Source organism: Falco peregrinus, chromosome 6 (genome assembly GCF_023634155.1).
Source record: "Falco peregrinus isolate bFalPer1 chromosome 6, bFalPer1.pri, whole genome shotgun sequence".
NCBI lineage: Eukaryota > Metazoa > Chordata > Aves > Falconiformes > Falconidae > Falco > Falco peregrinus.
The window spans coordinates 61,471,726-61,612,688 of record NC_073726.1 but is presented as its reverse complement, the minus strand read 5'-3'; the positions used below and the strand labels follow the sequence as shown (position 1 = coordinate 61,612,688).

The 140,963-nt window shown below is 41.2% G+C and overlaps 4 protein-coding genes and 1 long non-coding RNA gene across 16 annotated transcripts; 4 read left to right on the top strand and 1 right to left on the bottom strand.

The window, feature by feature from the left end:
• The first annotated feature begins 6,258 nt into the window (after nucleotides 1-6,258).
• Nucleotides 6,259-46,516, top strand: RIC8B (RIC8 guanine nucleotide exchange factor B). Of its 2 annotated transcripts, XR_008747794.1 has the most exons (11): nucleotides 6,259-6,414; nucleotides 9,491-9,538; nucleotides 20,606-21,214; nucleotides 24,275-24,369; nucleotides 29,004-29,157; nucleotides 29,494-29,589; nucleotides 32,224-32,368; nucleotides 32,524-32,668; nucleotides 34,399-34,518; nucleotides 42,424-43,526; nucleotides 43,658-46,516. XR_008747794.1 is itself a non-coding variant. In XM_027786637.2 (10 exons), the coding sequence occupies exons 1-10, from the start codon at nucleotides 6,328-6,330 to the stop codon at nucleotides 42,533-42,535; spliced, it is 1,611 nt and encodes a 536-aa protein (XP_027642438.2). In that variant the 5' UTR covers nucleotides 6,259-6,327; the 3' UTR covers nucleotides 42,536-43,536. The 2 variants fall into 2 exon arrangements, 1 of the variants encoding a protein (XP_027642438.2); XM_027786637.2 differs by lacking the exon at nucleotides 43,658-46,516 and having other exon boundaries at nucleotides 42,424-43,536.
• A 26,036-nt stretch (nucleotides 46,517-72,552) lies between these two features.
• On the top strand, nucleotides 72,553-88,219 carry TMEM263 (transmembrane protein 263). Of its 3 annotated transcripts, XM_055807284.1 has the most exons (5): nucleotides 72,553-72,687; nucleotides 76,065-76,125; nucleotides 77,165-77,284; nucleotides 80,977-81,046; nucleotides 86,194-88,219. In XM_055807284.1, the coding sequence occupies exons 4-5, from the start codon at nucleotides 80,983-80,985 to the stop codon at nucleotides 86,478-86,480; spliced, it is 351 nt and encodes a 116-aa protein (XP_055663259.1). In that variant the 5' UTR covers nucleotides 72,553-72,687; nucleotides 76,065-76,125; nucleotides 77,165-77,284; nucleotides 80,977-80,982; the 3' UTR covers nucleotides 86,481-88,219. The 3 variants fall into 3 exon arrangements, with proteins under 3 accessions (XP_055663259.1, XP_055663260.1, XP_027642444.2); XM_055807285.1 differs by lacking the exon at nucleotides 77,165-77,284; XM_027786643.2 differs by lacking the exons at nucleotides 72,553-72,687; nucleotides 76,065-76,125; nucleotides 77,165-77,284 and adding an exon at nucleotides 78,422-78,517.
• Nucleotides 88,220-91,205: 2,986 nt separating this feature from the next.
• On the bottom strand, nucleotides 91,206-100,497 carry MTERF2 (mitochondrial transcription termination factor 2). 8 transcript variants are annotated; one of them, XM_055807283.1, is made up of 4 exons: nucleotides 100,440-100,497; nucleotides 99,865-99,933; nucleotides 96,861-97,047; nucleotides 91,206-92,834 (listed from the first exon to the last, which is right to left on the bottom strand). In XM_055807283.1, exon 4 carries the CDS (start codon nucleotides 92,801-92,803, stop codon nucleotides 91,610-91,612), a length of 1,194 nt encoding a protein of 397 aa, XP_055663258.1. In that variant the 5' UTR covers nucleotides 92,804-92,834; nucleotides 96,861-97,047; nucleotides 99,865-99,933; nucleotides 100,440-100,497; the 3' UTR covers nucleotides 91,206-91,609. The 8 variants fall into 8 exon arrangements, with proteins under 8 accessions (XP_055663258.1, XP_055663254.1, XP_055663255.1 ...); XM_055807279.1 differs by lacking the exon at nucleotides 100,440-100,497 and adding an exon at nucleotides 100,018-100,431 and having other exon boundaries at nucleotides 96,861-97,107; XM_055807280.1 differs by lacking the exon at nucleotides 100,440-100,497 and adding an exon at nucleotides 100,018-100,431 and having other exon boundaries at nucleotides 96,922-97,107.
• On the top strand, nucleotides 96,779-97,826 carry LOC129784670 (uncharacterized). Its single transcript, XR_008747680.1, has 2 exons — nucleotides 96,779-96,892; nucleotides 97,289-97,826. It is a non-coding gene; the product is annotated as an uncharacterized LOC129784670 (long non-coding RNA).
• Nucleotides 100,498-101,154: 657 nt separating the features above from the next.
• Nucleotides 101,155-140,010, top strand: CRY1 (cryptochrome circadian regulator 1). 2 transcript variants are annotated; one of them, XM_027786639.2, is made up of 14 exons: nucleotides 101,155-101,319; nucleotides 123,769-123,877; nucleotides 127,529-127,671; nucleotides 129,030-129,214; nucleotides 130,567-130,655; nucleotides 131,257-131,397; nucleotides 131,496-131,807; nucleotides 133,298-133,449; nucleotides 133,549-133,751; nucleotides 134,510-134,611; nucleotides 135,855-135,944; nucleotides 137,051-137,122; nucleotides 137,224-137,331; nucleotides 139,348-140,010. In XM_027786639.2, the coding sequence occupies exons 1-13, from the start codon at nucleotides 101,162-101,164 to the stop codon at nucleotides 137,325-137,327; spliced, it is 1,860 nt and encodes a 619-aa protein (XP_027642440.1). In that variant the 5' UTR covers nucleotides 101,155-101,161; the 3' UTR covers nucleotides 137,328-137,331; nucleotides 139,348-140,010. The 2 variants fall into 2 exon arrangements, with proteins under 2 accessions (XP_027642440.1, XP_005237400.1); XM_005237343.3 differs by having other exon boundaries at nucleotides 135,852-135,944.
• Nucleotides 140,011-140,963: the final 953 nt, after the last annotated feature.

Below are 140,963 nucleotides of genomic sequence, written 5' to 3'. Positions count from 1 at the left end.
AGTGAGCCATTTTTGCCCCCCTCACTTAATGGCAATTGTTAATGAGTCTTACAAAAAAAGTACTGGAACAGGTAATATTTATAATTTGAATTAAAGACAGGAAATTCACCCTAAGCAAAACCCTGTCATCTATTCTTCTTTTTAAGCTCTTAATACATTCCTTAAAAACCATCCTGCCAAGTCATCACTTGTTCATATCAGTTCCTCTATCTGGCTCCTTAAAAGACACATGTTATAGGTTTCAGTTTACACCTAACTTTGTATATTGATGCACCTTTCTGTTGATTCAGTAAGTTTGATCTTTACAAAAGAGAAAAAAAGACATGTAGCATTGAATTATACACTGCCTTAAGTTGACTATTGTTCTTATTATGTATGTATTTGTGTTAAGTTTGCACAATCTGGAAAAATCTAACTTCTCTGGTCAGTATTGACAAGGTTAAGAAGGGACTTGGGGACTGGGAAGATTTTGGATTCAGAGCCACATATGTTAAATATGATGATATGAAGCAATTATGTAAAGAAAATGACAATGCAAACATGATTATTCACTTAATTACCTATTGACAGGTATGAAATTGTTCTCTCAATTTCTTCACGTGGTGATAATTCTATATACTTCTACAAAAGCAAAATTCAAAGCTGTGCCTTTGAACTTATTCTGTACTGTGTATGTGTGGAAAAATGTATTGTATTTTGGGGAGAATTTTTCTTAGACATTTTCTGTCAGTTTTGTAGCTATTTGTGAGTTTTTGTTAGATTTTATTAACATAGCCTTTTCTTCTGTATTATAAAATGCACCAAGCAATTATGGTGGACCTATTACCCTATGGGTAAGAAATAAATAAATGGAAATATGACATTAGGCATTTTAGTAATTGTTTTGTAAATAAAATCTTTGATAGCACCCAGTGTGATGATAACCATGTTTATGCCTAAAATGGACATAAGTGTTATATGTACAGTTGTGCAAGATATATGAGGGATTTTCACACTCAAATAAAGTTCTTGAAATTAAATAGAAGCCATTTAAATTTACTTAAATACAGAAACTTCAATATATTGCAAACTTTAAGAAAAATCCTAAATTTGACCATGTATGATTTTATTCAACAAAGGACTTGAGAATATATATAACTTACAGTCACTGTAGCCCTACACCTGTGCTTGCAGCTACAAACTGTGCATGGCCATGACTGGATAGATGACTCAGTATTGCTCAGTTTAAGCCTTGCTGCTGTTGCTCACCCAAGCCTTTATATTCACTGAGGCAGGTAAGATGTGCTCTCTCCTTTTCACTACCTTGTAACAAACATGTTGCTGCTGGAATACAGTAAATGGAGAAGTAATTTTTCCTTAGGTAAGTAAATAATGTGGCAAAATTCTCAGATTTCATAAAATTCATAACATTGCATGTTTAACTAGTGGTAAACTGGTAGAGTTTGGGGTCTAAAGTAACTAGAGGAATGCACTGAAAATCTGCAAGGGCTGAGGGAGGAAGGATGTTCCAGGCCAGGTCTGGCAACTGTCCAGGCTCTTAAATATTCAGCCAAGGTCCTGGTGGGATTTTCAGAAACACACTAGGACCTTATCTCCACCTTTAGGTACGTGATGAAATTTTGTTTCCTGAGTTAGTGTCACAGACCTCCTGAAACTTTACCTCTCTCAGCTGGTTTTATTACCCCATATACTTATATACCTTTATTCTTCACTTTTATTAAGGACAAGGGAGATCAGGCATAGGCTATCTTATCTATTTTATTCTTATTCAGATTACCTTCAGGCAAAATTGTCTACATGTGAAGAAAGTAAGTCATGTGAGGAAGCTTTTTCCGTAGCCAGTCTTTAGCAGCTGGAGTTTTGATGTGTTTGAGACCAAAGTCCTACTTTTGTTATTGAAGATGTTTAAATCAAAGCATTGATTTTGGCCAATTAATTATTAACAAGCATAGAAATATTTGTCTCATCAAGAATGTGACAAATCAGTATGAGAAAGGCAGTGTCACTAGAATAGAAAAATCTACTTTCTCTTCTCCAGTGAATTCCAAATATCTGCATTGCATTGCATCTGCCAAGAGCCCACTGTGATCCTGTGCACTCATTCATTATTGAACATTGATCAACCTCCAGTTACCTGACGGACTGCTCACCATGACGTGCCATGGTGTCTCCAAGGGGAGCCGTTTGTGGGCAGAACTGACCAGTGAGTCAAAGCTGTGTCTTTGGAAGGATCAGGATGGAGGCGAACCCCTGCACTACTCAAGGGAACCCTGAAGCACTTCCTACATTTTTCACAGTAACTTGTAAAACCAAATAAAGTCTAATCCCCATCGACCGAAAGAGAAGAGAAAATGACACTACTTTAATAAACAAACGTGCCATAACCTTCAACACATTTGGGGACAACTCAGTTACCCTGATTTCAAGAGCTCAGGGAGACTGTTCAGGAAGGAGGATGGATATCAGACACAGTGTCAGCCCCATAAATAATAAAGACTTTCTGAGTGGGGAACTGCAACACTGTGTGCAAAGTCCTGGGGGGGAATTTTGACCAACAGCAGCACCACAAAAGTGCTCATAAAAAAGTCACAGAACATCGTCAGTCCCATAAGGCCCTGAAAGTCTTTTGCAAAGAACCTCCACAGTCTTTCTTTCCTTTTTTCTTTTTAATTAATTTAGAAACTTGTGTTGATACCATAGGAGTCTGCATGTGCACTTCCAACTACCTTTGAACTGCTTCCTGATGAGGGCTTTGAAATTTAAACTGGACATTCACGGGGAGCAATACATAGATTACCGAACACAGCTCTACAGAGGTCACCATCACCACCTGCATCAGAAGCGCTGCAAGGGAAAGCAGGCCCCCTCCTCAACAACCACGGGTCAGAGCCCACCTTATTAATATAAACTACCATGACTTTCAGGTCACAAGGGTATATACCAGGCTGTGAAGTGCAGTGGCTCATAAGAGGATGATAACCTCTGGGTAGAATGGCTGGTTAGCTGTAGAAGAATGGCTGCAGAAGCATGGCCTTAGAATCTCTGAAGATCTGCACAATCCAGGCCCGGTATTAGAATAGGCCTGTAATCAGAACTGTACTGAAGTTGCTGTGCTGAAGTTAACACGAAAGGTAGCCTTGAGCTATTCTTGAATCCTGAGACCAAGTAATTATGTTGTGCCAACAGGCCGTGGCTGTAACAAGCTACAGCTGCTGGGAAAGCAGGTGCAGGGCCAAGAAAGATGGGGACCGGTATGGGAATATAGGGAGTAACAAACTACAAGGCTGAAGCATAGCAACACAATTAGCTACATGGATAGAATGCTTATTTTAGTCATGATAATTAGGGGTGTGAGAACCGCGTGCGTTTAGAGACTACTAACCAATTATATTTCTGCTTTACGAATATGCATGTGTATCGGTTCTATATAAGTAGTGTTAGAAACTAATAAAGTTGAGCAAGATGCATAACTCATATTGAGCATCTTCTTGACTCTGGCGAACCCTTCTTCCAACAGTTAGCAGCAAGGATCTCCTAAATCATCCCTGTACAAACTGCAAAATCTCCTGAGTCAGAGCCTGCAACCTGTTAATTAAGCCTTTCCCTTGACCATGGTAACTGAAACTGCTGTTTCTTGCCTAGCCATATATTTATGTGTATATAAATACGTGACTACACAAATCTTTCTGAAGAAGCTTTTATACCACATGCCAAAATACTCAATGTCATTTTCACTTTATCTTCCCTTCTTCTACTTTTTTCTTTTTCTTTTTTTCTCGCTCACCTTCTGTCTTCTCACAACAAATACACGTTTTATTAAAACTGTAATCTTCCTCATCGTTTAAAACATACAACAAAAATAGATAATACGTAATATATACAATACAGTATCTTGTAATGTATATTATAGCATGACTAACATAACATATATAATATTTTTAGATAGATGTATACACACACAAACAAACATATATGTATATATGCACATAAAAAGCTATTACAATCCTTCAAGATTTTTCATTACCAGGTAGAAAAAAAGACTCAGCGGGAGAAGAGCAGTGAGAACTCCATTCACTAGCATGAATCCTGTTTTTGTCAGGCTACCTCTTGCTGCTAAGGTCACCACCCTTTGACAAAAATGGCCTCTGACCTCTCTAGCCCCACAATTCTCTCGTGACTGACCCTGAAACCCATGAAATTCAGGGGCAGACATTGCTTGGAACGTTTAGATAAAGCTGACTAACATGGGAAGGGCTCATGGTATGCACCCATCTGAAAAGGTCTGGCAGTTCTTTGGTAGAGGATGCAATCTGTCCCCCTCTTTCACTGAGATCCTAATCCTTCATATGCTACATAAAGTGGAAACTAAAAAGCACTGATGATGAATAACAATGTGCCTTTAAAGGGCAGTAACAGTTTCCTAGTCTTTATTTTTTAGGATTTTTAATTTTAAAAAAATTAATTGGCTATGTACAAGAGAAATTAGTGTTTTGCTGTGCTGTAAGTAAATCTAGGCAGGCTTATGCTCTATTATAGATTTGTAAATCAAACAAGCTAAGGATTATTTTTGCTGGGTTTTTCTTAAAAGCTGCATTAGCACACACACAGACCTGACTCAGAAGAAATGGCTACGCATTTCGGGCTGGATTTTGTTACTCCTTGCAGTCCAATGACCATGTTGTTCTGGCTTTGTATCTCAGTTCAACCCATTGTGGCAATAAACCCCTAACCAGAAAATTCAGATCCTAGTTTGAGTCTGCATCTTAAACTCACAGAGGCATATACCGACGTGTCTTGGCACCTTCAGCGCTCTTTGAAGCCACCGTTCATCTGCAGATGGAACCTCACTGCCCCTGCGAAGCCACCACTCATCTGCAGATGGAACCTCGCTGCCCCTGTGGTATATTCTGCCATGGAGCTGATCGTCTGAGATGAAAGGTTTATCTTCATGACCACAGAGTACCTCCTGAATTGTTGCTGAAGGAATAAATACTTCAAGGAGAGACTGGCCACATCTCCCCCAAAGTTTTATTATCATGGGGGTTTGTTAACTTTAAGAAACTGCTTTCTGCTCTCTGGACAGTGAATTCTGATTATAGGGCACCATAATTATGCAAATACTACATGTCTTCTCAATGTAGTTTAAACCTACAGTCTTGCAAATCACTTCGGAGATGTAGTGTACCTCTGCCCCGTTGCGGCAGGCTCTGCCATGCAGCCCCCCTGCCATCCCAAACACAGCAGCGGCCTGGTGCAGGCATCTCTCCTCCGCACCGCCCCGGTTGCTCACACCCACATCAGCACCTTCTGAAAAATATATTGACCCCTCTGTGAAAGGATACATGGCCAGTTTTGGGAAGGCAGCCATGCTGTCCCTCAGAGAGGGGGGTTGTCTCCACATGGGAATGGAGAATTTTCATGTACCACCACTACCACTCTGGCTGGGCTGGACTTGAGCAGAAGGGGTTTATTTTGCTGCCAGACATTACAGTGAAGGCTCACATCAGGCAACGGACACGGACTTTGCCAGTGGTGGAGGCCCAATGACACCGGAGCCCTGATTCTGCCCTGCACTGCCCCTGGGCTCAGGCTGCCAGCAGGTGCCATTTTGTGCAGGGCCGGCGGGCAGGGTGGGGGTGGGAGGCAGCCCTGCCGCCATCATACACTGGAGTGTCTGCCCTGGGCTCAGAGGCAGGTGCAGTGAAGGCACTGCAAAATGCTGTGGTGTCACCGCTTTGCCTAAAAGTTTGAGCAAAAGTGGCCAGCCCTTGTTTCGGCACGCTGTTTGCCTTGTGACAGGCACGGTAAGCACAGGGCAAGTCGCAGACAGCGCACAAATGGACAGGCATAACGAGGAGGGCATATGTCGGTGTGTGCTTCGTGCCACCAAGCAACCCAAGGGCGCTCTCCGGGACGGCGCGGCCCCTCGGGACTCGAACACTCTCTCCATCCCGCTCCGCCGCCCTTCTCGCCAGGCGCCGTTGGGGCTGCCCGCCGCGGACTACAGCACCCAGCGTGCCCCGCGGCATCAGAGCGCCGCAGATCCCGCCGCGCGCCGCAGGGCCCCCCGCTTAGCATGCTGGGAGTCGTAGTCCGCTCGTCGCTGTCTCCAGCCAGCGGGACCGGGCGAGATGGCAGCCAATAGGAGAGCTCGGGGCTGCCCGCGCCGCCCTCTCCAGCCAATAGCTCTCGAGGACTGCCTGCCAGTCCGGGCGGTTTCCAAGGGGACCGTTGCGTCACGTCACGTCAGGGGGCGCGGGGTGGGAGGTCAGGGCGCGGCGGAGCGGCGGCTGCTGCCGGCGGAGGAGCGGGCGGCGGCCGGCGGGCATGGAGCTGGGCGCGGTGCTGGAGGCCGTGGAGGGGCGCGGTAGCGCCGAGGCGGTGGAGCGGGTCCTGGCGCGGTACAACGAGGAGGTAACGGGCCGCTGGGGAGGGAACAGCGCAGCAGTACCAGGGTGGTGAGCGAGGGCAGTGCCGGGGGAGACCAGACTTGGCCGGGAGCGCAAACCAGCCGTGTGGCGGGTAGGTCAAGCCCGCCGCCAGGCTTGGGCCCCCCGCGCCTTCCGGCTGGCCTCGGCTTTACGTGCCAGACGGGTAGCGTAGCGGGTTATCGGCGATCAGCCTGTGGAAAGAGCTGTTCCACAGCGTAAGTTTGCCTCAGAAACCTCCTAACCTGCATATCCCTGGGGGAGGAGGCCGGGCAGTAACAGAGGCTGTGTGCCTGCTCACCCGGCCGATGTGCCCTGGGTGGGCAGGCCGCTGCCGCCGGGTCTCGCTGCCGTGCGGGGGGCAGAGGCCTCTGCACCGGCCGTGGCAGCAGCCGAGGAGCAGCTCTCTGCTGGGAGGGCCCTGTGTGAGATGGGCTGCCAGGCCTCGCCTGGTGTTCCTGATTCTGGCCCAGCAAAGGGAAAAGGGTAGCCATCTGTAAGCAGGGTTATGTCAGCGTTGGAAGCTCAACCCGTTAGGTATTAAAGAGTAAATTTAATTAGTGTCTACTGCCATTGCAGTACGATATGCGTATGCTAAGTCAAGAAGTGAAGGGATTTCCCAGTAATGTTGGGAAGTAGAAATAGGAGTGAAGTTAGGTGGGTTTTATTTATTTCCCGTCTCTGGTAGGGTCATTTTGATACCTAGGTTCTAGTAGAGCAGTATAGTCTATTTGCACAGCTCACGTCTCAACCCATCAGGTTTTGTCTCTGTCCTTTGCATAGATACTTCTGTGACTGGTGGTACTGAGAGTTTTGCTTTGGATGTAATTTAAATGCAGTTGTGTTGAACTGACTATCTGCCGAAATTTAGGAATCTGTTACAGGAACAAACGAGGTTTTTAGTTAAAGATTCCTAGTGCTCTGATTAGGGGAAAAGCCAAATGAATGTGGACCGGTGAAGTTTATTCTTTAGTCTCCAAGACATGGCTTGAAGTTTGCTGTCTTATGTGCAGTATTTTTTAAGTCTTAACAACGGCAGTAACTGATATCTTCACTCAAATGAGCCTCTAGAAGAAGCTTGAGCAACAGTCTATACGTAGGCTGCCTTTGTGCACATGAAATTCAAATGCAGAGATTGACGCAGCTGCAGGACACTTTTTCTGAAGGATTGATAGGTCTGGAGTTCATTAGACACATCTCTTAATTCGCAGACCTCTAAGGTATAGAGGAAGGATTCTGATTGAGGGAACCTTTTTATCTTCTGATTTGACTCTTGAAAATAACCGTTTGTTAAATGTTATCAGACAAAAAGTGCAGACAAACATTTCATAATTTTGCTGTACTGGATTTTGTGCCTTCTCAGCAGCTTCCCCAGATGAATTTATTTAGGCTTAAGTTGAATTCTCAAGGACCGAGTGAAAACTAGTGGTGTTTCTGTTCTGTCATTTCAAGTCTTTGAATGGAGTCTTGGAGTTATGCGTGCAACTAAATGCTTCTTTTGAAGTTGGCATGGAACTCTTTTAATACTGTCTCAATATGACATTTCTTTTATTGTGTTTCTTGTTAAGAAGTTTGCCTTAATGTTTCCTACATCTCTCTTTCTGTACAGTGTGTTACTAACTCAGATATATTGCCTGTGGGCCAGCAAAGGGTGGGCAGGGTACTCCAGGTTCCAGATCTTTGCCCATGCCTCTTCTGCGCTTTAGGTTTCCTTAGTTTTTTTCCCAAATAACAATTTAAATATGCTTTAGTTGAAGAGAAAGGATGGATTAAGTGTAGTTTGAAGGTGCAGGTGGCTACAGAATAACTACAATGAGAGTAATTAATAGGTCTGTTCTTGCTCCCTTGTGCTGTCCCATTTGCAGTGATTCTTCTGAATCTGTTCCTCCAGCATTTACAGTACTTACTATTGCACATTTCTGTTGTAAATTTCCAAAAATGTTAATGTGCAAATGCAAAGATTGCCTTCTGTTGGTTAATTGGTCATCACTTAATATTCACCTGCTTTTGGCTGGCATTTTGCTGAACTTGCGTTGTTCAGTAGTGTTAGTGGGAGCCCTGTAGGAGAAAGGAGAGTAATTACTTTCCTGCCATCCTCAAGGATCTAACTGATACTGGTAAACCTTGATGGCAGGGTAGATGTCCAAGGCCTTTCAGTGTAATTGTGAGCTTGTGTCATGAAAGGCAAGAGGCCTGCTAATGTGCTATGGAGGGTCACTTTTGTTTTTCAGTCACTTGCATGATGTAGCAAGCTGTATATTAGAAGTAATAAAAATTGATAATTTTATTTTTTTAGAAGCAGTTCTTCATGCTTACTCATTTAGCTGGGAAGTTTTAAAATGTCCTTAAAATAACTGTCTGGTATTACTGCTTTCTTTGACTGGCAGAATAAACTTTGTGCCATATGAGTAATTTTTCACTAATAACATACTTCAGGGTACTAACGTGGAACTAGACTCAATTACTATTTGAAGTGTTTAACAGGAAATAAGTACTCATTGTTAGACCATGTCTATCTCATGTTCAGCTGTACCAGAGAGTGTGTTTTGGAAATTGCCACAATATGAAAACTGGTAGGTTTTGTAGTAAGACTTATTTGGTTTGTGCTACTTGTTTTCTGGGCGGGTTTGTAGTACAGTTGTTCTGGTTTGGGACACTTCAGGCTTAGTGCATTCAGAAGCCTGTAAACAAGAAGTGCTTGGCGAATAATCTGAGTAATAAGATATTTGTAAACACAAGGCTATAGCTAATGTTTTTCATTCTGTGAAGTGCTGTGCATGAGGTTGTTAACTCACATCAGAAACAGCTCACAGATAAAGGCTTGCTCTGCACCAGTAGTAATTCTGAAAGTGTTAGTTGGAGCCACTTACTGAAGCTCTTGCAGTTGGGTAGAATGGGAAAAGGACATCAGTTAACATGGTTATGGCCTCATTATCTGAGGCTGGTTTTAACCAGACTTGTAAAATTTTGCAATGGTTTTGCGGGTGTTACATACTTGGTAGCTGATGTTCATGTAACAAATGCAAACTTTTTTTTTTTTTTTTTTTTTTTTTTTTTTACAGAATAGGACCATTTTCAGATTTGATCCAGAAGATGAAGACAAAAGAAAGGTGAGTAAAATAGGCTATTGAGCTGCGTACCTACTCTGGTTAGAAGTATAAAAAGGGCAAAGTATTATCTTAACTTAGCTGCCATTGTGAAATGGTGCAAGTAGTGATTATAAAGTTCTGCATTAATTCTTGTTTCTTCAGTGCAAAGACATGACACCTACCATTCCCCTTTTTTCTGAAAGAGAAAAGCAAATTCCCCTAATATAAACACCTGTCTTGAATAAAAGTAGTAACAGAAAAGCCCATAAATAATTTTGTTGGGTACAGGTTTTGAGATGGGATGGAGGAATAAAGATACTCTTTTGTATATACTGAGTATTGATACTTGCTTTTAATCTAAAAATTTTGCAATGCGTTTTTCCATTTTTCTCCTCAGCAGGTAGCAATATTAGAGATGTATTTCTTGTCTGTGTTAATAATTAAAGAATATTGGAGATTGAGCTGAAGGGATAAGTACAGAAGAAAGCTATGGAGCTGTAGGAGAGACAGAGGTACAGAAGCCTGTTAATCTGAAGGTAGCTGTAAGCAGCAGAATGTGTACTGTGCATGTCAGGTTCCAAACATGGTAATTGTTTCTGTGTTATAGAATGGAGCTTTACAGGTGTGTTGGGGCTGAACAGGTCCCTTTAGACCCATCCACAGCCTTGCATTTAAAGCTTGGACATAGATTTCTTTTTCTTCCTGTTGTTATTTTTATGGTGTAATATGTAATGGCGAGACCCCGCTGTTCTTTTCTCTAACTAGTTTTTGGGCTGATTTGTATATTTATTCAGAAAGTGTTCATTAGTGAATGAGGCTGCATGTTCCTGCTATTTCTGATTTCAAGCTTGAAGTTTTTTTTCTTGCAGAAAGGTTCTTGCAAGATTCCTGCAAGGATAGCTTGTCTTAAATTGGACACAAAAAAAATTGATTTTGCAAAATCTAAATGTTTTCAGGTATTAAGTCTTTCTGATAAATGGTTGGGTTGATAAGTCTCTCCGTCCTTTGCATTTGCAAAATCATCAGTTATGTGTACTGTAATCTTAAGTTACAATTCCTTATTACATGGATGACTCAAAGACCTCTTACCTTGGCTTTGTCTATGATTTTGTTTGAAGCTGATGTTCGGTGATGTGGTGGACTGTGTATGTCCTTTTTGATTTATAGGAGAACTTAAATGGGATCTTGTTTTGTTTTTTCCATTGTGTTTGTGTTCTTCCCTCTCTTCCCTCCCCATCCTTTCTCCTTCTTTTTACATTGAGAATGAGGAAGTGTCTAGTCTGGAAAACTGAATGCTAGGTACCTGAGAACATAGGGAAGGATAATAGAAGCCAAGTTGGCGAATGCTGAGCAAAGACAATGAGTGCTGGGAGAGTGGAGGTGTGTAGGATTTTCTCTGTGTGGTTGGTTTTGGTTTGTTGCTGTGTTTTTTTTAACAGATACTCAACTGCATATGCTCGATACCCTTAGTATCTGTAAAACATTGAGCACTCTCCTGTCATCAGTTAAGGTAAAAAATAAAAATGCTTTCAATTGAAAGGTAAAATAGTACACACTCTTGGTGAGAGCAAACTACTGAAGTTATCACCAAAATTAATGGAGGTTGCTCGAAGACTGCATGATGTAGCTTCATGCTAATTCAGAAATGAGTTCAGTTTCTAATTTAGTAATACTAAAATACACTTGAGTGGATAGTATTTGTAGTTCTGCTGCTATTAGCTTAGAATGATTGCAGTGAAAGATTTTAGACAGTCACAATCCATAATGAAGTCATGTAGTAGACTTGAAGTTCAGCTATGGGAGCAAATACAGAGAAACATTGGAAACTTGCCATATAACTTGATGAATGCAATCTATAATTCTTACCAGTCTCTTGTGGCATATTGGATTTGTTCATGCCTAGGAGTAAATTTGCTTTTAGTTATTTACTCCAGCAAGTCTCACAGAATTTGTTGTAAGTCGTTCACGTCTATGCAAGAGTGCAATTAAAAGATCAACAATAGCAATGCGAGTTCTTTTCCTCTGCCTCACCACATGGCTTCAGCCATGACCTTAGAATTATAGCAAGGTTGTTTCTGTAGTGTAATTGTATTGTAACATAGGCGTAATTGTGCTTTACACCTTTCTAGCCCGGGGAGAGGAGAACCCATATGTAGCAGTGCCATGCTGTAAAATAGAAAAGACAGGAAGGTCAAAACTCTGGCTTGACTATAGAAGCTGGGTAAACGGGACAGCAGCAGTTGTTCTGCCGTAATATGGCTATGAAATTATGATGCTTGAGGCTGTGAACTGAATCAACAGTGAGTTTGACTGAACTCCAGGAGGAAAGTAGGTTTTGTCCCCTAGAAGGCAGGAAGAGAGGTAATGCTATCAAGCTGGTCTATCTGGACATAGCCACAGGACTTTAATACATCACAGGATAATAAAAAGCAGAAGATTGTAATGTGAGCTATTACTTGTCCTTGTTGTTTTGTTTAATGATGCATGTGTTTGTATTGGCCTATAGGATGGGTGCTATATAAATATATACTGATATTTATCAGTTGGCAACCTGCGTTGTACTGTAAGGTCTACTCAGATACCAGGCAGATCAAGCTGGTGCCATTCCTTCTTAACGTCATATTCTGATAAAAAAATAAGAATTTCTGAAAGCCTGTTTTCAGTTTGTGTGTGTAAACAGTACAGAAATTGCCAGCCAGAGGTAAATATGTTCTGGGATAGCAGCTGAAATTAAGCTCCTCTGAAGCAACCACACTGCCTTAATCAGCTCTGTTTGTCTCAGCCAGCCAAGAAGTTCTTCGTGGTGTTTTGCTGGGACAAAACAACACTTCCAGCAGCTTGGCATGGTTCACACAAACAGTTGGTTCTTTAGGTCTATGCTGGAATCAACTCCAGAAAATGAATATCTGATAACTTGACTGGGCAGTCGCCTTGGAGAGAGGTGTTGGCATAGCATGTCCCTCTTGATGTGGCACAGTGGGCACTTCAGCTCAAGCCTCACATGTCCTAATACAAAAAGGAAGATTTTTTTTTTTTTTTAGAACCATTTTCTTATTATTTAACAGCTTTGTTCTCCATTATTTGTACCTTGAGAGGTCAGAATCCTGCTTCTGTAGCAGCAACGCATTTGTGCTGTTTAGAGACTTAAAATGGTAAGAAAATCACAGCACTCTTTGTGTCCTGAAAATGTCTGTCAGTACTGGTTCCCTAGTTAGCCACAGCATTACACATCTGGAAGGAGCTACAGCACCGTTTGCCTAGGTGATAAAACAGGAAAAGACCAAGAGAGGAACCAAAACTGACTTATTAAATTGGATGAAGATGCTGAGTTTGGGGGAGAAAGGGGGGTAAAAAAGGAAGCAGCAGCCAAATGTAAGAATATTACTCATCAGCCATGTTCTTATCTGAAATGGCAGGGTCTTCGTGATTGCCATATTTCCTTTTCAACTCCTTACATTTTGTCTGCTTCACTTTTTGTAGTACTTACCTGGTTTCTACTCTACTGGCTCCAACTTAGTGTGTTCGTTCAGTCCTGTAATTTGAAGTCTGAGTTCATTTTTCTTGATTTATTGTTCAGGTTCAATTTGAACATAATGGATCTAAAATTCAAGGCCTCCTTTAGTATGAAGAAAATCACCAAAACAGCATTGTCCCCCCACATTGCCGAATGTTTTAAAGGTGTTGAAATAGCTGATGGTGAATCATATCAAATGTATTGTGGGACTTTCCAAATTAAATTCATGATGTGTGGAGATTCCTTAAGGCTGTGCACTGTACCATATTTGAACTTTGGAAGGATGGAAGCAGTAAAGTATGTTGATGCAACAAGATGCCGTCATGGTCTAAGTCTCAGAAAAATCTTGTTACTGGCTAGTGCTGTTGACACTGTGACACTTCTGGGAGGTCTGGAGGTTCCTGCAGCCACAAAGGTGCAGAATTTTTCTCCTTACAGTGACTTTGTTACAAGCTTTTATAGTCTGTTAGTCAGTGTCCTGTAAAAATATCAAGCTCAAGCACTCCTGTGGGCACAGTGTGTGGTATCTTAGCATTAATTGTTGTTGTTAATTGTTCTAACTTTACTGAAACCCCTTAAGGGAGTACCGGTCTGTAAGAGAAGAAAAGTTACTAAGTCTGCTTCATTAATACTAAGCATTTGTTCTAATTCCCTCTGGTTCTGCCCACTCCCATCCAACATTTTTCAGTTTTTACATCTCTTAAGATTTATGTCAAGCCAGTGAGACCCATTTGTCCTATTAACACCCTTCTTTCACTGCTGGGTTACAGACTTCATAAAAGCTTCTCCCTCTCCCTGTTCAGTGGAGAGGTCAAGGAGGGCTGCTGAGAGTGCAGCTATGCAGAATTTCACCTTTCTTTGACTCTGAAACAGGTATTTATTCTACTGGTTCTGACAACATGGATTACTGAGCATGTTCTTCACCTTACCTGCAAGAGTGCCCATCTAGCCTAAGCTCTCACGTGTTCAAACCTGTGACTTGAACTTCTGCCGTGTTAGAGCTGGCAGGCTTCTACCAAACAGGCTGACCTCCTCCTGTTGAGGGGGATGAACAATGAGGTTTTGAAGTGGAGCAGGCTGAAACCTCAAGGAATACAAGTGTACACCTTCCCTCTCTGCCCTTATGTGTCCACAAAGACTAGGCAAAAACTGAGCGTGGCCTTTTCAGAGGAGGTTATCTAATTGTCCCATTATTCAACACAGTTGATTGTAAATGTTATATAAATGTTCTCTTGACTTCCAGAGAAAATGAAAGCTTGAACTAACATTTCAAATACTTTTGGGCTTACTTTCATACTGCATTGGATGCTTAACTCTAAAACTTCATAGCAGATTGAAACAATTATTTTATTCTTTTAATGCTGGTCCTGTTAGCAGTAATGATCAGCGAACATTCTTATTCAGCAATTCCAAGTTATGCCTCTTTGCTCCTGGAATCTGTTATCGCTGACTTGCCAAAACATAGTTTTGCTTTGGTTTCCTGCAACATTGATTTGCATAGTCTACTGAAAATAGAAGAAACACGTAAAATGCTTAATTTTGCCTTATATGAGATGGAGAGGAACTTGTGTTTTAAGAGAAGCTTCTAAATAATTTTGAGAGCCACTGAAACTTGGGAGTTGTAAAAATTCATGTGCAGTTTATTGTGGTTACTGCTAATGTTCCTTTCATCTCCCTGAAAACTGGGTAGAGTCTGTTCTGAATCTTCATGTTTGTAGTAAAGTAAAGGTAAGTTTGAGGAATAGATAGCAATATAGATGGGGTAAACAATAGCAGACCTATACAACCTTTTGGGGGAAATACAGTTCCTTTGTATTTGGCACTACAGCTGATTTCATTAACCATTCTCACCACTGAACAGCTGCAGAACTAGGTTGAATTAAATTAAGAACGTACTTCTCTTGAACCCCTAGAGACAATTTAATTAAAATTGAAATTTGAAAATAATGAAAAACATGGGTCAGAAGACAAAGTGAACTAGAGTGACTTAAGCCAGTACATGAGAGGGAAAGCATGACCTGATACCACTTACGATGTTCCCATTCTCCTAAATAAATGTGCTCTGGCACATAATACCTAATGAAGCCAAAGACATGGTGGCTTCTGGTTCATCCATGCTAAAAGAGTAAGCAAGCACTCACTGTTGGGCCTGTGACTTTTCTTTCCCAGCTATTAGAGTGGGAAGGACTCATTTGATTTTTGTGGACCATTCTTTAAAAAGCTTGATCTTTGCTTAAGTTAAGCCTAACGTGTAGTAAGAATTTCTTCAGTCTGATGTACTCGTATAGCTTCCTGTATGTTGCTATCACTTGCTATTAGTCAAGATGGATGTATTTATGCCTAGAAATATACAAAGAACATTGATCTTGAGAAATGAACAAAGGTGATACAAAACCAAGCACACCACTCTTGTTCTGCCGTTGTAGGATTTCTGTTCTTGATTGACTCTTTTTGGCAATTTTATTACTAGTATGCTCTGTCACTGGAGACAGTGGAAAAGGGGAACAACATGTATTTCCAAGTCAATTTGACAACAGGTTGTGGTTTTTCCTCTTGCTTTAATTTAAGCTTGATTGCGAAGAAACATACCTCTTCTGGTACTTAAAGCATCTATGGCATAATTCAAAAATAAAGATGCAGAAAAGTATGTACACTATTTCTGTAATGTTTAGCAGAACTTTTGTTGTTCACCTTTGAATTGCAGCTTCTCTAGCACTGAATAATCTGTGTCCATATTAAATGCTGTGTTCAGTAAAGCAGTGGTGTTTGCTTGGATTTGAATACTTGCTGAGTGGAGGCTATATTCTCTTGTTCCTGGTCTAATTCAGAGGCCTATATAAGTAAAGAGAATCATTTGCCGAAGAAGGAGAAGCAAATAAAGGGAAATTTTCTCATCAAGACATTTATTACTCTGCTGTTGAAAAGCTACAGTAAATTCAGCTGACATAACATAGCCAAAGTTTAGTGGTCTGTGAATTGAAAAAAGTGAATATAGGTCAAGTGTGCTTTCTAAACATCTTCAAACACAAAGAGAGGAGGTGGAAAAGGACCTTACGTGCAGGCATCCCCATAGAGCAAGGTCATGAAGTACCCTGTTTTTCACAAACACCTAGTACCCCCAGCTGAGGTTGAGCCTGGGAAATACAAGCACCTGCTAATAAGCACTTACAGTGCTCCTCTCTCCTTTCCCCCTCGTGCATCCCCCGACCAGTCTAAGCAGCCTGTAAACAAAGATGGCGAAAGAAAATGGAAGTAGAGATGGTACCTTTTTGCCCAAAGCCACCCAAAAAATGTGTGGCTGAGCAAGGAGGAAAACACAGGTCTCTGGTATCTCAGGATATTGCTTTTTTCTATAGGACTGTATTGCTTCTTAGCATCAAGCATTTATGCTATGGGGATAAAAGACTAAAGTGGATTAATGTTTTACTTGTCAAGACAAGATGACAAATGGGTGTTTCTGGGCTTTCTGTTTTAACATGCAATAAAATTTTACAATGTTTTGCCATTACTCACACTACAGTATAGACAAAAGGAATGGCGAGTATTGCTCTGTCTTCACCTTACTATTGGCCTGAAAGCTGAGAATTCTTGAATTTCAGAGATATGAATGTATTTTATAATTTTTAAAAAAAGTTTAAAAAGGCTAGAATCTACCTTGGTTCTGTGGAAAAATATATGAAAACCACATCTTGCTGTTGCACAACTGATGAAAGTCAAACTCCCTTCTGAATGTTGAAAGGATAGAACTAAAAAAATGTTAAACTCATACAGCAATATAGGGGATAGCAGTAAAACTGTGAAATTAGGACAATAATCGTACATTCTGTGAGTGGGGAGGTACCTTGCTGCCCAAATTCTTTCACTTGCTTTCATTTCCAACTGAGTAAGTAACATCTGTGCCCTTTAGTTTATGCCATGCTAATGGCCTACAGGACAGTAGAAAAAGCACCACCTAAAGGAAATGGAAAGGGTAATAATGCTTTTACAGTCATATCCTTTAGTGTTTCTCTTCTCTCTGTGCATCACTTCTCTCACACCATCAAGGAGAAAGCAGAAAATGTGCTGTATGGCATTTTGTTTTTGTTACCTCCAAGGCAATTTCCTAATAGAATGAAATCTGTTTCCTTGCTTTGCAATTTTCCGTGGATAGCTCTTCAGCTATAATCAGATGCTCCTATTGACACTTGAGGTTGGCCAGCAGTGGTTCACTGTCACAGACTTCAGCAGGTTTGCAAGTGGTGGTATCATAACTCAGTGCTGCTTCCTTTAAAATCACTATTGCTGGCTCACCAGGGTCTAACTCCAGAGAACTTTGTCAGTAGTTCCTGCGTGTTTTTCACTTTTGTGAGTCTTACCTCTTAAAAAAATTGTATTTTGCTGTAATGGCTAGGAACCTTAGTACCTTATTCTTAAGTTTATGGTGGATTAGTTGTTAATCTAATATGCATAAGACTGTATAATTAATGCTTTTAAAAATAAACTCCAGCCTTCCTTATATTGTGAAATCTTTTATGCAGCCAAGGCTTCAGGAACATGTAGGAAATTAAGTACCTTACAAGCCCACCAATGGTTTGGTTTTTTAAACTTGTAAGTTGCTAAATCTTAAAAAAATACTTGTATTCTGTTTAGTATCTATCTTTAGTACAGCTATTGAGAGTTAAGAATCTTCTGTTAACTGCATTTCACTAAGATTTGAAGCCATGAGATGATCTTTTTTATGTTTAATTAAATTGCAAAGGTAGTTTTCAAATGTATGGAGGGAGGGTTAGGCTTCCACCTCCTATGGCAAGTCAGTGGGAGTTTGGTGCCCTTTGGGATGTCCCCTGCAGTGCTTTTGACATTTTGCAGTGACACTTCCATAGCAGCAGGTGGGTGCAACTTATGGGGGCGGAGAGGGAATTGGTCTGAATTTGGGAGGATTGATTTCTATGTAGTCAAATGAGCATTCAGGTTTTATCCAACTGAGATTAAAGACTGGAGCACCAGATGCAAAATGTATATTGGCTCTGCTAACAAAATTGAGTGGAAGCTCCCCTTAATTTCAGTGAGTATTGATTGGATCAGATACTTCATGAAGTGATCCTTGGTATTTAAAGTCCTAGAAAAAAATTCAGTACTGTTAACAAAAAGTCAGATATGGTTTTGTGCTGTATTTATTTACTGGTAAGGCAGGCAGTCTGACCCACTATGTCTTTGAAGTGTTCATTCAGCATCTTTATTTGGGGAAGACTAGTAATTTGGCTTCTTGTGCCATTAATATGGTACTGCTACATAGTTCCCAACGAGAAGGAGAGTTCTGTTGGTGAACCAGTTGTTGAACTTGAGTAAATGATTACAGACCACCTCGTTGCAGCTGATATCAATGAGGAAGACTAACTCTAATAAAAATGTGCTTGAACAGGGAACAGAATAAATGGGCCTTTGCTTGGAGTTCTCTGAACTGTCTGTTCAGACTCCATACAGGAGTAACTGTGTTAGTCCTCAAAACCAGGCTTCACAACTGTTGCTTCAGCTTGCAAAGCAAAGTTAATTGTATGGAAAACTCTCTTAACAATAGGAGCAAAATTCTTGTAAGGAATTGAGCTGTGACCAGATAATTTGACTGTGGATCTAGACTGGTCATTTTTTGTTTCCTAGGCAATTTTTAACAAACACTTGAAAGATGCCACCTTTGGAAACATTTAGTGCAGGTCTATCTTACTATGCTTAAATCAGGGGGTTGTACAGATCTGTGGGAGGAGCCTTAGATTAATGTTGAAGAACTCTGAAAACTCTGTATTTAAGTGTCTTTTTTCCAGATACTTGTCTATGAAATCCCCACCGTAAGTACCTTCGTGCCTGTACAGATGGTCAAATGTGAGTTTTATGCTGTTGCAGTGCCTATAGTATTCTGACAAAGATTTCTCATGTTGCCTGGGTGATAGTAAGGGGTGGAGCTCACTCCTTGTTTTCAGGGTCTTACTGGTTTAATCTAGTGAGAGCTGTGGAGATGGAGTCATGGTCTTCATTCTCTGGGTGGTGCTTTTGGGTGGGCTTCACCGCGGGAGAAGCATACTAGAAATCATATTATGAATCCCTACTGTCTGACTTTGTTTGCAGATTGTCTTTTAACATTGTTGAAGATTTGTGTTTTCTCCCTTATTCTTCTGGAGTGTCTGTTCTAGATTTGCTTTAGACTTAGATCTTTTTTTTTTATTTATTATTTTTCTGGCTTTAATTGTCAGTGATCACAGTAATGAAATTTGCTTGGATGTCCCAAGTGGAACTTCTGTTTTGAACTTTGGGTCAGGGTGATGGGCTGCTGTGCTCCCTGCCTTTTTGTTGTGGTGGTGAAGGCTGCAATTGTAGAGACCGTTCCTCAAGAACTATTTTTACTTTGCTAGAATTCCTATGCTTGTTTTTATCACTTTCTTATTGGCATGTACTGCCTGAGACCATTATATGAATTTCAGGTCCTAAGTGGACTTCTGCACTAGTGCTATTCAATTTAGTTGCTACGCTGGCTTCTTTGGTAATTTATTTGTGTCAATAGTCAAGACACAAAGCTTAGGGAGTGAGAAGCAGGTAGAGAGTGTGTCCTGTGAGGTACAATGCAGTTTGTGTTGCCACTTACTTGGGAACTTCTTCGTAACTATACTTCTGGCTCTGATAGCCACGACTACTCATGTTGTCCTGAGCTTAACGCATAAAACCCCTATGTAGTCCTCCCTCATCAAGCAATCTTTTCTGTCCTGTCTTTTCTCCCTTTTGATTGATCATCTGATTGTCCATTCCTGTCTTATAAAAGGTAATTCTTCTATAATTCAGATGTTACTGTTCTGACCTGCAGATTCTTGGAGTGTTGTGTTTCCTTATGCTGCATTTACATGATTAATGTTTGCCCCAGCAGTCATGTCGGTATTAAACTTCAATCTGTGTTGCCAAAGCAGCAGTTTTGCTGGTTTGGCAAATCTAGTACAGCTGGAGTCTTCCAATAAAATTGCATTATGTTTCAGTGTCAGAGGTAACATTTCTAAGAATCTTACTGAGGATGGGAGAAGTCCATAGGTTAGGTCGAAGTGGCAACACACATTACAGGCGTTACCGAACATAGAGTGTACTAATACTTGTGTGTTGAACAGCAGTTATTTTGGTTTGGTTTCTTTTTTCCCAGTCTCCTGACAGAAACAACCTCACCTTGTAATTCTGCAGGTACTGTAGGTGTCATCGTTCTATTTTGATGTATTTTTAAAACTTCTCTCTAGCCTTGCTACTCTGGCTACTCAAGTTTTTAGTCCTGGCACTGAGTAAACTTCGTAACTGGCAGTGGTGGATAGCATCTGACATCTTGGCTTAATGCTTTTGCCAATATTGTTGATGTATTTGGATTGTATCCATAAGAAAAACTGCTTTTGGTGATCACTGGAGGTCTTTTGCAGTAGTTCATATTCTGAAGAGCTAATACACGACGACCTAGTCTGTCAAGTCAGCTGAAAACTCAAAAGCTATATGGAAGCTTAGCAAAAGTAGTTTCCTATGCCACCAATATTTTGATGCTAAAACTGTTCCTTTTTTGTTTGTTTGTGTTTGCATAGAAACTGTGTGAAGGAATTCTAAACATCCTTGAAAAGGACACAAAAACTTCATGTCAAGTTGCCTGCCTGGAGGCCCTCCGGATTCTCTCTAGGGACAAGAAGGTTTTAGTGCCTGTAACCACGAAGAGGAACATGCAGATCCTTATGAGGCTAGCAAAGCTGGACAGTGTGGAAGATCCTTTGGAGAGAGTGTCTGAATTTCCTGTTATAGTAGAAGCTTTAAAATGCCTCTGTAACATAATTTTTAATAGTGCTGTTGCACAGAAGCTCAGTTTGGAACTGAATCTTGCAGCTATGCTCTGTAGTCTTCTGGAGAAATGCAAGGACCAACAGTTTGTTGATGACATTAAATGCTTTGATTTGCGTCTCCTCTTCCTCTTGTCGCTTCTGCACACGGATATTAGATCACAGTTGCGTCGGGAACTACAAGGTGTGCAAGTTTTGACTCGGGCTTTGGAAAGCTCCCTCAGTGTAAGATGGATGGAAGAATATAAAGCAGCAGAAGATCGTGGCAGGCCTCCTCTATCTTTGCAAGAGACAGATTGTGCCATTGAGGCGCTAAAGGCTCTTTTTAATGTAACGCTTGACAGTTGGAATGTCCACAGCGAGGTAAGGCTTAGCTAAAGTGTTTTTTAAATTGGTTTTGTTTAGCCTGCCAGAGACAGAATGAGCAGGTTCTCTCTCGTTAACATGAGGCAGTTATTGTCCAAGCCCCAGAGCAACTGCTGCTGCTTTAATTTTGATTGAAGATGATAGCTGTTATTTTGAAAAATGCAAAGGTTGTCTTGAAATTTTGCATCATAATTTATGTGCAGAATCAGTCTGAGAAAATTTGTGTGTCTGAATTCTGATTCTGTCATGTATTGATGATCTTGGCCTTTCAAGAGGCTGTCGTCTTTAATGGTTATGATTATTATACTGCTTTAATGCTTTGATGTTCAGTGCTTTGAATACCAAAACAACTTTTTTGTTCTTGTTACTACTTGGGCAAAAAAATTAATCTATATGGGTTTTTTGCATGTGTATACAAATTCTGGGAGAATAGCTTGGATTATATAATGTGAGTTAGAAATACATGTTTTCAGATAAAAAATGCAAATATGACTATTTCATCAGAGTCTTAGATTTCCAAAACAAAACAAATTCAGTAATAATTAGCTGGTTAGGAAAAACTTCTTAATGTGTATCAGATGTCTACATCTCTGGAGATTGTGGACTACAGCAATGGGATAGTAATTAGAGTTGAGAAGTCTCCCTAGTTTTCTTCTGTTTTTCTGGGCATGATGATAAGCACATCAACTTGAATTTTTAACAAATAACTGAGGGAAGGGTGGTATTGTTTTTAATATCTTTATCTCCCATCCTCCAAGCACCAGGTTGGGACTGAAATGAGACCTTTTAAGTCAAGTATGAGAACAAAATGCTCTGTCATTGTTAGCTTTTGTAAATAAGATTTATCTTGTTTTTTCATTTTAACACCACATCTTTTTTTTTTTTTTCCTTGGGTAAATGTGCTTCCTATGTGTTGCATCTCTAAATTTATAAACAGAAATGATAATTTTGTTGAATAACCCAGGTCTGTGCCACAGTAACAGTATTATATAGGGAATCTTCATTTTTAGGCCACATCATGTTATGTCTGAAACAGTGTTGTTAACTTTTCACTGGGCATTGTAAACATGTAGTATATAAAGCTAAGCAGAAGTTTATAGTAGTTAAAATGGACAGTTAACTCCCCTAAGTGCATTGAACTAAACAGCAAATAAGACTTTACTCATAAAAGAATGTAAAACTTCAGAAAGGTCTGAAGCTTATTCTTTGTTTTAATGTCTCAAGGAAATGCTAAGTAAGAAATCCTGACTTTTAAAATTGAGTGAGTGGGGAGAAAGAATCAGAGAAGCTAATACTTTGAATTTCAAGGAAGTGTAAAGGAAGTGGGGGACTTTTCTCTCATTTATATTCCTGACTTAGACCTTTATAGAAAAATATCTTTAATTTTGTCAAAGTAAGTTCTTTATATAGGTAAATGATTGTTTTGGAGGTAAAAACTTGAGTGGAGAAAAATTACTCAGCCAAGCATGTAACACAATTACATGAATGTTTGCTAGTTCAGAGTTTGAAAATTGCCGTCTTTGTGATTAAATTCTTCTGTGTGGAGGAAATAATGTCAGGTGTTAAGTTGGAAAGTGATGCTATATTACATGTTTACCTCCTGAGAAGTAAGCTCTTAAAATCTCGATCTTGAAGTTAGTATACTCTTACAAAATACTGGGAATCTTGAGAGATGAAAAGTCCAGTTTACTGCAGAAGGCCAGGTGGAAGGTGGCACACAGTTGTGGTGTTACCTGATGAGGTTTCCTGTGGCCGTTGTCTGTGGAATGGGGGAGGCTTCATCCCAGGAAAATTTCCTTCAGATTGGAGGAAATTCTGGTGTTAGTAACTATTTTTTTTTGGGGGGTGTGTGTGGTTTTTTTGTTTTGTTTTTTTTTAATTTTTTATTTTTGGATAAGCATTTAAGATGTCCTGGGGTGGGAGAAGCTTATTTTGTGTTTTGAGATAACTCTTCAGTAAAAGTTCCTAAAAGCAAGGAACCTTTATTAAGGAGCTCTTTCCTAAGTGTAAACTGTAAGGCAGATATGTTAGGTGACATTCTGCTTAGCAAGTATCCCTGTGGAAATATTAATGATCTGTAAGAACAGTAAACAGCATGTTAATTAAGTGGGCTGAAGATGCAGAATTTGCAGAGATTACAAACAGTAGACAGGATGGAAAATAAAAGGAAAGCAGAGAGGTTAGCTATGTGGGTAGAAAACTTAATGAGATCCATCCTAAGGGGGAGAGAACCATTTGAAACACCAGTATTTAATGACTGGAGGTGGTTTCAAAGTAGCAAAGCCAGACAAGAGCCGCAGGTGGTGCAGTTGGCACATTTGGATGCTGATGTTACAAAAGATGCATTGGGCCTTTGTGCTAGGTCAAACACACCAGAACATATGATGGATGCCAAGAAGAGCTAATGAAAAAGGACGAGGACAATGATACACACAGTTAAATGATTGCAGTTACTGGTGTACTTTTGTGTGGCTGCTGTCTGGTGGGAGACTGGAAGGTGAAATTGCTTGGAGAGAGCAAAAGTAGGGCAAATAAGGTTGTTGAAAGTAGAGAAGTTATTAATGAAATGGAGAAAAGGTATCAAGGGAACAGGAGCAAGTGAATTAGAAAAAGAAACAGACTGGGTGGGGGAATGAAACTGTTGGCAGCAAAAGGTCTAAATTAGGAAGAGGCAAATTAAATGAAGAACATATATAATTTAAATGGATGAATAGGCGGCTGGGTATAAGTACAGGAAGGGAGGTAGTGGTGTATTAGGAATAGTGGTATGGAATTGAGCAAATGCTTGTAATGGGGTTTTCTGGTAGTGAGCACTCATTTAACTGGGAAAAAGTCCCCAGTGACTTTTCCAAGGCCTAGGTAGAAGGCCAGCATATGACAGTTACGTTGCATTAAGCATTCAGTGAACTCTTAAGGTACAGTCCTTTTATTGATAGGGATGGATGTTATGATCTAATAGGTATTTTTCATCTTTAATTTTTATTATTCTAGTGACCTGAAACCCCCACTTGCAATCTTCAAAATGAAAAAATATCTCCATAATTTATATTTATATAGAATGAATCTCATCAATTTCGTTACATGGCTGCCATCCTTCGACACTGCTTATTAACCACGGGCCCTACTGAAGACAAAACTGAAGAGTTGCACAGGTTGGTAGAATTGCAGCACCAATCTATTTTAAAAGCTTATTTAATTTTTTAAAAAATAGGGGAAAAAATACTTTGCCTAAAATCTAAAGTGGAAATCTGAGAAACAATAAAAGCTGTTAATTTTGAGTAAAATATTCTTAATCTTTTTGATGAAAGCTGTTTGCTGAAATACTGTTCAGGCATGTATGCTGTTCCAGAGAGAAAGTGGCTGGCAAGATTGTTATTTTTGATCAATATTAGTGAAGCTGACCTTTTTGAAATTTTTGTGTGTGTGAGTGTAACAGGATGAAAATACATACGGGAATTTTAGGGGTAGAGCAAATTGAAGTGGACTAAAACTTCTGTTGTTTTGCATAGAAGCTGATGGAAAAACTGCATTTTGAGAGTTTTGTATGTAACTTTTGCGATCCTGATGGATTGAGATGGAAGTAACAAATAGGTATTTTATCTCTAGTAGTTATAGGCCGCTTTATTAAAAGTACAAATACTAGTTCTATAATTTTATTTTTTTCAAAGATGAGTGAATCATTGTGCAGTTTTGGGTGTATTGTGAGGTTTTTTCCTCAGTCCTGCACCCAACTGCAACTGTTTATGTATTTGCAACTAATAATCAAAACTTAAAGTATTTTTAGTGAGATAGTGAAGTGACTCTGTGGAGTGTTACTCTTTTTTTTTTTTTTTTTTTTTTTTTTTTTTTTCCTGTGACACCCTTATTTTTGTGCAAGTAGGTCAGCTGTTCACAGGGCCTGACAGTATGGTAGCTTCAAACACTATCCCGTGTTATCTCCCGAAAATGAAAACTAGTGTTGCCATTTTCTTCTTCAGAGATGTCTGTGTATCTAATGTAGGATCTTTTGAAGATCTTCTGAACCAGCAGTCTCTGGGAAGAAGGATATGGGTTTTCACACCCAGCGATCTTGAAAGTGTTAAATGAACTTGATTAAAATCTTGGACACGTCTTGGAGATCAACAGTCTTAGTAGGTGAACACTAAAATCCTACATCAGAGCCTTTCTCAGTTGGTGCAGACCAGTCTGGAATAATTTAGGATACTGCTGCAGTAGTTGATGACTAAAGTTAGTGCTGTGTCCTAAAAGACAGTATTTTCTCTTTGCTGCTCCTTATGGTGGGTGTTTTGCACTCTTATCCTCCCTGTAAGGGAGGGACTAGTGGGAATACATTCCCCACTGCTGGAAAAATTGAACAGATTTGGATGAATTCAACACCTACAAGAAGACAGAGATTGACCTTTAGCATTTAAGCTTGTACATAGTCAGCAAGACTGGCTGATATTCTGGTATATGATTATGCAGCTGATGCTCTTCCCATGAAAACTAGTCCAGGAATCTGACTAGTCTAATCACCCTGTAAAATTTAATTATCTTGTGCTATTGCAAAAGGATGCATATTATGCAGGTCCTTTTGGTTTTAGCTTTTGCAAACACTTGCCGATGAGATCTGAAAAGGGCTTTACATACAGAAAGAAGTAGGCAGCTGTGGAGAACATGTAGTATTGCTGTGACTTCTGTCCTTGTGTCTTTCAGTCAGAAGGGGTATCTTGTGTAAAGATGCTTCCCACATGGACCTTATGGGACACCAAGTCAAGGCAAGGACTCTATGATTTGGAGAGGGGGAAGCAGAAGAGAAATGAGGATGGTTATCACTGCCTTGTGTCACTTCAGTTGTTTCCCCTTGTCCATCAGACTCAGTATAGCACTGTATTGGTCTTTCTGTTAATGCTAGGAAAGCAACTTTCTCCCTGTTAGCTAACTGTAGCTAGTTTGTTTAGTTCAAGTTGATAGAAGAAAGAATGCAAATGTACGATTGCTGCATGTAGTATTCAATTTTGATTTATGTCAAACTTGGGGTGGTTTTTAACATGCTAGAAGAGCACTGCACAGTTTTTTTACTTTTGTGATTCAAGTAATTCAGCCCATTTGCAGAACCTGAGTTTTGTGTTTGAGTGCTACAGGATGCAATAAGAGCTGAATCATTTAATAAGTTCTTCCACCAAAACTATTCATCACAAGCCAGCTCTGGAATAGAAAAGGTATAGTCAGAAGTAATGCCCCTGCAAACTCTTAAGAGGGATCAGGGGCTTGGATCAGAGGACTCCACTTCAGTTCCCTGATGTACTTGGTTAAGCAAAACATTCATTCCTGGTAGGAGCTTCAATAATGAATGAGTAAGCTTGTGTTAGGAGTCTATAGCATTGCTAAAAAAAATGTGGCTGTGTCGTCATTTGGGCTGTTCAGTGTGCTGGACTCTGACCGTGCAATCTTTATTTTTAGAGGTGAGGTGTGAGTTAGAGAGTAAAGTGCAACTTCGTGCTCTGCTTTCCACCTGGAGCCTATCAGTAAGGCAATTATGAAAGTAATGTTAAAAATTGAATAAGATATAAGCAGTGTTGAATGCAGAATAAACTTTATGAAGCATCAGGGAGGCATAAGTATATTTCTTAGAATTGCTGATCACTTGCACTTCTCTTAAGTTTGTAAATCTGCAGAATATAAGATGCTTAAATGGAAGGGTTTGGGCAGCCTGTTAAAGCACATTGTATGAATGCTTGTGCTCTGAATGTGTAAGTTGAGGATTTATTTTTTGTGAGCATCAGGTGCTGGATACATGCCCTGAGCTGTGATGTACTGATTGTCAGTGTGACTCTTTCTAATAAATGAGTAGAAGTTACCTATAAAATATCTTAACTAATTTAGTACCTGGTATTGTTGTCATTATTGTGGTTCTGTCATGTCATTACTTAACGTTTGAATATGAACAGCTTAAAGCACCACATATTAGAGGGAGTGCCATTTTTGCCCACTAACAAGGTTTTAATCAAGGCATTCAGCAGCTCTAAATAGGCCTTTGCTTCTGAATTTGCATATCAGGAGGGGGCTGGGAGCATGAGTGGGTGGATGTCATGTCCCAGTGATTAATGATCTCTAGGAAGCCGAAAAGGGGAGAGTAATATACGCAGTATTTCTACCCCCTGGAGTAGGAATGCAAACACTATTGTGCAGATCTGTGCATAGTCACTGACTTCCTGGTAGCTGGAGAATTTCATACACTCCTTTACCACAAATAAAACTGTCAGTGGAGTGACAAAGATCAGAAAGCCGGGCTTCATTTATTGAAAAGAATAGCTCAGACACAGTGATCCAGAAAATTAATTTTGTAGGTGTTTGGGAACTTGGTTGTTTAATAAGAAACTGGTAAAAAGAGAACTTTTGATGAAAGGCCTGAAGCCACCAAATATTCATTGAATTTTAGTCTGGTTTGTTTCTAACTATTCCGGAATTATTGGAGAGAAATAACTTCCATGATATAAAAGACATATCTTAAACAGGAATTAGAACAAAACAAAGAGAACAAGCTTTCCAAAAAGTAGAAGTTGTCTGAATTTCAGTTGCTAAAAGAGCAAAAGGGATATGGCACAATGTGGAACAGCCACCCAGTCTGATCAGACCAAAACCAGCACATTTGTTAGAAATCCTGTTACTTTTGATTGCTATGATTTGCTTTCTCTTTCACTAATTCTTTGTCATAATTGTATTAATAACAAAAACTGAGGGCATCTTCTAAGTAGGTAATTAAACACATTAAATGAAGTTGTTTGGTAAGTTTTTTCTGTTCTTGGGACACTTCACCAATCCTTGAAACATCAATGCTCATAGCTCCGTTGGTATCTTTGAAGTCTGCGTATTTAAGCCTAAATAGTTCTGTAGTATTTCTAAATATATCCATTTTTACGTTTAGTTGGGCATCAGCAAGTAAATAATAACAGAATTCTAATTTTTGCAGCATCTGTGTAATTTATCCCCATATTCAGGAAGAGTACAAACGCAAGTCTGTATAATGAGAACAGGATAGATAGCAAACTCAAGGGATGTGTACCATACAAGAGACCCTTGCAAAGTAAGTTCCATCTTACTCCATTAAAGAGGAGGGAGGGACCCTGTGGTCTAATTGAAATCACTTAATGGATATTTGGGAAGCGCTTCTCTGTGCTTTGTAGAATGCAAAGACTGCCAGTTACTAAAAGGTAGCGCTTAGTAAATAAACCTGAATCTGGTTTTAATGTGTTAAAAGCTTTCTGTATTTCTTATACGCTACAGGCTAAGTAGAAGTCAAATATTTCAGGGGACCTGAGAAATTGCCACCATATCCCACTGTTTTAAGAGGAAGAAATGTTTTCTGTGGTGTATTTTGTCACATTAATGATAGTAATACGGATGTATTGTAAAACGTTTTCAGTTTCAAGGAGGAAAAAACTGACCTGCTACATACTAATGTGAGAGTTCCCCCTGCTGTCCTGCAAGATCAGCTGCTGTAACAACACGCTGCTGGAAGCTGTGCCTTTATCTGTTGGATAGGATACTGGGGGGGCTGGAAGTAATAATGCACTGCCGCAGTATAGCTTTTGGAGCTTTTCTTTCTTTTTCCTTGTTTGTTCCAAGAGCCAGCACTCAGGCGATAATGCATGCCACCTTCTTTAAAACCCAGAGAGTAGAAAACAAAGCATTGTTTGAGTTGCAGAGCCTCTTTTTGGTTGCAGTTGTACAAACAGTTTATGGTGAGTTGAACTCCGTTTTTAAGTCTTCCAAATGAATAATGAATCTTTAAAATCTGTTTCAGCAATGCAATCAACCTCTTAAGCAACGTTCCTGTTTCCTGCTTGGATGTTCTTACTAATTCATCATCCCAAGAGGAAACAGATATAAAATACAATGGTATGAATATGGGAGCAATTCAAATTTTACTGGATTTCATGGAGAAGAGAATAGACAAGGTATGGGCTGCAAAGATTCTTCACAAAAAGGGCCTCTTTCGTTAATGTAAAAAGTGCACATATGTAAAGCTTCTTAGAAACCTTTCAGACAATGTATAGCACAAATATGGTTGTCCTTGCTTCTAGATTGTAAGATACCTCAAAACTGAAAAAAAATTCCTGTGAATATCTGAAGCATACTTGCTCTGTCTGTTTGTGTGTGTCTGTGTGAGGATGAACATTTGGCTCTTTGTTTATATCTCTGTAAAGTTCGTGTTTTAGCTGTCATGTAGGATTTTATTGAAGGGTTCGTAGGATTTGAAAAGGAAAATTTTTTTCACTTGTATTTTATTTTAGGGAAGCAGCTATAGAGAAGGTCTGACTCCAGTTCTCAGTTTATTAACTGAATGCTGCCGAACTCATAGGAATATCAGGAAGTTTATCAAAGCTCAAGTAAGTAAAATATTCATCAAAATTTAAATATGACACTAATGATAAACTCTGAGGTTTGTACATCAGTGCATGACACTGATACTTTAAAAGTATGAATGGTTTCATATTAAATTACCTACAGAGTTCTTTGTAGTGCTTTTTTCTGTTAGGTTTCTGACAACTTGTCAGCTATGGAAATAATTTTTCAGTCATGTAAATCAATAGATATTATGGCCTAAGTTCCACAATGTATTTTGTAGATATGTTAAATGATGACATGAAGGGTATTGTAAAGCTGTGTTAATACAAATCATTGTGGATCATGTGACACAGGGGCAAAGAACTCAGTGAGGTCTGTCCCCTTAAATCCAGCATGTCAAAAAAAATTCAGTGCAGTTAATAAAACTTCGCAAAGCTGTGTAGTAACCGGTGAGGCTACAGGTGTTTTGATGGGTTCTGCTTGAGCTTTAGTTTGACCTCAGCAGGCAGGAGTCACTGGAATTGAAACTTGTGTACCAGCTGTTCTGTCAGAGTAAAACTGTCCCTGAACAGAGGCACACTTCATCACTTGGTCTCTTTAAAGAGCTGTTTAATACAGTGCAGACTGTGGGTAGGCTTTTTACAGGAAAATAAGATTTCGATGCCATGGTTAAAGATCTAAAGGATCTCTGTGGCTTGGTGGTTGGGTGTGGTTTTCTGTTTGTTTTGCTGCTTTTCCTGGAGTTAAGTGGAGAAAAGTTGAAAGATGAGCAAGGGAAAGAGCTGAAATCAGCTGAGAAATGTTCTTTTTCCTAAGATGCTTTTCCTGGAGTTAAGTGGAGAAAAGTTGAAAGATGAGCAAGGGAAAGAGCTGAAATCAGCTGAGAAATGTTCTTTTTCCTAAGATGCAGTGATTTTCAGGGTGCATGGTAGATACCGCTCCCAGGTCAAACCTGCACCTGAATTCATAAATGGAGTTATTTATAATGGATAAAAGCATACATTTCCTGCCTCTTTCATCTATACCAGGAGAGTGGTTTTGGGAATTTAAGAAACTTGTTCTTGCTGTTTATTGTTTTTATTTGTAGCAGTTCTTTCCTATGATACCCTTCTGATCTGTTCAGTTAAAATAAAATACAGTTGCAGAGCCAAATTTTCAGAAGTTAGAAAATGAAGTTGTCTGCATGTGTTTACAACATCTCAGCATCTAGATGGCAGGACATAATTGCATGCTGTCTCCTACCACAGGACCACTGCCTCATATAGTGCACAGAATGGATGGATACTGCTAACTGCATGACTGAATATTTGATATTTTGAATTACCCTCATTGTTAAGTGTTGGCCTTAGGCTTTATTTATTATGTACTATTCAAATTCTGATCCGAAGACAGAATGATTAATTTCCTCATGGGCTGTCCTATGGCACTCATCACTGTATTAGTACTAGAGTACTCTAAAAATATTAATTCATTCTTACAACACTCTGTGAAATGTCAGTCATGGTACTATCCCCATTGGGGAAAGTAAGCAGGGACAAAGTAAAATGTTTTTGCTAATTGTTTGAATACTTAGTTTGAAACAGACAGGCTACTTCGAAAAAACCAGACCCTATATTGTAGCATTCATTTGTTTAAGTATCATTTCCCAGTCAGTCCAGTTTCAGTAGTAATTGTGCGGCAATCTTGCATGGAACGTGACATTTTACATTAGACACCTAGAAGACAAAGGACTTGCATTGTCTTATGAGAATTAGTGACATCTTTGGTTTCATTTCCTAGTAAAACATTGAAGACCCACAATTCTTAACAGGAATCTTCAGATCATAAAATTTCATATTATGGCCTAGATTTGTTTTCAGATCATATTGTACACTGTGAATGTGAAAAAGTTAATGTAGGTTTTAAGTCTGAAGGCATATGTGCAAGGAGGCAGAAGTTAGGTTGCAAAACCAAGTACCTCCTGCCTGCCTTAAGGGTTGAAATTAACAATATTAATGACATTTAATGATAAAATAGTGTGCTTGAGGAAATGTTGAGTAATGTTTTCTCCAAGCTAAATTTCAAAAAACTGTTGATCTTTTAAAAGAATGTTTTCTGGGAGAAGTATGCATTTCCTCTGTACGTGTAGAGCCAGTTTTTTAAATTTATGGCAGTGGGACTTGCAATGTGACTTATTTTCCTGATTTTTCGTTATAACTATATTCATTGTTCTGTATAAATTACACATCGTGTTAATATTGTAAGTTTCCTTAAGCTGGTATTTTTAATGCTTTTACCAGATATCTGAGCAGAACAGAAGAAACAAAGAACATGAGGTTACTGCTGTCTGTTGGCCAACTATTTTGTGACATGTTTGTGCTCTTAAACTCCTAATAATGTGGGGGAGTTTTTGTTTGTTTGGTTGGTTGGTTTTTTTTAAAGTTTGGGGACTGAGTACTCTTCTGCCCAGCTTGGCCGACCATAAGGCCTGAATATATTAAGAAGCAAGAGTCATTACTAGTGCATGTAAGCATAGTTAGGTTGATTTTTTTTTTTTTTTTTTTTTTTTTCTTGAAGGAGCAGAGCTTAGAGTATTTTCTTGTTCTGTTGGCTGTTTGTTTCTGCAATGATTGGGTAGGTATTGCCATGCATTATGTACTGTTTTTCCTTTTTTTTTTTTTTTTTTGTGCTGCTAGGTATTGCCTCCACTAAGAGATGTATCAAATCGTCCAGAAGTTGGCACAACAGTGAGAAACAAGCTTGTACGCCTTATGACACATGTTGACCTTGGAGTAAAGCAAATTGCAGCAGAATTCCTTTTTGTTCTTTGTAAAGAGAGAGGTAAAAATTACTTTTTCTTCTCCCTTTTATATAAGGCTTTGCTGTAATGTAATTAGTGCATTTTGCCTCATGCTATAACTCAATTCTTGTAAAACTGCTGGTTTTTGTTTTTTAGCTGATAATAGCCGAGTAATTTTCTGTATCACTCTTTGCAGTTGACAGCTTGTTAAAATATACAGGCTATGGTAATGCAGCAGGACTGCTGGCAGCAAGGGGCTTGTTAGCAGGAGGAAGAGGAGATCATTGGTACTCGGATGATGAAGATACAGATACAGAAGAATACAAATCTGCAAAGCCAAAGTACAGTATTGTTTTCAGTTCTGCATATCCTGTTGCATTTTAGATGTTTTGACATAATTCTTCTGTTTCACCTTGTCCAGAGAGGCCAGTTTTGGAATTACGCGTGCTTTTATTAACTGCTGTCTCCTGTTGACTTCAGGGTCTAACTGTTGAGAAACTGGCCTCTAACAGTGACTGTCATATAGTCAGATGGCTCCAGGGGAAAAAAAAAATTACTGTGAGAATGATATAACTTCAGTCTGAATAAAATTCAAGTCTGTTTAAAATTCAAGTGTGAAAATGGATTTTTAAGCAAATTTTAGAAAAACATTATAGTAACAAACTTAGTAAGGATAGTGTTTGCCCCAGAATTTCCACTATTGTTTGTGGGGTACATCTCTGTAACAGAAAACAAAGGTGTCAGATGTGGCTTAAGGTTTTAAGTAGAACTTTGTAAAAAAGGAACAAACCAGGTTTTGCTTCAGTCAGTTGGATTGCCTGGTACTAAAATTTTCCTAAAGAATCAAGCAGGTCACATGAGTAAATATTGAAGGAGCAAAATAACTTCTACAGAAGTCATGCATCAGGGATCCAGTATATTTGTTTGAAGGATTCGATGAATATATAGAAGGTCTGTCTGCTGATTTTTACTAATTGTAATTTATTTGGTGTTAGGAGTTTCAGTTTGTCATGTTAGATCTGTGATTTGATGCCATTTTAAGCAGATTCTGAAACTGTTCATAGTGGGCATCTAAGGCACGTTATTTTTCTGCTTTACTCAATTTTTGTTGATAGAAAAGGTATATGATGGGGGTTGTGGCTTATTGGGAGGCTCTTAAGGAACACAAATGAAAGACAGGATTAAATGTATGAGAAGTTACAGAAATTATATTGCTTCTATACTAAGAAACACTCTAAACCAGGAGGTTTCTTTTTATTTCTGCACTTCAAGATCTTCTTTTCTTGCTCTTTTGTCTCTGCTGCTCTTTCAAAAGCCTAACATGCAGTTACATGCATATAAGTAAAACTGCAACATCTATTTAGTTAAAAGCTAATACTCAAACAAAATATTCAAGACAACTGTCAGTTGATTTATGCATCTGATTCTCTGTTGCTGTTAAATGTTTGTGATTAAACTGCTTGATAAGATAATTTAGTCTGAAAGTATTCTTTAAATCTACTTCTCTGCTTTTGTTACCACTTCTGTATCACAGTTCACTTTTAACAGTGAAAATAGAACTGGCATTGTAAATTCTCAAAGTAACCTTAATTTGGTTTTAGCAAAAATCATCATGCAGGGGCAATAGTAAATTAATTCAACAATTTTCATTAATAAGAAAACCTAACTGGAACCTGTGTATATTTTTAAAATCAAGCAGTTACAGAATTAGTTTCAAATATGTATCTGTCATTCTGTTCCCCATCAATGTCTTTATTGCTAATGGCATTGTCATTACTACTATCATTATTCCCCTGCTTTCAAACTGCTTGTGTATGGATTATAACATAACAAGTACTGGTGGATTGTGTATTTCTGAGTAGCTAGCAAGTAATTAATGCAGAATCAACAAGAAGATAGTATCACGGTTCATGAGAAAAGGCTACCAAAAAGGTATAAATACCAAGGTTGGCTATTTATAGTAAAAACTTTTATGTGCAGTTTAAACAGTTTTATTCTTGGTGGTTTCTGTTAGTGTGTCTCTTTCCTTCTATCTCTAGAAATGTGAATTGTATTGTTTTTCCACCTCCAGCATTAACCTTATCACTGGTCACTTAGAAGAACCAATGCCCAATCCGATGGATGAAATGACAGAAGAACAGAAAGAATACGAAGCTATGAAGCTTGTCAACATGTTTGATAAACTTTCCAGGTATTATATTATAGCTGCTTTTTAGGGAGGCAGCTTATATCCTGGCTCTTTACTAAGATCTAGTGCTTCAAAATAGTGTTATAATCAACTTATTTGCAGGGTTAGGACCACTTTAACTGCAGAGAAAAATGTTTAGCACTTCAAAGAAAAGAGTGATATATAACAGGACTTCAGAGGAAACTCTTTTGGAAGGAATTGGACAGAATCAGGAAGGTCTGGTGGTGAGGGGACCTGCCTCCTAAATGGATAGGCTGATAATAATGAAAAGAATTTCTCCTTTTACAGTATGGGACACAATCCAAGCCCAAGGCAAGTGTATTCCTTTTCCCTAAGTCAGTGAGCAGCATCTCATGGTAACTGCTTATGTCTGCTGCTTATATGAAGAGCAAATACAGCGTGAAGATACTTGTCACCAGAAGCAGTAAAATATAATGGAGTATTTAAAAGAGAATTTACAATTAAGAATTATGGTGGATTTATTAGAATATGTGTGGACTGGATTCAAACGAGCCATTATAACTTGTGTTAAATGACTGAGGTAATGCCATAGAAGAAAATGGTACTTAATGTGGCATAAAGGTGTACATTATTGCCATGGAAAGTTGATTTTTGTTTTATAGCTTTCTACATACAAAAAGGGAATAGACCTGTGCAGTTAGCTATAGCTTTTTCCTCTTTGACTCAGTATGCCTGGAATTTGCTGGTTTTTCTTCCCTCTTACTTGTAGCCATGTTGGAGTGATTGCTTGTGGGTTTTTTTCTGTAAGCAAAGTTTTAGTCTTGAGGAACACTTAATGTAATACTGATTTATCACTGAACTGAGCTGTAGGAATTTAGGTAAACACGTAAGTGGATCATTCTTCAAACATGGGAAAACTGAGCAGCTAGAAACGTTTGTGTTTTGTGAGTCTGTGGCTACTCAAATAACAAGATCTATTCAGAGAAATTCAGCAAACCAAGTATTGTTACATCTCTATTAAAGATTAGGAATACAGCAAAAGATATGGGAGAATCCTGGATCTTACATTAGCTGAAAAGACTGAATTATAAGCAGGAGAGTAGGCAGGGAAGGGTCTCAGAACAACTGATCTGAGACTGTCAGTGAAGTAATGGGATATTTTTTCACATTATTTGCATGGAAAGCAAGTGTCATCATATGTTACAGTCTTAATAAAGAGAAGAAAATGCAGTGCACATGTAATCTTAATTGAACTGCTATGTAAAATTGAATGTTTGCTATGTAAGCTAGAGAATTAAGATGCTGAGCCTTAGGGGTACCACAATAAAGTGACTAAATGGTGTAAAACTTTTAAAAAGGAAAGATTGAAACTGGAGATAAACTAAGAGTGAAGACAAGTCAGTTGCTATCACTGTAGCAGTTACACAAAAAGTCCATAGCATAAGAGTCTTTTCAGTGTGGAGGCTCAGAGACACCTGCTGTGTTGCCTGCTACCAACTGACAATAACTCAGCAGCTGGTGCCCTGTGTCACTACTCATCCTCTTGGCCAGTAGCATTACTTTCACCTTGGGCTTTCTGTGTCTGTTACATCCACCTGCAGTTTCTTCTATAATACTTAGACTGCAGACTCTTCAGGGCTGGGACTCTTTGTTGTAAGGTTTTTGTTTGTTTGTTTTTTAGTGTAGTGATTACTGTGGAACAGTGTTGTTAATGTGACCCCTTTAGGTGCTGTGATAACATGAATAAAATCACTTGACTGTTCTTCCCACCATTTTTGTTTAATGAAAACTGGGGGGGGAGCGGGGGAGGGATGCTGGCAGGAAGGAAAAAGAAAGTAAGACTTGGTTTTGGGAGGCTATGGGATTGTTTTTAATGAATGTAATTGAGTGCAGTTGTGGGTTTTGCAGATGTTAAATAAAAGGGGAAGCTGCCAGTCTTGTATACAAGAAGAAAGACTTAGTAACATGCAGATAGTGGTGGGAGTCCCTGCATGTTTTTGGAATTGAACACTTCTGCCTCCAGCTTGAGCCCTTCAGTGCTGGGAGTTTTCAGAGACTTAAATCTACCACTGGAATGCACTTTTTTTCCCTTGGTTTGCAACCTACAAGTTTAAACTGGAGGTTGCTTTGATAGGAATCTTCAGTTGACTCTGGGTTTTCAGTCTTGCTCTGAGGCAAGTCTGCTGGTGGCAGATTTCCTGCTTCTGTTGGTCTTTGTTGTTGTCACCGTAGGAGAGGACATACACCATGAGTTGAGCAGTTTGTTTGGTGCAGTGCTTTGCTTATAAGAGGGGAGGAAGTTGGGCAAGGGTACAAACAGCTCCTCCTCCTAATCTTGAACAAGTTTGTGTAACTTCACCTGTGTAACTTGAACAAGAGCTTAGAGTGAACTTGTGTGATGTACAGCAAAACTGGTTTGCTTAATATACTTCTGTTGTCCCAGTAGTGGAAGCTAAACTTTAAAGAGCTTGCCTGCTTTTACTGGGAGAAGGTATTAAAAAAAAAAAAATAATAATGTGGAAGAACTGAAGAACTGAAAGACTTGCCTCCCTTCCTGACTGGTGAGGAGCATCAGTCCAGTCTGTCACTGGGGTGTTTCACATTTGGCTCTGTCTGGCTCTGTATTGTTTCTGAAAAGTTACCTGGTGACTGATTGAACTCAGAAAACAAATTTGCAAAACAGTCAATTTTATTGAAAAGTTACAGCCTTCATTAATGGATGCTAACTCTTTACACTGTACAGTTTGTACAGGTTTAATGAAACTATAAGTAATAAACTGGCATTTTCTCCCTTCTTCTGTAAGATGCCAGTGGATTTTTGCTCTCTAGGTTTCTCTTTATTTTCAGCATTGGTAGTGAAGAATTGAAACTGCTTTGGGGTAATGTAAAACTAATCCATGCTTTTGGTCATTACTGGTCTTACTTCCAAAGTTTTTCTATTCTGTTAGGTTGTTGGTGTTTAGGCCATGGGGTTCATGAGGTAATTGACCGTTGACAAAGCTAAATTAAAATTAATCACCTAGTTTTATCAATATGGAGGAAAGCTAAATATTGTTTGTGAACCCATTTTCCCTTCTCCAATATTTTAACATAGATCTGGGTTCTACAGAAACTTGTGTAGAATTTAATATTTTGCTCAAATATGGCTGGATGAGAATACTTTTTGAAATTGTGAAATACATATATAAATTGTAAGTGTAAATTAAGATGAAAAATACTATTACTGCAGCTTTTGGTAGATGCAGATGTAGGTAGCTTGCTGGGTGCCTGAACCTGGCCATGAAGTAACTCTACAGGCTTTTTCTGCAATAAGGGTTGATACCGTCATGATGATACATTGAGAATTGTTTGGTGACTGTAAATCAGTGTCCTCTGTATGTGATGCACATCTTTGAGCTTTGAAAAACTCCTCAGATCTGCAAAAAGAATTAACTCAACCTTTATTTTTTGCAAAATACCAAGTTAGCTACCTTAAATCGGTGTTGTATGGTATTTTGTCTGTTGATATAATACGTTATTTGAAATACTCAGTGTTAATTAAAATGTCTGGAAAAAATGATAACATTTTTTCTATTATAAATGGCAGGTAGAATTGTATATTAACTGACTAATTTAAAATGTCAGGATGCTTTTTCCAAGCCAACCTTGTATTAATAGCAAGAATCCTTTTGCTGATGAAATGGTCTCCAATTATCACAGCTTGGGTTTTGTTGTACATTGAACGGAAGTCAACAAAATGAGTATGTAAGAGAACCTGTCTAAATAAGCAACCATACTCATTAAAAACACAAAATTAATCATAGGATGAATGAAGAAGGCAATGCTACACAGAGGGTTTTTTTTCCTCCCCTTTCTAATCACAGAACAAAATAATGTTACGTGAAAGGATCGGAACTATTATGTAGTACTCAATTATAAGGAGGTGAATAGGTCCCTAACATGCTATTTTATCAAAGGAGCAGAGTGGTGTTTACATGATGGCTATTTGATTACAGACACCGTCATTAATTCCATGTGTCAATACTGCCCTATAGCACACAGAGCAGACAAGAAAGAGTTACCCTTCAAAACAAGGGAATGATTTTTTGAGTTGTTATCAAGCTAAATGGCAAGCAGTAAGCTGGAACTTGTGTAGATATATTTGAAGGGACTTTTGGGAGATCTGGAAGTGGAAGAAGAGAATGCATTTTACAACCGTTTAATTACAGTGTGTTTCTAAGTACACTTGAATAGCATGCTTTACATTAAAAAAAATGAATGTTGCAAGAAGGTGTATTTGAGTATATGGGAGGTCACAAAAGGATGTTCAGATAGGTGTGAATTTGTACTTGTATATATCTTCATGGGTACAGAGGTACTGCCACTGCCACTTACTGGGCCAATGCTATCTCTCTTCTGCTGTATAGATGTAATTTAAACATCCAGTGTCTGGATAGCAAACTGTCTTTTGAAGCTGTATGTGCCAGGTTGTGGTGCTTCCCTTGCCACTTATCTCACCTTAAACAGTAAGCACTTCCTCAGCTAGCCCCAGTTGTCAAAGTTCAATTGAGGTCTCTTAAGCGGCCAGTGCTAAATAGTCAAATAGCTGAGCTGAGACCATTCGTACCAGGTAAGGATCAGTGCTGTGGGCTCTGGTGTGGTACTGAAGTTAGCTGAGTATTGCCTCCAGCAGTATTCTGGTTAGCAGATAGTTGTTCCAAACTTCTGAAGCTAGCTTTGTAGGCAGCCCAGATCTTTTCATCTGTTTGTCTCCCTTTGTATTTTTCCTCTTTGAAGAACAGGAGTAAGCTTGTGTGGTGTTCAGAGTTTGCAGTCTTTAGTCGGAAAATGGCATCCCTTCACTGGTAGATTATGGTTAGGAAAAAAATAGGCTGATCCCTGCTTCTCATCCTACTTTCGGTGGCCTGGAGTATTTCTGTCTTCATACAGTTCAGTTTTATTGGGTAGCATTTGTCGGAGGAAGCATGCATGTAGTTCAGCTTCCTAATACAGAGAGAACAGCAAACTTGTAACAACCATCTTTCATCCTGCTCAGGGACTTGCAAAGCAGGAAGTTCGTGCAGGAACTGAAAGGTAATTGATAAACATCCTTCTTATATTATGACGTGAGCTCAGCCTAGCTCATAGTTAAAGCATAGAGAGGAAGAAGTGCACTGGGAATGAACCTCAACTGCAATATGGCACAGTTCATAATGGTGCACTTTGGGTACAGCAAGCTGAGAAACGGGCTTTTGAGCGTCACGAAAGAAGACACAAATGCATGTCAGTGACTCAGACTTCTGCATTACATTGTCATGCAAAACTTGGTGTATTTATCCTCAAAAGACCCCCACAAAAAACACAGCTTGTGTATATGGATATGTTTTGTCTGTTGCATCTGGTGTTCAGCATCTCTGCAGATGACTCATGGGAGAGGAAAAGCTGGTGTCGGCTTTGGGAGTGTGTGTAGCAGGATGTAAAAGTGAAGCATGAAAGGGAAGTTGCAGAGAAAGAGCTATGTCTTTATAATTGACAGATGATGAGATAGGACTTCTTGGCAATATTTACAGGTATCTTGTAAGTATCCTTATGTGAGGAGAAGAAGGTCCCCTTAAGGGGACCCCTTGAGACCTTGTTCTCCTGTGTTTCTTTCCTTTTCCTTGAACTGTTTCTTTATCCTTTACTAGGCTTTATAATTTATTTATTACCAATAATACGTTGTAAATTATGTGATTTTTATGACTTCTGGCTGCATTGTTAAGTGCTGCAACCTAAGAGTATGCATTGTGGTTTTTAAAACAAAATTCTAGGATCCTCTCAGCTTAAGAGGGCAAGCAAAGGTGATTTTGTTCTTTGTGGCTATGTTTTTATTTTCAGGACTTGAAAGATATGAGCAAGGAGTTACTCTTCAGGTTATCCTTCTCTAGAAATAAGTGTAATAGATCACTACCGAGGCTTGAACTTGAGTGACACTGAATTGTTACAAGATTGATTACAGATTTCAAAGGACACTTGTTTTGTATGATGGTGTATAAAAGCCAAAAAGGCCTTAGATGTATAGGGGGGGTTTCCTGTGAAAAAAGTCTGTGCAACTCCAAAGCACTCTGGCTTTGCCTTTGGGGGAGCCCTAGGGAGCAGGTTTCTAGTCCTGTCTGGACGCTTAGATCTGCAGTCTTCATTTTTTTTTTTTTTGAGGCCTTTCAAATTTGATTTTTAGTGTTCTTTTGATGCCTTCTTGCACGCTTCTCCAGCAGAAAAACTTAGAGTGCTCTCATTTGGGAAAAAACTGCATACTACAGATCGCATTGCCTGAAGGAAGAGGACTTGCTATTAAGTATGGCAAGCTATCTCCAGTCTATATAAAGATAGATCCTACTCTCACACACACGGAGGCAGAGTCCGGCCTGTGCTCTTCAAGTATGGTCATTACAAACCTCCTTCCCTGGCCCCCAGCTTCCCACTCCAGCCTGGTTTGCCAAACCACAGCAGTTTCTCCAGGTCCAGTTTCTCACATTTTGAAATGCCACAGGCATCAGGTTTGTGAGTTTATCACTGTAGTATCAGATTGCCACATCTGCACAAATAGCTGTGCTTATCTTGCTGGTCTCTGCTCTTCTGGAGCAAAAAAGACTCTTGGGAGACTTACTGTAACTGCTGCTTGACTGTACAATACCTGGTGTACCCATGCCATGTAATTCAGATGTTGCCTTTCTTTCTGTTCCTATGGTTGTGTTAAGATTAGATTGCCAGCTGTGTACAAGCAATTTTTGTCCCTTTTTCAGCCAAGGTAGTAGTGCACACTGGGCAGAGAGCTGGTGAAATGCCTGTGCTTCCCCATTGAGTGATGGAGTTTTATTGTCTGTGGCTGGGGAGGGTGGTATATATGTGTTAAATTGACAGTTTTACTGGGCTGCCTTTCAGGCAAGGGGTGAATTGACATCAAGCCTCTGCTCCTTTATTTAAGGTGACTCCTGAATATTTAGAAGTATTCTCCTTTTTTTTTTTTTTTTCCCAGCCGAAAATCAAAATGTTATCTTTGCCCTTACAGCTTTTGCCATAATCCACATATAAATGAGGTGATAAAAAGTAAGGATTAAATAAATCTTTGCTAATACTTTTTGATTGGCTTAATCAATAATTAATCATCTCTTAGATGAGGCTGTAGCTTGTGGAGTAGATATAATTGGATTAGTTGCTGAGAGGCCTTTGGAGCTTTGAAGAGATTAAAATGGCTGTCAATCCTGTAATTAAACTGCCACAAACAAAAGCAATAGTATTAGAATCGGTCAGCTTTTTCTAAAGGAATCAACAAGTACTTACACACCCCTTAGTAGTGGCGTAGGCAGAGTATGTTCTCGTAACTGATTTCTTTCCATCAACAAGATGAATATGTGTCAAATCATTGTTTTAATTGCCTGGGCATCTACCGGCCAGAATGGCAGGTGAAATTTTAGGAAGAAATGACTGTCAGAGAAGTCCTAGAAGACAAGCTGGTTTGTGTATCTAAAACAGTGAACTTTCTAGAAATCATACTGTTGCTTCAAACCTTTCTATCAAATCTTAACACTGACATTTGTTATCTGACTTAGCGATTCCTATAATTTTCCTCTGAATGTTGTCAATCATTTTTTAAAAAGAAAACTATAAATAACAGTTAATAAACTTTGCAAGGCTTGCAAAGCCTTGTCTTGAGCCTATTAGGCACTGACTTTTCATGGTGTCTTTAATTGGCTAAGTAGGTTTGGCCTACATGAATGAAGTCTTTATCTGTCCTACTCTTCCCCTCCCACCTATTTTGGAAGGTTTTTTTGTTCCTCTTTCTTGAAAACAGAGGGCTTTAGCAGAAATAACTTCCTTGTAAAGGCTCATTATGTACTAAAGCATATACTGTATGTGACTGTATTATACACATGTGAATTGATATGTGTGCATATGCTAATATATATTCTTGGTTTAAATCTCTTACAGAGATGAGCTTATAAAACCAATGGGAGTGCGGCCGGATGGTACAATGGCTCCTTTGGAAGAAGCAGTCAGCCAGTACCATACCAACAAGCAAGACAGTTCAGATTCAGACTAAAGCATCACCTGCTTCACTCTCAATTCTCCTCTAATCCACACTTTTCCTTAGAGCCACAACATCTTTTATCTAGGCATTTTACTCTCACATTTAGCCAGCGTCACTTTAACTGTTCTATTACTTGGGATATATAAATGATGGGTCCGGTGGTGTAATGTCTGAATTTTTATTATGTCTGTTGAAAGAACATATCAATTTTATTAGTTGATGATTTTTATTAATTTAAAACTAAACGTATTTCAAAGGGATAAAAAGTGAAAGCCTACAATGTAAAATAAAACACAGATGCTTTAATTTTACAGAATTCTGTTTTCTAAACTCTGTAGGTTTTCCCATTCTTGAAATTTTATTTTTTTGTATTGTCTTGCTAGTCTCTCCCTTTCTATAATTGTAATTAAAGAAGGTGTTTGCTTGATGGCATTAGGAGCAGAGGGTGTTTAAACTCAGAAGTCTGACTGACTTATGAAGCTGCTTTAAATGGCATTCAGCTGCAATTTCAGAGATTTTTAAAGTGTCATTGGATTTCTTACTGCTAAACACTTCTGTGGTTAAACTGCTGCTTAAGATTTTACCAATGTGTCAAGTCACTGACTGCTGCTAAAATTACCTTTAAATTGGGAACAAGATGAGGTATGATGAATGTCCTCCCTACCTCCCCTCCCCCATTATGACCACATGAATATACCTCCCCCTCCCATCTTTGGTTAAGTAAAAACATCCCTATTCAAAACAGCATTCAAGTATGTACACTTAAATGTTGTCATGAATGGGAGCGGACTAAAGTGAAGTGCACGTGCAAGCGTTTTACTGAATTGGGGCCTACTTTTGCAGATTAATGGCTGTGCCTCACTTGAAGGGAAGTCAAACTGATCAACAAATATTTCCTTTCAGGGAGAACTTAGAAAGCGATGGGATAGAGAGGGGAATTTGGGAAGGAGAAGAAAGTCACTTTCAACCCTGTACTCTCGTAAAACAAAGATTAAAGTTTTAGGTGTGTTGCACTGCTGTTGTTGTATCATTGCCTGCTTGTTTTCTTTCTCTCTGTGTTTCTCCCAGCATGAATTACATGAAGAATAATCCATGTCTTAGTTTTTAATTTTATTTTATTTTTTTTTTGCTCAGAAGCGTCCACATGCTACTCCTTGTGAACCTTTCAGAGGCTGGTGAAAGTTTCCCTGTTTTTCCTATGACTTGAGACTGGTTCCCTGAACTAAGAAAGCTGCTGTTCAAAGACCTTGTAAAGGGAGGACTTGGTATGAAATCATGCTGCGGTTTCCCGTAGAGGAGCTTGTACAGATCTCCTTAGTCTTCTGAAAGGACTAAAAGGAAATAATGCACTGCTGTCCTCTCAGCAGTTCAGTTTGTTTTCCCAAAAGACGCTGCCTAGCCATACCAATGCACCTTTTTTTTAAAAAAAAAATGGGGGGGAGGGGACAGACAGACCCTTAGGGACATTAATTGTATACATTTCTTCATGCTGGGACCTTTCTGAATCTTAAAATAATTGATGCTTTGGGTTATGATGTGATCGGGGCTATATTGTCTGCTGCGTTCCACATGGAGCATGACAATTTGCGTAGGGAGAAAAGGAAGCCAGCTACTGTTCCCACGTAGCAACAGCTAAAGCAAACCCCACCAATGTATTGATAATACTCTAATCATGCCAATTATGTATGAATCCAAAAGAGGGAAGGAAGAATTGCCTAGGAGCAAGAAAAACACTTAGCTGCTTCTAAGCTGGGTCTCAGAAATGTAATTTTGGGTCTAACATCATCCACTGACTACTTTGAGCCCAGCACAGGCAAGTATTAAGTACACTGCAAGCGCAAAGAATTTATGAACCCTCCCCAAGAAGCAAAACTTAACTAGCTCTGTTAATAAGGAGTTGAGTCCTGTCCAGATACTGGCTGAGGCTGTTCCTTGGGGCTGGAGAAGCAGTTGTTTCAGTAATAGGCTTTTGTATGGGTTGCTATAGGGGGTTGAGTACGGAGCAAGAAAAAGAGCAAAATGTCAAATTTGTTGTTTTACAAGGTGTAGTATATGCTCCTACAATTAGCTGGCTAAAGATATTAATAAAACAGTAATGGCTCCAGAGACCTCATTAGAAATGGTGTAGCGTGAGGCTTTTGTGGTCTGGCTGCTGTCAATTGCAACAGGGCAACAATAGTTGCAATAAACAGTTCTTCTGTTTAGTTTATCTTGGAAAATATGTGCTCATAGTAGATTTTACAGACATGAGATGCTGCTGCAATTAAAAAGAAAGAAAATGAAGACCAAGCATAAGAGGATTCAGGCACAACCTTCTAGCTCAAGAGTGATTTTCATAATTGGGTTGCCTGTAGTGCAGGTTGATCTAGTTAAATGAATAATTTCTATTAGTGCAGTATCCTAAAGCATCTCTTGTTCCAAGATGATAGTTTGTGGAAGGGGTGCTGCAAGATTTTTGGCTTATCTTGGAAATGTAACGGGTCCATCCTTAGCTGCACTGGCTGGAGATCTGGGAAAATCTCAGGACGATGTTCCTCCAACACAACAGTGCATCTGCTTCCTTGTGTGCTATATGATGTTTTCTCTTCAAGGTAACCATGCAGAAGTTAAGGTTTCTCTTGGATGAGAGTCGGGAGAAAAGTAGAGTATTTGGTGATTTAAAAAACAAAAAAGCTCCCTGGACTTTGTATTTACTGTGAAATCAGGATTTGCTCCTGAGGTTATTTTCAAAGTTGAACCTCCAAAATTGGAGGCTTGGGTGACTGAAACTTAACTTAAACCAGCAAACTGGGCAGTGAACCTGACCAGTTTTTGGAATGCCATCTCTTTCCAACAGAGTGCGGAGGTGCTGCATCTGCGTTTGAGTGTCTAAATTCCTGTCTGATGTGAGCATGAGAATCTGCTGCAACCTGTAATGTTTTAATACCTAGTAATCTCAAGCCTGGAGAGGTGTGACTGCCTCTGCTAGCAGTAGTTCTGATAGAGTCACCATATATGTATTTGACTATGCATTTCATTCCACATGGTGTGAGCTATCCTGTGTTATATGAAATAATGATATTTGATTATATATGCTTTCATTTTTCCTCCGAAACACTTGAGTATAGTTGACTAAGAAAATACTGTAATCAGAAAAAGGAACCCTTCTGATAGATTTTCTGGTGCTGACTGTAAAGGCCAGCAGGTTTCAGAGACATGTACCTTTCATTCCCAAAACCTTTCACAGTCAGTCCCAAATACAAAAAAGTGTGTTTCAATCTTTATTTTGGTATCAACAGGCCAGAGTAACACAGTTCTCATTAAAGCTTGTCAATGATTTGGAAGCTTTGCTTTTCTTTGTTTCCCATTAGAGTTATGAAACAAAAGATGATGGGAAATTGCTGAAATTGGTCAGAATAATTTGTTCTTTTGCAAAATAATGCAGATGCATTTGTTTAAATGCTCATGAAAACTTCCTGGCAGGTATTCTCAAATACTAATTGAAACTTTATGTGCCCAAAAAGTGGTTTTCAGGAAAAAAGGACATTTACAATCTGTTAAAAATGTTGTTGTGAGAAAATTACCAGAACTTTAAAGAAATTTGCCAAAGAGGAAAACCACATTAGCTTCGATGTTTTGAATATAGAACACTGCTGTATATGTGTGTGGCCAAAGTAGATTTTTCACCGTATATCTGGAGTTTTTCCAAGTTCCTGAAAATCTGCAATGGCTTTTAAAAAAGAGTGAGCACATAACTGGGCAAGAGTGTATTTCTGTTACAGTTCTTCAAGCAGCCTCTACCTGGGTGAAAAATTGGTTGTCAGAGGTGGCTTTAAGGAAGAGAATATTACAGACAAGCCGTCCTATTAGTTGGTTGCCAAGCACCCTAGTCCGAAAGAGGAAAGTAAACCCCAAAGCATACAAGATCCCCAGTCTCCTGAAGGAGCGTTCCACAACATTGTCCTTCACCTTATTACCACAAAACAGCTAATAAAATCCTGTGCTTTAATAAGGTTGGCTGTAAAAAGACTGTTCCACTGTTCAAACAGTTGAGAGCCAGATTTTGCTGGTCTTTGATGAGCAGCAAGTTAAACAGCTGTCCAGATCAGATTCTTTTCTGTCAAGCATGGAAAAGTGATGATTTAGTGGTAATGCAAAGATGCGGCTCACTTTCAGACAAAAAGAGAGAGAGAGCGCGCACAGTTTAATCCTGCAAATGAAAATCTTTGTTGCATCAACATCTCAGTTACTTGGGTGGCTCTGGTTCTTATGAAAAGTTACAGGGAACATTTCCTGGTTTCTTCATGCAAAAACTTGAGTTCATCCTGAAGTTGGTTCTCTCCAAAGTATGTGTTCTCACACGGGTGATACAATATTTACACCAGGAATTTTGGGGGGAAGTGATGTCCGTTTAGCTTTACCTTGTATCCTCTAGCTGGGTGTGCCTGGAATGCAGAAGCGGCCCTGAGGCTCCTGAAGAGCAGGCAGAAGAGCCTGGAATGGCACGTACTAACTCCTTCCCGACCTCTGCTGCCAGCCAGCTGCCTGAGGGTGGCCTGAGGACAGGGGAGGCCCTGCCGGGGAGGTGGGACCTGGGAGGCCACCCTGCCTATCTCCTCCTGCCTGCAGGAAACCAGGGCAGGCACAAGGCTGCGGGGGCAGCCACACAGGTGGCTATGCGGTGTGGAAAAGGGTAGTAATTGCCTACTTGCAGTAAAGCTCAGTGTTTTTCAGGGCTGATCCTCTCGCAGCCAGCAATGCTGTCTACAGGTGAGTCGGATTAATCCTCTGCTGTTACCTGTTACTCGGCCCCGTGGAAGGCTGTGCCTTCGTCCGAGTATTGCTTTTAGTGGTGGGGATCAGTAACGCTTTGGCTGTTGCATGTCTGTCCCTCGTTTTGGAGGTGCACCATAGCTCCATGTCTTGCTTTCTTTCCTGAGAGTGAGGCTCTCTCCTCGCTCTCTACAAGTGAGGATGCAGAAGAGGGTGTCCCACAAAAAGGGACAAAACTCATTTGTTGGGAAGGAGGTAGGAGCAGCCATGTCTTCTGTCTATGCAGCACAGGAGCCACTTTCATTCCACCATCGGACACCTCTGAGTCCAGGCAGTCCTGCAGCCACTCCCATCTCGGTGGACTCTGGCTAGGCTTGAGGACAGCAGAGGCTGTCTGACAGCTGGGGAAAAAACAATCCCCAAAACCTGACCATTGCCACAAGCTGTCCAGCAGCACCATCCAACAGCACGTGGCTCAGGTCAGCTGTCTGTCCTGGCTGGGAGCTACAGGGTCCAGCAGGATCAAGCACACTCCTCGAGCATCCCAGCTTTTTCTAGAGCAGGCAGAAGCACAGATTACTGAACTGCTGACGTGCCTGGGAGTCGATCCCTCCGATGGCATGCCAATCTCTGTGGGGTACCTAGGCAGGCTTTTAAGAGGTTGGTGGGGAAGGAATTATTCAGACCACCCATCTTAGCTGGCTAAATTACCCGGGTAGTCTCTTCAAACTCCTTCTCCAGTCACGGATGAGAGAGAGGACAATTCAGAGTAAGGCTAATTTGGGTGCACTGAATGACCCTCTGCAGGAGCTTTGCTTTCCCTCCCTCGACTACAGAGGGAGCCTGGGGAGACCAGCTGGTTACATTTAACTGCTAAATTGGTTGCCAAAAGATGGGTGGTGAGAATTCCTTCCCGTTTCCCTTTTGCCATGGATCACACTCTTCCCAGAGCAAGATGCATGCCTGCTTTCTCCTGCAAATTTAGAGTGCTCAGTGTAGTGGGATATAGGCCCCCAGGAACCACCACAACACAAATGCTGCATCGCAACAGTTGATAGGTACTGTATGGTATTGTGAGTAGGATTTCATGGACTTTTGCTTAAATAGATCCTTTAAAGCAGCTTTGCTTTTGGAAGCCTGTTTAACAGCTTGTCTTGGTATAAGACAAGTTTTACATATGTTTTGAAATTTAAAAAGGAAAGTGAAACCTTCAGCAAAAATTATAATTAAAGAGGTACAGATAAGACAGAGAAGACAGAATTCTAAGTTCTCTCCAGATGTTACAAATGGAGATGAAGGTGAAGCCATTCAGACTAAACTCTGCTGAGATTGCCCCTTCCTCTTTGCCTGATAAGCCCATTGCAAATTAAAACAAAAGCAGCTAAGATCCACAGGCTTCGGGGCATCTGTAAGCCCTCTTTTACCTTTTAAAGCTCATAACAGATGCTGACTGTGGGTGTTAGTCCTCGTCTAATCAAAAAGGCAATACTTCATTCTAGAAGCTTAAAGTACAAGTTTCTGCCATATAAAAGCCAACAAGTGTAAGAATCCAAACCTGAACCTAAACTACCAGGATTTGAAGGTTTCAGGATTATTTTATGCTCAAAAAGTGATCTTGCCTGGTAAATCAAAGTGCTGTGGCAGATCACACTTCTGAAGGCATTTCAAAAAACAGTAGGTTGGGGGTTTTCCCCCTTTTTGAGAAGAGACTAGTGACTGCCTGGATTCTCTCCTGTTTTCTCATTCCCCAAATGTTCATAACACCCTGTTGGGGAGGAATAATTCCCATCCAAGTTGTAAAACACACTTATAAGTAGATGGGAAAAGCATGAACAGAGCTGTACAGAAAACAAAACCGCCAGGAACAAGATCTTATTTTGCATGCTTCTCACTGTTGTAGTTTTGCCCCAATTAGCATATTTTAAAGACAAGCCTTTTAAACAAAAAAAATTCTGCTATCTGTCTGAACCGTTCTCAAGCTTTGAACTTTTCCATCCTTTCTATTGATTATGGCCAAGTGACCCATATTTAAAAAGCATTTACAATAAAATTATAGCACTTTCTTTTGTGCTGCCGGCTTTCCCAGTGAAAAGCTAAAATGTTTTAAAATTGTCACTTTTTGACAGAGGTAATGGCTGTAATATATTTAGTCTCTTCCCCCTTGTTGTGCTTAAAATGGCTATGCTAATAAAGGGCACAGCTGTCGATACTTTATGGCCTGCTGGGGGGAAGAGGGGGAACGAAGGCAAAAAACAGATTGACTGTGTGTCAACAAATGCAGCTGGGAAAGAAAAAAAGAAGCCCCTTGAAGGCCCCTGCAACTTAAAGTCCAAGATAAATGATGTCCCTATGCTTAAAAAAAAAAAAAAAATGGAGGTTGGAATTCAATAAAGGGGAACTGAAAAGGAAACTGCTTAAAACTGAAAGCCTTTTCTCTGCCTCTAGACAGCTTACAAGAGAAATGAGCAAAACTGACCACAGAAAGAGGGTGAGCGGCCAAGAAAGAAAACAAAAGCCTATCCTGGAAAATATATTGCATCAACGAATTATCTGAAGTGCATTATCGCCGGCGGGCGGAGAGCATACAGTTTAATGGAGATGCGACAACTAACTTTTACATGCCGCTGCCTTTTGGGGAGCGGGCTGCTTTGTGCCCGGGGGAGGGGAAAGGGGAGCTGTAATTATTCATAACAAATAACTAAGGCCAGGACAAAATGGCCAGCGGGGTGCTGGTGAAAGCTGCTCCCTGGGGAGGAGGGGCACACTGCTCCACAGCTCCTGCCCAGCACAGCAGCACCCGGCAGCCCCGCTCCCGGCGTGCCCCGCTTTTAGGATGTTTTTCCCCAGGGCAGCTCTGGTACCAGCCTCTCTGGTCTTTGGGAGGAAAGGAAAAATATTATGTTTCTTCCCCTCCTGCAGACAGAAGCCATAGAGGGAAATGCCATTTTGTGTCCTGGCAGCCCCGTGAGGCCTCCCGCTGTTAACTGCAGCAAGCAGGGCCCCGGCGGCCGACACAACATGGCGGATGTGGGCCTCCATGCCCACCTGTACAAGCAAGAAATAAGGCTGGCAGAGACCAGTGGCTCTGCCCAAGGCCTGGGGTGGGGGTGGGGAAAGCCTGTGGGAGCTGGGCCCAGCAGGCAGGGGATGGCAGAGGGAAAAGGGCCATTGCCATCAGGCAGCCCTGCGGGTAATGGCTGGCCTGCCCTCGCCACCCTGGCAGTGCAGCAGATGAGCTGACAGCAAGGCTCATCCTCTCCAGAGACGGTGTACCCCAAGGCTGTCAGCAGATGTTTTAACTGTGGTGGTTTTATTATTTGTTAACTAACGGCCTCTCTTTTTTTATTCACAGCAATGCCTGTTAGGACCTAGCCTTACGGTTCAGATAGAAATGACCCCTCAAGCGCGTGGCTGGGAGGTGGGAAACCCCCAGGCTGTCCCCACGAGGGGCTGCAGCAGGTCCTGCCCAGCTGGCCAGGGAGGACCCGGGCACACCGTGGGAAGGCTTGGAGCCCTTCCTGAGGCACAGCGAGAGGAGCAACAGGGTTGTAAGAGGTGTAGGGATGGGCAGCTTGAACTACTGCAATGAGGAAAGGGCAATATTGGCTGCAAACCTGCAAGAATCAGGCAGGTTTCCTTCCCTAGGTCATGATGCAGCTTGTTTGCATGGAGGCAAATCCAGAATAAAATGGGTGACAGGGAGCTGTTTTTTCATTGTCATTTCTTGGACAATTATGGAAAATGGGGACAGTTTTTCCCAGCCTAAGGCAAAATGCCTTTGTAAGTATGCCTTGTGTTTTCCAGAGGCATGCCAAGAGTATGGGTAAGTCAGCACCACCATACTTCCTGTATCCACCTGGTGAGAATCAGGATTCAGACATTTCTGCTACCTGTTTTGGCTTTGGAAAGAAGTTTTCTTGGGAATTAAGGGCTTGGCAGCAACTGAGGCCAGGAGAGCCAGTCAGCCTGCAAATAACCTCTGCTTCTGCAGTTGGAGAGTGAGGAGATGCAGTCTGGCATGGGATGTCCCACTTTTAGGAACCGTCTGCTCTTCTCTCTCACGTCCCCACTTCTGTCATTCCCCACCTCCACCATTTTTTTTTTATTTTTCATTCAAGGCCTTTTTGCCTGATTGGTTGCTCCCATTCAAAAATATCTGGGAAAGGTAGCCAGATGCAAGAAAAAGGGTTATCTACTTTTTCAGTTGCCCCATTTGTGTGTGTGTGTGTTCTTTTTAACCTCTGAAAATTCTCTAAGAATGCAAAGAAAAATAAGTAACCGAAGACAAGGTGAAATCAGGAAATCAGCAAGAATCCTGAAATGAAATAAAAGTCATTGTCAAATTTTTACTAAAACAGCGGGACATTAAAATGGCACAGAAAGTTCTCATTTCCTTCTGTAATTGTTTGGAAGAGTTTAAAAAGGCCATAATTTTTACTGTTCCTGCTAGACTTCACTTGGTAAAGCCCTTGCACCAGTAGAGGTCAATACCTCCCAGAATTTCTGTGTCTGTGGGATGAGCGGTCTGGCTTTGCTTTTCCTTAGAGAAGAGTGGAGTTTGGTGTGGCTGATATGCAAGAGGAAAAACTGAAAGGTAGCTGTGCCCAAGGACAGAAGATGTAAGAGATCCCCTGTCCACATGGGTTTCTCTGACGCTGCCCTGTTTTGACTTTGGGAAGCAAACTTCCTTGCCTGTGATTGTGACTCCCTGTGTGAGTCCCACTGCCTCTTGGTAGCTGATAGTTGGGGGAAAAAATGGAGAAAAACAAGAGAAAAATATCTGAACTCCGAGTGTGTGATACAACCAAGATGTTCACTGATATGGGTTGATATGATTTTACAGACAAAGGTTCTCCTGAAGCTGGGTTAAAGGTGGAAATGCATGGGCCCTACTTAAATAAAAAGTAAAATTATGAGAAAAAGGACTGCTAAAGTTGGTGCAGTGCATATAGCATGACCGTAAGTAGCTCAGCAGTGTCTGAGCTGTAACTGCTGCTGGGGAACGTTGTCCAAAGAAAAAATGTCCAACAGGTTCCTGGAAGACCTGCGGCCCTGGGGGACTCAATGTCTATATCTGTGATTTGGAAAACAACTGGAAAGTGCTTGAGGTAACACAGAAATGGTGTGTAATGGTCAAAGCCAGTGAGTTATGCAGGGGCTCCATAATCCCTGCACAGGGAATGTGTGGAAGTGCTGGTGAGACCATGACTGCGACCAGCCTCAGTGCCCATAACCCATGCATCTGCAGAGGCCTGAAATACCCAGTGAGATGATTTATGATCATGCTGCTCAGCATGCTCAGGGGAAGACTAAGAGGAGGCTGTGTGGGAGCCAGAGCAGATGTTTTTTTGTAATTTTTGCTTTGCAGACCACCACAATTTTCCAGGGGAGGTACAAACCCAGGATAGCGGCTGTTGAGCTCATAGACTTGCTTTGTTTAATTATCATTCACAAACTGTTTAATAGGGGCCTAGAGACCCTAGGAACCACCAAGAGCCAGAGGTTGATAACCACCAAATATCTCTGTAGGGAGAAGGTATGTAAACCTTTTATTTATTTAATGGAGCTGAAAAAAACCCCAAAAATAATATTTTATGTGTGTAATTAAGCATTGAAGTGGGATCTGGTGGGCTTACTGTCACTTGAAGCTCTTTGGTTGGCCAATTTGGCTTCAAATCTGGACAGCCAACCTTGCTGCTGCCATTGGTGTTTCATGTGCTACTGGGGGGATTGCAAGCCCTCAAAACATCTGTGCTTTTTAGCAGTTAACTTGTAATGCTGGTCTTCATGTCAAAGCCTTTTAGCTATAGTGTCTCTCATAGTCCTTTTAAACAAAAGATTACCAGCAAGTCACAAGTTAAATTTGAAAACCTCTTGTTTTTCATATTTTTAAAAAATTCTAGGCACCTTTGCATGTTGTCCACATTGCTTGTTCTATCAGTTTTAATGGTTAATGTCTTAAATATCTTGTGTCTCAGCCACAGACTGGTCTTTGGAACTGCTGTTAACTATCTTATTTTCAAGCCTCCTGGTGTGTGGGTCCCTCTGGCTCCCTCCTAGGTTCTTGTGGTCTTTGCTGGTCTCCTACCGAGTGTGGGTGATGGGTAGATTTCTCAGAGGTATCAAGTCACCCAGATTTTAACTATAGGAGGCATGGAGAGGGAAGGGAAGTGTTCAAGTGTGCAATTAGCCTTTATAAAACACCAGAGGATCCACATGAAAAATAAACTAATAAATACTTTACTGCAGGCAGGGGTTTGGGCCAAGCTGGCACCCAGTGCCATCAGCAACTGGCCATAGATCTGTAGCATATGGGGTTTGCAGGTTCTTGTGTGCATAAGCAGAGAGTCTTTCTGAACAATTTCTTTGATAATTGTTTCATCCTTCTAATAATCTGCTTTCTGATCATATCGACACTGTGCATAGGTACACATGTGTTTCTCTCCTTTCCCTGTGTCTCCTCTGGTAGCTTTTAAACCTGCTGGCCAGTATCTGTCAGTAATAGTCAAAAGATACGACGCTCCCACATGCTTAATGAAAATCCATGCCCTAGAAGAAAAGAGAGGTACAAAACGGGGCCCCTCAATGGGCTGCAGTACAGGCTTGCAGTTTGCTAGAGTTTCCCATGTAAATACCCCAGCTCAGCCAGCCCCCAGGTCCCCATCACACACACATGTGCAGAAGGCCAGATGTTAACCCTTCCAACATGCCACAGCGGTTTTGCAGTACCTCCCTGCTCCTTTTCCTCTCCCTCCACCTTCTCCCTCACAAAGACAGGCCCTGGCTTTCCCTTGCCAGCTGAAGTTTAGAGGTGAGTTTAGGGATGCTAAGGGGGCATTTAGGAGATGTGCTGGAGCTCAGGGATGCAACTAAGGTAGGTGTCTCCTTGCTTCTCTGCTCCAGAGAGCAGCTCATCCCACCCATGAGATCCATCTTGTTGATCTCCAGGGACGTCCATCTCTCCACTGAGTACAGAGCAACCTGCAGTGGATCAGACACCTATTTTTCAGACAATTAAATCCTTGAGTTTAATTTTAATACTGCCTTTAATTCAGACGGTTAAATCCTGAGACCCACTCTCAGCCGATGTGCTTTTCCAGGGGAGCAAGGAGGGAGGGCTCTTTTGCCTCCCTGCCACCCCTGAGCTGTCTGGTGAGGTTCAAGATGTACCGTGACTGTGCCACCCTTGCCCACACCGTGACCATGGCCATCCCATGTTTCTGACTGGCAAGTGGGCTCCCATGCAGCATGGCAACTCGCTGGCTGGGTGACACACACACACACCCCCCGCCATGTGGGTGCCCAGGTGTATTTTTAGCTCTGCTGCGAACACTCCAGAGTGAGTTATGAGTTGGCTGAGAGATGGATTTGATCGAGGCTTGTGTCTCTACCACAAAACCGGGCTGTGGTTCAGTACCGGGCAGGCTTTTCAGCCCTTGGCTTGCCCTTAGGTGGGGACACAGCAGCTGTTGGAGCAATTTGCAGTGCAAATAACCGCAGAGTGCATCTCCAAATTCTTTTCTGCTTGTGGACCCCTGTATTCCTCCAGATAAATCTGAGCAGATTTGCAGGGGAGGACGTTACAGTGCAGGATCCCAGCACTGTGAAAGGATTTAATCCAAACATTTGAGACAGTCAGAAAGCCAGTTGGATCCTGACAAGGAAGGACATTGGTGCAAAGCCCTTGCTGGGTATCTGATGCTCAGAAATCTTCCTAGCAATCCCCATGGGATGAGTGCTTTGGTGACGAACTACATAAAAATACTGAAAGTATAAGTTATGCAATAAGGTGTTTGGGATCACAACGGAGATCTTGCAAATCTAGCCGTAAGGCATTTGCACATAAATAAATAAATAAAATAAAATAGAAATGCAGCTTCTTTCAGTTGCAACCTAAACTTTGTGCTGAGTTAAATCTCCCCAGCCCTGGGCTGATCCCTGTAGCCCCTCCAGGGTTTTCAATGCATCCAACAATGAAAGTGAAATCCAATCCCATCCAATTAGAGGAAAATGAATGGCTCATCTACAATAAATGGGCTCTGAATAACAATAAGCCAACAAGAGAGCAATGAACTGGAGACAGAGTACAATCTTCCTGAATGTTAATCGGCAACTAACTCCACAAGCTTCTTAGAGGTGGAAAGAATTGGAGGAAAATAGATTAGGGAAGCTTTAGAGCACATTGCCTTTTAACTGCTTAGGCTTCACATTTTTACCTAAATACAAGAAAGTTTCTAATGCTGCCTTTTGCAGGGTGAAGGAGGGGTGTGCATGTGATGGGGGTGTTTGTTCTCAAAGTTAAATGTTTTCAGTTTATTTATAATTTTACATGTATGTCCACTAGTATTATTTCATGGGTTTATTTATTTTAACATCTCTTTTTACAAGTACAAAGTAAAAGGAAAGAAGCCTTGGAAAACGTTTTCTGTAGATCTGAGGATTTGGGGAATGAGGCTGAATGAATCCAGAAGTCAGCCTGAGACTGAAGAGAAGGCTGGAGAGGCAAAAGAGAAAGGATAAGGAAAACGGCCGTTCAGCAGCTGAAGTGCTGTCTGTACCCAGCAGGCTTCCCTGATGCTGCCCATTCTCCAGTCCCCTGTAGACACCTTTTCACACTCTCAAAGCTGACGATACCTGAAACACCTGCAGAGCAGCCCAGCTGCTGCTTTCCACTGCCTTTAGCCCCACAGGTAATTTTCGTAAAACCAGGGAAGATGCAGGATTCCTGACCCATCACTAAAAGAAGCCCCCGCAGCCATGCAAGCTCCATATTCAAGGCAACCAGGTCTTAACAAACTGAGCTGGGTTTCCCATCCTCTCTAGTCACTCTATTCCACTCCAGACAGGCAGAGAGGTTATTCAGCTGGACCAGCACTGCCATCCCCTCCTGCCTATCTTCATCCACAGGAGTCCAACTCAAAGGCCATGGAGTCCCACTGGCCAGCGTGGGCATCTGGCCAGGCCCTGTTAGGTGAGAGCAGGTTAACCTCACTGCAGCCTGCGCACTCACCTCAGCTGTGGTGGGGGGGGATGAAGAAGGGCACTGGTCCTCTGGGAACAGAAGTGCTCCTGCGCTGGTGCCATGGCAAAAGAGAGTGCACAGCAAGGTCTAGCAGCTCACTGCTCCTTGCTGTGGAGAGCCTGCTCCTTCCTGGTTTGAGGTGAAAATGTTAGTTTTGACAATCCTAATAGCTGTAACATATGTAATATACATATATATACACACACGCACACAAAAGCTATCCCTGCTCACTCCTGAAGAAATCTGTCAAGATACTTCTTGCAGAAATCATGGAAGTAAAAGGTCTTCAAAAAGTGTAGTGATGTGAGGTGAGGGGAAGGTGCCATTGCTGGCTTTGAAAAAGCCTTGGAAATGTGATGCACGGTAATGCATGCTGGCTCAGGGGATGTGTTCCCATCCGTGCCAGGGGTCTGAGGCTCATTAGGGTGCTCTCTTCTGCTCCTTCAGTGCCTGCCTATGCACACTCTTCACAATGGCACGCCAAGAAAAGGGCCCTAATAGCACCTGGCAGGGCTGCAGAGATGGCACAGTGGCTTTTCTTTTCTCTGTTGGAGCTGATCACTCAGCTTTCACACTCAGCTTGTGCTGCCAGGGCTGCTTTTTACCCACAGGACGGAGGGCAGGTCCCTGGGCAAACCTGAAGCTCTGGCGGAGGGCAGTGGGGTGCAGTGTGGTAGAAGGAGGTAATGGCAGCTCCCAGCTTGTAAAATAGGTGGTCCTGAGCAAACCATCTTCTACAGCTCTCCTACGCAGCCACTCAGGTGTGCAAAGGCTGCAGCGCAAAGTGGCCTTTAGAGAGTTAACCAACCCCCATCAACATGAATCCCAAACACATAGAATAAGCAAAAAAAGGAATGGGTGGCTTTTAAGTGCAACGGTACAACATATCTTTGTAATTTATTCTATCAGCAGGAGTCATTGAAGTAAAAGTTTCCTGTGTTGCATTCCTTATCCCAAATGTCCTCCCAGAAGCAGCTCCAAATCTGGTATCTCATGGCAAAAAAAGCTGGCAAACAAGTCCCTGGAAAACCAAAGTACATTCTTTCTCCGTATGGGGTGAAGAGAGGAGCCATACCCCTCTTTCCCTCTCCTAATCTGCTGTACAAGCAAAGGGTTGCTTGTTGTATTCTTCTAGAGAAGCAAGAATTTGATAGGTGTATAGATAAGCTATTACGTAATATACATGCAGAGCTAAAGGGGATTTGGAAGGAAGAATTATTCATTTGTTAAATTAAATAACAATTTGGTCTCGGCAGCATTAAAATAAATTTCCAAAGGCCATTGTTTGTTTGAACAAAGAGGGGAAAGGAGCTGTTAGAAGCAGTTTACACAGTTCAAATATGAGGGGTTGTGTGTGTTAATAAGACCAGCGTTGGTGCTCAGCATGCAACACAGAAAACACATTTGCCATAGTGTGCTGGACATGCTCTGGCCAGCACTTGGAAACAGCATCATGCCCTGCCAAAACTTAGTGGTGAGAGCAAGAAATTCCAAGGGGAATTTCAAATTCCACAAATATATTTTTTCTAAAAACTGATCTATTGGACAAGGCAGTGGCCAGCAGAAACCCCTGGCTTTGGTAATTTGGGGCCAAAATACTGTTTCTTTCCATTCCAGCAGCCTCGAAGTACCATCATCCTTTTCCTATCTTCCCTCATCCCCTCAGCAGTGAACGTGGAGCATTTTCTGGAGCCTCCCACTTGTTAGGTGTCTTAGTTTTGGTTGTCACTAACTGCAACGGTGATTCTTTGGTTAGTTGGGGATTTTCTATGCAAGAGATTTGCTCTGCAATTCCTGGGAAGAGTTAGGAGTGCTTTGCTCCCCAGATAAAGTGCAGTGTCACATTTAGCCTGCACCAAAGCATCTCAAAAATATTAAAAATCATAGCAGTCTAGCCTTACTATGCAAGAACTGCATGGTTTATGCTCATTGTATGACAAAAAGGGCATGAAGCTAACCTGTTAAATTGTCGGTTTATAAAACAAGATCCTGGTAACACAATTTAGCCAAAACAGCACCATCTGTTCCTCAAGGTTATGCTTGTGCAGACAGTGGTACTGCTTATGTAGCAAGTTGCTACTCATCACAGGGGGTCACAGGAAAAGTACTTCGTAGGATAATGTGAACAACTTTGATGAAAAAACAATTTTCTGTGAGAGTTTCAGCGTGGGCATTTTCATTAGACCAGCAATACCCTGTGAAAACAGATTCTCTTTTTATCGGTGTTCATCACGTCATTTTTTGCCAGAAGGGAGAACCATCTCCACATGCCCCTGTGACCATAGCACCTCTGAAGAACCGTGGTCCAAGGGCTGATGTCCCATTTTCTTTTGGTGCTGGACAATCTCTCCCATGAGGACTCACACCAGGTGCTCCTAGGTGGCTCCCGACCCTGCTTCACACAGTGGGCAACCAAGATGGCTGATGGATGGGTGACCTTCTCCCAGCCAGGAGAGCTTCCTCACTCGGGACCTCAACAACAGTGCTCACACATCAGCCCTGAGGTAAGGTGGCTGCGGTCTGGAGACTTAGGGCTGCCCTCATGCATCTCCCTCATCCCAGCTCCTGATCTCCCTGTGCCCTCCAAGCAGCAGCCTGGCCCGCAGCAAGCTAGCTGCAACATTGGCAGAAAAGCACTTCAAGAATTTGCTTGTGGCATAAAGCTGCTAAGCCTTACCAGGCTACAGGGAGGGCTGGCTGCTGAAATCTTTGCTCATGGCAAAAATCTCAGTGCCCTGGACAAAGTCTGATCTCCCTGCTGCAGTGACCATGATGGGCTCCCCTAGATCCAAAGCATTTTGGCTTGGGGATCTTGCAGCTCCCCTCAGGTCACTTACCAAGCTGAGGAGCCCTGTGTCCATGTGTGACCCAACCCTGGCTGCCCTCACCACATCTGCATAAAATGCTTGAGAAGTGTCTTTCAGATGCCTCCATCAGCTACATCTCTATTTGGAAACTAAGGGCCGAAACCCTGTGCCTTTAAATTTGTCTGGTCTTAGCCCCTTACTTTGATCTTCTTTACCAGGGATAGGTTTGCCTTGTCATATTTTGTATTCCCAGCCTGCTGAAGAGGCCGATCCCTGGAGCAGAGAGCAAGGCCAGCCCTGCCCTGGCACTCTTACAGGGCTGCTCCTGCTGGAGCTGCCTGAACAAAGCACTGTTTGAGACTGGCTTTGGCGGCCCATGGCTCCCTACAGGGATCTTTTCCATTTCTGAGAAAAATCTGGCAAATTTTTGCTTTTTCTGTCTTGACGTTTGTGACTGTTCCCACACGAGAAGGCGTGAGTTGGGGACTGAACGAGTTGGGTCCTGCAGGCTCTCGGCAGAGCGCTAAAGACTAGACACCTTTCCCTCAAGAAGTTTTATGGATGTTGCATAATTTGTGGGTTGATAGTTAATAACTAACTCCTGCTACGTTAATCTACTTTTGCCCTCCTCTCCATGCGTCTACTGTCTGGGAAATCAAGCTGGGGGAAAAAGCGTTATAAATAAGGTAAAAATTGTGCCTAGGTAGTTCTTGGAGGGGAAGGTTGCTCTTCTTCATTAGAGTCTGATGATGAGTAATTAAAGAAGAAGATGACTTCTCTAATTACTGATATAAGCATCTTTACTGACTCCAGGAGTCAGGAGTATCAGTTGTTTGAAAGGGAGTGCTTACTAAGAAGTGTTTTGTTTTTTAAATAATATTTTGAAAGAAAAGCACCTGGTTTAGGAGAATATCTGACTGGACGGAGACTTGTTCTGGCAGTGCTGAACTGCATCATGCGCGTGGGGACAAAAGTGACCTCAGGAGGATGGGTAATATTGCTCTATCATGAGACGAGTTGTACTTGTCATGGCAACTATGCCGAGGAGAGGGCAGGATTTAACACAACTTTCTCACTTCAGTTATCCCACTGAAAAATGTATGCAGATCCCCGTTTTTTGTGAGTCCCAGAGACTTTACAAAAGGAGTCAAGGCTCTGGCCAGAGCTGCAGGGGCACTTTGGGTTGAGGTGTCCAGCAGTCACTGAAGTATGCAACTCCTTTTCTGTCTTTGGGCACTCACCATCTCCCACACTGATCTGATAAACCCATGTTGTTTAGGTTCAGATTTACTCCTGATACTGCTTTTCAAAGCCTCTTGATAAACCTTTCTGCAGTCAGCTTGCTTTTGAGTGACTGACTCTATCGTCAGCTGCAGATACTTTCTTCCCTTGGATCTCAGATGGGAGCTCAGCTCTCTGGCCCAGCATCTACCTCCAGTGTGTCCATCCCCACCTCAAAATTCAGGAACTACCATAACGCTGTAGCACTCCTACAGCACCGCCAGCAGCAGGAAGCCCAGACTCAGACCCGCCTTTCCTAGCACACAGCCCTCTGCCACACCTTTATTAGCTGTAGTGCTGCAGAAAGGACCGTCTCAGGTCTTCATGCGTGCCTTCACTCTGCTCAGCTTGCCTGAAAAAAGAGATTTTAGACCGTTTGCTCTGAGGCAGCCAGCTGCAGACTACAAGCACCTGCTTCACCCTCCACATTCTGAGGGCTTGCAGGCCTGCCACAGCCTTAGAGGCTGCCAGAGCGTAGCACAGTTCATTTAAATTTGAACAAAGTATTGAACTTTATTTTGAGCCCTAAAATTCAAATCAGAGTGCGAAGAACGCACACCTGGAGGATGTGAATTTAAAAAAGAGTAACTGAGCTCTTTTTTAGAGCTGCCCATGTTTCCCATCTCTCTGGTTTTATTATCTGGAGAGCAAACACTAAAAAACCAAATCCTTTGCATTGAAACATCTCCAAAACATGGACCTCACTGAAAGATTTTCACTGACATTTTTCTGAGAGGGAAAAAGTTACTCCTTAGGTAATACACCTTTGTTTCTTTTTCATCAGAATAAAATTTTGGTTAACACAGAGGGACTACCCTAACTGTGTTAAGTTAAAAAAAAAGGGGGGGGGGGGGGGGGGTAGGAATTAACTAAACCACTAAGGCTTAATCCCAGCTTAGATTTTGGCAATTTGGGCAGAGTGATGTTTTGGAAACACGGTCAAAACTGAAAGTTACCTCAAAGTTTTCTATAGGAAAATGGCTGCCACTTTTAGTGGGTCTAGCAAAAAATCCTCAATAGTTTGTTAGAGAGAGAGAAAAACAGCTAGCCTGTCCCTGGAGTTATACAGGGCTGAAAATTGGCAAGACTCACCAGGTAATCCTTTTTCAGCAGAGACTTGCAAAGAAACTATCAAGCCAATCCAAGAATAATAAAATTATATTTGCCTAATTATAGGCTTTCTCTCCCTACAGAACACATGGATTTTAATGCCTGTTTCAGGTACTTATCATACATGAGAATGTAGTATATTTTTTACTGCTCCTTCCTTCTCTTTTACTCGTGAAATACCGGAGTTTTCCAAACACGATGCTGAACTCTCAAAGACTAAATCCTTAGCTGGTAGAAAATGGGATAATGCAGCTATACTGATTTGCACCAGCCCTGTTATATCACCTAGATGCAGAGTGGAGCTGCTTTAATTCTTTATTCTCATTTGATTTAATTTTCAAAAACAATACTGTCTTACAAAGTACATGTTTACAAATGAGTCAAAACTCATTACACAAACAATTTAATTGTAAGCAGGTTAGATCAGCTTTCTTGTGATAAGAGCTTCTGATATTGGTGTCTCTTTCTTGTGCAGGCTTAAAACTTTACTTGCAAAATCTCCTTGTATTCCTTTGAACTCTCTTGGGAGATTAAAAAAAAAAAATAAATACTCCAGTTAACACTCCCTCATTTCATTTTTAAAGGTCATGCTTAGAGCTGGCAGTTGTTATAGGAGCTGTCCTCTGTAAAGAAAAGTCTTAACTAGCCAGGCACAGACTTAACCTCACCATCGAAAAACTAACATTGTCACTAGGATATGGAGAAACCATGGTGAAGAACTAGCAACAGCGAGACCACGGCAGAATGAGCAGTCGGCATCTGCTCGGTGGGCCTTTATCATGCAGTGTTGTATGTACGATTCAAAATGCACAGGACGATTGTTGAAATGATGTAGACAAATTGACTCAAATTAGTTTAGCATGGGCCATGCAAAGTTTAAGCTTGTTTAGCCCAGACACATAGCAACAGCCGCCGTGCTTTGGAAGACCATGTGTTCAAAGTGCTAGCGAAAAAGTGGTATTCCAGTCCACGTTTGCAGGGTTTGCTTTTGTGCCTGCTTGCCTCTTTTCTTAATTTTGCCTGGCTCTAGAAAGTCCTGGCAGAAGCAATCCCTGCTGAATACTACACTAGCACTGATAATTTTATAGAAGTACTTGTGAGCTTTAATGTCATTTTATACTTCCTTAATCTTTTGACTGTTACTTAATGACAAACAAATCCCCAAAGAACTGGGAAGGGGGGGAAGATTAAAAGGATTTTGAGATTGTGTTCTCTGCTTTCAGTCAAACTGTCCCAAATCCTGCCAACACAATTCTCCAGTGCCCTATGACACCCCTTCCCAGACCACCAGGAGTGAGTTTCTTATTGTATTTACAGTAATCTAATTACAACAGTTCTTCAATTCACAGCCAGCTTTGGTATACAGGCTTTAGCAAGAACCCTCCTCTCAGTGCAGATTGTGAACTTTAATCTTTTAAACTAACACACTCACAGAACCCCCAAAAAAATTTTTGGAATGCTTGTGTAAGCTACTAAGATGTGTTCCCCCCCCACGCCCACCAATGCTTCTGTCATCTTTTTGTTTTCTTATGTGCCAATTTACTGCCTAGGAGTTACTAGAGATAATATTCTGTAAAGTTATAAAATGATGGTAAAACCAGGTTGCCTGCCAGAAAATTTCTTTTAAAAAAGATATTTTTCTAAATATGTGTAGTTCCCTTAATTTTTTTTAACGTCTCTGCATTTCTGTAGTTGAAGAAGCAGCTACGTAGAGGAAATAGAATAAACACTTTACTTAAACATGAAATACAGTCTCAGCTTAAAATTGTCATTGCCCAAAATCGTTTGATGCAAATCTTAAAGCTGATTATTTAGAAGAATCAGATGACAAAAGTAGACAAAGTTTGTACATAATAAAAATATCAAGAAAATGAAGACAGAAAAGATTGTTTTGTATGAAGCAAAATATAAAACAAAAGTAGAATCTCCAATGAATTAGCAAATCTGGACATTCTTAGTGTGTCATTGCAGCCATCTAGCTATATGCACAAGTATTGCACTATTTTCATTTCCATCACAGGTTTTGTACTTCAAGCTTTTACAGTAATACTGGGTTTACCAATACACATCTTCTGGAAGTCTAAGGGAGCTTTTCTCTTCTGCCAGTTTGGCATTTGATTCTGAGAGCAACGCTCACATAAAGTCTAATTCACTGAAGTTAATAAAATCTTCACTCCCAAACACATCAGGAATAATTAATTTCCAATATTATTATAAAACTTAGTCTCCCCCATTACCATGTCCTTTAGAAGATGCACAGAAGGCAGAAATACATGTATGCTCGTATTTAATTTACTAGTGTTTCACATCCTCAGTTTGGCCTTTGGTATCTCTTTGGTTGGTTTATGTGAGGCTTATCAATCATTTTGCTTTCTAGTATGTATCAGCATTCCTTGTCACGTCAGAGTTGGTTTAATACTTAATTCCTCCTGTTGAGATTCATTGCTATGCAAGCTGAAATGAGCTGGACAGTCAAACCTCAGCTATTTCCTACCGTTTTCTGTGAACCTTGAAAAACTGGGAACGTAGCAGTGTCTTTTCTGGTCTCACATTCACTCTTGAAAAACTACTTCTAATGCACCTTTGTGCTATTTTCCTCTGAGCAAACTAGCCATGGAATTAGTCAGTAAGTGAAGCAATTATTTAATGTGTAAAATCTTTAGTTTTCTAGATAATGCATATGCTCTGCTCAATACAAAGAACTCAGAATAATGAAATGGCTTTGAAGGGGTCATATGAAAGAGTAAGAGACAGCAGCTGCTTGGAAACCTCCCAGCTTTCATCAAAATGTTTTGGAAATGACAGATTGTATGTTGTACTTTATTTCTGTGAATCTAATTTAAATTTTAATCTCTGGGATAATATATCCAATCTTCACAGTCCAGTAATTTATCAGGTTGGACAATGTACAGGAAATACTCCTTCCCTTATAAAAACAAAGTTATTTACCAGTTCGGGAGACATTCTCATGTGAGGTTCTTGGGCTCCCCTAACAGAGGGAAAACATACTGCGTTGCTGCAAAAGGTGTGGAGCAGGGAAGCCCGAAGTGTACGAATGCCATCTGCTGGCTTGATTAAAAAATAGGACCCTCCTGCAACACTGCTGGTATCTTTGAAGACGAATGTGGAGGACCAGATCTCATGAGCCAGTCACATTATTCCGTATCACTCATGTCAATAGAAGAAGAATCAAGCTGAGACTATATAAGCCAAATCTGACTTAATGTGTATGTCTGTGTTTGAGCATTAGGTTTGTTTAATGTTTTATGTCATCAGGGCTTAGTGAGATTAGGAATAAAAGGCATCTGTGCTTGCAGTTTTGCTGAATATCACGTTTAGATGTACTAATCCTCATGTAAGTTTATACCCATTGGACTATTGTTTTGTATGCAGCGCTGCACGGAAAGGGTTCTGCACAGCAAAGCCAGCTTTATCTCAGGTGTTTTCATCTCTCTGGGTTTGTAACTAGCTTTCCTTTTCAGGGCAACAATCTGGCTTGCTCCAGCAGGGAGTCTGGAGAGAATGCGCTGCCCAGGAGGGCCTGGGGGTGAAACACAGAGCAACCCAACTGGGCACAGAGGAACCCCCACCTGACAGGAACTTGTAGCCTCTGGGAATTTCTCCTTAGGGTTCAAAGTGTAAACAGCAGCAAAAGCCATGTATTTTTTAATTAAACCACAGACTAGAGTCCAATCATTTGCACGGGGCAAAATATTATGAATTTTAGAAGTATTTGATGAGTACTCGAGGATCTTTCTTCTTAGCACACTCCTACAGAAACTGGTAAGCCAGCCTGAAGTATGATGCTAAAAGACAATCTCTTTCTGAATATGGTCAAGTTTGTGCCTTGCGTAAGTGCTGGCAGACAGTCATAACCCATCTGCCCTTATCATGATGGTCCAAAGAATCAGGAAGTAAAAATTAAGTATGAATCCTCACCATGGCTTGTCCTTCTCTTCTGGACTGAACTCAAAGTCCAGGTGTGGAGGAGGATGGTTCCTTGCTAGGCTTATCCCTAGTTTCAGCAGAGCCAGCTGGCTGTGGGTCATGCATTTCCTGAGCAGCTCACATCTGGCAGAAAGGCTGGCAAGTGACAGACCCAACCTGTCTACCAGTTTCTTTTTTTTGTGAGACTAAACCAGAGAAGCAGCTGCTGCTTAGGGACTTTCCAGCTCACTCACACACCAAATTCTTTGAGGAAACACCAGACCAGAGCTGGAGACAGTGCCCTTTATGGCAGCAGTGCAAGGCACAACTTTTCTAAATTTGACACAGACCTCCAAATTCACAAGACTTAAAACATATCAAATGCTGAGTGGGTTTAACTCGTCCTTACTTGCCTTCTGGCTCCTGAGCCATTCAGATTTACAGGCAACTAATTCGCTCTCCACAGCATTGCTCCAGGCACTGTAGGATGTCAGCATGGACGGTTTGGTGTGTGATTTTATCTGTATAGAGATGGGACGGGTTTGGGTGATTTTGCTTAGAAATATTAGGATATTTTTAGAGACTATGTTTGCAGTTTGTAATCAAAACTATCATATTGTCATTTTATAATTAACGAGTAGTCAGAACATTCTCTTTCTAGATGTTTGGTTAATTCTCTTGGGTCTATGTATTAACAAATGTCACCATGCCCCTCATACTCCACATAATGCCCAGTGAATATGATGCACTATATTTTTCCAAGGACAATCCATTCTTGTGCAGTTTTACTTATTGCACGGTTCTGCTCAGAAAAAAAAATCTTCTTTTTTTTATTGTTTATTCTATGTACTTCATGTTGTTCAGAAATGACCCACAGTCAAGCAAGCCGAGAAGGCTGTCATTATTTAGTGCCTGAACTCTAAAACAGAGTCAGAGCCAACAGTGTAGGTAATGATGGGAAGTGGTTAATGACAGGTCAATGATGGGATATGACTAATAAAGGGAAAAGCATTATGGAACTGCAAAGACACTGAGTGCACTGCATGGCAGATGAAAACTCCGTAAATCCTTGTAACCCCAAGCCTACAGCCATCTATTTGCCTTCCCACCACCCCTCCTGGTAGCACAGCAAGAATTTCCAAATCACCTATGGCAGGCCCTTGCAAAGCTGCAGCTCCCACCATGGGAGCTCAGGCTGGCCACACATACCACCTCCAACGCCCAGCCTGGGTCTGCTTCACAGGATGTCAGAGAGTTGTACTGGGATGTTCCCTAAGGAGAGCAATCCCATCACTTAGCTCCAAAAAAGTTCTGTGCCTTCTACAGACTGTTCACTGCATTACAGGAGTAAGTCAGTGCTATAAAATGCAAGTAATGAATTATATCATCATCCTCATCATCACTGATAATATTTTTATCCTTTTCCTGAAAAGAAAAAGGAATTAAAGGATGTATAGGGTTTGATTAGAAAAATGGGGAGAAGGAAGGAAACTATAACCCTTACAGAGAAGAAGGGTACAAAACTAGAATTTAGATCTAGTTGTGTACGGAATTGTGTTTGACAGTGTTCAGAGAAGGTTGGGTCCAGGGTTTGTAAAACCACGTGGCTTAGTTTACTTTTGAATGTTTCTTTCATCCCTCAGTATATGCCAGTTTATAGGTATGGAGTGATCAGGCAGACATCAAGCAGCATTAGAAAGCCATAAGGTCATGAAATACTCACTTCTTAGCAGTGTCAATGTTATTTTCTTATTTGAAGTTAGGTGATTTGTAGTTCAAAACTGAGATGAAGGTACTTTTCTGAGTAATTCACTACCTGTTTTACAACTCCTTGTTTCTTATTTGTCTTTTCGTTTGTAGGGATAAACTCAGTAACAGCAAAAAAGAGTCCCTGGCATGTCGCAACTGTGATACGCACACCTTCAGGACCAGTGGCAATCTGTTGGCTCTCCTGATTAACAGCTAGCAATGATCAGACCATCTATAGACCTTAAGACAGATCGTGGAATGTTTTATTGTTATGCTGCTACCTCTGGAAGGTACCAAGAGTACCTGAAAGCACTTGCTTATCTATAACCTCGCAATAAAATAGCTGTAACAAAGTATGGAGCTACCTGCCTGATTTTCCAAATGCTTGGATGTCTCATCAGTCCGCTGGGAAGAATAAGGAAGCAGAGCAGGGAGCTGAATGTCTAATTAACTTGATGCAAGGCACGTACTCAGCTCTGCAGACCCCATGGGAGACAAAAGCAAGGGAAGAGGTGCTCAGTGCCCTTACAGGCCTGGGTTTTAGCTTCGCTTTGTTTGTAACCTCAAAACCATAGAAGGACTTCTTGCTGTGTAGATCTATAAATCTGGTAATGTTTTAATTCATAACAAAAATGGAGGCATGGTAGAGATAGACTTGACAAGCGACTTCATGCTTAGCACAGCTTGTTATTTTAAATGTCAGTCTCCTGGGGGAGGTTCCCGTGCCAACAATTTTCTGCAGAGGTTAGACGCTATGGAAGTGGGTGAACAAACCCCCAACCTGTAAATCAGGCAACCTTCCACCTTAATAAAACAGAACAAAAAACTTACAGAAATGCACTAATATGTAGAGCACATAGCTGGGAAACAGCAAAAAGGACATTTTATTTAAAACAGGATAAAAATAACAAACTGTCACAAAAGAGTTGCTCCACTTCTATGCAGCATGCCACACCTAGGAGATAGCAGTATTATCATCTATACCTATTTATTCAAGGCAGGGTTCTGACCTTTCCAGGCTCATTTGTTTCAGCAAACTTTGCTCATGCGACTCATAACTGCTCACAATTGTAAGACCTACAAGACTGGAACATCAAATAATTGCTAATAATATAAAGAAAGGAGGAACAATACTGTTTCTTATCATGTGACTTTTTTTTTTCTTTAAGAGTCTGAGAAATCACTTCAATTATTTTGATAATTTTCCTGTCAAAGGTACAATTGGTGAATGCACTTCCACAGATATGAAGCTTTTCTGTGATTTTTGCAACAAATCTTAATGAATACATTAAACCCGGTACTATAGTTCTACCAAATAATATTACTGTAATTATTTTGTTCCAGGTTTGTTAATGTCCACCCAATAATTCCCACAGCTGCATGAAGGAAATGCAAATCTGTTCCTGCAGGTTGAGCAACAGATCCAGACTGCTTCAGGGGTTTGGTGGCTTCAGTCTTGTCACTTGACCCCATAATGACACTGTGTCCTGACCTATAAAATGAGAACAATAAAATCTATTCATCTTTGTAAACATTAGTGTAACATATGGTTGAATAGCAGTATGTAAATTTAAAATCTTAATTAAACTGAGGCAGAATGCCAAGTAATCACAAAGCACATGCTACTTAAGCTCATTAATAGTTCTGCTGCTGGAATCAGTTTTTTAATGCCTCAGTAATGAGCTGACTACAATCTGCAAAACCACAGGTTTTGATAATTTTTTAAAGTATATAATTACATTGTGATAATGGCTTGAAGTTGTGTGTACACACATAACAAAAAAGATACCTCCAAAGAGTTAACAGCCTAAGATTTTAAATCTGTTCTCACTTATTCCCAATCTGTATTGGTATAACCCTGCAGTCAGCTGTGTCCTAAAAAGGGATGAGGATACTCTGGCTTTTCTGTTGGTACCCAGCACTGCAGCGGTGCTTCAGTAGGATGTTTGATCTGTTACTTTCTGAGCCATCAACTGAAAATACTGTCCAACCAACCCACGTCTCTGACTTTCTTCCCTTGCGTACTACAGTCACCCAGTACTCCTAGCAAACAGACAGTTTCATTTTCTGCGAGACGAGATGCATCTGCAGGTAAGGCATCACACTTAATTAAGCATGTCTCTTCATGTGCAAAGAAGACATTATATATGTTTGAGTGGGGTATGTCACTCTTTCATTTCAACCTAGCTTTTTTAGTAAGCTGGCATTGGCCAGTGGCCTCACTACCAACAACTGCTGGATATTAATCTTCCTCCCTTCCCTTCTTCCTTCCAGCACACTATTAACCTAGGTTATCTACTCAGAGAACCCATTTTTAAGCCCCAAGGTAATTTATATTTCTAATTTGCAAAAGCACAGTTCTTGCCTGCTCTCTCTTCACTACACCACAGGCACGGATCTGTGGTGGGGATGTATTCATATCCATGGCATACAAGTTAGGAGATGGCACCCGGTAAGGCCCATCTCTGGCCTTCATCCTTGGCTGCTCCACTTCATTATCTCTAGAAACCAACCAAATAAAACAGCACATGCAGTATCTTGCTTGCTTTCTTGTTGCACTCCTCATTCAGGTCTCCTGTTGAGCTAATGATTCAGTCACAGTTTGCTGTCCAGTATCATGCCTGTAGACTTCCCCAGACTTAAGAGCCTGATGCTCTCCCCACAGCTTTGACTTTTCACAACAGCTACCTATGCAAGGAAAAGTGAAGCTGCAAGGCCTAGGAGTCCAGGAGACACATGCCACATTTTAAATTAAGCTCTGCACTGAAAAAGGACAACTCCTTTCAGGGCTGTTTCCTAGGTCTACATTGAATCCAATACAGGGAAACGCCAACCGTGGCTGCAGTAGAAGTAACCACAATCATCATAATGGAATACAAAATGTATATATTTTGATCTTACTTCAATTATTTTCTGCATCTGTAATCATGGTGCATTCACAGAAAAGATCTAAAAACCTATAATCTAAATGAAGGAACCACTCCCCCAGAGGGGAAGACGGAATGTTGTTTTTTTTCTATTTTAAAATTGTTAAGAAGGTGCTTATATGCTATTTCCAGTGAAAGAAGGTTATTTATTTCTCATAAGGATTGAATAATACTGAACAAGTCTTTATACCAACAGCAGACCATCTTTGATACTATTTATGAAGGAAACATTCAATGCATGAAAAATGAAATGAGACCAAAAATAATCACAATGATGACGTCTCTGCAACAAAAACCTTTTCCTCTGCTTCGTGAACTTAGCAACATGAACAACTTGGCTTAGCAAAGTAACAGGGGCACTGCTCATTTGTCTCTGTTGTTTGCAGAGATGTCAGCCTGAAGTTATTTCAGTTATTACGCCTGCCAGTGAGACTCCACCACCAATGGCTGTGGTTTTACGAGGAGGTTGGCTCTTTCCAGTTGCTCAGCAAAACACTTCACCAACCCAAGTCCTCCTGTGCCATCCTAAGTCTTTCAGCGTTTGAAAAAGAAGATTTGAACCTTGGCAATGCCTTTAATTTTCGATTACTAGGAGGCAAAATATTCTTTGATGCCTCATGCTGTACAGTTTATGGGTGACTGATTAGCTCTATTACAGTGAAAATATTCAAGCAGCAACTTTTTCTGCTGCCACCAGAAGCGTGAAGCTACAGGCGGTGCATTTGAAGCAGAGCACTGCATGTGAAGAAAGCACTGTGTACACCTGGTCCTCAGGGCAAGGGATAAGGAGCAGCTATAGGAAAATCCCCTTATCTCAAAGACTGGAAAGATGGTAACAGTGGCAGGCACCCTCTGTTAGTACCAGGGAGGTAAACACTGTAGCAGTTCAGAGAGTCCTTGACCTGTCCTCCCAGGTGGAAATTAAGATCCCAGAGTAGGACTCCTGTGTGTCTGTGTAGTTTTTCCGAAGACCATGACTAATTCACGCACCCTGTGTGCCTCCCATGTCCTGAAAGATCCCAAGGCATGCTCCAGACCAGGCACTGCCCTCTGTTTTTCACTTGGATTCTCCTGCATCCATGCTTTCACCCGTTCAGTGCCAAACTAAAGAATATGGCTGGTATTTGTTCGGTGGGTCAGGAATGCCGAGCTCCTGTTATCAGCAAACCCCTCTGAGGCCCGTACAGCATCACATCAATGCTCCTGCAACTGTCTGTGATGTCTGACTGGATCTGCACGTTCTGAGGAGGACGTATCTCTTTCACCTTCATCTCACACCTGTGTTATGTCCCTCTGCACTAAACTGCTGTGGCTGGGGCTGATAAACAGCCTTCAAAAGGCCTCTTTAGACAGACCTCTGTGGAACCAGGGTGCTGCTTTGTATTTTCCATGTCGGAGGTAGGAGCTGCGTGCACACTTTAGACCATAACTAATGATTTTGGAGGAGCCTGGGTAAGACTGTCCCCATACATACCCCTTCGTAGACAGGAGGGTGCAGCAGAAGGGCGGCAGTCAAGCTTGAAGCTGGGTGGAGGAAGCGGAGGTGGTATTTTGCCTATGCAAGTTTTTTTAATCTTGTAAAGCGTTTCATGAGGTATTTAGTACTGTTCTGCTGCTGAGCGTTCTGTTTCTAAACTCACATTCAAAGCACCTGGGACTCCCCTCGCTCCCTTGGCCAACCAACACTTTGTCTAAGGATCTTGAAAGTCACCGTTCAACCCCAAAGACCCTTAGAGATGCACAGGGAGAGGCCCCAAAGAAGGGGGCGAGTGCCAGAAAACCTGCCTTTCCCCAAGCATCCTCAGCAGTCTAGTTACCTAGAAAGTCGTGCCCTTTAACCATCACGACTACAACTGTATTCCCAACAGGTTGCATGTGAGTAGCTCCACTGACTCAGATAATAGCAGGGTAAACACCGTTTAACGTAAACCCAGATCCTTTGGGTGAGCGTAGCGGCTTCACATCGCGGTGCTCCCGGCAGGTCAGTGCAGCTCCTTGCTGCACGGAGCTTCTGCGGCCTCCCCTGCCCGAGCCAGCACGGCCAGGGCGCCCCAAGGGCCCACCTACCCGCCCCCGCCCCCGTCCGAGGCGCTCCCAGCCCAGCCGCGCCACAGACCAACTCCCGCACCCCGCCGCATCCCGGCCAGCAACGGCCACGCTGTCACCCCCCTCCTCTGCCCCGCTCAGCGCAGGGCCCGCCGGGCTCTCCGGGTGGCCGGGCTCTGCGTGCCCGGGCCTGCCCCCTTCCCCGGGGCAGCGGGGTGGCCGCGGGCCGGTGGGGGCCACGAGGGTCGGGCTGGGGCCTGCGCGGGCCCGGAGGGGCGGCCGGTCCCTCCGAGGGCGGCCCGCAGGGTCGCGTGTGGCCAGCGGGGGAGCCCGGGGCGGGGGGCGCGCCGCGGGGCGGGAAGGGGGCGGCAGCGGCGGCGCCTGCGCGCCCCCGGGCCGCCGAGGGGGCCGCGCCGCGCCGGGCGCTGGGGCGGGGTCTGCGGGCGCCGACGGGGCGGGCGGCGGCGGGCGCCACGTCGGCAGCGGGGAAAGGCGGAGGAGTAAAGTCTGCGGCGGAGCCGAGCCCGGCGTGTGCGCCGCGCGGTGAGTGAGGGCTGCGCGGCGGCCGCCGCCGCCCTGGCCCCGCTCCGCCGTTAGCCGGGAGCCCGGTGGGCGTGCGGCCGCCTGCGCGTCCTTCCCGCCTGCCCCTGCTCTCTCGCGGCAGCAGGGAAACTTCTGGGGGATGAGGCGGGAGGGGACCCGGCGCGCCCCGGCGGAGCCGCCGGAGGGAGAGGCGGGCCCGGGGAAGCGGGGCCGCCGCCACCTGCCCCCGGCGCTCCGGCCGCCCGCCCGCCCGCCTTTGTGCTTCCTGCCGCGGCACCGGGGGGCGGGAGGCAGGCGGGCAGCGGGGAGGACCGCGCCGGCTGTAGCGGCTTCGCCGCGGCCTGGGCTGCCACGTCAGTGCCGCCGCCCTGCGCTGAGGTGCCCGGCGGCGCCCGCGGCCGGGGGTCGCTGCCGGGAGGCGGGTAGCTGCCGGGGGCGGACGTGGCGGGGGCTGCGGGGACGTGGGCCGCCCTGCGAGCGGGGTGCGGGGCCTCGACAGGCCGGGACCGGCGCCTCCTCGGGACCGGGGCCGGAGCCGGGGTGGCCGCCGCGTCCTGCCCCGCTGCCCCCCCCGCCCCCCTCCGGCCGGGCGCCCCCGCGTACCTGGGCGGGCAGCGGGGCAGCCGCGCTCCTGCCTGCTCTGCTCTCCCCCGTGAACTTCTCTGTGCCGGGAGCAGCTTTGTTCCGGGTTTTTCTTTCCTTCTTTTTAAACTTCGCTGTGTACTGTTGTTTCCTGTAGCACCCTGCTCTTTATTTCATCCTCTCAAGTCCAGCTTGATGGAGTAGGATCTGAAGAGGCTTTTTTGTAATTTCTCGGGAGCAGCTTAGCCTTCTGCATTCTCCTAGCCTAGGCATTTACGTGGTGTGGCCTGAAAATAAATGCAAGTTAATTTAGCCATACAGCTTGTTCTGGTCATTGGGGGAAGCTCATGGGCAGCCTTTGTGGATGCAATTAAATGCTTCCTTCTGCTCGTTTAACCAGGATGTCGCCCTGTAAGGAAGATAAATACCAAGCGCGCATAGCCTGCTTCAGTGTGTCCAGAGTGTTGCTTCAGGCAGTGTGTCTCTGTATAACTGGAAAGGTACATACGAGATAGCCTAATTTAGTGTACCAGTACCGTTTTGTATGCGCATCAATTTTAAGACTGCTCAGTAAATGCTCTCCAGGCTTTTTCTTGTTCAAAGCTTTGTGTTTTGCTGTGGTTAAACATTCAGTAAAGTTGGTGTTGCCTCCTCAGGATAGAAACGGACTGTGTCACAAAAGCGCAAACCGAAAGGTGGTCCTTGTCCAGCAGGTGAATGGGTCTAAATGTTGGGCAGGAGGCAGCAAACAGGTGGTGGATGCCACAGAGAAAGTTGTTTATTTCGTTAGCAGGGGTGGCAAGGGCATTCAGCAGCTGCTTTATCGTGCTGGCTGTTAGGCATTGCAAGTTTTGTCTTTGTAGGTCTCCTGGGAAAGGAGAGCTGAGGTGAGTGTAGAGCTTGGGCATTGGGAAGGCATTACAAGGAATGGGGACGTCTCTGCCTTAGAAAGCTGAGCTAGCAGGAGACAGAGGATGACCAGACTGGTAAAATGGAGCTTCCGTGGCCTTTCTGAAGCTGTGCCCTGTGCCCTGCTGGAATTTACCATTTAATTTCCAGAAACCGGTTTTGGAGGACTAGAAAAGGGGAATCTGGGTTCCTCTGTCTTTGATTTGGTATCTTGTGAATCCTTGCTTCGGAGAAGACTTGAGTGACAACATCAGGTGTTCCCTAGAGCCTCTTCTGGAGCCTGATCCATACTTTAGTTGAGGGTAATGGAGATACGGTGGATTCCCTTGTAGGCAGATAATGATGTTGTAATGTCCTGGACAGAGTTAAGGGTTTTCTTTTTGCAGGAAATATGCTTCCTTTTTTGTTTTAATACAGATATATCGTATTACCTTCCCAGCTGTGTGCTGAACCCTGCATGCTGTGAGATTGTTTATGTTTCTTAGGTCAGACTTGGCATCTTTTTTTTGGCAGGGGCTTGTAGCCCATCTTGCTATAGGTTTACAAGTGAGCTGTGGTTCACGCTTGGAAACTTCTGATCAACTTTTTGTAGTCTTCCTCTGAAACCTGTGTCTTTTTTTCCCTGTGAAAAAGGCATGTTTGCTTCCAAGGCAGTCTTGCTTTGTATATAAGTCTGAATTTTCAAACTTGGCTTTTAAACAGAAGGCTTGTTGAAATGTCAGCTATGCTTTTGGTTTTTAGCTACATGCTTTCTACGTGCCTGGATTTGTTTTTTTAACGCTGTTAGCATTGACTCTTTCTTCTTGCTGAAGCTCGGTTATGTCTAAGAGAACTAACAGCACTGAGCACTCTTGCCCGTAACATGTTACCAGCCCTAATCCAAGGCATAAAGCAGGGAGCTAATAGTCAGGAGTCGTTTGTGCAGCTTGAAGCACTACCCTGAAGAGCAGCCATGGGTGGGATTACCTTTTTGGCTCCATATTTTTTTCCTTATTTAATTTGGAGAGTAAAAGCACTGTTACTCTTCCCGAAACTTATTTCTTAAAGTATCATCCATAAAAATATTTTTTTGTGTACGTGAAAGATGTCAGGTTCACTTTGAAACCTGCTGCAGCCACTGAAAGAGGGGAAGGAGAGCTGTGCATGTGGCAAGAGCTGTTTTGTTTTCAGTCAGCTCTGTAGCCAAGCTTTCTAACAGCTTAGCTAGCGGGCAGAAGGAAGATAATTTTTTCATGGTGGACTAAGATGAGGTGATTGGTTTGTTTGCACTTCTGTCAGGTGAATAGTTCCAGCACTGTCTGCTGCTGCAGCAGTCTTCTGGAGCAGTGTTATGCTGCCAACTGAAATTGGCCCCATCCTTGGGTAGTTTCATTGCTGCCTGCAAATATCTGAGTAGTGGCATTGAAACTCGCCAGTTTTTACTGGCTGCTGCTTGGGCCAGGTTTGCTGTGCTGAAACAGTAGGGCTTTTTGTCTGTGAAGTCAGGAAGAAATCAAGAGCATCATCTGAAGCTTGGGAAGTTGCACATGCATCTGTAATGGTTAGAGCCCACTTCTCAATGGAAAGCTAGAATTTTACACAAATTGTTGTCTAAGAACTACAGACTTGTTAAGGAAAGGCCATGTCTAAATATGGATTACCACACTTTGTAGTAATCCTCGTGACAGTGTATGGAGCAATTAAAATTACTTCGTTGCCCAAGAATACAGAAGAAATCAGTGTTTTGGTGAGATAAATATCATAAAATGTCGATGTCTTAAGGCCATGCTGACTGTGCTTTTCCTCTGTTGTAGGGTTTTTTATTTATGATTCTCTCTATACACCCATGGCAGGTATGTGACGGCAGCGCTGTTCCATAAGATGTCACTAACCTACTTTTCTTGTAGGTGTATGCAGAATACTTTTGTGGAAACAACTAACTGAAGCCTTCACAAAGGAATATATTTGGTGAGAAAGTTTTCTTCTTATCAGTTCTGTTATGAATGTATGTGTGGCTGTACCGTTACCTCCAGAGCTTTCTAGCGCTTTCATTGAGGGTCCTATAACGGTGTTAGTGTTTCATAAATGGCTCTTGAATTAAAAATCCTCTTCTAAACCACTTCTTTCTTTATAATGATATGAAACTTTGAAGCTTCTTACATATTTCATATTCTGACAGTATGGAAGTGTGTTTTCTTCTTTAAAACCAATTGAAATTGACATTTTTTTAGTATGAAGGTTGATACGTATTTTAATGCATTCTTAAAAAAGATGAGAAGTTACCCCTTATTTCTTGAATGACTAGCACCCTTGTAAGCACATAAGGAAAAAAAACCCCAAAGTAGTTTACATGTGTCCCTGTTTGAAATATCCTTTGAGATCTGGGTTTGCTTCCACTCCTTAAACAAAACACAAAACTTGCATATTCATCTGCAGAGATGAAGAAGGAAATGGGAGAGTGCCACTGATGGGCTAGATGTCTGCTTTGTGAATATCTGTATGCGTTCTGCCCAGGACTCATAGAGATCCTACCTCATTTCATGTAATCTTTTACTGCAGGTGTTGAAGCTGGAAGCTTTTCCCCAGTGACACAAGACACTGTGAATTTGGCATCACAGGCTGAAAATGCCAAAGGAAGATCTATTTGTTTGCTTGCTTCTTCCCTTTTCTTTAGCCAGTCAAGCATACTTTGAAGAAAACTCTGAAAAACCTATCAGAAAAGTCCCAAAGTTCAGGCTTCTGATAAATCTTTGCCTTGTTGCATGTGCTTGCAGTACCAGCAATAATTGTGACTAATGGGTCAGTGCATAAGGGACTTTGAATCTGCTGATTCCAACTTAAGTTTCTAAAGTTCCTTAATCAGTACTATGCCTGAATGACCTAATTCTCTGCACAAAAGTCTCATCCTTGCACCTCCAGATTGGTGCCTTAGGTGTTAGCAGAGTTTTAATCTCTGTTGGGTCTCATGATTTTTGCTTTCTTCTTCTTTGTGGGGACACACCTTTAGCAAGGAGCGTGAAGACAAACCTTCCTTAGGATACGCTGCAGTCTGGTGTCCAGGAGGCCTTTTGCAAACTGGGACATACGAGCTTGGACCTTAATAGACAAAGGAGGCACTGAACTGTAGGTGAGTGCTTTCACCTTGATGGAATTACATAATTTCTGCTTTTCTATCTACAGTTTTTGAAGAAAATTATATTCCTGCCCTCTTCGTCTGAAAACTGGATGAAGTCATCTGCCACCGAGTAGTTATTCCAGGCCTTTGACCTCCAGTCAATAGAGAGATACTCACCTCAAATCTCTGGAGGGGAGCCAGGTTTAAAACTTGCTCCTGTGCATAGTATTTTCTATTCACCAGATATGCTACACTTTGTGTAGCTCACAGGTTTTTTGGATCACTTTTCAGAGGCTTTTAAGTCTCCTGATGTGTTAAGTTAAATACAAGGATGCGTGACGCAGGCTGTAACCTAGATAGCTGAAAATTTTCTGCTGAAGTCCTTTGTTGGATCTCAGTCTTGATTCTGTGATGCACTGGAGAGCTTGTACAGAGAAACAAAAGGACTTGAATTGCTCTTTGTGAGCTCTTGTGTGCCAAGTTCTGTTTCGGGTCAAGCTTTGAGCCTTTTCTGACTGTGATGTGATGCTGTTTACACTTGCACTGATGTAGTGGGAGGACAGTGAGTAAAATCTAGCATAAGCTGGTTAGGCACATCTCTTGCAGCATGCCCGGAGTGCTTCCAGGCACCTGTAGAGCCAGACCTCATACAGTAGTTTTCAGCTTTCTGATCTGTGGACCCCTGAAGGCTCCCATCTGTGTAGAACAAATTCAGCCCTGCGACAGTAACTTATTTCCCTTAGCTGCTCCATTCAGGCCTGTGTAGTACTCCCTTGGCTTCTGGGGTCTGATAGCAGCAGGTTACCAGTGCCTGGGCTGTAGAAGATGGACTGCTGTGGTCCATGTAGTTATAGGAGAGTGAAGTATTTCTGTGGTTTAAAAGGAGTTGCGGTTGTGTTAAATCATTGCATGTGAGCGATGCGTTGTGTAACATTCCTATCTGCCTTTTAGAAAGTAGCTTGGGGTCAAGAATTAAGTAACCTTGAGGTTCTAGGGAACATAGCAATGGAGTGAATGCTTAGTATTATTACTTCTTCTAATGCAGTGCTGTGATTTTATATGCTTTTTTTAACACTTTATCAATAAACTAAAACTTTGCTGTGAAACTCCCCTGCCAATACATTGCTTTGCTCATTTAGTTTTGCAGGAACAGCAAGCAAATCTGACAGTGGCCTAAACTTGATTGTGGAGAGTTATGAAATCATCTTTTACCTGCGCCATTTGCTGGTCTGACTCTTTGGACAGGTCTTATCTTAATTAAATACTTGTATGATGACTAGCACAACAGATCCTTGGTACTTCAGGGCTGTATCTGCTGTCAGTGCTGCTGTGTCCAATACCTTCTTAACAGCAGAAAATACTAAAACTTGTGTGGAGCCTTGTGACACTTTCTAGCATTCTGCCATGTTCAAAACTGGTAACTTATTCCCAACTCTCCTCTAAAGTTGTTGATAATCCCTGAGAGTGTTTTTTTCCTTTCTTCATAAGATTAAATAGCTTCTCTGAGCCTCTTATGAGGAATTGTTGACAGAAACTTTTTGCAGCTCAAACAAGCAATTTCATCTGGGTTTCTTATGAGAGTTACATGTTGGCTAGATATAAATATATTAGCAGAGGTAGTTCTTTATAAAAAAAAAATAAATTCTCTGGCTTAACTCATTTGTGTCTCCCTTGAGTCTGCTTTAAAACTGTTTTGGTCACTTTTTTTATTCCTTTGAAGTAAGGCTTGCTAGGTTGTGACTTATTTTACTTTATTTGCTGCATTAGGGAAGGTTCTAAAAAACCTCAAAACTTCCAAATTCCTGAAGAGTAATCATCTTAACAAACAAAATAGCCACATGTGAAGTAGAAACATAGTTGCTTCATCTTTGTACAGATGTTTTGATCAAATAATGTCAGGCCTGTCAGTTTCTTACGGCATCTGGCTTCTCAGGGTGCTTTATATGTTTGTTTCAAGTTGGAAAAAAGCAACAACCTACATGTGACAATACAGTGAGGATGAAATCCTTGTATTTCTTCCAGCTTGCTTTAGATGAATGCAAAGAAGTACTTGAATTGGGTCCTTTCTCAGAACCTGATAGCCCTTGGTTGCTCCCTGTGATCGGTCAGGCTTTTTTTTTTTTAATGACTTACTGATTTGTGAATTAATAAAAGAACAAGAAATTCTGTAATGAAACTTTTTCAATTTGTGCCTTAGCCCTTATGTATTTAGTCTTCCGTCCGGATGTGTTTGTTGCTACTCACTTTCCTATTTCTTAGCTTCCCCACTTGCGTTTCAGGCTTTTGAGAGGTACTTGTTCAGCATTGCCATCAAATCAGCCATCATGGTGGTAGGTTTTTTGCTTGCTTTCCAGTAAAGGTACCTTTCTTCTGTAAAGGTACACGTGTTTTCTGAGTCATGAACTGATACCTTTAGTGCTGATTGTGAGGACTCCTAAATGTTCAATTTAGGCTTGCTTCTCATCCAAAAATCTATCATTTAGCATGTGGGTGCTGTTTTTTACTGCAGTGTTTTGACTTTGTAATTACACTGTGAGGGTGTTAGCTGCTGTTTTCCAGGTGAGTCTTCCCACTCTCAAGTTCTGCTTCTGTCTCCTTATCCTTCTTCAGATCCCAGCCTCTGCTTTCTCTCCCAGAGGATGTACAGAGAGATCTGGCCATGGCAAGAGAGGCTGGAATTACTTTTGTGGTGGTCGGCGACTCCTGGAAGAAATAACATTTTTTTTAAAGGCTTACACAGGGAAAAGGGAGCTAAGAGGTCACTGGCAGGAAGATAGAAGGATGCTGAGTGGCATAATGCAACTTGTTTTTCTTTCTCCTTTTCCTGACCTTGGTGCCAGCTGGGGAGGGAAAGCAGGATTGGCAGGAGGGCTCGGGGGAGGAGGCAGGACTTAACAGCAAGGCACACTTTGATGGGGGAGGAAAGCGGGAGGGAAACCTGGACTAGATACTGCTTTCTTCCCCTCTGAAAGGAAGATGCAGTAAGCAGAGCTGCTGATTTGCACTTTCTTCTGTGCTTCTTCCCCTCACTGTCAGGGACTGCTGTTCTAGAACTGTTCTAAGAAACGACTTCTGGTTAAAGAAATCTTCTTTCTGAACTGTTTTCATTGGAACATTTGTGTAGAGTTAAACCAGTCTAGTTCTGCTGCTGTCACCACCCTGTGTATGCAATACAGCTATAAGATAAATTGACTATTTTGGTTACAATTCTTTTATGTTGTTTTCATGGCATTTGTTTAAATTCTGCTGCAAGGACTTCCTTCTTTAAACTACTGCTTTCCAGGTACTAACATACCTTATAGGCATGCTGCTGTTGTTTTTCTAGTGCCCACCACCTCTATGACCACTAGGCCTTTCTTTTTTAGTACTTAAACACAAACTGTTGTATGGCAGTGGCTGTTTTGTTTTTCATACTGGTTTTCTTCCTGATAGCTTTTTAGATGCACTTGGTGTGGGGTGGCAGCTCTCACCAAGCCTGCTGGGCTGGTGGAGGGGTCCTTTTTCAAGTATTGAGTCTGGCTGAAGAATGCAAAAGCACAGTCAGATAATAAAAAGAGCAGCAGTTTGGCAGGAGCTGCTGGCTTATCTGGTAATGAAAAAGAAGCTCCTGTTACGTGGAACTTAAACTAAGTGAATTTTGGATTCATGAATTAATTTATGCTTTGCCAGAAAAGATGTATAGCATATGTGAATTTCTCTTTCAGGCAATAATGAATCAAACGGACAAAAATCAGCAGGAAGTCCCATCATACCTTCATGATGAACCACCAGAAGGTATGTATTGGTTTTTACAATACAAAGTAAAGTCGCAGAAATTAATCAGAAGTTCAGTTCTCTCTAAAAAAAAATGGATCTGCAAGCTGAACGCCTTAACTTTCATTTAAGTAACAGTAAGCAAGCCAACCCTGGGATGGAACGGGCCTTGATTATTGTTCACATCTGCATTATCCTGATTACAATAAGGCCGTGGAACATAACTCAGTAAATAACTGATAAATTACAGAGAAGATGGGCAAATACTGAAGTACATACTTTGCAGATCAGTTTCCAGAGGTGTGAATTGGTCTAATGGGTAGTTACTTCTGCTGTTTGTTCTGTGAGATGGAAAGAGCCCAGCTTCGCTTCTGGACACCTTGCGGAGTTCATGGTCCCTGTAACTTTTGAACAAGATGTAAAAAAGTTCCAAATATTTTTTAAATACTACTTTTGGAGGCCCTTTTCCATCATACAATTATCTGTGGTTCAAACTGTTGACTTAATCACATGGTTTTGTGAAAACAAACACACACTTCATTAATACAGTGGCATCTTGCTCTCCTGAACAAAATGTATCCTAAATTGGTTATTAGCTCTGCAAACAAGATGCAGTTGCAAATGTGCAGAGTTCCCTTCCAGGCTGTGGAACGATGAGACTGTGAAGAGTCCTGTCTGCATAACAAGACTAGAAGCATACTAGATCAAAAGCCATTCCTGGCATATAGATTGTCTGTGTTCTGTCTTCTCTTGCTTTAAGACCAAATGTGTTGGATGTAGAGGTTGGTGAGTCCCAATTCCTCTTGGGTCGTTGCTCTTCAATTTATAATGGCCCTTTAAGCTCAGTGTGTTTGTCAGTTTGGTTTTTTTCGTCAGCCTTTATGTGTTGTGTAACTGAACAATTCGCTTCATTTGAACAGCAGTGTTACCTGCTAACTGTAGCAGAAGGGATTGAAGTGGTAATAGCTCACTCTATTCTTAACAACTATTAGAAAGGAAACGCAATTACAGCAAGATGAGAGGAAAGGGAGAAATAGATTTTGGTGACACAGTGGTTCTTAAGCTGTCCTGTACTTGAGCTTGTTACAGTATCATGGTGTGAGGACAAAAACCTTTCTTTCTAAGCTCTCATGGGGTTGTCAAGATCCCAGAAGCATTTCTGAAAGCAAATGCCAGGTTGGAAACTATGCCCTAATGTGTGTTATCGTCAAGTCTAATTTTTAAGGGGCTTTTTTTTTTCTGCTCCTTAAATATTGACTTGTGTTTTATGTGTTAAACTTCACATATAGAAAAAGAACAGTGGTCTGACATGTAAATTACAACTGATTCTTGAGGAAGGCAGTGAAAAAGTGGGCATTTTCTATCTTTCTGGAATATTCAGTAGGGTGTCTAGATACAGAACATAACAGCAGAGTCTGATAATCACTAGGGTATTGCAAAGTTTTATTTAAAATTTGAGAGCAATTAAGGCTGATCTTCTTCTGCACAGTATCTTCTTTTAGTATGACAATAACCAGTTTGAATATGAAGTCTAAATAGATGGAGAAAGTTAGCGTAGTTGGAGTAGAATGAAACACAGCTTGTGTTAACGGACACTCTGTCCTTGAAGAGGCTTTTTCCTTTTGATGAGGTTTCAATGTGCACTCTTCAAGCCCTGTGAGTTCAGTTAAAATTTTGGAATACCCTTGAAGAACATGTCATGCAAGGCCTTCATATGCGATAGGCTTACACCATCATAGAAAGATGGCCAAATGCGGATGGAAGGCTACCAGTTCAATGTTGGCAAGAAGACTGGCTCTCTGAATGGGCTGCCAAAAAGAATCCTTAGAGGAAAGGCTCAATTCCAAAACAAATTTGCAGTTTTTCATAAAGATATAGTTCCCGTTCATCCAAATCACACTTAATGAGCTTGGTGCCCAAAGGTTTTAAAGAAATACATATGTAGAAGCAGCTTTTGTGCTCACACCTGCTATGAGTAGTGCTATTCTAATGTGTTGTTTTCTGTTTTGCTAGTGGCGCCAACCTTTGCAACCTGTGTTCATTCAAACTCTTGTTCACGGTTGGACTTTTTTCAGCAGGAAGCTGGCTGCAAGGTAGCATAGTGGAGCCAACCCCTAAATAGGGAACTTGTATCATTTTCTCCCTAGATCTAGGAATTATCTGTATTACCTTCCTCATGCTGGTTAGAAACAAAGGGACCAGGAATATGAATCCTAGAATAGAAATCAACTGGCAATAAAAACTTTGCAGCTGTGGGCATTTACTAGGTCTCATGAAACAATGCCAACAAGAATTAAATGAGAATTTGTCAGCCATCACCAGAAGTTATTAAGGCACCAAATCACAGTCAGTATTTACACTTCTGAAACAGAGTAGATAATGCCAAGGGATTGGCTACCTGAAGTAATGTGAGGAAAAGTGCGTCAAGGTAACTTTTGTTTGCTTCTCTCTTTTTAAGTTAGCTACGATGGGTCCTTTCTCGCTAACGTCAGGTCTGATTCACTGAAGTCAGTTCTTAAAAATTCAGTGTGGTAAAGCTTCACTCACATTCACCCTGATGACAGTGATGCGGTTAGATGGAAACAAAGCACTTTCTGACCAATTTTTTTACAAGTCTGGTCACAGGAATCCTCTAATGAATAACACCTGGACTGTGGATTTTATACCAGGCTCTATATACTCCTCTCTAAGTGTGATTCTTTAAAGGCTTTCTGTATGTAAATAGAAATTCTGATCTCTGTGTGCTTGTGTTGGCAATGTATTTTTGCTAGAGGTGTCTAGGTTGAAAGCTGCTGGCCTAGAATGAAGCAGCAAGGGTGTTACTGGCTTGAAGCAGAAGGCTGTCATTTGCTTCTAGTTTCCATGGCCCTTTCTGTTACGTACATCAGTTTCTTAAATAAGAGATACTAGTGTAAGCTGGAAGCATTTTTACTGTTTTTTGCTGCCTTGAGCTGCACTGTTCCTCTGTACGTTTGGTTGAGTGTTTTTCCTTTTTGTCAAACTTGTAAGAATTTCTCTCATTTAGGTGGCATCTTTTGTTTTAATAATTCCAGGCACACACTACAGGAACACCAAACTTCATGCTGCTTTAATGAATTCTGAGTCCTGGGTCAGTCCTGGCATTACCACAGAATCCTTGGAGGTGCATGGGAAGTTGTTCCCCCTCGTTTTTGTCTTGTAGTCGATGAGTGCTGGGAGGTGACTCTTGGAAGCTGTCCTCCGAGTAGTTGTCGTGAGCAGTCAGGGCACTGGAGAGACTGCCGGAGACTGTTTTGCTGGTTTGTCTCTAAGGCACGTCACAGTGCAGAGTGAATGCACTGACAGGGGCTGGATAGAGGTTTCTGATGGATCTAGATCTGATTTTTTCTTTTCCCCTGCCTCTCTAGACTCATCCTCTTCCAAGCACTCACCTCTTTTTTTTTTTTTTTTTTTGTCATATTTGCTTCTTCCCTAGCTCTGGCCCCTGTCATTCCACTTGCTATTTTCTCGGTTCCCCCCTGTTGTTTTTCCCTAAGAAAGGGAAATATTTCTGTTAAATCCTACATAAAATCTACGTGTAGCTAGAAAATACAAAAGACTGTGGAACTCACACCCTACTTGTGTTAACTGGCTGTCTCTTGCCATGGTTCTCTCTGATTATTTTTTTTTTTAAATAGTGTTTGGGGTTGGTGAGGAATTGACAAGACAGAAGCTGAAAAATGCTTACCTGTACAGCATTGTTGTGAAGACCAGAGATTTCTAAAGGTTCACATTGAAAACACTTTGCAGACAAACATGTCAGGGCTACTGGTTTATAGGTACAGTAGGTGAGATTTTCTTTGTGTGCTTAAATATGACGTTAACATAATGTTTCATCTTTCTGTATCTTCTTTAAAGACTAGATGATGCTTATGCAGTAGTGGGGTGTGGAGTTGCAGTCTTAATTTCCATTAGAGGCAAGATGCATGTATCTCTAGGATTTTGAAGCCTACATTTAGAAATACGAAGTAATTACTAAACTATTGAAAGGCTAAGTGGCTAATTCTGGGAATCTTTTTATTGCTTTTAATATTTTCTGTTATTTTGAGGCTATGTAATTGTACCATAAATACGGAATAAGTATTGACTTATACATCATATAGCAAGAAACTGTGCAAAGTGCAGGTTAAACATAACATTAAAAAGAAAAAGATATTTATGTGGTCAATAACATGCAGAAATCCTGTGGTTTGAGATTTGGTTTTATACGTCATATTGGGACTTCTGTTGGGAGCCTGTAACTCTGGCTGTTATTAATGCCTTTGGGGACCGCTTTAGGCATTCGGTGAGCTTATTTGGCCATTGGACCTTCCTCCCCCCCACCCCCTTCCCTATCCAAATTACAGAAAAGGCCTTTTTGGCAGAAAATTAAACTCGTGTTCATGGTGAAGAAAGGAAGTGATACAGTGAAGAGATGACATCAGTTTTTGTCCTTCTGATGGTTGTTTGGACTCCTGTGATTGCTTGTTTGTAACCTTTCCCTTTTTCCTGACCCTTGCCACACACCACTTTAAACACATCTTTGAAACAGTAATTACTAAGGAAAAAAGCAACTTGTGCCAAGGGGAGCTCTTTTCAAAGAACAGTGGGGTTTTTTTAAAAAACCCCACACCTTTGGCTCTGCTTTTCCAGGAAGCTTTTTCCAGTCCTTCCTGAGAGATTTGAACAGTAAGGTAGTGCTGTTGCTTTTGGGGGCCTCCCCTCTGTGGGCTAACTTTTAATATAATGATGTAGGGGAACAGGAGGGTGGGTCATTCATCCTGTTCCTGCCCCCACCTCCCCTCCCACCTTAATAAAGTCCAGAAATGAGGTTGATTTGGCCATGAGACTTTACAGAGTCTGGGAAGGTAGTGATGCATACAGAGGACAGTAGTTTATCATGTAAGACCGTCTGGGAGCTGTGTGCCTAGTTTTTGTAGGCTTAGTATTGACTTGTGTTTTAGAAAACAGCATTGAGGTGTGTCTTGCTGCAGCAAAGTATCTTCTCTTATTTGCAACTATGGTGGTGTATGAGCATCCAGAAAAAGTAGCCTGCCAGGTAGGTATGTACTGTGCGCGACAGATGTTAGACTAGAAAATGAACAACTTGTCTTTTGAAAATGCTTTAATCGTAGCACTACAATTGATTTGCTTGTTGTTTCCTCCCTTAGGTTCATTAAAAGACCACCCGCAGCAGCAGCCTGGCATGCTTTCTCGTGTGACTGGTGGCCTCTTCAGTGTCACAAAGGGAGCTGTTGGTGCCACGATTGGGGGTGTTGCTTGGATTGGAGGGAAAAGCTTTGAAATTACCAAAACAGCGGTCACATCTGTGCCTTCAGTGGGAGTGGGGCTAGTCAAAGGAAGTGTTTCTGCTGTAGCTGGAGGTGTTACAGCTGTAGGATCTGCTGTTGCAAGTAAAGTGCCTTTAACAGGAAAGAAAAAGGATAAGTCTGACTAAAACCAAAACTGAGACATACTCGATTCTCCAGAATGTTACATCAGTGGCATTAAAATCTGCTAAGATTTGGACCATGAGAAGCCATGTGTCTTAGACACTCTACCTTCTAAAGAGTTGTGCAAGTAACTTGGATTTCATCTGAAAAGGACAGAAGAAGCTTGGCTAGCACAGCGTATGAAGATTTATTAGAGCCTAGATTGAAGCTTTGTATCTGGTGAAATGTTACACTTGATAACTATAGATGTGAGTAAGCGTATCTGAAGGGATAATACATATCTGAATATTCATTTACTGTAAGTCTTTTGCAGTTCTGGACTAAAATGTGAACACAGAAACTTGGTAGTGTCCGCCATACCATCAGTGTGACAAGATGCCATTTACTGTTCTCAGTGGTTTCCACATCCTCCTGCTAAGGATCCTTCAGCCGTGTAACAGCATTGTTGGATGTACCCAAATAGTTTCGGTTACAAACCCGTGTATTCACAGGCAGCATGTAAACTATCGGTGACTTCATTCTGCCAAGTGCAGACTGGAGCAAATAGAACTAGAGGTGTGCAGAAACTGGAAATGAGAGTGGGAGACAGAAGTGAGAAAGCTGGACAACATGGTAGAAGGGATCCTAAAGAGTAAACTAACTTAATGCCTTATTAGAAAAAATATCTTTTTATTAGGGGAAGCTGGGTAAAGAATTGTCCTGTTATTTCAGTGCAGTTCACAGAATGAGCTTTAGACTCTCTTTATGAGTTCCACTGTCTGAAACCTTGTCAATTTTTACTGAAAACAAGATTGCTCCATCTCAGGTGTATTTAATGATATGCATCTCTCTCCTGCAAGTGAAAACTTGCTGCTAATAAACTTCCTGTAGACACTAGAAAAAATGATGGCTTAGTGGAAACTAGGCTGATGTTTGTGGTCATCTGGCACAACTGTCTTGACTTGAAAGAAATTCCTTTGTGTCATTGGAAACCACTGAAGAACTAGCAAAGCTGTTGTCTCAACTCCATGATGCGCCAGGTTAGCTTCTTGCTCTGTTTAAGCAAATGCAAGGAATTTTTCACATCTTTCTCTCATACTTTGCATTTTGATTTGAGTAAAATGCAATACTTTTATTTAAAACAAACCAAAAAAGGTAGGTGAGGCCTTAAAAAAAAAAAAAGAGAGAAAGAAACATCATCCAAGTAAATTGTATACTGACAGATTCCAAATGTTGACACACCTCAAATGGGAACATCTGTAGATCCTCTGCAGTGTGTTAGGCAAAAATGCACTTGTAAGGACATAGCTTGAGGTTGCCTTAGAATTGAAGCTGGTGGTGATCCTTTTTGTGTGTGTGTGTGTAATGACTTTACAAATAAGCAACCTCTTTGGAAGCCCATAGAAGGCGGCTGTGAATGTTGTGTATGCAGTATTTTCTAAAAACTTGTGTTCCTACAGAGAACTTATAAGCATGTAAGCTTACTTTTTCAGTGGCTATGGTTGTATGAGAAAGATACATAGGGAGGCTTTTTAGAAATTAAAAAAAAAAAAAATCAACATGTCACTTGTCTAAAACTTAGTCTTATCTTCATGGGCGTTGAAAGTATATTATGTGTAAGTTATGGTACAGTAGTCACCTAGTCTCTCTGAGCCATTGGTACTTCAACTGCACTCTGGAACAACTATTTGGTATCACTAACTGTATGTTAGCAATACGGTATTTGTAAGCATGGGGACTTGGGGTGCTGGGGAGACCAAAAACCCAACAAACAGCATCATCTGCTCCTTTTGCTAGATAAACCAGCTGCTTAACTCCAGTCTACTGCAAGGGTATGATCAGGTAAGTTTATGTAACATATAGAAGACTTTAACTGGTTTTTATAGTCAAAAGCTAATCACACAGAATATAGTGTATTTTAACGATACCAGTTAGCTCTAGAAATGAGCTAGCTTGGATAGAGGAGGCAGTCTAGCTGTAGCAAATAACTTGGTGTTGTCTGCTCCCTTGCGGTTTCCAATGTAGACATACCCTCAGAGTGCTACCACTGAACTCCTAAGTCTCACCTGTTTGGAACACAGTGGTATTTCTGACACTCAACCAAACCCCTCCTAATTGTTTTCTGAAAACATAAATGCTGAACTGGTCATACCCCTTTTTTTATTACATTCTCTAATTTTTATACTATGAAACTTGCTGTAAAGTGTGGTCTGAGATAAGCCATGTTAGATCTGTAAAGAGCTGCCCACACTTCATTATGTTTTGTTCTTAACATATCCTGTAGTTATTACTTCTGAATCTTGTAACTGAAACGCTTTAACATGGCATATGGTTTTAGTTTTTGAAGAGCTTTGTCCTATACCCTGTGTATTTTCCATTCACTTAGGAAACTTGCTTCGTCTTAAAAACTTGTTCTGATTCTGTCCTGACATTTGTGAAACATTAAATTGTTGCCGTTTCAGACAATTGAGAGCTTCCCTAGTTAATTTGCAGAGAAAAGCATACACAGGTATAGATCTTGCAACAGTATCATGCCCTGGAGTGTCTTTTATCTGCATCTAAATAGCGCCAACCAGCTATTAACAAATACTGTAACTTCACTGTGCAGGCTGTGCATAGGCACAACACAAAGTTGCTTGTAGTAATTGTTTTTTCCTGGGAACTGAGGCTTGGGGATACCCACTGTTAAGATCATATAGAATATGGCTCTGAAATTGGCAGTGGGAGTGTGGTGGTTCTTGTGTCTTGCGGTTGGTTTTGCGGTGGTTTTATGTTACTCTCCCTTTCCCAGCCCCCATTTCAAAAGGGGAAATGTTTATGAAGACTACTTGTATGCCTGACTGCTCACTAAGTAACAAGAGGGTGGTCTGGGCTTTTACGTGCCAGACGTAAACAGTATAAACTGGCTCACATTCGCTGTGAATAAGCAAGAGACAAGGAAGCAGATTTCAGCAATACAATGTTTTGGTAATTGGGAGCTTCCCTGGGGTTTTATTATAAATGAATCCTGTGAAGAAGAGAAAAACAGGTCCCAGACGAAGACTTAACGAATGAAGGATTGAATGAATTTCAGTCTGCTGGTAGAGAAAAGGAGTCTTTCTGCTTATGCTTTTGTTGTTGAAAGGGGAGGAGAAGAAACACTCAGAATGGAAAATGAGTTTGTGATAGCTCGGGCTGTGACCCAATTAAGGAAATGTCTCACTTTCCTGTTCTGACCATTGCTACTGGAAATACTGTAAGTGATGGGAATAAGCTGTTTCAGGAACTTTTAAAAACAGATACCTGTAGAAATGCTGAAACTAAATTTTCAGCAAAAACACTGTTCCATGTCTTGGTTTCCTTTTCATCCTCAACCACTGATCAGTTCTGTGGTTCAGCATTAGAGATTGTATTATGAATAGCTTCGGAGAGCTGAAATGCCCCCTTGCGTCTGAGGGGAGGGATGCTTTTGGATCAGCTCAGCACTGAGAAGAGCAGTCACAGTGACAAAGACAAGTTTCTGTTAATTTTTAATATGGCTATCTTCCCAGTTCCCTCTTTAAAAAATAATAATGTGTTCTGAAGAGTCAGCAAAGACATGGCTTAGTAACACAGCCTGACTCTTGCCAGCCTGATGATACGTGTGCCTTCTTGAATTCTTGCTACAGTCACATGTGCTCCTACGAGAGCAGTGTTTGCCCCCACAAGCTGCTGTCACGTCCGCACTCGCCTGTGTGGCAGTGAGTTTAAGGCCTTCAGCTGCTGAAATCTTGGCACTGCTCTAACCAGATGTTTCCAGCCCTTTCCAAGCTTGCAGTGGATAATGTGGCAGGCTATATAAAATCATCATCTTGCAGCCCACCCTCTAAACAAGTAATTCAATACCAGCTTTCCTCAGCAGTTTAAAACTTCTCTTGAAGAAAAGGAACGCTGGACTTGCTGCCAAAATGTCTGTTAAAAATGACCTTGAAGAATGGCCTGGAGTGAGGAGGGTATGTAACTTTTTTTCCTGCTGTCAAGAGGGAGTACGTATGGAATAGTTGCTTAGGAAGGTCTTTCTGAGAATTAGAATCACTGACGATCCTAATTCTATTGAGATGATCATCAGTGATGCTACTATTTTATATTATCATTCACAGCCCCTAAATGAAAATAAATAAAATCCCCTGAGAACTTAAACGCTGTCAGATAGTTACTATTTTGAAAGCCAGCACTTGTCAACAATTACTGTATGATGTTATCTGAGAAGCAGTGTCACCCATATATTTAGAAACTGTGGCAGCTGTTTACGAAGCTGGTTGTCATTTTTAATCACCAGTGGTTTACAGACTAGAGTTTTGTTACACCTAATCTAAAAGTGTGACTTTTTCCTTTCTCCTACAATCATTTGTGACTCACTTGAGTCTCTTCCTAACCTTTTCTCTCCCTGAGCCTTGCTAGAAATTAAGAACTAGACAGTAGCAATAAATGTATTTCCTCCTGCCCCAAACCTTTTACAAAAAGATTAAGTTTTACAGTCTCAGAAATGTAAAGGAGGTTGTCTTTTAGTTTCCTTGCATTATGGTTTGTACATAAACATACTAGGGCCACACTGTAGCAGTCACTAAAAAAATACTATGTCCTGCCCCTACTCGCAGACTGTGCTTTAGCTAAGCATTCCTATCCAAGAGGCCAAGTGTGCTGCAGGTCAGGATCTGGGAGCTGGAGCTACTTCCTGCAGCGATAAGGAATGGAACTCCAGAAGACTCCCCAAAAGTCAGTGAACCAGTGAGTTGATGAACAAACCTTTTATTTTTTCTTTCTCAGATAAAGATTGTGCTAACCACTACCAGAGGCTGGACTGTGAAGTGACAGCTGAAAATCCAAAGCAGTTAATTCCCTGTTAGGTAACAAAATGTAACAGAACCAAAAAACCCCATGTGAGGTACTCCCTGGGGGGAAAAAAGCAACCTTTATCATAACCAGGTTCTACAATATTATTTGAAAGTATTACAAAGTTACAATTGTAATAATGAAGTTATGCCAAACACCCACTCCAAGGCAAAGTACAGTATAAGACTACGATCTGGTTAAGATTACTTTTGTTTCGGCTCTTCTCAAAGAACCACCATCTCTTTTCTCTTTGATAGTGTTTTGTTGTTTTGGTTTTTTTTTTGCTTAAAGTACGGTATTCAAATTAATCTTCGGTGTGTATAGGAGCAACAGGATTGAAAATTGGTCTCTCCTTCTTTGATTGTATCTTACCATAATTGACCTCAAAATCTTTCTTAGTACCATTCAAGCTTTCTAGAGTTCCATTCTTTATATCATATCCTAATGCGGAGAGTTTTTTAATTCGGTACTGAACAATTTGTGTCGTCAACTCCAGCACCATTGGTGTGTCTCTGATCTGCGCAATAGAAATTCCTTCCTTCAGTAGCCCTTCAAGTCTTTCTTCCAGAACTGGAACAGAATAGTAGAGGAGTGCTGGGCACTTGAGCACTAGCTGTTTTAATTCTTGGTCACTGCAATTAAAGACCTTTTTGGAAAAGAGCATGCTCTTCTGCATAGCAGTAGAAGTAAGTTGAAAAATGAAACCTTTAAGTTTGGACAGCAGCTGTAGAACTTCATGGTCAGTGAAATCATTCTTCTGGAGAAATTCCAAGTTCTCCTGGATTGCGGTGGAGCTACTTAATAAAATAAACGGATTTTGGCTCAATAGCTTCAGTATCCAGATCTTCATGTTTGCATCAGAACCTCCTAAACTTAAGTAACTTCTTTGTAACGTCTCTATCACGTTTTTGTTTTTCTCAACAGGATTATAGAAAATATTGGGTGCGCTTGTCAAGAACCTGGTGATTATATTATTCTTAAGGCCCAACTCTTGAAAAAAGAGTATATTTGCCTTCTGGTTGTCATGATATTCAGTAGTAAAGAAAGACTCTGGAAATTGCTCTATTAATTTAATCAACTGTTTTTCATTCTGGCATACTAATTGCCATAGAATTCTCTGAGAGTTTACCTCTGCAGGGGTATGGAGAATTGCCTCTGGGCAGCGTTCTAAAATGTTAGCTACGGCAGTTTCATCCGCTCCCATTTCTTGTAAGATACCAGCAATTTCTTTAACATAGGCCATATCCTGGAGAAGGACCCATTCCTTTAGTTTGCGTATTTTATTAATGTCAACTGACAATCTGTAGAGACTCTCAATGGTATTTTTGTTTTCTTCTCTTGATTTTCTATCAGTTGTGTAAGTGGAATGTATTAGGAAGCTTCTGTTTGCTACTTCAGTCCATACTGATAAAAAATTCAGTCCCGAGTTACAGTATTGAGATCTTGCCAACAGAACAGTAAATGTACCTTTTGCACCATGAGCGATTCCTCTCAACATTGTGGAGTTCAGCCTTATGGAGAGAGAACAGCTGTAAGAAAACACATTTAAGGCACAAATTAATGCTCAGACATGTTGATATTTAGATGAGCTAGTGTAAGAAATTACTCTCAAAAATAGGTTTTTTTTACTAGCACAAAATTCAGCCTTTATGTGAAAACCAGGGGGGGAAAAGTACTTTTGAAAGGTCAGTGTTCTGACAGGTGCCTCACTGGAACAGTGACGTGCAGATGCAACAGAGCTGATGTGGGGGCAGTGCTCTGTCCATATAAATGCCTGCAGTCATACAAGAACCAAACTGGCAGCCATTTCCTACAACTAACATTGTTATTACATTACAGCTCACTCACACTATACTAGAAAAATGTTTCATGCAATTTAATAAGACCATAATTCTATTAAATGAATAATGAAATCTAAAAAGCAGCTTAAATACCTTCCTTAACCCTTCTGAATGTGTCTGTTTAACTTCTTGAGCATTGTTTGGAGCGTGACTTGTTCCTTCATGTGTCAGAGACTCCCCCAGCGCTCCTTCAGCAGCCGTTTGTAGCCTAACTGCACTTTGAAATCATTCTTGCTATAATTCACTGGGGGAAAAAAATCATTGAAACCTTCATGTGTTTTTCAGTAGCTGAGTCTGTTAAGTGGGTTCTGAATAAGCACACTGGTACTTTGGGAGAGGAAGCAAGTACACTAACATCTTCAGGCCTTCACCTGTCTCTTCCTCTACTTTGCTACAGCTGCCCTTTGCACTAACACCTTATTTCTGTCTCTAGGTCTCTTCTGTCATTGCCAGCCACCCCGGTAGGCAGGGAGTCCTTGTGGAATAGGTGGATGGCTGTGCACACAGCAACCATAGGGTAGTTGTGGGTAACCCCACACCCCACCTTTGCTCAAACCAACTGCCAGGTATCGCCAATAGCACATGGACTGCCACCTGCTCTACAGTGGCTAAAGGAGCCACAGCAGTCAAAGATATCATCAAGTGTATCTCTAACTTCCTAGGTGATGTTTTCATAGCAACCTTTCAGAAGCATGGAGTGTAAAAGGGAGAACTGCTCGTCTATGAAATACTTGCACAAATTGTTGCTGCTGGTAACATGCTTAGAACTGCTCAAATTGAAAATGAGAAAAACAATACCATTTGTACATTTGACAGTTTCACTTTTATTTGGGGGGGCGAGATTTTTTTAGAAGAGAAAACACCATTATGATTATGCAGTCTAATCTACGTGACAAACCAAGAAGCCCATTGCAGGAACAGCTATGTCAGACTCCTACAATCTTCCGTAAAGCCCAACTTTTAAGAAAATATGTGGTTTCTTTAGAGAACTTGAGTGATAATGCCTCTATCTAGTTGCCAGGTAAAGTTAAATATTTTCCAGGGGCAAAATATTTTATCTCAGGAAAATGTACCTTTGACTTTAAGTTGATGTTTTTCAGCTTCTGAAACCTGGACTCTTACATTGCTACATCATAAACTAACAGAATAAGACAGAATAATAATTTCCTATATGCAAGCTTATGTTATTAACAGGAGCTGTTTATCAGCAACTTGTTTTTTAGTATATTCTCAAATCTCTCAGGCAAAATCTGATTGCCTAATGAAGCTGCTTGTGTCATAAACCCAAGGTTAATGATTTTATCTTCATAAACTTTGTGACTTGAGAAGCGCTGTCCAACAAGCTGTACCAGACACGCAATTTTTCCCAATAGCCCTGAAAGCACTGTAAGCATCCTTTTCGTGTGCTAACCTTTCCATGCCCTGTGAAAGTGGCTGTTTCACAGGGACTGCAAACTAAAGCCTCTCCTCCACAGGGAGTGTGACACAACCGCCTGTGTTTGAGTACTCTTGAGTAGCTCTATTGAATTTAGTGGCTCCAGTCTGAGCAAGTAAACCTCTGAAGGATCAGGGCTTTCTTCATTAATGCTTCAGCTCAGCTGGAAACTGCCAGCAAAATCAAAGTATTGTTAAAATTGTTTGGGATGTCAGATGATACTTCCAAAGTACAAACTGGAAAAATAACTAACCATGACTCTTACTTCAATGTGTAATCCTGCTGTTAAAATTGCCTTATGAGTAATGCAGTCACTTTATCTATTATAGAGTTTTAAAAAAATTCTGATATAGTAAATTGTGCTCTTTCAAGAACTGACATGGAAATAATTATGTTCATTTTAAATAAGCTTTATGTTGTCTGAAAAATGTTTGACATCATAGCCAACTTCTTTCCCTATTGTTAGCGAGGATTATGCAGAAACAGAATACTATAAAAGGAAGGAAAGCTTTATTTGCTAAACTGCATTTGACTGGGGTACTCAGGAGCCCCTGTAAAGCACTAAGTAAAATGTAACATGCACAGTAAGATGAATGGATTTTAATGTCATGGTGTTCTATAGAAACTGAGAAGATGATTAATCAAAAGTTATGATTTGGTGTATTTCAGAGTACATAGATGACAGTATCACATTTCCAGGGTATGTAACCTATTCCAGGAGTTCAGTTCTCTTAAAGCTCATGCTGGACTACTGTTCTAATATGCAGACCCCCACTGTAACTTTTTACATACTTATATTGCTGTGGGGATTATAAATCAAGATATTAAGAAAAAAACCAGCCAGCTTAAGACATTTGCCCTCACTGCCAGCAGCACCTTATCACCAAGTGTCATAACAGCAATAAGGAACTGAACTACTGTCTACCTGGACGTTATCTGCGATGCTGCTTGCTAGCACACTTGCAGTGACCTACATGTAAGAACAACAAAGGGATGTTCTAAGTTTCATTATTTAATGAGACTCCTATGGATACCTTCTATAGGAAATGGATGCTAGGATCAGCTAGCTGATTCATCCCTCATTTCATTCAGAAATTCTGAATATGTATTTTGAGACTGATCTCGCCTTTTGAAAATTAGCACACCAACCTCTTGCTTGTATTTTTCACAGAATCTTTCACTAGAGCACCACAGTATGATGATTACTGGATGCTGGTTACTACCATTCTCATTACAGCACACTGTAGCCAGGCCTTAGTAGTTTAATTCTCTACAGCCTACTAAATGCCTAAATTGAACTTTGAATTAACCAGGAAGAGTAGTTATTTACCTAGAAGAGAGCAGGTAGATAGGATTTGAATAGCCTGTGAAGAAATCTGGAGCAGTAATAGGTAGCAGTTTTGTAGATTAATGCCTAGTAGAGTAAGCATTCACACTTATGCACTTAGATACAAATAAATGAATCCTTGCATTGCATCAGCAGTGGAAATGACATAAAGGATTAAAAAAAAAATCCCTTTTTTTCTATTATGCTAGATGGACGTAAAGCTTTCTAGAAAAAAAACTACAGAGGATCCTGGGATAATCCAGGTTGGAAAGGACCTCAAGGTGGGGTCTGCTGTAAGACCACGCTACTTCGTTCCTTCGGCTCTTGAAAATCCCCACGGATGGAGCCTGCCCAGCCCCTCCGGGGCTGCCTGTTCTCCGGCTCGACCGTTCCTCGTGGGGAAAAGGCTTCTTGGATCTGCGGGATCACACACTATTTAAACCAGAGGTCGGAAACGGAGCGCTCCCAATGGCGGCAGCCCAGCCCCCGGGACCACCCCTGCCCGCACGGTCCCCGCCCGCCCTTCGGGCTGCGCTGGAGCGCGGAGGGCCCGGGGAGGCGGCCCGCGAGGCCTGGCAGAGCCCTCCCCGTCCGGCCCCGAGCCGGGCTGCCGCTGCCAGGGCTGCCGCTGCCAGGGCCGCCCGGCGGGGGCGCCGCCACGGCCTAGCACTGGGGCCCGCGGCCGCGCGTCCTCCATGGCCCCGCCGCGCCATTTACAGCACACGCAGCTTCTCCAGCGTCCCGCCCCGTCCGCCTGCAGCCGGCATCGCTGCCGCACGGCCGCACCTGTCTTCAAAGCCCGGGAGGCCAAACTAAGGGCGGCGGCGGGCCGGGCCGAGCCGAGCCCTCCCTCACCGGCCGGTGCCCGCCGCTCCACGCCCCCTGCCCCGCAGCTGCCGTGAGGCGCCGGCTGCCAGCGAGATGGGACGGGACCTGCCCGGCCGCCCCTGACCTGGCTCCACGTCGCGCCGGGCCGCACCACCGGTACGGGCCGCGGGGGAGGGGGGACGTACCATGTGCCGCCCGCGGGCGGGGCCGGAGGGCGCTGTGGCGGGGCTCCCGGCGCGCGCTGCGCTGTACCGGGGCGGTACCGGGGCTTGCACGGGCGCTTCGTGGTGCGACGTCACCTCAGGTTCTTCCTCTTGTCAAAATAGACGTTGTTGTGATTAGAAACAGTTAAAGGTGTTGGGTTCAAACGGCTTGCAAGAGAGAATTAGCTTAGTTAAAAAAAAATAATTGAAAATCAATAATTGTGAAGTATTACAGTAGCAAAGAAACAAACGTTTTAAAATTAGGCTACTTGAGCGCCTGTGTTCTGAGAGAAAGCAAGTGATCCTATTGATTCGGTAACAGAAATGATCATTCCTTGTATTTACCCAGGACTGAAGTTGCAACGCTGGGGCTACTGAGGCCTTGTGCCCCGTGCAGCACGCTGGCCACTGCACTCAGCAGCCACTGCATGCGCCAGCCGCTGCACACGCCGGTCACTGCACGCGCCAGCCGCTGCACGCGCCGGTCACTGCATGCACCGGCCACTGCACACGCCCGTCTCTGTACTTGCTGGTCACTGTACTTACCGGTCACTGCACACGCCAGTCACTGTACATAACAGTCACTGTACTTGCTAGTCACTGTACTTGCTAGTCACTGTACTTCCCATCACTGCACACCCCGGTCGCTGTACTCGCCGGCCACTGTACACACTGCCTGGGAACCAAAGCCCTACCACTCCCAATACCAAGCATGTTAACCTCTGCAAAGATGCTTCTGCTCTTTTTGCAAGCGGTATCCTGAAAAATCTCTCCAGGATCAAATTTGGATGAGAGGCATGCTGATGTGATGACGGGAGGCTTGTCTTACATCTGTATAATTTCTTCCGTATCACTGCATTTACCACAAAATAAAAGAATAAAATTCACATATGTAGTCATTGGATTTATAGTCTTTTGCTGGTGGTGTTTCAGAAGTTAAATGAGCTGTGATGGTGAGAATCATCTTCCTCTATCGTAGTTTTTTCAGCTCTATCTACTTTATTTAAACTTAAGAGTAACAAATCAGCAGAGAAACATAAATGATACCCAGACTGGAAAGATTTTTTCTAGGCATGTTAGGATTTTTTTTCAACTAACCCTTGGTCTGCAGAACCACATCCTTCAGACAGTAAAAATCAGTACTGTTCTCTCTGGGAACACTTCTTTTGTCAGCTACATCTTCAATAGTCTCTATTAGATCTATGAAAAAGATCTAATGCAGAAGAGAACTGCTATAGAAAGAAACCATGCTCTATGAACCCAGTTCAGCCTTGGTCTCCTACATAACTGCTGCTTCAAGAACAGTTAACAATTTTTGTTAATATAAATGACATACAACCACATTAGAAACATGTATCTAAAAATGCTTCTAATTTGTAATACACAATGTATCGTATACTTGCTGCTTTATGTTTTTGTCATTTCACACCTTCATGTTTCTTTTTTCCCTTCTGACTCCTCCCCACTCTCTTGATTTTTGCGATCACTGTCTGGGCTAAATTAGCTAAATTAGCAATAATGTTCTTTAAAAGAATTATCCACAAGAGAACACAGTAGTGAGGTTTACTTGTACGAGTTCCTTGATTAACTGTGATTCTATTTTCTTTTTCTACTAGCTTGGAGACACTCTTCCCTTGAGATACAGTATTTTAATTAATATATTCTTCACCTTCCTTCCACTTTTAAATCAAGAACAAACAGTCTAGCACAGAAGGTATGGCTAGGGCCAGTGGTGTTTTGACATAATGATATGCTAATCATATACTACAGTTGTTATTTAGTCTGTAGCAACAAAGGGCTTATAGACTGATGGTTTCCATGGTTGCAATTTGGTTATGAAACCGTAAGGTCTAGCGAGGGAGGGCTGCCTCCACCTTAGTATTCCCAAGAAGGCAGATCAGTTGATGCTGGACTTTATTCAGGGCCATCTTCAGCATCACAGCCTTGTAAGGAACTAGCAGGGAACGTATGGAGTATGAAAAAGCGATTTCAAAATTTGAAATAAAACCTGTATTGTGAGATGACTTTTCTTATTTTGAAGGAATCTATCTTCTTCCATGAGCTCAAAAATTACAGGAATTTGATGGAAAGTGGTCATTAACTACTGGGATTTCTTTTTCTATTTTATTTCTTTGCAGATTATTCACCAAATATTTTACATTTCTTAAGAACAAAAAAAAAAAAACATGCAAGGAAGAACATGTTTTGTATTGAGAGAACAATGCTCAACGTTACAACAATGCAGGTGCCCCAGGTTTGAGTTGCAGCAAGGGTAAAAGACAGGATGCTGTTATGTTCTTCTTCCACCAGAATGACGAGGTGTGGAATATGGTGTTCTACATATGACAAAGTAATAATTGAAAATCTCATAATAATTTATGCTATTGTTAAAATCAGTGCTTAGGAACAGTTTGGCCTCCACACTTTTTAGAAATAAATTTTGTATAAAACCAAATAGGAAAGGATTCCAATCATGGCTGGGGCCTTTGCTGCTAGCATGCCTTAATCATTAATGACATTAAGTCATTCCAAGTGAGTAAAGTATGAAGGGAGACACATGATGCATGTCTCTTTTTGTTGATTTTGCTTTTACTTTCTGTGTATCTCAGCAGAAAAAAAGACTTTAGTGGAAGGAGCAACTACAATTCTTAAAGTACCATCCTGCTTTGGAATACTGGAAGTCAGGAGAGGTCAGTATGGCTGATGCAAGTCCTCTGCCTTTTACTTAAGAGCTGTTACTTCTAATGAGACCCCTCTTGCTGTGGCTACCCATTCTGTATGAACACCCTGGAATCTGGAGATTTGAGTCACAATCTACAGGTGGAGGTTGATTTTCGGATCTGCATCTACAGCTGCCCTGTTAGGACTCAAAATCGCTCTATCCAGTGCCGTTGGTGTGATGCCTTGTTCCGCAGTTAGCCATACCTGGCAGCTACCACGGGCAGATGCAGGGCAACCGGCTGCGTCGGCAGCATGCAGACCTCGATTTGAGCTCTGTAATTAAAAGAGAAGACGTTAGATACACACCATTTACTCATAATGGCTTTACTAACAGTGCCGGAGATCATTGCAGCTTACTCTGCTGCGCAGAACTGGCTGGAAAGCGCGTTTGCTCCCCGTGCCACGGCACGGCCCAGCTCAGCGGCCCTGGCCCAGCTCTTGTGGCAGCAGCTCGGGGCCGCAGCGGGCAGCGACAGGCGCACGGCCCGTTCCGTAAGCAACGGCACGGCAGCGCGCACCGCGGCCCGGCCCGGGCGGAGGCCGCGCGCACCGGCCGGGCTCCCCGCGCACACGCTTACATAAGCGCCCCGCCTCGGCCCCGCGGGGGGGGTGCGGCGGGATCGGCCAGGCCCGGCCCGGCCCACAGGCGCCGCCGTCCCCGCCGCGGGTGGGTGAGGGGAGCCGGGTCGCCGCGCATGCGCAGCCCCCGCCGCGGGCGCGCGCAGGGCGCTCCGTAACCGCTCTCCCGCGGGCGCGCGCCTCCCAGCAGGGATCAGCACCTCCGCCGAGCCTCTTCGGAGCCCCGTGCTCATCCGGGTCCCGCCGCCCCGAGCTGGGGGCGGGGGTGGGCCCGGTCCCCGCCCCCGGCGCCCCTCCCCGCCGCGGCCCACCGTCTCGCACCGCCCCGGCGGGTGGGATTCCCGCCGGGATCGCGGCCCCCCTCGGCCGCCGGCCGCCCCGCCGCGGGAGCGGGATCGGCCGGGCCCACCGCCCGCTCTCCCCGCGCCGCCACCCTCTCCGCCGGTAGTAAACACACTTCAGAAACGTGAGGGCCGGCGGTCACGTGGGGGTGGGGCCGGCCAATCGGCGGCGGGGGGCGGGGCGGGGCGGCCGGCGGAGCACCGGCGCCCGGCGCAGTCACAGGGCGAGCGGCGAGGCGGCGGCTGCCGGCGGGCACGAGGCGCGCGCGGCCGGCACCGACGGCCGGTTCCCGCGGGCAGACAGCGGAGGGGGCCCGCCGCGCCGAAGCGGCCGCCGGATCCCGCTCTTCCCCCGTCCGTCTCAGCTCTCCCCGGCGCGGGGGCTCCGCGGGGTGATGCGTCCCCGCCGGGCGGCCGCCCCCGCCGCCTCCACCGGGTCCTAGAGCCGCCCGAGGCGAGGCCCCCGCGGGCCGCTCGTCCCGTTGCTCGCCCGGGCGCCGAGCGGCGGCGCCGCGCCATGAGCGGCCCCGCGGGTGGCGGCGGTTCCCGCTGAGCGCCCGCGCCCCCGGCCCGGCGGCGGCATGGGGGTGAACGCCGTGCACTGGTTCCGCAAGGGGCTGCGGCTCCACGACAACCCGGCGCTGCGGGAGTGCATCCAGGGCGCCGACACTGTCCGCTGCGTCTACATCCTGGACCCCTGGTTCGCCGGCTCCTCCAACGTGGGCATCAACAGGTGGCGGTGAGTGCGGGGGCGGGGGCCCTAATCCCCGCGTTATGTGTGCGGTCACGCTGCCCCCCGCCACCCCCCCGCCCGCGCTGGCTTCCCTCGCCCTCCCCGCGGCCCCGGCGGCTGTGCTGTGTGCCCGGCCCTGCGGCGGCGGGGGAGCGAGGGAGGGAGCGGGGAAGCCCCCGGCGGAGTGCGGGGCGGCAGGCCCTGGTTTCTCGGAGGCGGGGGGGCTCTTGTTTCCCCTCCCCGGGCCGGCGGTTCGGTGCTGGAACGCGGAGCGGGGCTGCTGCGGGCTGCCCGCTCCGGGAGCGGCGCCCGGGGGCTGGCTTTGGCACCTCTGGGCAGCCAGAAACCCCGCGTAGGGTGGCCCCGTTCTGAAAAACTGGGAAGCTGCTTGATTCATTCAAAAGTAATTTCCGAGAGTAGCTTTCCTGCAGGGAAGAGTAGTAGCCTCCCTTTCCCGAAGGTGCGGATCTATTCCTGCACCTTCAAGCCAGGTGTAGTCCTACCTAGTGCAAAAATGAACTTGACTGTGCAGTCGTGACTTGGTCATCCGTGCTGACTGTGTGCCAAAATAAGGCAGAGGTTCCCGTGCGGACTTGTTCTCTGAGATTAGTTAAAGCATCACTAGGGGTGTGGAAATTGTTACCCTTTTGGAAGGGCTGGTGGTGCAGTGGTGTTCTGGTGTCTGTCCATCCAGTGTCAGAGACTTGACATGCTGTGAGCTGAGCCTGCCCCGACTGCGGCGCAGGGAATTGCCTCATTACGGAACAAGCACAATGAAACTTGGCTCAGCACCATGTCACAGAAGAATTACAAAGTTCAGATACTTTGGGTTTCAGCTCGGTTTACTTCTCTTCAAGGGCTATTTCTTTCACATTTAATAACTTCTATCCCAGGTCATTAAATACTTTACCAGAAAGGTAACTTACCTTTGGAGGCTGGGTTTTTTTGGAACTATTCCTGGGGTTTGGAAGGCAGAAACGCTAAAAATGCTTTCTGTGAACTTGATGGTTATTCTTCCATTTTCACTGACAAATATAATGTTCATACTACTTAAGAATAATAGTTGTTAGATACTTCCCTTATCTCAGGGTCATTATGTACATTTCTTTTATAGAGGCTTTTTAGTTTTTTTTTAGTTTGAAGGGGTTGAGGTTTTTTGGAATAACAAATCCTGACTTAAATAAAGGAAGCTCAGAGGTCTTAGTGTTACAGATGAAGCTGGAGCAACTGAAGTTTTAAAAGAATGTAGGCGACTGGTGCATGTCAAAGTGTTAAGGAAATCACATGTCTTAAGAGGACTTTTAGTTTCTAATGTGTTTTGCAATTGAAATGCCAAACTGTTCTTGGTTATATTCTTGGAGGTAGTGAATGACAGACTAATGTGAACTTTGATTTTAGTGAAAGGAAGTTCATGTCTTCAGTGCTGCTGCCCTGGTTCTTCAATGACTATCTAACACGTTTGATCTTGGTTACATTTGTGTGTGATAGACACGCACAGTGATTGCTAGTTGGTGTACTTTCAGAGTGTTCTAAAAGGACAAGTAGTCCCTGCCTGCATTTTGCGTTCAAAGAAAACAATCTTTTTTTAGTTGCTAGTTAGAGGGAGTGAGGTTTTGGTGATGTGGGTTTATTTTTCTTCTAGTCCTTTGGCTTTGTGTGCTTCTGCACCTCCCCACCCCCAATGAAGATCTCCCAAAAGAAGGGTAGATTACAACTCCCCTATCCAAAGCACTTTCAGACAATCTTCTGGGACTCAAATTAACTCAAGGCACATGCTGCATGTGGATTTGAGTAGGAAATCCCACTGCCTGCGTAGCCTGGTTTTGTGAGATCTTCCTTTTTTTTCAAGCTTAGAAGTACAGTAACTTTATAGAATAACTGTCTGCTAGACCTGTATGTTTATTAATCTCAATATTATTTTTTTAAATGAACTGTTACTAGTTTGGAATGAATCCATTTTATGTTCCAGTGGTTTTAATGAGCCATTTTTTAACCAGTAGTAACACCCATATTCACAGTATGCATATACAAGACTTAAGATGCAGTGTTTTGGTTTGCCAGTCTCACTCGGCGCTTGTAATTAACAATCAAGAATTTTATCACTTTGAGCAAGATCCTTGCTTACATGCCTGTGGAGTAGGGTGTTGAATGAGTCAAAAATATTTTATTTGAGATTAGGAGCAGAAACCCTTCAGCATTTGGAATATGAGTCAAATTTAATCTTCTGGTGTGAATTTACAGCGGTCCTATCTTAGTTTCAGTTGATTGACAGCAGGAGTTGAGTATGTTCTGGTAAGTTTATGGTCCTGATGCCCTGGGCAAACCTCTTGCCTGTCAAGAGTTCACAGTGTGACTAAAGCAATGGATCTGAGAAAAAATGGTGCAAGAATATGAGAAGTGAGGAGGTTTAGTTTCTTGTTGGAAGTAGTATTGTTCCTCTGTAGAGGAACCAGGACTCTGTAGAGTCAGTGGTTATGGTTCACTTTAAAAAAATGTGTGTTAAATGTGGCATATAGCAGACTGTAATGCATTGATGCTTTCTGTTTATTTTTTCTCTTTAAACAGTCATGTAACACTCATGAACTAATATTTTTGTGTAACTGCACTATTGAGCAAGTCTAATTACTAAGCAGTCACATGGTCTTACTGACCTCCTTTCTGCTGGCATTCAGCGTACCTGTTCTAAAATCATGACTGCTACGTAACAAATACCAGGGCCTTCCTCAACTTGCTTCATTTTTTCTGGTTCTGTTTCTTATTGTTCCTTCTTTCAAGCTGTCAAATAAATCAAGATGTGCTTCCATTGAGACATGCTTTTTCTATGGAATGAGTTTTCCAGTGTCATTCACAGATCAAGGCTTGGGAGAGAGGTTATTTGGTGCAGTAAAATTGTGGAGAGAGATGCTAAATGGTAAATCGCTCTAACGTTCTCTTAAAGTTTTGTCAATCGCCCTTGAAGTTTTGGCACCAGAATCACGGTGCATCCGATTGTGTCAGCGCAGCAGACGCAGACTGTAACTTACGTATTCCAATAAGTAACCATTACCTACTTATGAAAAAATGTGTTCATATGTGCTCACAGTCTTCTCCTTAATAAGGAGAATGGCATCCCCTGTTCAGCAGTACTGAAGCAATACTTGGTGTTTGTGTGTGTTCATTTAGCCCTGGTTTTAGTACAGAGCGGCAATTGATCACAATACCTAAAAAGAAATGTAAACATTCTGTTAGTTGCTGCATAAGAATTTACTTTGGGTAATAATTTACTTTCTTAGTTTGTCTTTTTGAGTGTGTATGTATGTTTTTGATGTGCTAATTAAAAGGCTGTCATGCAGCAATTGATTTTTTAAAAAATTGATAGACTAATCTTGCCAATCCTTGTTCTTTTCAGGAATGATTAAAAAATAAAACTTTCACTTTTAAAATAAGAGTAATAAAATTTGTTTTATATATCTAGTAGATTTTGCAAGAATATTGATGTGTTCAACATTCTGCAAAGTTAGCTGCTGTTGTTATGGCAGATAGTCCTGCTGATTTAGGAGAAAGAGAAGATGTGATGTGTGTGTGTGTGTTTCTCTCACATCTTAACATTCATACCTCGAAGCATATTAAAAATTAAAAACCTGAGCAAAAAATAAGTTTCATTTCCAGGACAATCACTGCAATTCTTGGAAATGCGAGTTTGTTTTAGAAAGTTAATACTTGGATGTTCTTCTGTAGCATCTGTTAAATTTTACTATTCTGTCCAGCTGGTTTTGAAAATATGTTTGTATCTCCAGGTTATGTAGGCAATTTTGTCCTATAGAAACCTGTTTGTTGGATGTGGGATTGGTGAAGAAAGTTTGTCAATAGAATTATTCTATTAGTGATTTCAGTTTTAAATATATCTGTAATTCAGGCAGGTGGAATTTGTGTATCATACTTTGTTAGTTTTGGTGATGTGCTTGGTATGTAAAAGGAGTGCACCAAAATTATGACTTCTCTGCTAAAAACATTCCTTTAAGTTTGTTTTTGTGGGTAGCACTTAGGATGAAAATCTGTTTGATTTATGAAATATTTAGCATCAAGGCAGTCATCTAAAATATAGAGAAAACGCTCTTGGTTTTTCGTATGCAAAGCTAGATGTATGTCAGGTTTGGGAGTAACATTAGTTTTGTATGTATTCTGTAGATATTTTGTGTTTCTTTTACAGGGTGGGTAGCCTGTGCTGAGCTCTGCTGCTATAGTCAGGTTGTAACAGGTCCACAAGGGAACCTCAGTACTCCTGTGCTGTGTTCTAGACATACCTGTGGAGTGGGTTGACCCTGGCTGGATGTCAGGTGCCCACCAGAGCTGCTGTCGCTGCCCTCCTCAACTGGGCAGGGGAGAGAAAATGTGGGTTGTGGGTCAAGAGAAGGACAGGGAGATCACTCAGCAATTACTGCCACAAGCAAAACAGACTCAACTCGAGGGGGAGAAAAATTAATTTATTACCAATCAAATTAGAGTAGCATAATGAGAAATAAACCCAAAACTTAAAACAAAAAACAAAACACCACCATCCTCCCACCCCTCCCTTCTTCCCAGGCTTAACTTTACTCCTCATTTTCCCTAACTCCTTGTCCCCGAGTGGTGCAGGGGGATGGGGAATGGGGGTTGTGGCCAGTTCATCAGAGGTTGTCTCTGCTGCTCCTTCCCCCTAAGGGGGAGGACTCCTTAATACTCTTCCCCTGCTCCAATGTGGGATCTCTCCCACAGAAGACAGTTCTTCATGAACTGCTCCAGTGTGGGTCCTTCCCATGGGCTGCAGTTCTCCGTGAACTGCTCCAGCGTGGGTCCCCCATGGGGTCACAAGTCCTGTCAGCAAACCTGCTCCAGCCTGGGCTCCTCTCTCTGTGGGCCCTGCCAGGAGCCTGCTCCAGTGTGGGCTTTGCATGGGGTCACAGCTTCCTTCAGGCATCCACCTGCTCCGGCATGGGGCCCTCCATGGGCTTCAGGTGGGTATCTGCTCCACCGTGGACCACCATGGGCTGCAGGGGCACAGCCTGCCTCACCGTGGGCTTCACCACAGGCTGCAGGGGAACCTCCTGCCCTTCTGCACTGACCCTGGTGTCTGCAGAATTGTTGCTCTCACACTCTCACTCCTCTCTCTGGCTGCAGTTTCTGTGGCACAGTGCGTCCCCCCCCACCCCCTTCTTAGACACACTATCCCAGAGGCGCTACCACCATTGCAGATTGGCTCGGCCTTGGCCAGTGGCAGGTCTGTCTTGGAGCCAGTTGGCACTGGCTCCATCAGACATGGGGGAAGCTTCTGGCAGCTTCTCACAGAAGCCACCCCTGTAGTGCCCCCTGCTACCAAAACCTTGCCACGCAAAAGCCAGCACAACTCATCATACCTTTTAATGAGTGGCTGCAACTCTAGTGCAGTGCGCAACCTGGAGCACTTCTGTCCAGCCATCCCACTAAATGGAGAGTAATTAATCTGTAAATTACAAGATCTGTTATCGAAGAGCGGTAACTTGTTTTCAGAAGCTGTGTGTTCAGATGGGAGTTCAGTGGTACCAGGGGTTAGAATGGAGAGACCTTTCAGTGCCACGTGTCGTGGCTGCCCCCCGTCCTCTTTCACAGAAAGCCCTGTCTCCCCCTAGAGTGCCGAGAGTTCAGCAATTCCTTCTGTAATTCATCTTGTTATGATCTAGTCTATGATTTACAAAGTACGTCACTGAACCACACTGACGTATGTCCTCACGGTTTTAATCCTGCAGTGTTAATGAAAAGGGTGGTTCCACCCTTTCGTGATAACACACAGCCCTGTGGTGAACCAGGTTAGCTCATCAACCCATCCAAAAGAGATTAGTTACCAGTTTTGGTGGAATTACCTCTGTGGTAGATTGTGCCAGCAAAAAGGTCACGGTAGTAGTAATGAAGAGGCGAGAGTGGGAAGGGTAGGTACCATTTCTTTCAGCGCATGTGAATCTGAACCAGATTAAAATGGCCATATAACTGTGACCTGCGTTGCTCACATGTGTAGTAACCATCAGGTGTTTTTTGGAAGGTGATTATTAATTTCTTCTGTGGCTTGCCATTTGTGGACACCCTTTGAAGTTATATTGTCAAGAATAAGTATTGGGCTTTTTACTGTGATAGGGGAAAGGCTGGATTTATTTTTTGTCAGAATGTGAGAAATAACCCAGCCATCTGAGAAATTACACTGTGCTTGTTTGCTTATTTTGGTGAGTGATCTTGTATCGCTAGATTCTGTAATGTAACTTGTTAAATTGGATAGGAAGTCTGCAATGGCTGGTCTGGAAAGAGCAGGTGCTACTGAAAATCCAATTTTATATGATGTGTTCAATAACAACTGCTACTTAAAAAAACAAGTTATAGGCCAGAAAAATTATTGTGAGCATTTATACAATTTGCTTTTTGACTGCAAGATTGATCTTGAAGGAATTTAATTCCTCAGGTTAAGAAGATTTCAGGTTTTGGAGATCTCGTTATGCATCACTGATCACTAAGTTTGAGGATATCAAGAGAAGATCTGGGTAGAGTGTTTTTGATATGTTAGAGTAGCAGGTGGACCTTGAGTATCAAGGGATAAATGCTATCTTGAAGCAATTCTGTAGGATTATTTCAGTCTTCCTTCTCTTGGGACCAGAAATCTATTTTTATTTCATTTTATGTAAGCCTTAATAGATCACATTATTTGAGCAGGGGAAGGTAATCTGTCTGCAACTTGTGGTGTTACCTCCTCTGGTCATAAAAGGAGAGGGTGATAAGTCCCAACAAACACCATCTGTGAGGAACATGAAAGCAGCTTTTTTTTTTTTTTTAGGCAGTCAAGAATACAGATTTATTTTATTTTTTTTTCCCCAACAGATCAGTGTGTGGCAGTGTCAAAGAATTCTGCATCAGTTCTTCAAAGCAAATGATTTTACATATTACTATCCCCTTTTGGCTATTTTTATGCAATAAAGTGTATTTTCCTCCAGATTATGAAAATGTCCGTGTTCCTACCAATGGAAGCTACTCTTTAAACATACTTCATAATGCAAATATTGCAGAAAAAGCTGTTTATCATTGTATCACCTGAACTTTTTGGTTTCTGACAGTTCATCTACAGCATTGAAACCTTTATTTTCAAGGAAGGTGATTTTTTTCCATACTCTCTTAATGCCTGGCAGGTTTTCAGGTTAGTTATATAACCCATGATAGGAGGAAGGTCAAGCTGCATTTTTTCCATGTGGAAGTCACATGTAAAGTTTGTGATGTATTAATTTGTATATTGAAATAAACTTTATTTTAGGGAATTTTGTCACCTTCCCATGATGACCTAAAAAGGCAAAAGTCAGCTTGAGCATGAATTGGTTGTGTAAGTAGTGTGGGAGTATGTGGCTTTGTGTTTATTACTTTAGTAATCTGCATATCACATTTTAGCAAGTTTAATAGCCGTGCCTTTGGTTACCTCTAGGAAAAGGCTTGATTTGAGTACCAGGGTAAGAACCTCATGGTGTTTTGGTGCAACACATTTTGCTTACATTTTTCAGAGCTGTGATTGAAATGTGGAGCAAGGTTAGTTTGTGTGCTTTGGTATACTTCTGGCTTTCAAGTTCTTTGCAATCTAGGTCAACAGGTGAACTATAATTGCAATGTTCTTCTAACCCCGAAGCCTCCATGTATAATTTTCAGGTCACCATTAAGCATTTGCTTTCACTGCTTTGAGTTTTGTGTGTGTAAATGCTTCTTTATGCAGGAATAAAGCTTGAGTGGAAGTGAAGGATGGACCAGAAAGGACTGGGGAAACCAGGTCAATATTGCAATGTTCTGTTTCAAGTGTATGTGTAAATGGAGACAGCTGTGGCAAAAGCCTACATGTGTATGTATACTTTTGGAACAGTTAAGAATCTGAAAGCATACCAATTACTAATGGAGAGATAATAGAAATTAACACATGAGCTTTGTTAGCATTAATTTAGGCAGTAGCCGAACTGCAGTGAACAGTGTTTCTTAGAATAAGCATTTTCTTCCTTAAATTCTATACTTTGATTCTTTTTTTTTCTTTTCTTTAAATTCCATTAGTAATTGAGAGGTCTGAAGGTCTATATTGGTAAACCTGGGTAGGATATAAGAATGTCATTATACTCAGGGTTTCAAAAGTTAATTTAGGTGTCAAAATGTTGCTTGTAATCTCTTTGAAAAGTGCTAATGCAACAAGTTCCTCACAATAGCATGGGACCTGTTCAGATCACCAGAGACGGAACTGATTTCTTCCAGTTGGATGTTGGTCAGGATGTGTCCTGCAAGTCTGATTTCTGTGTTGACAGGCATGTGATATCATGTGCACCTGAGCTTTTGTTAGCAGTTTTCTTCTGCAACTCAACTGAAGAAATTTTCTGGGCCTGCTGTTGAAACTTAAAAATCAAGAAACACCGAGATAAAATAGGAAAGCATTTCCTTTATTGTTCAGTCACATGCATTCCTTTTTTTAACATCTGTTGGTATGTTTTTGACTCTTACACAGCCGTGAAGAGTAAAGGCTGCAAAATTCTTGCACTGTAAGTTTGATTCCTTTCAGAACACAGACTCCTATCCTTTCAAAAGGAAAACTGAAAATGCTGGAAAAAAATCTGTTTAAGTTCAAATGGGGAAGTTGTGAAGTATGAATACATGTTATTGATTCTTCAGTGATGGAGATGAAATATCTACACCACAGGCTACATAGGAACAACTCCTGTAAGGAAAACCTGGATTTTTCTGTCTGTTATCTACCCAAAGCATGGAATTCATGACCTAGGAAATGCTTTACTTTTTTTATAAAAAGGAACCTGTGGAGTTCAGTGCTTGCAGATATTTTTTCTTTCTTAATGCCAATGCCAATATTCTACTTACCTTCTAGGTGAAGGGTAAACTGTGCTGCAGTTGATAGGGGCAAAATAATGTTTGAAAGAACAGAAATAGGGCAACTTTCATCAGAAAGATGAGTAAATAAACAGGTAACTCCATGTAGGTAGGTTGCTTTGTGCCTTGTATAGTTTGTAAAACATGATCATGGTCTGCACAATTTCTCTATACGCTAAAGACATAGAACACCATGGCAAGCTTTATCTCAGTTTCGCCATCTGTGCAGTTCTGAAGTACTGGAGAAGTGTATAGAGATTTGTGAGGCTCCCTTTTATAGAGCAGCTGGCATTAAAAATAGTGAATGATTTGATTTCCAATACATTGGATTGATTGAAGAATGGAGTGAAAGTTTTCTTTCCTTTGTTACCTTGTGAGATTACTTGGAGTTGAAATTTTCTGTCTGTAAATTCTGTGGCATCAAGTGATTATTTTTTTTTTTACATTTTTTTTCCTTCATATTTCACATTCTTGACACTAAAGAAACTAATTTTTTCTAGTAGTCTTAAAGTAGAAAAGAGAACAATACAGCTTTTAACAGAGATTGCCTACTTTTGTTACCCTTCTTCCCCTCTCATGAGAGCAGCATGATTCTACATCTGTAAAATTGAGATATGCATTTAAAATAAAATATTTTACGGAGTAATTTTTGCCATCCAGGTTTCAGAAGGGTCTTTGGGGAGGAGGTTGCATTTTGGTTTTGTTCTTTGTTTTTCTAAGTCTCTATTAGTGAACTCAAGGGGTTTGAAACTATCCAAGTCTTAATGAGGATGATCAAGCAAAGGATGTAACCTGAATTATTTGTTTTATTTGGGTTGCCTAGGCATAATTCCTGTGGCTTTCCGTCATTATTTTTCAGTAGATGACAGGCTTAGTAAGATATAGTTAACTGTGGTTTATCTGTGTTTCCTTTTAGACAGTGTAGCTGTTTTCTGCTGTTACCCAGTATATCCCAAATCCTGTGAATGCTTCCTTAAATCACAGAATGGTCAGGGTTGCAAGGGACCTCTGGATGACCACCTAGTTGAACCCCCTGTAAAGCAGGGTCACCTGGGTCAGGTTGCACAGAGTCACATCCAGGCAAGGAAGAGACTCCACAACCCCTCTGGGCAGCCTGTCCTACTGCTCTGTTGCCCTCAAAGAAGTTCTTCCTCATATTCAGTTGGACCATCTTGTGCTGCAGTTTGTGCCCATTGCCCCTTGTCCTGTCACTGGGCGCTGCTGAAAAGAGCCTGGCCCCATCCTCCTGACATTTGCCCTTAAGGTATTTGTAGATCTTGGTAAGATCTCCTCTCGGTGTTCTCTTCCCCAGGCTAAATGTGCCCAGCTCTCTCAGCCTTTCCTCAAAAGGGAGATGCTCCAGTCCCCTCACCATCTTTGCGGCCTCTGCTGGACCCTCTCCCGTAGTTCCCTATTAAACTGAAGAAAAACAAATCTTATTTGCTTTAGTCCCCATATGTCTTAACAGTTTGTCCTGGTATTCAGCTGCTCTTATTTTAACCACATTGTCTCCAACAAAGTTTATACACTTCAAGGAAGGTGGGCTTGGTGCCCCCTTTCCCCTTTTCCTTTTTTTTTTTTTTTTTTTTTTTATTTCCATTCAATTGGCAGTGTTGCCGTCTGCATCTTCTGTGTTGCTGTTAATTCTGATCCCGGCACAAGTAAACTAGAAAAAATAAAGTGATCCTGTGTAGGATGATGTTTTCCAGTTGTCTACCTTTGTTCTTTCAACAGTCAAAGTAATAAAAATATCCGTGACTGATATCCCTGAGGTGAATTTCTGTAATTCATGTCCATCTTCTGAAAGGAATGGATAGACGGGGAAAATGAGGAAAATATAAGAATATAGTTGTTCTCATGAAGAATTATTTTATGAAGAATAAAACCTTTATCTAATGACTCATTGTGAGTGACTTAACTAATTTTCTTTTCTCCAGCATACTCTCTCACTGGAAACATCTACTAATGTGTAGTAAACCTTCAGTTTATTACAAAGGAAAAAGTTGTAAATCACTGTGCTATTGCTAGTCTAGCTTTAATTGTAGTATATTCCCCCCCCCCCCTTTTTTTTTAAGGCTTTCCTAATTTGAGGAGACCTGTATAAAATTAGTTTTGATCATACAGTCATGGTGGTTTTCAGTGAACAGGGTTATTTAATTTGAATGAAATTTCCTTTCTGTTAGCTGGTTGGCAATAAATTTACTGGTGAGAAGTACTTTATTTCATCATTACTGTGTTTTTCTTCTAAATCGTGAAGAAAATCATGAGTTTGTGGGGACAGTGTGGATGTTCCTATTTTTATACTTCAGATTTTGGCTTTCTGCACTCTTTGAAATACAACTCCACCAGCGTCTCTTTTTCAGTGTCAACTCTGAAACACTGTGTTGGTTTGCCAAAGAAAAGTTCCTCAAAGCTGCATTTACTGAAAGTTTGACTCCAGTTCTTTACTACTACCATATGAGACAGCACAACGGAGCTTGCTTTTTTGGCATTGGAGGTCATGCTTTCAAACTGAAGTGTGATGCTAGTGATCAGATCTTGCTCTTGCAGCAGCAGCCTTTCTGATTTTTTCCATAATTCTGTGGTATTTTTTTTTTTTATTTCTACTACTCCATCTTTCTTCCAGAATCCTACCTTTGCAGTTGCTGCTCTATGGCTTGTCAAGTGCAATGATAAAATAAAAATAATTTTTAGGGTTTTTTTTTGTTCTGTTTGAGGAGTATGAGAATTGCAGAAGGAATTATCTCATATATGACTTACAAGTGAAAGTGTGGGGGGAAGCTGCAAAAACTTTTATACTTGCAGTACCATGTTGCCATTGATGCTAGCATTTTTCCTGCTGAACTTAAAAGTTTTGAGAAGGCTTAAGGTAAAGTAAGCTTTGGAGAGCTTTGCTGCATGTGCTTTGTTTTTCTACTTTATTAGTATGAGCTATATCTGTCTGAATCTTTCTGTTAACTGAAGTTTTAATTAGGATGTACTGTATGGTTATGCATAACTTGCCTTTTGTTGGAATGAGTTATCTTAGGCTTGGAAGTAGTGTTAGTCTCTTGTGCCTGCCTCTTAAATTTTTACTTTGAATGAAAGCTTTTGAACTTGGGGGTTGCAGGAATTGATAAAAAAAATACCTATGTACAGGTCAGTGTGATCGATGTTTGAAGCTTGTAGGTTTATTTCTAGAGAGATAATCTTTATTTCCTTCATGAGGTTAAAATATAGTGCAATGGGAAGTTGCATTTGTGACCTTTTTTTCTTTGTCATAAGATTAGTGGTTATTAACAGCAACAATAAACAGGAAATTAAGTAATTGTAAACATTACTTCCTGGGTTTGTGTGGTACCTTTGCATGTCCCCACTCCACAGTCCACGCAGCGTTGAACAGGGTTTAAAAACATGTTATCTTTACCGGTCATTCCCAAGGGTTTTTCTTTTATGCAGATTTATGTTATTTAGACCTGTAATAAAGGATTATGTCCGTTAGCTTGTGCTTGGATGGCAGTACTGAGGCAGCCTGTTTGGGCTGAAGCTTGCCACCAGCTGTTGGCTCTGAGGGACACATTGTTCATGAGCTGCTGTTTTGACACCTTCCCCTTCTGTTTTTTTAATCAGCTCCTCCGGTTTTGAACATTGGCTCGGTGCTTCATGAACTCTAAGCACACATTAGGTTTCACTTAACCTTTAGCAGCCAACAGATCTAAATATGACACAGAGGAACGGAACCCACCAGCTGTTTGTACCTGCTTGATGCCTTTCTCCCGGTTAGGATTAAAGTTTGGCTGTGGTACGGAAATCCTCTTGGAGTGGCTCTGAAGGGAAGAAGAAATTCGGGTCCTACTACAGTGGTTACGTATAACTGCAAAAGTAGGTCATTGTGGCGGGGAGTAGTCCAAACAGCGCCTGGTTGCTGCAGCAACGACCTACTTTAGGAAACTATTTTTGTTGATTCATATTGAAATGTTCTTCTTATGAATTGTGTAAGGAAACGATCAGGTTATGAGACATAGCAATGAAAGCTGCAGACTGTAGACTCCCCCTGCATGTCCCACCCCCCACCCCCTTCTTTTCCCCCTCTTTGGTCTTGCCCTTTGTTGTTGCATGTATAGGGATTAAAGTAAATAAGTTTTTTTTTCTTCCATTTGACCTCTAGTGGGGAATGTCTCTTCTTGCTTGAAGTTTCTGCATAGCCATAATGCTTATCAATGGTGATTATGTTTCCGGAGTACAGAGCCTACAAATGCTCCCCTACTTTTTTGTCTATAGGAATAACTTTGGAGTTTAAAAAAAGAAATTTTTCTTGTGGGAGTATCTCTTTTCTGGAATTCTAACAGTTTGTCTTGATATTCAACTGCTCTTATTTTCACTGCTTTGTCTCAAACAAAGTTTTTGTACGCTTTAAGGAAGGTGGGCTTGGTGCCCTCTGCACACGCCCCCACACCCCCACCCCCCCCAAATTGGCAGTGTTCCTGGCTGCATCTTCTGTGTTGCTGTTAATTCTGACCCCGGCACAAGTAAGCTGGAAAAAATAAAGTGATCCTGTGTAGGATGATGTTTATGATGTTTTCTAGTTGTTTACCTTTGTTCATTCAGCAGTCAAAGTAATAAAAATATCCGTGGCTGGTGTTCCTGAGGTGAATTTTTGTCATTCACAGCCATCTTCTGAAAGGAATGGGTAGATGGGGAAAATGAGGAAAATATAAGAATATAGTTGTTCTCATAAACTTTTCATTCTTCATAAAATAATTCTTCATCTAAACTACTGTCACTTCTGCAGAGATGATTGAATATCAATTTTTAGTTATCAGAATGTTCCACTTTACTATGTAAGTTGTATAGACTAATTTAGTTACTTCAAGTGAGGTACTTTCTGTTGGTCCTGACCTTCAGTATTGCAGTGAACTGCTGCAGTTGTGGCAAATGAAGGCAGCATGCTTATCTAAAGGTTATGTGGATTTTTTTCCTTTATTATGCCTCAAGCTATACTTCAGTTTTGTTTACCAGGGCTTATGTTCCTGAGCTCCGTGCACCTTTTCCATCAGCTCTAGACTTTGAGGTGGAAGGCCTGTGCGGCATGAAGTGAACCGTTACTTCTGTTAATCTATTCATGCTAAGAAACTTTGGGACAGTGGAGTTTTTCTGGATTTATGCAGCTTAATGAACAAAAGCTGTGTTTCAGTTGTTTGTTTTTGTTTTTTTTTTAAATGTTGGTTCTTTCTACATAATTATTACTCAAAAGCCTGAACACATTTTGTTCATGTTTACCCTGTATTCCAATGTAAATGACTAATTTCAGCTTTGAAAGACCAGTTCAGACATTTTTGGTGTTCTGATTCATAAGAGTAGCAATGATAAGTTAGGATAATGTTGAATGGCTGACCACCATAAGGTGGGCACCGCAGAGATGAAATCCAGCCATTTTTAATTCATATTTTCAGGAATAGCTTCAGGTAGTTTTTCTTGGTTTTGAAACTTTACACCAATTTCTGTGCTTGCTTTTAGATTTTAGCTCTGTCCTTAATTCTCTTCTATTAGTTTAATAGATTATTGTTTTTTTAGATAATGGGAAGCCAGAGATCATGGAATTATACCTTAAGGGCTTGCAATTTATACAGTGTAGTTGAGAAATACATTCATTTAACACAGTTTCATTTCTGGGAAACTTAAAACTGTGAAAATCTTACTAGCAGTAATTATAACCTTAAAGTAGTTTTAATGCAAGGGAAGTAAAAGACTTTTATTAAAGGAAATGAGGGGCAGTATAAAATTTGTCCTTCAGAATCAGGTTGCAAGACTGTATCTTGTTATAGTGCTGTTATTGCGCTTGCTCTTTTGAAATGAGCCGTAACTATTACTTTCTCATGGACAGCTTAGATTGCCAAAAATAACGTGGCTGAACTATTTTATAAAGCAGGCCAGCTCTGGTTTAATTACATAGAGCCTTATGAGCTGCTCATTTAAATAAGAGAACTAGGGTACATGAGAATAAGGAATTTTAAATTTGTTTAAATATGAGCATTTCTGTACTGCCAAGTAGCTTAGTTTTGTAATTGGCTTCTAGGTCCTATTTTCACAGCTGTTTGTCGTTCCCCCCCCAGCAAATACATTTGTTTGCTCTTGGATTTTCCTTTATGGATCCACCTAGTTTCTCTCTGGAAAGAGTTAGGCATAAGGAATTAAAATCAAATAATAAGGACTTGGATTTATCAGATTTGGATTAGAGAAAGATAATCACAGAATATATACATTAAAGAATGGAAGACACTGGGAGTGAGATTGAGGAAGCTGTGAGCCTTAGTTGCCTATCACCCAGGAGGCTGACCTTTGTAACAAGCGAGTAATTTGAGATGTGTGGTTACTAGTTATATGGGAATAGTTCAGATGAATAATAGGTGCCCTTTGAATGTGAAGTTAAGATCCAGATCTTCATAGAAGCTAAATACACTATTTGTGCTGTGATGTATGGCTCACAAAATTGGAAGCAAATACAGATTGCTATTTGGGAGATTATGAATGTCTGTTGAATAGGACAAAAATTTTATTTCCTACCTTTGGGGAATGTTAACCTTGAAAAGGTCATTCAGTTGGGAAGAAATTTATGAGGAATGATATCTAAGGAATTACTAGCTTTGTGTCCATTGTAAGCTAGGTTAGATTCAAATTATTTTGTTGCTCTTAATAGAGCAGTATTGCTTGGTGTAGTTGGTTTTCTAGTTCAACTCCATATGTGAAATGGTCTTTACTATTTAGCTTCAAAGAAAATGCACCCAACATGACTCAGCTTGGAGACTTTTGAAAGAAAGCAACATTTAAATTCTATTATTGTTCAAAGTCCTTTCCTTAATCCTTTTGCAAAGAGCTGCATTTGTTTTTTTAAGAAGCTCTTTTACAGCAATTGTGACTATTTAAGCTGTACATGGGCTTGGGTATATCTTGCATTCTTCCTCCATCACAGCTCTGTTTTGTCTTGGAAGTTATAACAGTAGTAAATATTAGAGGAAAAAAGTGGAGTGACACACTTCATGGTCTGTTTGGTTTGGTTTTTGCGTGTGGATCAGCTCTTACTAAGTTATGAAAGATGCTGAAGTCCTGAATTGCACTCTAAAGGAGCTGGTTTTTCTCCACTGACTGTAGAGCAACCCTGCAGGAGATTAGTTAGCTCCCACAGCCACTTCACTTAAGTACCTAGAGTTGAATAACATGAACTTTTTCCTGCTTTTGTGTATAAGCTTTAAGGATAATACCTTTGTGAAATGTATTATTGTATACCTTTTTAGGATGTGGAAGTTGTATGTGGTATTCGCTGAAACAGTGTAATATAATAAGGCATGCCTCTGTGACCTTGATTTGGTAATAGGAAAATATTACTATGGCTTGTTGCCAGAGGATGCGGTGGAGTGTACATAACACTTAAATCCTGTCTGAGCTTAATCTTCTTACAGTTTCGTAAGAATATACTGCTCGTGCTAAGACACACTGGTTGGTGGCAATCAAGCAGGAAAGTATACTGATAAAATATTAAATATTTGTATATAGGTACATGAAATTTGAGATGCTTCTCAGAGGCTCATACTCTGTTGTGGCAGATGAAATCAGCCTTATGATTCCTGTAGAAGGTGGTATGAAGATGATGTTTATCTGAATGAAACAGACTTCCATAATGATCTAACAGAACATATGGCAAAATAGCAGATACATAAGAAAGAAAGGCTCCCTTACTCTCTTCCCATGAAGAGAAATAAATGTTGCGTAATTTATTAATAGTCATGGTCTAATCCTGTAAACGACTCAAAAAAAGTGGTTGATGTTATACCAGTATGTGATATTCTTTCTTTTTATTGAATCCAGCTCTACTAAACTTTGAAAGATGGAGGAGGATTATCTGATAGCAATGTTGGAAAAAAAGATTGAATGGGGAAAATAAAACTAGCAGACTTTAGGCTGCTTAAGATAATTCTGGTAAACAAAATCTGGGTGGCAGTCAGATACCTGTAATGACATGAGTCTCTTGTTTGACAGCACTTTTCTTTCACTGGAGAGATTGTAATCAATGGTTTGGGATGAGGACTAGTGGGTAGATAGAAGGTATTTAAAAAGACTAGTTAAATGGAAGTTTGGATGGGTTGCTGCAGGTTGGCCAGTCTTAGGTAAAAATACTAAACTTAGGAATGAAACAAGTTTTATCACTGGTGGTTGGGGTGTTTTTCACTCAGATTTCTAAACTTCTTCCTCAGAATGAGGAAACCCAACTAGATTCCTTTCTTTTGTGTGATACTGGCTGTGCAGCCTAACACTCCTGCCTTGCCTAATGGTTCAATTCAGAATTTGGATCAGTTCAGAAAAAAACCTGAAACTGAAGATGCTTAAGGGCTTAGCACCACCATTTTCAGATGTCAGTGGTGCCTGAAAGAGAAGTCACTGCATTTTAAGCCCCCTCAGTTCCCAGTAACTGTCCTCATTTCATACTGGCAAGGATTGTTCTGTGTGATTATGGTTTCTGGGTGTTCATTAATCCTAAAAATAATGCCAAACAAGACTTACTGGTAGCCTTAAACAGTATGTCTATAAGGTTCCTTCTTGTGTGTCTCCTAAATAAGAATGCTGCCTTTTTAACAGACTGCTCCTGACTTCTTCCCTGGAGAAGGTCTTTAATCATGTTAAGTGCAGAGTCAGGAGGGCTGCATGATGTAGTGCTTAGATTTGTTCATTTTGTTAATGATTAACTGTGTTAACCATTAGTTACTTAACTTTTTGAATTTCTGCCTTGATGGTACCGGTTTGTATCAGTTGCATAGTAGCTAAAATTATCATCAGTATTGTGCAAACTAGTTTCTGGCAGTCACTCTTAAGATGCAGGGGGGCAGAACATTTAGGTTAGATTTCAGACCCCAAGACTTTGCGTAATTGGCAGCAAGGAAGATCATGGAGTTTCTTGGAATAATCAGCTAAGATTTTATGTATATATCTTTTAAAAATGTGGTCTTCAGAAGCTTTCATGAAAATTCTGAATATCGTAGTTAGATGACGCTAAGCAAAATGTGTGTAATGCCCTCTAAGAGTGTTGCTTGAAGACAGGTATGCTTTGCATCGGCATCTTTCCTGTGTTACAATAAGTCAGTCTCTTCTGCCTGCCTCCATCGTCTCTGTCATGCATGTACCTTGTGCAGTTTGCTACAGTGAAATTAATGGTGAACTTTCCCTTGTACAAAACTAGAGGAAAGTTGAATACCAGATGCAGAAACCTGGGCTGATGCTCTAATCTGATTTTAAAAATATCTGTGCATCATTTTTGTCTTGTTAATGACGTCATGTAGTTTTTATGGCCATTCAAAGCGAAAAAGAAAGTGCTTGCCCATTGACCTTTAGGTTGAGAGGAAAAAGTTGTTTTAGATTGCAGACCTGTAACTGTAGGGAGAGGTTTGCATAGCTCCTAAATGCCACACTGGTGTAAAGTATAGGCTTCAAGCCTAGTAGCTCTTACTTTGTAGCTGCTATGAAGAAACTTTGCCTCAAGAGCTAATATACTGAAATTACTTTTTATTTCATATTTGGTTTCAGTTCACAGACTAAGTTACCATTCTTTTTGATGTGTGTTATACTGTGAAAGGAACATGTTTGTGAGCATTTTGGTATATCTCTTCAGAGAGAAAGCTCAAATAATTTTGCCTTCTCTATGCTAGAATGCTGTTCTTAATTATGTTTAAATGCCTGCACTGAGCAAAACACCTGTGCTGCAGCAAGTGTCCTTGCATAGTATTAGGGTAATTCAAAACCATTTTCACTTGCAAACAAGTGTTAGCAGTCAAAATGATACCTTGGTAAACTAAAACCTCTTCTCTTCCAGATCCGGTAATAATTCACCCTGACAGTGTGTTGTTGAAAACTGAGAATTATTATTTAGTTATTTTTTCTTATGCCTTAATATGGGGGGGGGGGGGGTGTGTAGATGTTCTGAATATGTTATTACTCCTATCTGATATAAAGTTTGTTATATGTAAAACATTAATTTTCTAGGATAGGAGATAAATTTAATGCATTACAGTGCCATGCCAAAATTAGAGCAAGTGCAGGAATTAAAGTTGTCCCAGGGAGTTGGTATAATTAGAATATTTCCTTTTGCATAGGCCTATTCACACAGACATTTATTAACATGTTAGATGAATGGAGAAGTTCTGAAAGGTAGAATTTTCCTTCCTTAAATTCAGAGTAATTTGTGTATGGTGATACCTAAAACTAGATATTAATTAGCATGCATTTCACCACAGTAAAGATGCTGTGCTGTGTCTGGAAGTTTTAAAGGTACTCATGGGAAAAACTGGAGGTGAAAACTTTGATTATAACAAGCAGTTGATTCAACTATTAAGTTTCTTGGCAGGGGTTGTATCTAAAAGCAGTGATTTAAGGAGGTTTGGTTTTAAATGAGCAAGACTTGTTGCAGGTGGGTTGGACTGGATGAACTTTAAAGGTCCCTTCCAACTCAAACTATTGTATGGTTCTGTAAATCTTTGTAAATGCTTTTATGTTAGAAAAGTTTTATTAACACTTTAATGAGAAAATGCCTTTAGATGTGGTATAGCATAAATACAATTGGTGAATGCAAAATAGATGATTATTTGAAGCACACTTTATTAAAACACATTTGGTCTGAAAGATTCAAATATGCCTAATAAACTGCACGCTTATTCTGAATACCCACTTGTAAACTGAAGCTGTGTTCTGAAAGTCAAAAGCGGTATCCTTTTGCATTGCTGTTATATAGATATCGTAGGGTTGCTAGGTTTAATGTGTTTTGGGTTTTTTTTAACAATGTGCTTTCAGTGAGTCTTGCAATGGAAGCTGTGGTTTTGCTTTTTTTTTTTTGATGTTGTTCTGGTTTTGTTCAGGTTGGGGGAGTGTGTGTGTGTCCTCTGGCTGCTCTCCTGCTCCCTTCCTACATACATTTAACAGTTTGAGTCTACACCATTATGTCTGTTAAATGCATGAAAGAGTTCTGTGGAGATCCAGTTCTGGAGTGTGGTAAGAGATAGTTGAGAGATAATAGAGGGGATTTGGGGAATCAACAGAATAGAGATTAAACAGTATTAAGGGCAAGTTTAGGGATCTTGGATGTGAATTGGAGACTGGGTCAGTGCATGTAATCTTCTTGAATAGGATTTTGTGCCAAGTACAGACTAGAAGTTGTATGCTGTGATCAGTCAGGTAGGAAGAAAGAGATTGAGAAAATAGTGCAAATTGAAATGCTGATAGGAAAAAACCTAATGGTTTCCTGAAAGACAGATTTTTAGTTTTAATAGTTAAGAGCATTTTATGTCACCAGTTTCTCTTTATACCTTTTTCCTTATATTCTGTGATATAAAGTTTAGAAAACAAAACAACCACCACAACTAACAAAATCCCATCAAACCAAACCAAGAAAAGAAATCCAACCAACCCTCTTTTGGACTGTTTGAAAGGCATCCAGGGCACTATTGCAGCTTGTCTTCATAGCCATTTGTGAAGTATATGTGAATGCACGTGCTCCTGGAAGGCAAGATTCACATGAGTAAGATTAATGATAAGGTCTGTCATTTCAGGCTTCAAAAAAATGATAAAATGAAGGTGTACTTTCCAGAGTCCAACTGGAAGTGACTTTGGCCTGGGAACGTGGGGCCCAGGTTCTGTCGGACAGAAGCATGTGTAATTCTCATCTGATTCTTAAAATGACTCCTGTGGGCCTTCTAACTAAATGTGTATACAGAAGTCCCTTTTACTTTTCTTACTTCGCGGTCTCACTACCAGAGTTGTTTGTGGTTTGGGGTTTTTTTTCAAATTTTTGGTTTGTTCCAGTCAAAAAACATATGAGCATAGTTGCCAGCCAAGAAGCTGTTAAATGCTGGCTTCCCCTCGGACTTGCCTGCTGTTATCCTTTCAGGTTGAGTGAGCCGCACATTTTAGGTATTTAATAGCTGCTCTTGGGTTTTTCACCCAGCCTTCTATATATTATTTTTGATACTTTTCTTCCATATAAAGTTGGAAGCAATCTGTGTTAGGTAGTCATCACATATAACTGCTAAATCTCTAGAAAATGTAAAAAAGTGTTAGTAGATTTACAAGTCATGTATACCTGTATACCTCCTAGAAGGTGTAACATTGTCTTTGTAACCGGTTATTTCTTAAGATTCATTCTTTAAAGCGTAGGTGTTATGTGAACTCCTGATTTTAGTAAACCTGCTTGCTCGACACTTTGGTCTTTGTAGTGCTGTGGGCACTCGCAGTGGTGCAGCCTGCCTGTTGCTGGCAGCTCCGCACATTTTCATCCCGGCAGCGGGCACCATGCCTCCAGGGCTCCGTGGCACTGCTTTCCCTGCCTTGGTCTTGTGGTGTTACCCTCGCGGCCTTGCACACACACATACAGCAGGTGCTCTCAGAAATAATGGCCTGCAGCGTGGCCGTTGCCTCTGCTCCCCACCCCCCCTTGGGTGTAGCTCTTGGTTTACGGCAGGGCATCCAGTGGTGTGTGTGCACAGAGGCTGGTGACTGGCGGGCTCTGACTCAGCGCCTGCCCTGATCAGCACACACTTCGGTGAGTACCAACAGCACTGCGAGTAAGAACAGTTGGCAGAGTTTGAGCAGCTCTTGGTGAGAACTGCATTGTTACTGTGAGGAAACAGTGTTGTGGAGGAGCCACCTGTTACACTGGAGAGGAGTCCAGGGGAAGGGCATTCATCTGGAGACCCCCAGCATCTCTCTTTCAGCTAGCTGCAGGGTACAGCTTTCACTTTTCCTCTCCTTCCTTTTGTTTTTATTCTTCCCCCAAAATCTGTCACCATTGGAGTCTTTAGTTAACTGTACTCAGTATACTCAGTAAAAAATCTTTGCACATGTGGACCTGTCTCAACATCCTTTCTGCAATTACCTGTTTCTCTTAAAGACTTGCAGATTTGCAGTTGTGTGTCGTGTCGTAACCCCTCCCTTCTTTTTTTTTTCTTTTTCATTATTTACTGATTTGCTCATTAAATAATTTGGGTGAGGTTACAGCCAAGATGCATGAAACTGTTATATAGAGAGCTATTTTTATAAATGAAGGCCAAAGGTGTAGTTATAGAATGGTTTGGGCTGGAAGAGATGTTTAAGATCATCTGGTTATGACTATGTAGTCCTCTGGTATGCTACTTTTAGTGAGAGTTCAGGCTGCTGTGTTGTAAGAAGGACTTGGATTAAGTTTAGTAGCAGTATGCCAACAGCTGATTGCCTGGGTTTGTTGGGATTTTTTCAGTTGTGTGCTTTTTATTCAGAGTGACAAGATACTTCTAGTTTCATTTAAGATTTGAAGGTGTTTTAGTCCATTCAAGAGTTGAATAGTGTTGAGATGGAAACTTAAATGACAGTGCAGTTTGGTTTTCTGAGTTATTGTTGAATGTGTTATATGGTATTGAACTGCTGTAAGCTAAGTGTAATTAGACTGAACATGCATGCATCACCAAAATACATATCAAATACTGAAGGTGTGATAATCTTTGTTGGATTGTTCCTCTTAGTTCCCTTTTTCTGTTGTAAAATTATCTGGTTTTCCTCAGAAAATAAGTGTTTCTTTACACTTCCTTGCAGATTCCTGCTTCAGTGTCTTGAGGATCTTGATGCCAATCTGCGGAAACTGAATTCACGTTTGTTTGTTATTCGTGGACAGCCAGCAGATGTTTTTCCCAGACTTTTTAAGGTAAATGCCACCTTGCAGTTGTTTCTGTCCATAAATATGACTGAGAAACTAATTTCAACTAGAAATTTCAACTAATTTCTTGCACTACATACTTCAGCACACATTGTTATCCATGCAAATATTTAACTGTTCTTGCAGTTTCTCTGTTAGATTCAGGTTTTTCCCCTCTAATGTGCATATCACCAACTGAACTGAGTTGCTTTTAGACTTTACAGGTTTTGGTTTCTTTCTTTCCAGAAGTGGAACTGATTTTAAATGGTTTGTTAAGTGTAGGTATTGCATATTATTAAATATTATTATTAAATATTCCTTTCCAGGTTCCCTTTGAAATACTGAAATACGATTCTGTGCATGAGTCCAAGTTCAAAGCCTGACCTGTAAAAGCAGTGTCTTATTTAGGCCAAATATCTGCTGTGGTTGCTTTTGGCCATTAAAAGTATTTAATAATTTAATAAGTAGTAGGCTTGGTAAAAGCATAGTGCAGGTAAAAAGAAATTTCTAGTTGAAGAAGTTTAAGGCTTTTGTGGGAAAGGGTCTGATTATTGAGCAAATTAAAACTGTGAGGGATTGTTACTGATAGTAATCTGTATTCCATGGATAACTGTGTATTTAAGGTAACAATACTATAATGCGATAGTAAAAATGAATACTTTGCGGAATAATGTTAAAAATGTTTATCAAGTGACTGGATCAAGGAGACTGAGACAAGCAAGACTGTGGAGAAACAAATAGAGTACCTGTTTTTCCAAAGAGATCATCAGTTCAAGGTTTTTGTTCCTAAGTCTTCAACACCAAACTGAAACTCAACCAGATCTCACATTTCAGTCTTCATTCTTGTGCTTTATTTGTGATATGCTAACTGGATGATACTCTGACTGGTCTTTTCTTGATTTCCCTTCAGTGAAGAATTTCCTGCAGGAGTGGCATTAGTTGGTGCTTGCAAACCCCCAGATATTCAAGCTTATTATATCTGCCTGCCAAATTTGGTTTGATTGCATTTAAATAGGAGCAAAGATCTTGCTGTTGTGTGTATTGCCTTCTGGATTTGAGTGACCTGTGACAAGATTTCTTAAATAATGGCTACTTTGACAACTCCTGTTTCAGATCTTTCTACTAGGCTGATCTTTCTGTGCCTAACAGCATTGGGGTGCCACATTTTCAGAATATTAGTGCTGAGAAAGTAATGAAAATAACTTGTCATATAGATAGTGTACGGCAGCTGAAAAAGAGCATTCACATCTGTCTATGTCTTCTCGTTCCTCAAATTTCAAAGAAGTGTCTTTATTTTGTATTTGCTTGCTGAGGGGCTTTTCAGGGCATCCTCTATCCTGGAACAAATAAGAGGCATTGTTGAGGCTCTTGAGGACTTCTTCAATGTTTGGCTGAAGGCTGCCTGGAACATGCATCTGTCTCCTATCGCTAATCTCACAGCCTCTTTTGCCAGAGCAGTATCTGTGTATCGGGCACTTGCAGTGCAGCAAAGGGCATATAACACTGAACCAAGCTCTTCAGATCATCCTCATTAAATGTCTCAAAGGTGAGCGGTGATCCTGACCCTGAAGAACACACGTAGGTGTTTTTTGGCTGGGAGAAGATAACTTTAAATAACGGTAGGAGATAGTGGAACTTTTGTAGCGCCTTTGTTGGGAGCCGTGTCACAGATGCCAGCCTCTGTGGATTTCCTGGGGATGAAAGCTTCATAGCTGTTTCTTAGTAGGGCGCTCTCTTTCCCAGGCTGAAGGACAATTCCTTGCAAGAAGGCCTCAAGGTCCTTTAGGCTCTTTCATTTGTGTGTGTGTATATATATATATATATATAAACATACATATAAACTACTTTCCTCTTTTCAGTCCTTCAGAGCAGCTTTGATTCCCTTAAGATGCTGAATTCGGTTGGTATCACATGTTTTTAGCTGTACTAGCTAGGAGCACTGCTGCTAGCAGCAGTGGAGTGTCATCCTCTGGAGTAGTGCATAGAGACAGAATATTTTCTCCAGCAGACTTTGCAGGTCTCTGCAAAATTCTTTCAGGTTTTTTGTTTGTTTGAGGGTTTTGTTTGGTTTTTTGTTTGCTTGTGGCTTTTTTAAGTAACTTGAGGATGGTGTTTCCATCTGACTGCAGGGATCCAGCTTCTGCTAGTAGTAGGCACTCACCTGGCACCTGTTGGTAAACTTCAATTAGTCAGGTTTTGGTTGGTTCTTGCTTCATTCTCTTCAGTTTTTTCTGGTCTGCTCTGTATCTCCAGCTGTTTGGGACTGGCTTGGTAAAGCAAATAGAATTGGAACAATCTCTGTAATTCTTTAAATGCATCAACGTTGCTAAAAGTATCCAGCAGTATATGCAAAGCAATTTGTGTCCATGCTTCTTCTAAGTGTCTAGATCATGCTGATGTGATCTGGGTATATTCACATCACGTAGCACTTGTCTCAGAGTTCCTTGGCTCCCTTGGGGACATGGCTCTGGCTCTTGGACACGTTTTTTTATGGTTCTCTTTTCAATATGCCAGGGGAGGGAGAGATTTAGAAAAATACCTGCTACAGCTTGTCAGGCAGTGGTTTTACATTATGAAATGGGAAATAAATGTTATGAGGGTGTAGGAGGCTGCTTGAGGATTCAGGGCCTGCTGGGTCAGTCTTGGTAGACTTAATGATGGAAGGAACCAAGCCTTCTTTCAAAGAGCAGGCACTCCTTGACATCGCCTATCCTCAGGGTTGTACCTGGGCCTCACCTAGGAGAGAGCTGGAGTTCAGAAGTGAAATGGGCACCTTAGGTGAGCAGTGTAGAGCGCTGTGTGTCTCTTTGGTATAAATCCAGTTCTCCGAAATAGTCTGGCTGGTGTATTTAAATTAACTGATTAAGATTCTGAGGGATTAGAAAGGTATTTCCCAGAGTTTGATTGGCAGGATGGCTTTCTAGGATCATTGGGTGCATACATCACCTTTCCAATTTCCTACTGTTATGAAGCCTTAGCCATTAGTTGATCCCTTTCTTCACTTCTTTTCCCCCACCTGTTACTGTTGGCCTTGGTAACGGCATCTGTGACATGAAGGATATTAAACTTCAAGGTGTCCTCTGTTTAGGAGGGAGATTTTTTGTAATTGAGAATTTGAACATTGTCTCTTCTGGTGGGTGAGGGGTGAGGATTCGGAAAAGGGAATGAAAGTGGGTGGTGGGGAGGGTATTTTGTTCTGTTGTGCCCCCTGCCCCTCCCCGAAACTTCAGTTCTGCTCTTAAAGTTGACAGGCATGTATGAAAAGCTTTTCTACAGAGCAAAACTACTCCTGCTGATCAATGTCCAGAAGACAGCTTCTGTTGTCTTTCCCTTCCTTTGTGTCTCTTAAGGTATATGAATACTGAAGTTAGAGCTGAGTTTTCAGTTTGCACAGAAGCTGTCCTGTTATTGTATGCCCTCACACTAATGGGTCAGATAGAGGCTTTTTTTATGCCGGATTCCTAATTAGATGCCACAATGTTGGGCTTTATTTTTGTGAGTCTGGGTGCCTAGATGTATTTTGGGCCGTTGTGTATCTCTTGACAAGTTTCAGCAGGTCACAGCTGGTGTTCCATCTTGTCTGTATCCTTCCTGTTCTCTTTTCCCTCCCCCTCCATCAAGCAGCCAAGCTGAAGGACCACTTTGTTGTTGTTGTTGCAGGAATGGAATATTGCAAAACTTTCTATTGAATATGATTCTGAACCATTTGGGAAGGAAAGAGATGCAGCAATTAAGAAGCTGGCTAGTGAAGCTGGAGTGGAGGTCATTGTTCGAATTTCCCATACATTATATGACCTAGACAAGTAAGTTACCATTACCTCTAATTTTAAAAAGGAAAAAAAAAAGTATTAATTTTATGTAGTACTTGGTTAGATACTGTGTGCTACTTTCTTTGTAGAGCACTTCAAGTTTAAGAAGACTATTTTATGTTTCCCTTTTATCCATCCTTCCAAATTTTATTGCATACTGAGTAGAACTTAACTCAAGAAAATGATACATAACTGTATCTGAAATACAATTTTGATTCAGTGTTCTTTTGAAAATCATAGTCATGTTAATTTTCTGTCTTACTATAATGAAGTTCACTCAAACGTGCCTGTAACTTCTCCCAAATAAGATCTATTGTTGCTTAGTTGCTTTGTTAGATTTTTTCATCCTTATTTTACTTGTGGTACACAAGGAAGCAGGAAGTCCTTTATTTTTCAAGAACAGTTTCCTACCAGTTATGTATCCAGTAAGTAATTGTTTGCTATCCCTGTGTTGCCTTACTTAATGTCTTGTTTATATTTCCAAAGATCTATTTAAATGGATTAGTATTAGCTCCCTATTATGGAAACATAATTCACAAACTATTCAGAAGTATTACTTGGCTTCTCTTAAGTGACTTATTGTGGTAGATGCCAATTTTATTCTGTTACAAACCAATGCATGAGAGGCAGCTAGACATATGGGAGGAAAGGGAATTACTGTTTTGAAACCAATTTGAAACCTGATGCATTTTTTATCTTAGAACTCTTTTTCTTCCCTCTCTGCCCAGGCACTCCCCCACTAAATGAATGGTTGGTTCCATCTACCACTTTGTAAATTATTTCTGTGAAGTTTTCCTTTCCAAGAATTTTATATATATTTAAGGTGACAGTGCAAAATATGGAAACTGTTTAACAACAGTCATTGTATATAAACTACACCTTGATTTTCCCCGTATTAAGATGGTTGTAATATTGACTACTGTTCTCAATACCAGAGCAGAAAAATAGATACTTTTTTTATAATGCAAATACCATAGTCTTGTAGGTTACTTGCGTGTATCTCTATGTAGCTATGATCTCTCATCTGCTTTGCTGATCTGTATTTTTCTTTGCCTTGAGCTGTCCATGTTCATTACTTGTTCTTGAGTGACTTTCCTCACCCCAGGGATGAAGAATAGTTGACTTGGTTATAAACAGTTAATTTATATATCTCCCTAGTGGGGGAAAAAAAGGATGGTAAAATTGAAGTTCAAATGGTCTGGGTTGCCATGTATTTCTGTGATTTTTTTATAACATGCTAGTGGCAGGTAAGAAGATATTTCTCTATGTGTATATTTTATTTTAAAAAATAAATGTTAGGTATTATTGACTGACATACTACTTTTTTTCTTTTTTGTTTTGTTTTGTTCCAGAATAATAGAATTAAATGGAGGACAGCCTCCTCTTACTTACAAGCGGTTCCAGACCCTAATTAGTAGAATGGAACCACTGGAGATGCCAGTAGAGACTATAACCCCAGAGGTAATGGAAAAATGTACTACTCCGGTTTCTGATGACCATGATGAGAAATATGGTGTCCCATCACTTGAAGAGCTAGGTATGTTCTAAGATTGCTTTGACACTGTGAAACAAGTAAGATGTAATCTGCCACTAAAAGCGTAATACTTAAAATAACCATGAGAGAGGTTTTACTTACGGTTAATTGTTAAACTGATGCCAGTTATGACACACAAAAGGAGCAAGAAAGGATAATGAATATATTTTAGTTGTTTTCTTTTAAATGGAAGCTCAGTTATATCAAACTACATACACTATGTACCGTTTGGCTTTTTGTAATACAGCATAGCCATTTTCCCATGGTACCAAATAATCAGTAAGCTACCAATAGTCTTTGATACTTCATTTTGTATTAAATACATTTGGTATCTTTGTGTTTCAGGTCATTAGTCTGTCATTTTACAAAGTAATTAAAAATTCCCTCTTGTCTTGCAATGCAAAAAAAGATACTAGTAAGGCTAATAATTCTTTGAGAAGCTTGGGGAGCTGTGCACCTTACGTTTCTGTAAATTTAATTTTAAGAAATGGTATCAAGCTGTTGTCCTGTGAATCTCCCCCCTCTTTCCTGTTCCCCCATGCCCCAAAATACAAGCACATGTGGTATGACCTCCAAATTGCGAGCACAAGGGTCTGGATGGATTTTTGGCTGAGCTGTGACTGCTCTGTGTACTCCATTTGAACTCTCATACGGCAGACCTTTCTTTTCAAGGGTTTGAGAAGAGAAGATCTCACTTAACATGTCTACCTATAGTTTAACCACTGGGTATCTCATGCACTTGGTGAACAATCAGGGGGACCCGGGGAAGAAATCTTGTTACTTTCTTTTCATCTTTCTTTTGCAGCTCAAGTACATGTTTATGATCGAATGGACAATAATCCCAGTCGTTTATTTAAGTCAAGGTCAATGAAACCTAGGAATGTTCTGAAGCTAGCTCTTGTGCTTTTATTTTGATGGAAGAAGTTTTTAGATATTCTGTAAATTACAATTGCAATTGTTGTTTCTTAGGAGTAACTTAAAAAAAAAGAAAAGTTTTGAGTTTGGGATAGCCCACATATTGCAGAGCTGAGAATTGAAAAATGATAGAAAGGTCACTTGGTGCAAAAAAACCCCAGAAATAGGGAAACTGAGTAAGACCATTCAGCATGTAAAACTTGTAATATAAATCAATGTAAATGTAAAAGTTGGATTTTACTGCAAACTAGAGGTATTGAATGTGCTTTGGTATGACTTGGTTGCATGCTGTTCTAAAACTTGTACTTTGCCATGTGTCCAATTTACCACTATTCTCAAGATACAATAAAATGTAGTCAAGTATCAATATACTACAATTTTGATGCACTACAGTATAAGCAAACAAGAAAATTCCCTGTTTCAATTTAAATGTTTTTCAGGTTTTGACACAGATGGTCTGCCTTCTGCAGTATGGCCAGGGGGGGAAACAGAAGCTCTCACACGATTGGAAAGACATTTAGAACGAAAGGTATGTTTCAAATCATTGCAAGTATGACACACATGGGAAACGTAGTTACTCTTTGCAATCGGATATAAAAGGAATTGGACAAGTTGCTTAAAAAAAGAAATATCAAAACCACAAACTTGAACTTAATGCCTTGGTATACTGATATAAATCAACTTGGGTTTTAGTTTTAAAAGTTTATAGCATTATGTCTTTAATTTAAATTTTAGAGAAAGTCTGTGATACTGTTTTCTACTAAAAAATGAATTATTTTTTCTTTGGAGGTACTTTTGCTTGAAACATAATTTTTATAACTTTGAAGGGGAATTCTAAAGCTAATGTAATGCTAGTTGTCTAGGTTTTCCTTTTTAGAAGAAAGATAGGTAGTTATGGAAGACAGTTCATGCATTCTGCCTTGAGATGAATTACCTTCTAGAGATTCTGCTGATTCAAAAGGAGCACCTAGATATTGTACGTAATGTGACCATCTGTCCAGTGTCTGGGTTCTGTTATGGACATGATTTCTTGCTTTACATTTACAAGTTGCTACCTAGCCTGTAGTCTGGTATTGCTGTGGGTTTTTCAGGTTGTTGTGTTGTTGTTGTTTGGTTTTTTTTTTTTTAAGGCTTGGGTAGCAAACTTTGAAAGACCACGAATGAATGCAAATTCCCTTCTGGCGAGCCCTACAGGGCTTAGTCCCTACCTCCGCTTTGGCTGTTTGTCCTGTCGTCTCTTTTATTTCAAGTTAACGGATCTGTACAAAAAGGTATGGTTTCTACATAGTCAGCTACATGTTCTTAGACGTCATGGCTTTTCCCTACTACTTCTCCTAATAAAATGTTTTCTTTTAATGACGATCTTCAGGTAAAAAAGAACAGCTCCCCTCCCCTCTCCCTCTATGGCCAGCTGTTATGGCGTGAATTTTTCTACACAGCGGCGACTAACAATCCACGGTTTGATAAAATGGAGGGGAATCCTATCTGTGTACAAATTCCCTGGGATAAGAATCCTGAGGCTTTGGCCAAATGGGCAGAAGGCAGGACAGGTTTTCCTTGGATTGATGCGATTATGACACAGCTTCGTCAAGAAGGTTGGATTCACCATTTAGCCCGGCATGCTGTAGCATGCTTTTTGACTCGAGGTGACCTCTGGATTAGCTGGGAAGAAGGAATGAAGGTATTGTTTCTTACTGTTGGATTGCTTGAAGTGCCTATTGGAGTTGCTAGTAGTCATTCTAGAACTTTTACTGTGTGGTGGAAGCTGAATTTTAAACCTTAAACTGTGACCAAAGTTAAATTGGTTCTGATAAACAGTGATGTTGGTTTTGCCTGTTGAATGTCCTCTTTTATTGGAATATTAGAGTGTTTCTTGCAGTCAGAATAGGTCTGCATTCTTTTAAATTTGGGATTTCTTCCGAAATTTTGGCAGATAGACATGGATTACTCTTGTAATTGAAATTTCTTGCCAGTCGTACTGTGTGAACAGCTTCTGTTCACATCTCATGTCTGCTTCCCTGTGAAGGGAAAGCACCACAGGAATTAAAGGGAGAAAACTAAAAACTGAGCATGTTCTTTCAGCTATTTCTATCCCTTCACCCAATGTTAGAAGTGCAAGTATGGTTAAAATGATTTGGTTGAAGTTTCGGTGCAATTAATTTTTATGCAGTTCAAGTTCAAATTACAAATGCCAGTCTTCTGAAGAATGGAATAATTTAATCTCAGCCTTTTGAATCAGTTTTACGTTTTTAGAAGGATAGTACATCTTTTATTCATCAATGATAATAAATTAAAAAGTCTTTTATTTTTGAAATCTAAAAATGCATTTCCTTGCCACCAGATCATGACTGCATATTTATATATGTATATGATCTTATGAAATTTCATATTTCTTAACAAATCAGTTGTAAGCAAACACTTTCAGTTAAAAAAAACCCAAACTGTCTTGGTTACACAACAACATAAGCTGCTTTAGGAATTTTCCTTTTGCTGTTCATAGATAAAGTCATCAAAGATGCACATAACTCAGCCAAAAACCAAAGCTGTTTATTACAGATAAATGCCAACTTTCTTACTTTTGAAATATGGAGAGCCTGGCCTTGTGCAGTGGAAGGATGTTTGATTCATGCATCTGCATGTAGCAAAAGTTATTCTGGCTTTCTGCAATGATGTTATTTCCAAAGTCTTATTACATGGCAGCATCTAGTGGAACAGTTGTGTGCTAACAGTTAATGGTCATCTGAAGATCTTGTTATGTTATTAATTACTTTCTGTTTAGAAAATTTTTTTAAAGTGTTTTAAGATAAATCTTATTTTTTCAAATCAGTCCAGCTCCAGCCATCCTTCAGGGATTTACTTTTTTTAAAGGATGTGCATATGTAAGAATCTGGAACTTTTTTTGGTTGTAGCTTTCAGAGATGTCTACAAGGTTTTTTACAGGATAAAAGCCAAACAGCTATCACACTCTTGTTCTTGAGTTTGGCGTTCAGGTAAGTATTTGCAGTTGCATACTGAGCATTCTGTGAATGTTGCCAGGTAAGAAGGAGTGTTGCTACGTTAAAAAGCTGGGTTTCCTCTAATGAAACCAGAAACTCAGAACAATTCCTAAAAATGTCGGGGTGTCAAAGGTGTGCCATGTTCAGACTAATTTGTTGCTTTAATTTCTTTAAGGTCTTTGAAGAACTGTTACTTGACGCAGATTGGAGTGTGAACGCTGGAAGCTGGATGTGGCTGTCCTGTAGTTCGTTCTTTCAGCAGTTTTTTCACTGCTACTGTCCAGTGGGTTTTGGCAGGAGAACTGACCCAAACGGGGATTACATCAGGTAACTCACAAGCCAGAAACTGCAGCGATTCATGGATGTCACTTAAACTGTCAAGTGGCTTTATACTGAAAATGACCTTTTAATTTTTTTTTTCTTAAGACGTTATTTGCCAGTACTTAGAGGTTTCCCTGCAAAATATATCTATGATCCTTGGAATGCCCCAGAGAGCATCCAGAAGGCAGCAAAATGTATTATAGGAGTTAATTATCCCAAGCCAATGGTAAATCATGCAGAGGCAAGCCGTCTGAATATTGAGAGGATGAAACAAATCTACCAGCAGCTTTCACGATACAGAGGACTGGGTATGGTTATAGGCTATTGGCTTTATTTGTTTGAAAACTTTTCTCACCTTCTAGAAACTAATAATTCTGTCTTATAGCAATGGTAACCAGATGTGAGCTCAGTGTTGTGACTAGGGTTGTGCATGCAAATAAAAGGGAATATTAGATACACCCAAGAAAAGGAAGAAAGAATTTGAGTGGAGTGCCTCTTTCTAAATCTTACCTGGACTTTTCTTTTTTCTGTGCATTTTTGGAAGTTGTTCTATTAAACTGGGTCTTCTGATGCTTTTGTAAAGTTAAGTTTTAATACCAGTGGTTAGAAAATTAATGTGGTTCAACCATACTGTATTTGCATTTGCAAATGCTGTTACTCAAAGAGCAATGCAGCTTCTGGTAGCTTTCTTCCTAGTTAGGAAAGACTACCCTTTGCTCCTAGAGGTAAACCACATGCGCTTGTATTGCTTAGGTAGGTGTAAGCAGTCACCGTGTTCAGATATTGGATACTGAATCAGGATGCATTGTACCTTAATGCAGCGTAACGAATATGTGTAAATAATGAATATTGGAGAAGTTATGCAGTGTGTTGTGTAGAAAATGCCTGTTAAGTAACTGTGAACTAAAATTACTTGGCAAGATAGAGAGATGTTCTCCTGTTATAAAAGTAAATCACTCAAGGTGAGGGTGGAGAATTGGCTATCATGAGGAAAAAAGCATGATACACTTCATCTTTTATTTTTCCTGGTTTTCATTATGGCTATATATTTTATTTTGTTGCTTAGGTCTTCTTGCAACAGTGCCTTCTAATCCAAACGGAAATGGAAATGGTGGCCTAATGGGTTATTCACCAGGAGAAAGCATTTCTGGTTGTGGTGGTACAGGAGGTCAGTCAAAATCTTTCAGTACATGGAATTATTGGTACTGAACCGCACAAACTTCTTTTCTAGTGCCCTTGGTGTGTTATGTGCTAAAAAAGAACTGTTTTCACAAGACAGTTTTCAGTGCAAGTCACAAACATTTTCAGATTTATTCATGAAGGTTGGCAGAATTTGTATATAGACATCTTTCGAATATTTTTTTAATCCCAAACATGTAAGATTTTTTTAACCTGTTTTTTTTCTCCCTGAAAATTACTTATTAACATGCATCAAATAGTTCATTTTTTAAAAAAAGCATTTGAATGATTTATTATTATTATTATTATTGGTAGAAGTCTACAGGCATCATGATATTTGTAGCAAGGAGTGATTTGTGAATTTTCAAGTCAGAATTGTTAATTTATGAAGTTTTCTAATGCTAGCATTAGATAGCTTACTGGAATGTAATTCTACCATAATGTCAATGACAACACGGTGGGCAGTGTCTGAAAGAACTTAATATAGAATTTGTCATATAGTTTTGATGAAAATTGCTTTAGGCTATTAAACTTCCTTATGGTAACATGCAAAGGCTAGCATTAACTAGTCACTAAGAAAAATAAATAAGAACACTATTAACATTGTCTAAACCCACGGTGCAGCAACGTCTTGAATACTCTGTGTACCTTGGACTCCTCATTGTAAAAAGATACAGCAGAACTGGATATCTACTGGGATTCTGGTCTCCTTAGGCTTTAGACAAGGTTGGAAGCAGTTTGTGGAGGAAAATGGACCTGATTGTTGTCAGCCACTATGGTTCCTCTCAAAGAATTGAAGTCTAGACTCCTTAAAGCTAGCTGGGTGCTTGAGCTTTTCTTCCTTTTAGGTTCAGAGATTTAGAAAGCAGGAAGGGCTTAGTTTAAAAAACTAACATTATGTACACTCTTTTTAAAAGGTATACATGTATGCTTAAATGTACGCATGTACTTAGGCTTTTTATATCAGAAATGTATCCATTTTGTAGGAGGTTACTATGTATTCATCTGAGTTTGCAAGTGTGAATTTGGAAAGACAAAAATATTAGAGCTTTGGACCTGTTGTGAGGTGTTTTGGAAAAAAAAACACCCCACCATAATCAAAGTCTGCCTCTCAAAGAGGGGGGAGGGGGGAGACCCAACATCTTAAACTGCAGAACTGGAATTGTGTCCTCTGTTATGTTTAAGTGTTTGTTGTCTTGGTTTTTTTTTTTTTCCCCCTGCCTCTCCAGCAGCTCAGCTGGGAACTGGTGATGGTCATACAGTTGTTCAGCCATGTGCCCTGGGAGACACTCATACAGGAGCAAGTGGAATTCAGCAGCAAGGTATTATGGCAGTGCCTGTCTGTAGAGGATCTCCAAATCCTTGCAACTGTGGAAAACCAGACAAAACATCAAAATAACATGGATAGATTTTTGGTGACAGCTGCTGTCTACAACTTGAACTGACCTTGTTTCTGTTCTTGAAACATAAAAGTTATTTCTTAGAGTGAACTTGCTTGTCTTGTCACTTTTATCTCTCAAATGCTCATTTAGAACAATATTTGTATGTTTTGAGTGGGAGGGATCGCAAGTGTGACTTAAAAATAAATAAAAATTATCCTAGGTTACTTCAAATGAAAGATACTGAAAGAAAGTAGTTGACTTTGTATTAGAGAGCAAAATTTGCATGTTACTTTTCCCTGATTTCACTACCACTCTTCCCATACATAATAAATTTCCACAGTTTTTATGTGGATATTCTCATATTGTGGAGGCAAATTTTTGTTACCTTAACTATACAGAAACTTAAGCTGTGGTTTGTGATGGATGAAAGTTGCAATCAAATTTAGCACAACTGTTTCTCTGCAATCTTAACAGAGGTTGTGTGTTAACTGATCATGACTGTCATGTCTGTTTTGTTTAAGCATCCAGAATATAACCAGAACACCACAACTGTTCAGAATAAAAAACCTTGCAACTGCTTTTGCTAATTTACGCTATTTATGCAGGGCACTCAGTTTGCATCTTTAAGTTATTTGCATATACTTTTTTTCACAGCTTAGCTATGCTATAACAAAATCATAAAAAAGATGAGACTTGGCAGAACAAATGTTAAAATTTACAACAACTTAGAATTAAAGTGTTTGGATATATAAACATTCTGCTTGTTGCAAATATAATGCATAAATATGTAGGCACTTAATATTGTATTGTGCATATATATTTAACTGCTGTAGACTGCCATGAGGTTTTTTGGGTTGTGAGTTTTTTTGTTGGTGGTTTTTGGTTTGGTTTTTTTTTTTGCATAACTCTTCTGCATTTAGGGTAGTTTCTGGCAGGATTTTTCTTGATGATGGAAAATAAATCAATTGGCTCCTTTTTGTCATTGTATGCTTGCTTGCAGTTCTAAATTTTATTTATTATAATAAATATCTACTGTATCTGAACAGGTTACTGTCAAGCAAGTAGTATCTTACACTATGCTCATGGAGACAATCAGCAATCACACTTATTGCAAGCAGGTAATTTAAAGAACAACAAAGAAACAAAAACACTTTTCCTGAATATATAAAGGTGCAATAGAGTCTTAATGTAAATACTGGTTTTAAATTTAAATTATCAGGAAGAACAGCCCTTGGTACTGGCATTAGTACAGGGAAACGCCCAAATCCAGAAGAAGAAACTCAGATTGTTGGACCAAAAGTCCAGCGACAGAGCACAAATTAAACTGGTAAGATCTGAGACACCTTAAAATTACCCTCATAATGAGTAAATTCCTGTACAGATTTTGTGTCTGCAAATCTACAGTAACATTCATATCACTGCGATGCAAAGGATCCTAAATTAGTGCTGCAAATATTTCAGTTCCAGGTGCTATACAAACAGATAATACAAAATCCTGGATCTAAAGAGTTTGTGAAGTATGAGATAGGAAGCAGTTATAAAAAATAGAACCAGACCAAAGATTCAGACACAGATTGAGGTGTTAATGAAAGTGAGAGGGATAAACTGTGGTGTCATGTACGTTAGCAGAGCTGCTTATTTAGTTTCAGTTACTCTCTGCTCCTGCATCTCACCTGAAGTTGTGCCCAGTGCTGTTTGTGTGACTGTACGGTGGCCTGAATCAGAAGACTAACACCACTTGAAAGGGGCTGGGTTTGAGTTCTAGACATACAAGTGGACTAAGCGGAACATGTTTTAGAGAGAGACTGTAGAAGGCCTGCGGAATGCTGATGTAGTTATTGCATGTAGAGGTGTAGGGACAAGGAAGATTTGAAGCCTTGAGCATTTGTCATTGGTCTGTAACCTAAGCGGGATGCTCAGATAGCCAAGTTTCTCAAGGAAAGCTGTGGTGAAAAGTACTTGAGTTTGGAGGAGGAGGCATTGCTGCAAAGGTACATGTGAACAAGTGTGAAAATGTGTGGAGAGAAGCAGTAAATTGGGGAGTTTGATATGCGTGAAATCATCAACATAGAGAAGATAACTGGATTTTGTGTTTTGGATAGAGTTACTTAGGAACAGGATAGAGAAAAAGAGAAGGCCAAAGATGTTATACCGCTTCCCTCAGTGAGCTCAATTTGAGAGGAATAAGGAAGATGACCTGAAAGACAAGTTAAAGAGTAATTACTTAAGTGGAAAGCCAAGGAATGGAGGGCTGTCTGAAGCAAGAGGGGACAAGACTTCAAAACTAGGAGTGTGACAGCATAGATTAAAGGTGATGTCATTCCATCTTTATCTTTTACAAAAAGAGTTGGTCAGTATAGATGAGATAATGGCATGTGGAGAGACTTCAGTGGAATTGGAAGATAGGGGTTCCCTACAGCAAGTATAGAAGATGCATTCAGCATCTCTAGAGATGAAATGGGAAATTCAGTCCACTTCATTTGGATTTGATAGCAAGATCTAATTTTGCTTGTTATGTGGTATTAGCAGTTTGACAAAGTTATTGTGGTGCATTATGAACAATCGTGTTGTACTGATTTGGTTCAGTGAAGAACCGCAGCATTGTTTCCATAATGTTACTTGAAGTGAGCTGAGACCTTAGTGATTGATCCACCTGCTATTTTCGCACACATTGGAAGCACTGTAAACTGTGCTTCTGTGTTCTCAAATTGATTTCTGGTACTCGGATGGGCCTGAGTGGAACGCAATTCCGAGAGAGTCCGTGTTTCAGTAGCTGTCTGATCCATAGCATGTGTAGATTCATTCAGCATCCGTGTTTTGTATTGCAGAATTCCTTAGGTGCTCGTGTCTGTGTAGAAGAAGTGCCTGCAGAGCGAACGTCTGGTTCCAGTCTAAGCTCTTTTTCAATTGAGAGACAGGTTGGAGGGGTTTCCAGTTTGGCAGAGAAGACTGATTTTGTTAGGAGTGTCCAAAGCATGCTGCAAAAGCATTATAGTCAAATATAAAAAGCAGCCAAGATCATACCCAAAACCACTGCTGGCTAAAGGATGTGCGCCTTCTGAATAGCACTAAAGTACAGAGGCTGTTGGGTTTCTCTCTCTCTTTTCCCCGCCCCCCCCCCCCCCCTTTTTTTTTTTTCCTGGTTTGTTTTTTTTTTCCTTCCCCTTTTAGCCTCTAGGGAGTAAGAAATAAGAATGCTGAGTATTTGGGCCAGTACAAATGGGGACAGAGCTTCCTGCACAGAGAAGGGGGGAAAGAATATTGGTCCCTTGAATTATTTCTGCCTTCTTCGAAGACTCATGACAAACTGCCTAAGAATAATTTTTTTATTTTTTTCTTGCAGCATTATTAGAAGAGAAGATAACCACTCCAAGAACACACAGGACAAAATTTCTGCTATTCTGTATTGGAACTAAAGTGTTGTGAGAGTACATGTACTAAAATGACATACTTTTTCATAAATTATTTTCAATTGTTCTCAGTTGTAAACAAGTCCAATTTTTGGAATGCATTATTTCTAACTGGCATTTCTATGGTTTTTAACTTTTTAATGACTCTTTCACAAAGCGCAAATTGAGTTTTGTATATAAAGTATTTGGTGAAGAATTTGCTAACTTAATGTAAATATAAACATTCATGATTAGCGATAGACCCATCAATATATTTTTGATAATCTTTCATGTATATGGTAGTAGGCAAAGCTATAGTGTTCTGTAAAATGGATGGACATAGAAGGTTTTGAAGCTTTTAAATTGTTATTATTTTTAGATTCCAGAACTTGACCTCTGTATGATGAACTTCATATTTTCAGAATGTAAGTGCTTAGGACTGTGTTTAATCAAATACAGTAGAGTTGTAACCTTTGTTAATCACATCTGTATATAGGTCATGCCAATTTTTTGTCGAGTTGTAAAATTTTCATGTTTATGTCCAGTCCTGTATCTCCCAGTTGCCTTGTTCAGTAATGACATACCTTGTTAATAAAAGAAAATTGTATATAAAGATATGTATGTCTGTCCTCTGTGTACTCTTTTTTTACTCTAGCACATATTTCCAAAACCATTTCAGGAAGAAAGAAGAAAAATGTAATTTTTAGACTTGATCTAGAAGTGCACAGTGAACCATACTACCTTTCACTAGAAGTTTCACGATACTGAAGCAAAACTGTCCACGTTACTCGGGTCTTTTTGTTGAAATTGCATGCAGGTATGTATTCTTGTCATTAAATGTTTTTCACCAATGTATTTATTAAGTATTTCTTCAAAATCTAGGGGTTGTTTGGGTTTGGGGTTTTTTTTGCTATAATTGCAATTTGCATCACACCTTGATAGTCTTTTCTGCACTGTAGCTAACTTGCTGCTCTTCGAGGACGTTGATTTCTAAAAACACATCAGATTTACTGTCTACTCTGTCAATACTGTCTCAAATGTTTAGAGAAGTTGTATTTAAATGTTTTCTCAGACCATTGATGTCTCTGAAGAAATGGTCTGAATTACTGTATTTTACATATAACTAGGTCAGTTACCCACTTGAGTGGGTGCACAAATTATGCTCATGTGGGAGTAGTTAATTATCTTGTTCTTAGTATCACGTGGGTGACTTCCAGTCAAAGGGCACTTCTGAATTTTAAACACATGGACCAGATGTATGGGTTGACAACATACACCACAGGGCGCTTGCTGGAAGATAAACTGATGTGGTTCTGCCTGTTCCTAGATTTTAGATGATAATAGTTAAAGTAAATATCTCTGCATACTGACTCGGATAGAATAGCAAAATCAAAAGTATTACTAAGAAAATACAGGTGTGCTTACTGTCTTGAGGCAGAGAATTTTTAAGATTGACTGGTCTTGAAGAAAAAAAAAAGTCAACAGTGAGAATCGAGAAGCAGATGCTAAGTATTTTCCACAGATCAGTCCAAGTAGAACAGAGAGATTTCCGAAGAACATATACATAATC

Coding starts and splice junctions, on each gene's coding strand:
- RIC8B (XM_027786637.2), top strand. CDS start 6,328: ATGGAGCTGGGCGCGGTGCTGGAGGCCGTGGAGGGGCGCGGTAGCGCC. Junction 29,590..32,223: donor GGAAGTTTATCAAAGCTCAA/GTAAGTAAAATA, acceptor TTGTGCTGCTAG/GTATTGCCTCCACTAAGAGA. Junction 34,519..42,423: donor ATGTTTGATAAACTTTCCAG/GTATTATATTAT, acceptor AATCTCTTACAG/AGATGAGCTTATAAAACCAA.
- TMEM263 (XM_055807285.1), top strand. CDS start 80,983: ATGAATCAAACGGACAAAAATCAGCAGGAAGTCCCATCATACCTTCAT. Junction 81,047..86,193: donor TCATGATGAACCACCAGAAG/GTATGTATTGGT, acceptor TTCCTCCCTTAG/GTTCATTAAAAGACCACCCG.
- CRY1 (XM_005237343.3), top strand. CDS start 101,162: ATGGGGGTGAACGCCGTGCACTGGTTCCGCAAGGGGCTGCGGCTCCAC. Junction 129,215..130,566: donor CCCATCACTTGAAGAGCTAG/GTATGTTCTAAG, acceptor AATGTTTTTCAG/GTTTTGACACAGATGGTCTG. Junction 131,808..133,297: donor GCTGGGAAGAAGGAATGAAG/GTATTGTTTCTT, acceptor AATTTCTTTAAG/GTCTTTGAAGAACTGTTACT.